The sequence below is a fragment of the Leuciscus leuciscus genome (assembly GCF_965113295.1).
Source record: "Leuciscus leuciscus genome assembly, chromosome: 5".
In the NCBI taxonomy this organism is placed as follows: Eukaryota; Metazoa; Chordata; class Actinopteri; order Cypriniformes; family Leuciscidae; genus Leuciscus; species Leuciscus leuciscus.
Genome location: NC_138729.1, coordinates 21,940,259 through 22,084,437, shown reverse-complemented (window position 1 = coordinate 22,084,437; position 144,179 = coordinate 21,940,259). Strand labels below are relative to the sequence as shown.

At 38.1% G+C, this 144,179-nt stretch overlaps 3 protein-coding genes and 1 long non-coding RNA gene across 5 annotated transcripts; 3 read left to right on the top strand and 1 right to left on the bottom strand.

Annotated features, from left to right (window-relative positions):
* The first annotated feature begins 23,480 nt into the window (after positions 1 to 23,480).
* On the top strand, positions 23,481 to 25,245 carry LOC309498689. Its single transcript, XR_014206015.1, has 3 exons — positions 23,481 to 23,641; positions 24,827 to 24,964; positions 25,155 to 25,245. It is a non-coding gene; the product is annotated as an uncharacterized lncRNA (long non-coding RNA).
* A 49,657-nt stretch (positions 25,246 to 74,902) lies between these two features.
* Positions 74,903 to 130,586, top strand: rasa1a (RAS p21 protein activator (GTPase activating protein) 1a). Of its 2 annotated transcripts, none has more exons than XM_082170000.1 (26): positions 74,903 to 75,851; positions 96,109 to 96,261; positions 98,073 to 98,208; positions 98,398 to 98,468; positions 100,222 to 100,339; positions 100,438 to 100,469; positions 101,016 to 101,068; positions 102,016 to 102,166; positions 102,514 to 102,592; positions 102,681 to 102,804; positions 106,482 to 106,638; positions 106,811 to 106,898; positions 108,511 to 108,591; positions 108,922 to 109,079; positions 109,165 to 109,241; positions 111,015 to 111,187; positions 112,248 to 112,407; positions 114,305 to 114,447; positions 114,718 to 114,833; positions 115,887 to 115,973; positions 116,062 to 116,129; positions 121,366 to 121,454; positions 121,577 to 121,654; positions 121,766 to 121,900; positions 125,459 to 125,538; positions 129,034 to 130,586. In XM_082170000.1, exons 1-26 carry the CDS (start codon positions 75,484 to 75,486, stop codon positions 129,080 to 129,082), a joined length of 3,024 nt encoding a protein of 1,007 aa, XP_082026126.1. In that variant the 5' UTR covers positions 74,903 to 75,483; the 3' UTR covers positions 129,083 to 130,586. The 2 variants fall into 2 exon arrangements, with proteins under 2 accessions (XP_082026126.1, XP_082026127.1); XM_082170001.1 differs by lacking the exon at positions 74,903 to 75,851 and adding an exon at positions 81,018 to 83,650.
* On the bottom strand, positions 128,295 to 135,623 carry ccnh (cyclin H). The gene is made up of 10 exons (XM_082170053.1): positions 135,469 to 135,623; positions 135,173 to 135,302; positions 134,825 to 134,947; positions 134,659 to 134,732; positions 134,343 to 134,553; positions 131,637 to 131,800; positions 131,484 to 131,554; positions 130,646 to 130,748; positions 128,555 to 128,618; positions 128,295 to 128,480 (listed from the first exon to the last, which is right to left on the bottom strand). Exons 2-10 carry the CDS (start codon positions 135,287 to 135,289, stop codon positions 128,448 to 128,450), a joined length of 960 nt encoding a protein of 319 aa, XP_082026179.1. The 5' UTR covers positions 135,290 to 135,302; positions 135,469 to 135,623; the 3' UTR covers positions 128,295 to 128,447.
* A 424-nt stretch (positions 135,624 to 136,047) lies between these two features.
* Positions 136,048 to 137,736, top strand: LOC309499019 (uncharacterized protein). The gene has a single exon (XM_082170044.1). The coding sequence runs from the start codon at positions 136,181 to 136,183 to the stop codon at positions 137,396 to 137,398; it is 1,218 nt and encodes a 405-aa protein (XP_082026170.1). The 5' UTR covers positions 136,048 to 136,180; the 3' UTR covers positions 137,399 to 137,736.
* Positions 137,737 to 144,179: the final 6,443 nt, after the last annotated feature.

Below are 144,179 nucleotides of genomic sequence, written 5' to 3'. Positions count from 1 at the left end.
GTGGGATTGAATGAGTGCACTCAAAACATCCACTATGGTTTCGGACACCACTACAAATGGCTGTCCCCTCAAATAGTGCCCTATTTAAGGGTATGGGAGCGATTTCTAGTGATGGGACGGTTGATACCGGGGCTCCGATCCTCCAACGCAGTTTCCAGAGCACTATTGTATCTCACACTGTACCGATGCTTGTATCAAAATGACAATAACACGTGATTGATGACGTTTAAAGCTTTGAACATCATGCAGTATCAGAAGGTCAGGACAGTTGGTTTGAAAAAAATTGGCGCTTTGCGACCCCATCTGATGCATAAAAGGGAAATGATTATCGAGGAGGCATTATTTAAATGATTTAACACTATACTTCCCTATAACATAAATTATAATTTTAAAAACAGAACACCCAAAATATTTTTTCAATTACAATGACTATAATTATGATCACATACTTGTATATTTTATTTATTGTTCAATATGTGAACTTCCGAAGCTTTGTTTGGTCACATGCTTGTTCTGCTCTGCGGTGGTTTTAGATATGTTGGAGAAAAAAAGTCTGACCACCAGATGTCGCTAATAAACCTTTTTTTTTCGCCACAATTTGATGAAAGCCTCAAATGCTTCAGAAAGATTCTCAGATTTCCCATCATTAGCGATTTCAGACACAGCCCAAGACACATGAAACCAGGAGAATGCTCAGAAATGCAGTGTAACAACATACAAGACTTCGCAAAGAAAGCGTGAAAACACAAGGCTTATATAGGCAACAAGAGTTAACAAGGGAATGAGACACAGCTGAATTTAAGCATATGAGTCCAGGCAGTGGGTCATGGGAAATGTAGTCCATGAAAAGATGGCAATGGACTAGGGAGGAGTGCCCTCTGGTGGATATCATGGTCACTCCAGCTGGCGGATGTGACAACTCTACAGAAGGCAAAGTTTTTATTGCAATTACTTTATTAAACAACAGCCCCAGTCATCTAATTCAGGACCTGAGCCCATCGGGGGACCTCAGTAAACTCAGCATACTTTTATAATGACTTCTTTAAAACCTAGTCTGGCTAAAGCATGAAATTTGTGATCACATTGTAAAAGTATGAATGCGATCGAAGACTCCAGGCCTTCAAAAGAGGTGCAAAGCTCTGCGCTACAAATGAAAGGCAATGTAATCATTTTTCGTTGTTATTAAAATATGACTCTATCTTGGAATTATACCTCCCTAGGGAAATATTGAATTGTAAAAGCTTGAATGAATTATTTATATTTGGCAGCGAGAGCATAAGCATAACAAACAGCCTGGCTCATTGCCCATAACAGGCTGATTGACCAATTGTGGATGCAGCCTGATCCAGAAGCAATATATTGTTTCTTCTCTCTTAAAGCCAAATTTGTCCCTTCAGTCCCCTTTTTGAGTCTTTAAATAATTAATCATTTAAGAAAATAATCCGCTGTCAGGAAACCATGCATAATAATATAATAAAATATATATATATATATATGAAACTTAAAGTATTGTAATATTTTTTTTTTTTGAATTAAAATGTTACTTTCAAATTAAAAGTAATTTACAGTGCTGACATTTACATTACTTTGATTTGTATTGTGCTGCGTTAGAATGTACACATAAGACTAAAGATGACTGTGTTTTTAAATTAACTTTTATTTCCTTAGTCTTTAATTTACTCGAACACTGCATGACTGATCTTAGGCTTTTACAATAGATACAGTCAGTCACCTCTAAGGCATTAACAGTATTTCTACCTCTTTTTTTAGTTTGTTTAAGTTATATCTATTCATAAGACTGGCCTCATGTTAGTCTAATCCAAGTGTTTTGCTTATGCTGCACTATTCACCGTATTCTATTATTTCGGCATAAAGTTACTGTATATGAATGTTTACTTCAGTGCACATAGATGAGAATAGTCCAAAGAGAAATGCTCAGCCATTTATCTACTAAGTGTGACTTCATTTCTCTAACTCTGAGTTGAGAAAGTAGATCACTGAGTGCTACGATTGTGCTTGCAAGCTTTCAGGTTCTTCCCATTAGGCCTGTTTGTTCCATTTATAACACATTACCACAAACAAGTTATTTTGCAAAAAAAAAAAATCTGTCTGTAACCTGGATTTTTTCACTTGGAACAGCAGATTTCATAAGTACTGAAGGGTGAAGTTTTGGGAGGAAACTTTGAATTGTCAGCATTAGCATTAATAAAGAATGAAATCCTTTAATGTCTTGCTCCAATGATCTCATGAACGTTGTCCTGGGGCAGAATATAAATAAACTCCAAGCTAATAAATGCTGCCACTTCCTTTTTTCACAGTTGCACGGCATTCAAAACATCAAGAAATGGATGTCCAATAAAGAGGGGAAAAGATGAGAGGAATTTCTCTGAACAGCTGCAGAAAGGAATCAATTGTGAGTCATGCCTTTTTGATATCTTCACCCTCTGTTAAGATTATAATTCAGCCTGGCAGTTGAACTAAATGAATGGTGGGCTGTGCTGTTTGTAATGGCATGCTTTGTGATTTAGTGTTTTCTATATATTTCAATCCTGGTGTCCAAACCCAACCCCCCACAGGTCTTTCTGAATACATCAAATGATTATCTGTCTTGCCAAAGCTTTGCTGAACTTGCATTTTATTTGTAGGCCAGCCATTACAAGTTCAAATTCAACTTGTATACACTGCCAAAGGGACAGGAACCTTGTCGGAGATGCATGACAGTGTACGGCAGGAAGTTTCCCCTAGGAAGATCAGATCAAGGACACTGCTTTTATATCTCTTTAATTCAAGGCACTTCATCATCCACAGAAAACAGGACAATTTACTAAAGGGCAGTTGCAGCGCAAGTTGTTTTGATTTGTATATTTTGTATTCAACGAACAGCAAGCAGTCCGAAAAATAAAACACCATAAAAGCAAGTCTTGTGATTCACAGATAAACTTTTGGCCTGACATGGGTGCAGTCTAATATTTATGCAGTGTATTGTTATTATGGAAGCAGTGGTTCAAAGCAGTTCTCAAGCAGAAGGCGTAGCACTATCTGTGTTGTAGTTTCACAAAGTGAACACATTATGAAGCAGAACTCAGTAAATTATTCAAAGGTTGTGCTTACTTTTATAAAAATTACTTACATTTATAGATGCCATGTTTTCACTTTAAATGGATAGTCCACAAAAAAATGCAAATCCACCCTCAGAGAGAGACAAGAGAAAATTAAAATAACATAACTAACTTAGCCATTTACATAAACATAAAAAAAACAGACATTTTTCAGAATATCTTCTTGTGTTCCATAGAAGAAAGAACATCATACCAGTTTGGAATGACATGGGAGTGAAAAAATAATGACAGAATTTACATTTTGGGGTGAACTATCCCTTTAAACTAGCAACTAAAGGACTCTCTTCTCTCTTTGACTGCAAGATGTGAAGTGATTGACAGGGAAAACAGAAGTTTTGATGCAAACTTTTCAAAGTGGCTGATTCAGCTTGAGCTCTGCTGCGTTGAATACTGCATCAGCTGGCAATGGCCCTATCTAATTCAAGTTCTCCCATAGGGCCAGGCTTCTGCCCTGCCTCACCGCACCATCATCTACTCCTTCCCAAAGGTTGAACCTGATGAAAGACCCCTCGGCCAGGGCCAGGACCAGGAATCAGCTTTAATCAATCCTATTTTCTGTACCTCATCATTATTATTCTTTTGATGCAGGGTTGGATTTTCACAGGCTGTTGCAGCCTATAAATAGTCGATTTCAACTGTGGATTGACCATTTAATCTCCAGGCTTTGCTCATATTCCTAAATTCATGTAGCCTACATTTCCAGAAATTCCACTTGACATTTGTAGGGGTTTATGAGAGGGTAACATGTGTCAGTGAGCATAGAGGATCATACATTAACTTGAGCACCACAGAAGTTTTAGATAGAATATAGATTTGCGGATTTTACAAACTTGTGGTTTTCCATGGCCATTTCTGGTTGCTTTGTACTCTAAAATGCATTGTAAATGAGGCAAAATTGTGTGTGAAAATTAGAGATGCAAAGTTGGAGCTCTTGTACTCTGAATTATTAATGGCAAACTGGATCAAATTTGAAAGGTAAGTTTACTTTTCTTTCTTTTTTTAAATGACAAATAAACGAAAACCCATTGAAACTATTTAAATTGCTCTATTACAATTTCATTGTCTACATCCACTCAGCGTCATTTCTACAATACTTAAAGGAATAGTTCTGTCAATTCGGTCATCATTTTCTCACCCTCAGGTTATTCAAAACTTATGACTTTCTTACTTTTGTGAATCATGAACAAAGATATTTAAAAAAATGTCTCCATGTTTTGTTTTGTTTTGTTTTGATTTTTCATCTATACAATGAAAGTCAGTGGCATCCAAAACAGGTTTGTTCTCATTTTGGTTTTCATTTTGGGTGAACTATCCTTATAAAAAGGCTAACACGGTCGTATTTTGCTTACTACAGTCTTAGAGAAATCTCAAACTGTTGAGATTAAGTCATGGCCACAAAGCTGCATCATTGATGTGAAGTTAGATGGGGACTCATGAAATATTCCTGACTATAATGCTCAGGTGGCTCTAAGTTTAGTGACAGCCACAGACAGGTCTAAGAAGTGCTCAGCTACCCTGTGGGCCTGGAAACGCTAGACACAGAGAAGAAGTGACAGTCTATCCGAAGGACTACGCTGGGGCATCCTCTCTGCTGAAGACGGCAAGTTCCGTCACGCTATGTGGCCTGACGCTTAAAGGACAAGAGCATTGGAGTTTTGTCAACAGGGAGGTCTCTTGGGATGACATGCAGTTCTCTGAGTGTCTGTTTCTTCCTTGGAAGAAGTATCCAAACAGTCTTAGTTGTCAAATGGGAAGGAAGTCTGGATTTACACAGCATTAAGCCGGTTGATCCTCAAATCAAGTCTCCATTTTAATTTTTATCCTTTCAAAGATTAAGCTTTCAGAAGGAACTCTCTAGCTGTAAATCTATTTGTGGGTTCAAAGATTTGTGGTAGTTTCATCCAAGATCTAAGTCCAGTTCTTGCCTTGGTCACAAATTCAAATTTAACCATCAAGCAAGCATGCAAGTCTGTATACTTATTGCACTGCCAACAAATTTAACATCAAGTACAAACTTGAAATGTTTGAATTCATAAGCACTGCACAAACTTTCCAAATGATGTATGTGCACTTTGAATCCATTAATCAAGACCTTTTTTAATCAAACAATGGCTCACTAGCCAAGAGTCTTTAGTGTATTTTTTCCATACATTATCATATTTGAACTCCTCTATAAAAATATCCAGTGTCCTTACGATTAATTTCAGACATTCATTTTCTTTCTATTTCAGCCAGTGTTTTAATTATTCATTTAACTGCATTAAGGTCCTGCCATATCTAACTCTTAAGAGAATGTGACAGGCATCTTAACTTCCTAGCTCCAAAGTAACTTCCTAAGGGTCCTACCATTCCTGAGTGTTAGCGTATGTGCATGCATATGCCTTTGCAGTATTTATTTAAGAGAGATAACTGTATGTGCAGCACAGTCATTGTGGCTGAAGATTTAACTGTGTTTAAGTAGTCTATGAGGGGAGAGGGCAAAGAGTTGGCTACTTACTTTAATGTTTAGTAAAGAGCCAGTGCTGTCATGGAGGTCATGCAGGTCCATTTTAATTTATTATTTTGGGCAGATGTGCAAAAATTCAATTCTCAGTACACATTCACTATATGCATCTCTAAGGAGGTCTTCGGGTGATGTTGAATTCAGCTCAAATATGGACTTCTTTCCTGTTATTGATTCCATACTCCAATCCCGTAGAGAACATGATACCGTTTTACATTTATAGTAACAAAATAAAGAGGAAATAATACATACAGGTAATAATAAGGCTGCATTTATTTAATCAAAAATGCAGTAAAGTATTAAAATATTCCTGTGATGGCAAGGCTGAATTTTCAGCATCATTACTGTAGTCTTCAGTGTCACGTGATCCTCCAGAAAATCTTTCTAATATGCAGATTTGCTGAAAAAGTTCCAATGGTGTAGCACCCTTTCAGAAGGTACTAACATGTACAATTTAGGTACTAATATGTAGTGTTTCCACCAAAAATATCATGGTTGCTAACAAAATAGTAAACAGCAAAAATTGTTTTCAAAACTGATCTTGCTCTTTCAGCTGCTTCCTGTTATGGGTTGCCATGGCGGAATTATCAGGAAAGCCACTTGGCAGAGGTTTTACTTCCTGACGCAACCCAGCACTGAAGTGCACAAATTTGTGCCGTGCTGGGACATACTCTCACACTTACTTATGTGTGTAATTTACTGTATCCAATCCACCTAACATGTCATTGGACTGTGAGGGGAAACCGGAGCACCAGGAGGAAATGCTGACATGGGGAGAACATGCAAACTCCAACGGTGACCTTCTTTGCTTTCATCAACATTGATAATAATAAAATAATAATTTAAAATAAAATATTTATTGAGCACCAAATCAGCATATCAGAATGATTTCTGAAGGATCACATGACTGGAATAATGACAACTGAAAATTCCGCTTTGGCATTAAATGAATACATTACATTTTAGAATATATTAAAATAGAAAACAGATCTTTTAAATTTCACAGTATTACTGGTTTTACTGTTTTTTTAAATAAATGCAGCCTTGGTGAGCATCAGAGACTTCATCAAAAACATTAAAACATTTGCATGATTCCACACTTTTTTTTGGTAGTGTACATACAGTATAAGCTATATATATCGACGTGTGTGTGTGTGTGTGTGCGTGTGTGTGTGTGTGTGTGTGTGTGTGTGTGTGTTTTATACGTGCCTCCGTGTGTTACACGTGCCTCCGTCTTCAATCCTGTTCCTCCTAGTCTTCATCGTCTTCCTGGTCCCCATCGTCTCCCTCCTTGTGTTCCAACGACTCACCACTCTGCCTGCACCGGTGTGTCCTCCCGCTGCCAACCATCCTGTCATCCACAACCTCACCATCTGCAACGCAATAAGACTGTCAGTATTCCTATTCTCCATTCCTCCAAGACTTTATCAGTGATCCGCAATTCATAGTCCCTCTTACCTTCAATAAACCTGTTTCTCCTCATTACCATCCTTGTTCTGAGTCTCTATTCCGTAACAGAAGACCAGACCAAGACAGACCATAACTGACTGCAGAATGAGCCTATTCCTGCGACCCAATAGACTTGTTATGCTCCTGCACCCAAGATGGCCGTCCAGTTGAGAAATATGTGGAGGATTTCTTGGAGCTGGCTTCAACAGTTTACTTGGAGGATGATTTGTTCATGTTCCGGTTCCATGGAGGTTTGGACGAACCCCTGCACTCTCAAATGCAGCGGAATGTGCATGGCTGCATGTTAGAGCAATACGTACTGTATGCACTCCTCCAGAACGCCACATCCTCTCTTATCATTTACAGAGTCCTCTCCTGAATGCCTTCCAGAGTCTCGTCCCGTCGAGACCACCCTTCCAGAGTCTCGTCCCGTCGAGACCACCCTCCACCAGGGCCGGAGTGGGGCCACTTTTCAGCCCGGGAGTTTCAGGCCCAAGACCGGCCCTCTTTTTCCATGGTGGAATTCCAAATTAGCACTTTTTCCAAATTGGATAAATGAAGCAACAGTTCAGCTCTTACTATTGTGTAGGTTTTATTAATAACATGGTTCAACAAATAATGTAAAGGTTAAATAATAATTCACTTAAGCTGAGAAGTTAACAAAAAATGTTCCACTATTCCACATGGGTAGGTTGATAAATTAACAAAAGCAGAAAGAAAGAAAGAAAGAAAGAAAGAAAGAAAGAAAGAAAGAAAGAAAGAAAGAAAGAAAGAAAGAAAGAAAGAAAGAAAGAAAGAAAGAAAGAAAGAAAGCATTTGAAATGTATCCCACTCTTCCACAAAGAGGCATATTGAACTAATGTTTACAGATTTATTTGTATTTAAAAATATTCAAAAATAATGCTTTTTTAATAAAAAAAACGTGATACCTAATGACATTTGAGGTTATTAAAACAGTAAGTCCCGCCAATCGACTGCCAAAAATAAAAGTGTTCGAGCGAGCAAAAGCAGGAGATCAAGCGCGAGAGCGTGGGGAATGATCATGCGCGCGCGCGAGGGCAGAGGAGATGTCATACGCGCGCGCGGGGTTTGAATGAGCTCGCGAGTTCCCGCTTCCTCGCGTGTAGATCTGTCCTCTCGCGAATGTCATTTACTGCGCGCGCCAGCATCAGTTGTGCGCTCCGTTTATTTTGTCATTGATTTGCCGCCATAGGGCCGGCCCAGCTATCGTTAGGCACCGGCGGTGCCGCGGTAGCCTACCTGAGAAAACGTTTTAGAAAAGACGGGCTATGGACCCAACCAACTCTATGGGAGGGGAGGGGAGAACTCCCTCTCATGGTACAACCCATGCAGAGGCTGGCTGCGCGCTGCGGTGTCAGAATGCGGAAAGTGTGTAGCCTAATGTAACTAACGTGACAAATATAAAAAAATAAAATAAAATAAAATCCTCGACCGGCCCAAAAGTGAAGCGGCCCACCGGGAATTCTCCCGATTCTCCCGATTACCCACCCCGGGCCTGCCCTCCACCCTTCCAGAGTCTCGTCCCGTCGAGACCACCCTTCCAGAGTCTCGTCCCGTTGAGACTGCCCTTCCAAAGTCTCGTCCCGTCGAGACCGCCCTTCCAAAATCTTGTCCCGTCGAGACCGCCCTTCCAGAGCTTCTTCACGTCAAGCCTGAGCTTCTTCACGTCAAGCTGGCCACCGCCTCGCCGCCCGAGCCCTCGACCAGGATGACCAGCCCTCGTTTTGAGTAGGACTTCCTTACCTGTTTACACTTACCTTGGACAAGTGTGTTACGTGCCTCCGTCTTCAATCCTGTTCCTCCTAGTCTTCATCGTCTTCCTGGTGCCCATCATCTCCCTCCTTGTGCTCCAACGACTCACCACTCTGCCTGCACTGGTGTGTGCTCCCGCTGCCAACCATCCTGTCATCCACGACCTCCATAACCATCTGCAACGCAATAAGACTGTCAGTATTCCTACTCTCCATTTCTCCAAGACTTTATCAGTGATCTGCAATTCATAGTTTCTCTTACCTTCAATAAACCTGTTTCTCCTCATTACCATCCTTGTTGTGAGTCTCTGTTCCGTAACCTGGCACAGAAATCTCAAGACTGACATACACAGCCCACACACTCAAAGCAGCTTTGGTCGACTGCAAAAACATATCATATAACAAGCAGAAACCAGCTCTTCGCTATGGCCACTTCTGGCTTATCACGTGGTCTGAACTTGCAGAGTATAAAATCATGGTTGGCTTTTCTTGACTCAAATCAATTTTGGGCAATGCATAAAAGAGATTTTGAGGATACACTCCATCACACAGGCTGAAATTTCACAGTAAACAACATTAAAGTGCATGTGATAAGACATCAAATGCACAGATGAAAGATCATGGAAAGAACTTTCTGCTTTCATGATGCATGAGTATAGATTGCACATATCATCCACTCTGAGTGTCTGAAGCTCTATCGGAGTAATCTTTGGCTTTGTAAGACTAACATATCAGCACACACCACCAAAATCTCATCATTTATTCTTTGTTCTTTAAAATAAATAATCAGCTTTATTTTACTGTGCTTTTAGTTCGGGTAGCCGTCCAATCTCACGGTTTTTAAATAATGTAGTAGATTAATGTATATGTTAATTTATGTATTAATTTTGAACCAAGCAGATATTAAATTGAAAAAGCCAATTGACAACCCTGTCTATCAAGTGAGACCAGGCTAGTTTTTCAGTTCAGGGTTTAATTAATGGCCCGTAGACCTTGTCTTAAACGTCTAGCATGACTGACTCTGCTGATGCTTCCAGTGTGTCTGGAGGGGCAAACTGACTTGGAAATGTCTGCTTCTACATTTAAATGCTGAAAAGTCTTTTCTCCTTAGGAGAATTTTCATGCAGGTGTGTATGAAGGCATCATACAGCTCAGCCTGTCACAAATGGGTTTGGGCTTTTAGTTTATCTACAGAATATTAGCTTTACTGCCTCCCAAATGCTAGTGTACTCCTAAAATACTTGTTTAAAATGTAGTGTTTTTCTTCTGGGGAATATGGACCAATAATATTGATCAATGCTTGCTTGATTGGGGGGAATGTTGCAGGATTTTTTGGGGTGCCTAAGGTGACATAGATAATGAGAATTATTCCTGTAGGCAGAAAAGCACTACAGGGGGGTTTTAGGCACATTCTAATTTGGAAACCTTGATCTCTGGCAGAGAGGCAGAGTCTGCACAACACTGCTCCCTACAGGCCTTCAGATCAGCAGCCTAAGGATTTGTTGAAAGCCACCTCATGTTGAATTGTGGTCTGCCATGTCCTAAGAGTCAGCAGAGGATGGACTGATTATTGATTCACAAGCTGTCTGTTAAGGCATCAGCCCCTCAGATCTTAAAGGTGTATCAGTGAATTCCTGTGATGTACATGTATGAAGATCACATTTCAGTTCATAGGAGTTATTCTGTATTCCTGTGTCATTCATTGCACACTGTATACACATTCAGGCATAAATGTATATTATAAATGCTCTTGGAAAAACACTGTAGAGCAGTTCTAAATCAACCCTGATCTCACAGGAATGTAACACTTTCTTTTATCCTGCAGTCTCTGCTCGGTTGTAGCTGGAAAAGAAAACTACAAAAAGCCCTCATTTTTCCAGTCCATTCAGTCAGAGCCAAGGTCTATTTTCCTGCTGGGATCTGATCAGCAGTAAACACAAGGTATTTTACATTATTCCATGTTAAAGATTAATATCTAACCGCATGTGGTTTTGTGGCCCTGGGTTTACACCTGCATCATTCACATTCAAAACATTGTGTTTTTGTGTGCATGGTGCATGAAGGGGGGAATAACTAATGAGAGAAATGCGAAATGTGTTTCTTGAGAAAATAAAGTGATTCTCAGTTGAATGTTTCCTTTAATAAAGGCAATCAATTATAAAATGTGTGAAAGCACAAAATGATAGTTAGTTTACACAGAGTGTAACTTGAATCCCAGAGTGAAACTGTTTAAATCACCTTGATTCAGTCTGATTCACTGAAAATATGTGTTTGTGTGCACTGCATTTGTCATGTGTTGATTAACATGTGCGAAATCTAAGTTCAACAAAGAGTCTTTTAATAAACAATGTGAAGACGTAGGTAAAATTAGAATAACAACTACTAAAATCAGGCAAACAAGAACAGATCAAACAGAGAGTAAAATGGAACTATAACAGGACATATCAAGCTTGACAATCTATAGTTCACTCCATTATTTTATGTTGCTGCATAAAGGCCTGTATTGTTAAAAAAAAAGAAATTATTCAGCCAATATTTGGCTATTTTGAGATTATCAGACTTGGCTGGTAACTATGTCTGCTTGGTGAAATAACAGAGAAGTTGATCTCTCTCCAAATTCTACTGCCAGCTTTGCCAGCAGATAATCGTCTCTTTTTTAGGACACAGTGTTTTAAAGATAATTTTGTCAAATCCAAATAAGTTTTACCGATCTTTATTGGAAAGAGTTTAAGCAATGTTTTCCCTACTGCAGGGAGGCATGAGGACTGCAGATGTAGCCAGAGAAATAAACTGCAATGTCCGTAAGACGCCTAAGAAAGTCCATGAGGATGAGATGCGCTACTTAAAGCAGCTGCTGTACGCATCACATTCTGACTGCTACTTTTGATATTGACCCCCGTTTGTTCAGGGACTCATTATTTCATTTCTGTTCATCAAATGCTCATGACAGCCACCCTGCTTTCTAGATATGGTTATTGGCCATTTAAAAACACATATTGATCATTATCTCCATATTTTCTGCTGATTTTTACAGCAAAAAATAATAATAAAATAGACTCAGCATGAAACTAATTGCACCTTCACATCTACTACATAGCACTGTGCTGCTTGTGCAGGGAGTGAATGCTGTAACCCGTTAATGGTTGCCAAAATAAATATGTGCTGATTACATGTGCGCAGAGATACAGTGTGTTCAAACATATGCTTATTTGTCTTAATTTAAATAGGCATACGTTCGGAGCGTTTTGATGTTATTTCCCAGCTTGTTCAAGTTTATGTGATTTAAATTGAACCTCAGTCTGATAAATTTGTATCTGGACTCATAGTTCTCTAAGCCCAGACCTTGGGGTAGAATGGAAACCTTTCATCACTTGTTTCTAACCTTGGGAAACAACAGATAAAGATGTCACTCTAAGCTCCCGCCAAGAGGAAAATTCACCCGATAAACTATGCAATATCTGTCTGCCTCCAGAGGAAAACAGAGGATGTTAAAACCAATCTCAGCCTACTGCATTCTTTCCACTATGAACATAATCTTTTCAGCTCAGAAATGTCAGCTGCAACGATGCAAGACATGTTAGCTGGTGGCACAGCTGCCAAAACAACTTGATAAATTGATTAACATCTTTTGCCTAAAGTTACTGCAAATTTTGAATAGGAGATACAGTGTTCTCTTTGATGTTGCCCCAGTGTTGATTAAAGACAGATTAATGATGTGCACATTAAGGGGTATTTGCACCAGATTGTATCAAACTGTTTCTTTCTTGTCTTCACAATTTTCACATGAGCAAATTTGCATAGTCAAAGAGCTCTGAATTATTTATTCAGGATGGGTTATGTGTTACTTCAGCAACACAGAACCTTTCAGCACAAGGTACCACACACATGTAAAATGTAAACTATTAACAAACAGAAAGTACTAACACAACAGAACATTACATATGTTTAAAACACGCCATTACTGAGTGTAACAGTCCGGAAGTTAAAATTCCATTCGTTTTATTCATGGGGGAATTTATTTTTGATGATAACTTAGAAAGACTTACTCTGAGATTTCAGGTTGTTAATCGAAACATAAGCCTGCATTTTTGTTTACTTTTTTTTTTACAGAAACATTTTTTCCCCCCTCATTAAAAAACGTTAATGCTGTGATTCATCTCGTAGCTGGTTGGTTTGGTTTGGTTCATGGCTTATAACTCTTTAACAACACTATGGCAAAAATAAATTGGAAAAACACAGTTCTGGAACCAAGGAAGCTGGAAAAATGGGTTGGCACTGTTGCACTCAATAAAACCAGACAAACAGACACTCTTCTTTCTACAATCACGCCGCTTTGGCATTATAATGACGATTTATATCTGATAAATGTACCTGTCGATCAGAAGAAAACCAAGTTTAACATCTGTTTTGAAGCAAGTTTAAGCTTTTGCTCCCTCCAGCGATGAAAAGCTTTGCAGATGTTAAATCACTTTTTGGCCTCTTTATTTCCCTCTGTCTTTATACTTTGCTTGGTTCTTGATCAATTTTGTTAAAGCATAATAAGATAAACAGCAATGAGGAATCTTACTATAGAACAGCTTGCACAAGCTTGCACTTCATTCAACTATCAAACTAATTACCTGTAATATAAAAAAGAAAATAGAAAAATAATAATTATATGCTCTATTGGAGGCCTGTGAACAATAGCATAATAATTCTGTCTCAGATCATTGGTTATCGTATATGTTGCAGCCTTATGCTAAAGCTTACATCAATCTACACTATACACCATTATGACAACATTGTAAATTTAATAAAAAGGAAAAACTTAAATAATTGCATTGCATAAGTATTCATACCATTAACTCTTAACATTAACATTAGTTGAAGCACCTTTACAGCCTCAAATATTTTTGGTAAGATGCTTTGCACATGCATTTGGGGATTTTTGTATCCATTCTTCTCTGCAGATCCTCTCAAGTTCTGTCAGATTGGATGGGGACAGTATCGACAGCTTTTCAGGTTTCCATCACGGAGTTGACCATTAACCACTCTTGAATTGTCTGTGTTTAGGGTTACTGTCCTTTTGGAAGGTGAACCTTCTGCCCAGTCTGAGGTTCTGAATGCTCTGGACCAGGGTTTCATTAAGGATATCTCTATATTTTCCTTCATTGAGTTTTCTTTCTACCCTGACAAGTCCTCCAGTCCTGTCTCTGAAAAACACCCCCACAGAATGATGCTGCCACCACCATGCTTTACGTTTGGGATAGTATTGTGTATACTCTCATCTTGGTTAATTTTTGGTCCCATCACTTTTTGGCCTCTTTATTTCCCTCTGTCTTCATTTTCCTTTGCTTGGTTGTTGATCAATTTTGCATCCTCCAAACTCATAAAACCGTTATAAGTTCACGCTCTCAGCTTCCCCTTATGTTCTGCCTGCTGTGAATGCGCAACATGATTATCAATCAGAAAGTGTGATTAGTTATACACAAAGCTGCAAATCGATGCCCCTTTTTACAGAGAGTTGGGCTGTCAGTCTGTAACAGAGATCTCTAGGATATCCCAGGACAGTTATACAATTTTATAGCTAATTTCAGTGAGTGCGATCATTTTCTGCACACCGTTCGAGTAAATGAAAATATATGTGAAAAAATCCTTACAGCACTACTTGCAAATTAATCTGCAAGTTAGACCTCATTACACAAAAAAATTAAATATTGATTTAAATGTCATTTTAATGACAGCAATGTCTTTAAAAAAAAAACATTATGTAAATACAAATAGCTTGTTATGGAAATAACAGATTTCTATATTTATATAGCCTTGAGGATTATGGACGTTCAGAGCAGATTGACCTGGGATCCTTGATTTTTTAACCATCTGCAGAGTGACAGCAGAGACAGTTGGTTGCTGTCCAGGTTAAGACCTTTGGCTGATGGATGCAGCATCACTGAGGAGGGCAGGCAACTATGTGTCATGGAAAACAAACATGCATACTCAAACACCCAGGATAACATATTCAAATGTTGCGGCTACGGGACAAACAAACTGTCGTGACAAGAAAATTCTTATCAGGCTGAGGGCTGAGAAGGTGAAACAGTCAGTTGCTAATCATGTTTTGCCCAGTGAAAGCAGGTTTGAGCTGAATTTCAATGTGAGATCCTTGAGGTGAACCTGTATTCAGTTCATTTTGACCAGTGACCTAGTTTCTCCTTTCAGGCTCCCCTAGTCTGAACCATAATTAAACGTATAAAGAAACGTTTAATCTAAGCAGACATTAATGCCATTTGGTGCGGCACTAAAACCTATATAGCCTAATGTTTCGAAAGGGTTTTTTGGTTAGTCTGTGTTAGATGAAGAAAAACCTCTAAAAAATGAAAGAAAATGCTAAAATCTATTTGGATGACTCTGAGAGCTGTTCTCCTTGACATAAAGGAAATGAAAAGCATACATTTTTTATAGTCTTCTCCATCTCTGAGTGAAGGAATATTGAACAATGGCTGAATATAGCCCGAAATCATTTTCAGTGTCCGTTACATTTTTCATATCTGTTGTATAAACCAAGGGCAATAGAGCACAATAGAGGATCAATGTTTCCCAGTGTCACTCTTCTATTGCATTGAAGATCTGTTAGTAAATATGAGAAAAATAACCAAGAATATTTTATGATCGTGCAGAAATCATGCAGAGACATCCAACACTTAGGCCACATCCACACGAAGCCAGAGCTTTAACTATCCGATATTTTTTTTCCCCGTTCAAAAAAAAAATTTCGTAAACACGGCGTCGTCTCAAGAAATATCTGCGTACACACGAAACCACTGAAACCGACTCAAAACAATGTAGTATACATGCCAGACCAGTATGTGGCGCTGTAATTCTGCCACAGACATACACTAAAAACGGAGAAGAAGACTTAAAGCATGCGCATAAACCTTGCGCGCTGTATACTATGGCTGTATACAACAATAATATTAGGCACAGTAGCTTCTTTTCTTCTTTTTTAATCAAGAACTTTGTTGAACAATACGAAAAACCATAAATGTAGTTGCTGTGACTTAACGGTGTCTGACTAGTTGACACTTGGTGTGATGACATCATCGTTTCACAAAATGTACGGATTGGCCGTACACACGAAAACGCAAGGGCGGCGTTTTCAGATTTATCCACCTTGGGACCCGGTTTCCAAAAATAGCGGTTTCAGTCTCCGAAAACGCCGGATCCGTGTGGAAGAAACGCCAATACGATAAAAAATGTATACGTATACAGCGAAACGCGTCTCCGTGTGGACGGGCCCTTCTTTAACTAATCACATTTACATGTTTGCAAGCTACCTAAAGATGAATTAAATATTCTCCAGAAAACTCTTCAAAGTGCTCTGCTCCTAAATTATTTACCTTGCTGTAAACTTTTTTATGCCACACAAATGTGAGTGGGTCCACAATGTCAGTTTTATCAGAGCCTGTTAGTACAGCTCCTTTGAAGTGAACTATGATCAAATTCAAGTTTCAGAAGAAATGTTTCACATAAAGTTGTTACTAAAAGGACTACTTAAAAGAATAAAAAGGGGGGGTGACAGTTAAGGGGGCAACTTGAGTTAAACAGCATATTTAATGTACAGTATTGCATGAACTAGAAGCAATGCGACCTGTTATACAGAATACAGAACTTAAAGGGATAGTTCACTTTGAAATAATTTTTTGGTATGTTTTAGCTTACCTCAAGGGCATCCGAGATGTAGGTGTCTTTTTTTCCGCAGTAGTTTCAATTTTGATATTTTTAGGTCAAACCATTCTTGTCTGTCAGTCATATAATGCAGGTCTATGGTCATTATCTCAAAGAGCATGCACAGAGTACAAATTAAAACAATTCCCCGTCGTCCAAATTAAACAATTCCCCATCGTAAGTACACATTGATGGCCTAAGACACGAAACGAGCGGTTTGTGTGAGAAAACGAACAGTATTTAAATCGTTTTTACCAATTATACACAGCCATGTCGAAGTGATCTGATCTGACGTGTACGCAGACTGGTGCATAGATATATACACACTAGATGTCGCCTTGTCTACGGCAGTTCATTGGAACGAATGTCTTTAAGGCGACATCTAGTGTATATATCTATGCACCAGTCTGCGTACACGTCAGATCAGATCACTCGGACGTGGCTGTGTATAAGAGGTAAAAACGATTTAAACACTGTTCGTTTTCTCACACAAACCGCTCGTTTCGTGTCTTAGGCCATCAATGTGTACTTACGATGGGGAATTGTTTAATTTGGACGATGGGGAATTGTTTTAATTTGGACTCTGTGCATGCTCTTTGAGACGGTGACCATCGACCTGCATTATATGACTGACAGACAAGAACGGTTTGACCTAAAAATATCAAAATTGAAACTACTGCGGAAAAAAAGACACCTACATCTTGGATGCCCTTGAGGTAAGCTAAAACATACCAAAAATTTATTTCAAAGTGAACTATCCCTTTAACCTTAACCTGCATTATTAATGCAATTCAGGTGTACATCCACCATGTTGGCATTGTCATGTGACCAGTGGTGTGGACTTGTGTCACTTCCCTGTGTCATTTCACAAAATTGATTAAATCAGTTTACAAATCAAGTCTGAATGATTTATGATTGATTAACACTAGAACTGCCAAGGGGTCAAATTTACCCATGGCTGTTTTTCAAATGTACATAACAGATTTTCAATATAATATCCAAGGCTGGGTTTCCCGAAACCTTCTTAACACTACGTCGTTCTTAAGTTACACCTTAAGCTGTACCTTATCGTTAATACGTGTTTCCCGAAATGTTCTTAGTTAAGTATACCTTCTGTAAGTCATACGTTCGGAAGGTTGGTCTGGACCACTCTTAGCTTTACCTTATCACTGTTGCAGGTCTATATGAATATAATTCTGAAGTTTTAATACCCAGACAGTGTTCAATTAGGCTAATTCAAGTGTTTTCATGCAAAGAATAAAATTGTCATTATACGGATTGTTGTTAGATTTTTTATTATATTATCCAAAGGTACATCAGCTGCTGAACCATTAAAAGGCTTAATAGTATATTTAAAGGGAATGATTGTGGTGGGGAGTTTGCTCAAACTATGGCAGCGAATAGTTGTTCTAAAAGACGGCGCCGTCCGCAGAGCGCTTTTAATGGCCAGTGAAAGCATAGGCTACTGTCAGTTAAGTCCTATTCGGACGCTAATTGTTTATTATGGGCTCGTACCTCGTACGGTATTTTAAACATTTACAGGGGTAAGTGATTTTATTGCCGTCCGAATCCGTAATGTCAGTGTTTTTTCTCACCCAACCCGCGTAAAAATCCCTGGCCAAATTGTTTTTTGACAAACAGGTCGTGTGTGAATATAATTGCCGTCTGAATCCACATCTCTGAGTTTAAATCTTTTTTGATCACTACCGAGTATGTAAGATGTACACTTTTATTACCGAAATGCTGAACAATATTTAATCGCAGCTCCACCTCAGCGAACAAAAATGGGAAAGAGAAGAAAGCACGTCAAATTTTCAAAATGGTTATTATGGCAGCAATATAATGATACAATTTTAAAATATGTAGGCTAGGCTATTATAGGCTATTATAGTTTGGATAATTTTTTTATAATATCCCATGAGTCCTAATAAATGCAATTTCAACTATTTCTGAAGTGCTTCTTTTATAAACACCGCTTTCTCACATAATGCAGTGAAACAGCCCCTGCTTGAGAGAATAATTGATTCTCGAGCCATCGATATGAACCAATTCAGCACCATCGCCACGGACAGCGCCGGGTAACGTCGCACGTAAGAAGGTATATCTTAAGCAGCTTCCTAAGGTATAGTTCGGGGAACACGCCTATCAGTGGTATACCTTTAGTTAAGTTATACCTTAAGAGTCTTCGTAGCGCGCTATGAGACAACGTTATTGGGAAACCCAGCCCAAGTCATTATCTTTTACCTATGCCTTTATTTTCACGCTGTCATTTTCGCACCGTTTATGTTTTAACGTTCTATGTTACTAGGCAACACCTTTAACCCACTGAGATAGCGGTAATCAGTTTTGGTCACAATGGATAAAATTACTAGCCTAGAATCTGGATGCCAGCAGAACTTAGCCCCGCCCACAATTTTTTTAGGTTGGGAAGTTCGGTCTGGACTTGATCCGTTGTGGAGCTATTATGCCCGAACCGAAGCTGTTCGGACCAATCAAATTGTCAGGGCGGGCTTTATACGATGATGGACAGATGACCAACTGTAACGTAATCATCCACGTCATCAAAGAGCGCTTGGGTTGAATTTGTTTACAACAAAGATGACTGCCGCTGGAGAATTGAGATTTCACAATTACAAATAAGTCAGATAGAATAAATGCATATTTGGCGTGCTGTCCGAGGACAGGGCTCCGGGCTCGGTGGTATTCGGCCCGAACCCAAAGTACTCCCCCCGTATTCCAGGCTATGGAAGAACAAGCCAAGAGTGAGTGGAGGGATGCTGAAAACTGTCAAGGAATGTTAGGGGAGTTGACAGAGTGAATATGCTTCCTCTCATGCTGATAGGGTAGACATGGTAATTGTTTGATGACAAGTTGATTGGATTGATTATTTGAACGTGCTCCTCCCGAACTTTGTTTATGAAACATCATGTGTAGATTCCGCCATCGCGTCTGTTATAGAAGATATCGACAGCTCATTAATTTGAAAAGAGGAACAGAGAACCGCGATCAAGGCATTTGTCGATCGGAAATGAATAAAGAACATACGTCACTTACTCCGTTGCTCTGATTGGTTGTAGGTCTATCCAAATGAGTGCAGAGGCATTTTCCTTCCTGGTTCGGTTGAAACACGCCCCTTAATCACAGCCCAATGGAGCAGTATCAGACTCGTCAGGCTCAGGCTATAAAATTACACCACCCAAATATGCGTTTATTTCCTTCTAATTCTCGTTGTCATTGCAGGCTGGTTTAGCCTATATTAGCGTAAAACATAAAACATAAAACAACAGGACAAAAACAGTTGATGACTAAAAATTATAATTTCAAGACTCTAGACAATACTTTGTGAAGACAGTGGCATAATACAGTGACATAATGTGGGTTTTCACCTTTAGGTGTTTTTTGTTTGTTTGTTTTTTTGCAAATTCCAAGTTGGTTTTCATGTGTCTTCACTGAGGAGAGGCTTGAGTCTCAGATCTGTGTCTCGACACAATCCTATCACTGATGTCTGTGGGCCATTCCTTTGACCTCACGACTTTTTTTGTCTCTGATGTGCATTTTCAGCATTTTCAAAATATAAATTTTTAAACCTTTTATTGAGAGGTGTGTGCCTCTCAATAAAATAATACATTCGGCACTGTATTTAAAACATTGACTACAGAATTTTCTTTTAAAGTGGTCATATGATGTGATTTCTTGTTTTCCTTATTCTGTAGTGTGTTTTGTAGCTGTTTGTGCATGTATAAGATCTGCTGAGTTACAAAGCTCAGTCTCAAACCCAAAGAGATATTCTTTGTAAAAGTTAAGGCTCAGCCATGCCTTCATAAAAATGCTTTGTTTAAACACACCCCCACAAATCTACATCAGTCTGTGGGGACAGAGCTGCCAACTCTCACGCATTCACCGTGAGACTCACGGGATTGACACTTTTCACACGCTCTCACGCCACACATCCATTTTCTCATACACAGAAAAATTCGCGAAGCAAAGAGGACACGGAGACCGACAGACTAGACAGAGCAGGTAACTTATGATATATAAAAAAAAATCTCAGCTCTCAGATTCTGTCAATTTTATTACGAAATTCAAACAATAAATACCGTTTTGGCGCTTGTAAATGTGACGTGACAGATCCCTAGCGGCAAGTGAACCGATCATCTCTAGCTAATAGTAAATAAACACGAACACTGTTGAAAGATACAGTAGGCCTACAGCTTACCGAAATGTATATTCCTCATAATAATATCGATCAATCAGTGTTTTTCATCCGTAAAGGGGTCAATAAAACAGCTAGAGAACAATATGTCACATAACATTTACCTCAGGAAAGCCATTTAATGAACATAATAATAGGCTATAGTATTAGTTGGCTAGAAAAAAAGAGCTATAGAGAGTATTTTGCTAAATATGTGTACTATATTACATATTTATTATATTTTTACTTATCATTAAATAAAGTTGTTATTATAATAATAAAAAAAACGTATTATAGGCCTATTTAATTTGAGTTATTTTTAACCTTAAATAATACTACCAGCTGATAGGGCTCTCTGTATGTTTACAGCATTAGATGAGGTTTCTTTTCTTTTCTTTTTTTCTTTTTTTTCTTGAGAAAAATTAACACCTATCTTGTGTACCTAATATTTGTCCAGATGAGTCAATATTAAATCAAATAACAAGAATTTAACTGAATTGAAATCGTGAAATTTGTGTCAAGCAAAAAAAAAAAAAACGCAGCTTACCAGAAATTGTCCCATGTAAACATTGAACAATGTTGTCACTATAAAATTCAGTTTAGTTACTAAAATGTTTTGACAATCACAATACACTTATGACAAAATAGTGGGGCAATTCCATCTTTGCAAGTAGCCTAACGTTAGTCTCGCGCTTCTGACTCACAGAAACAGCCTGTGTAAGTAGGCTATGTTTTCATAATTAAAAAAAGTGCTACTGACTATTCAAATGCGAGTTTTGAGCAGTATAGAGTAGCGCTTGTTTGTCATTTCTACGATCACAAATGCAGACATGGTTTTATGTTTAAGTTACATAGTGTTCTCCCCACCGTTGCGCGATGTGACGCAACGCGTAAAAAAACAGTAAAGGCCAATTTATACTTCTGCGTCGGGTGCGCGTAGAAGGTACGGCGTAGCATACGCATTGACGTGTACCATACGTCGTACCCTTCGCCGTACCCTGACGCGCACCTCCTCAAAAATGTAACTACGCGTCGCGGCGACGCGGACCGCAAGATCTGTGATTGGTCGGCTGGATAGCATCGCGTTTCCTCCTATGCATTTCCGGAATGATCTTCTGCACTCTGCACCGCCCGCCCGCCATTTTTAAATTCCGAAGATCAGTGAAGAGCCATGGAAATAGACCAAGTGACCGAGAGATTGCTTGAAGAAGTGCGGAAATACAGCCATCTGTATGACTCCTTCAGTCGCCATTGCTAGTAGAAACCTAAACTCAAAACAGCCGCGAGGAATGTAAGCACAGTGGAACATTAAAACCTACCCTCGCCAACTAGCGTTTCGGCGGTGTAACTGCAGAGCAACACAGACATTCGCAGAAGAATAAATGCTCACGACGGCGTCGCCAACGTGCGTAGCCTACGACGTACACTACGGTATACACTCGACGCAGAAGTATAAATTGGCCTTAAGGGCTCTTACAGAGTCAACGCATCGATACGCATACGCAAGGCTACGCATCGCTACGCTTCGGCCGCCATTATGCGTCTATGCGTAGCAAAATGTGTCGTCCCAGTTTTTGATACGCGACGCACCGTTGCATGCAATACTATGCGTTGTTGGTGGGGGCGATACTGCAAGTTGCTTGTGTCCGACGTGTAGACTTTGAAAGGCAGCACGTCGCTCACGTTGCTCGCGTTGACTCTGTAAGAGCCCTAAGTCATTATCAGTAATTATGTCCCCAATGAAATAAAACTTTACCAATCTGATCTGGTCCAGTAGCAGTGGCAAAGTTGATCGATCAGCTTGGTCATCTGCATTTTCAGGATCAGATTCGGGCTCGAATTGAAAAGGTAGTACCGACATTATTACCTGGCATTATTGCTTTGGGAGCTGATGTTCCAAATATGGTAAGGGGCGTGACATTTCCGTCACATGCTTAAGGTATTTCTGGCCAATCAGAATGCACTGGATCGCTGGCCAATCAGAGCACACAGCACTTTTCAGAACGATGAAATTTGTAAAAATCGCCACGTTTCAGAAAAGCAGGGAATAGAGGAGCAACAAAATGTACGGTATGTGTAAAATAATGACTTTTTAACCTTTTTTTTTTAAACATATTGCATTAAACCAAATACACATACTGTTCTTTTTAGAACCGTCAAATGACCGCTTTAAAATGAAAACTAAATGAACTACAAACCTGACAGTATGATATAATGTAATAATGTTTCATGTTTTTAATTAAAGTTATTATAAAATGCTGCAAAAATGTTATCCACCTTATTTTTAACATAAGACCAGGTAGCATTATTTTTCACCCTGAAGTGGAAGTTGTGTGACTCTCTTCCATTTCTTTTAGTGGTACAAAATTGTCGGTCATACTGCTTGATGTTACACACTAGTTTAGCACAAACAGTTTGACTATGGGAGTTATACTCGCACATTCACAGGAAATAGCTTATGCAGTGAAAAATAAGTTGGATATTTCCTTGACTGATGGTCCCTTGTGGATCCCTCTGTAAAAGTTTAAATCCCCTGGAATAGGCTAATCACTTATTATTATTATTATTATTATTATTATTAGTGTTACTATTATTAGTGATTAAAGTATTTGGATATTATGAAATTTTAATTAAATTCTGATATTTTTTCTTCTGTATGTGACTTTTGAAACGGCTGCTGTACAACTACATTTCCCATAATACCTCACGGTGTGACTGTCACGGTACCCATAAGGCTGTTCGCCCTCTATCTCCAGCCACAGACAGGAAGGTCGTTGAGAGAGTCAGATTCAGGTCGAGCAGATTTCACACACTTCAGCAGTAAAAGATGCTCGGACAAGCCGTGCGACGATTCGCCACCTCTGCGGTGCGCTCCAGTCATTATGCGGAGGGACCAGGAAAGGTGAGGAGATTTTAGGATATTACCAAAATTAGTCGGTTCTTGTTTAAAGCTTCAACGCCTGTATGCCTTGATCGGCACAGGCCTGGGTTCATCGGAGGCCAGTTTAAGTGTTTACTGCTAGTTAAAAGTGATCACATTGGTTTGTACATAGAGGCGCTTAAGCTTATATAAATAGTTGTATTAAGTGTTAAACAGTGATTTTAATGGATCTGTAAGGGCGGAGTGCTGGAGTTTCCTTAGCTTAGCTTAGCTTAGCATTTGATCAGGCCACCGCGCCTGTGTACTTCAACCGCTTGTTTTACATAAAGGAAGACCTTCAATGATTTTCAGTGTGAATGCATTCGTGTACTTTTATTTATGATTCAAGGAGGTTGACTTATGTTACAATTGTGTTTAATGACCTTGAATTGGCATTAGTGCACCTGCTACTTCATATATTGTCTTTATTCCACGGTCATGGAAAAGCTGGAAATATCAGAAGTCATGGAAATTAATATATTCTAATAAATTATACTAATTGTATATTGTTAATATACATATTCTTGAAACTCTTAAATGTATCAATTGGCAATAAATTGCATATAATTATCCCAATAATATATTATTATTATTATTATTATTAATATATATATTAAATTAATTCGTGACCAAACGACTGCAGAAGTCATGGAAACGTTATGGAAATGCATTGATCTAAATGTGTGGGAAGTCTCTTCAGCCAATACACATAACCACAAATACATCTAGGCTACATGATGTAATTCATTATCACAAATGACTGGAAAAGTCAGGACCAGAGACCATTGATTGGTCAGAAGCTCAGTCAAACATTCTGGCTAGGTCACAAAAGCCTTATTCAGACTGTCAGTCCAAATCCAAATTTTGTACATATACAATTGGAATCCTGTCATTTTTACCAAGTGTGAACAGCAAAGTAATTAATTTTGATCAGATTCCAAAAAGATACACAAATAATTGGATTTGGACTGACAGTGTGACCATAGTTAAAGACCATATTCAGTTTAATTAATTTTAAGGAAGCATGACTTAGGCCTAAATTATAAAGTCATAAACCATGAGGAAATGTTTAGTAGTTCTCAATCTCTACATTAATTTTCCTTAATGTGGTTTCAATAATTATATATAATAGGCTACTATTTTTTATTTTTTTTTTTATTTTTGCAGAACCTGCCGTTCTCCGTAGAAAACAAGTGGAGGCTCCTTGGGATGATGGTGCTGTTCTTTGGCAGTGGATTCGCCTTCCCCTTCATCGTTGTCAGGCATCAGATCCTGAAGAAATGAAGCTCCTATCAGTCACACATTGTAAGTAACTTTTCATCACACACGTTCTGAGCACAAGTACTTCATGACTCTAAATGACCTTTAATGTTCTTTATCTCTATTAAAATTTTAACATGGTCACATTTGTGAACCATTCCAAACAATATTCAATAATTTAAAACGCCATTGTTTATTCTCCTCTTAAACTGTTCCCTTGTGCTTTGTTTTTTAGGTCAGTGTGAGTCTTGTGCAACACAGCTCTCAGTTTCTTCTGGTGTGGATCCTGTAATGTTATTGTAAATAAAATGACCAATTACATTTAATATGTTTTTTTCTCCTTTATCCCACGCTTTCCCTGAAACTTAAAAGCATCGGTTGAAATTACACATAGGACTAAACTATTCTCCTTTTAGATTTGTAAAGGTATTGAATCCATCCAGTATTTGGAATTTCTTGGCTATATCCTTTGAACAAATCTCACTATTAATGCTAGTTTCATTAAATTTAGTTAGTCATTTTTTTAAGATAACATGTTTACTTAAAACAAAATTAATCAGTACTGAGTAACAGTTTTATGCAAAGGTTTAGGCACCCCTGATAATTATCATAATTTAAATTCATAATCTGCTGGGCTTTTGAAGCAGCAACTTCATTTGGATATAATTTATACCTAATGGAAACATTTATTGAATCAACAGAAACCATGCAATGTGAATCATAAAAACAGACAGGGGCACCCAATGGAACAATCACATCAATATTTAGCAGAGCCTAATTTTGCTGAAATAGCAGCTTGTAGACACTTCATATAGCCACTACTAAGACCCTGAATTCTGGCTGCAGAATGTTGACAACCCGCTTCAAAATATTCCATAGGTTTTTGCTAATGGTCAAGTCTGGGGACTGGGATGGCCATTCTAGAACATATTATCTGTGTCTGTGCATGAATTTCTTGGTAGGTTTGGAACAATGTTTGGATCATTGTCCTTCTGAAACAGCCACCTATGGCGTAACTTCAACCTCTTGACTGATTCTTGAACATTGTTCTTAAGAATCTGCTGGTACCTGGTGGAATCCATGCAACCCTCAACTTTGAGAAGGCTTCCAGTAGCTGTCTGCCACACAGCCCCATAAGCATGATGGACCCTCCACCAAATTTTACAGTAGGGAGGAGGTTCTTCTCCTGGAATGCTGTTATTTTTCCGCCAAGTAAAACGCTTCAGGGGTTTATTCCAGAAAGCAAGGTTATCTTACCGCCAAACATACCCTGAACTCTCGGTTGATTAAACCAAACTTTGCTTACTCGAGGTATGCTGGTTCCAAGAGGATGTTCATGGTTAACAGACCAGACATTCTCAACAGAGCGACGAATCAATGAGTCACCATGGAAATGGACGCTAAGAAAAAGCGTGCTATAAAACTACTTCTTTTGTTAAATGCTGATTCACATAGTGCATATCGCCACCTATTTGGTGGTTGTGCAATCTTTTCGTTTAATAATCTTTAATCAATGTGAATAAGAACGATATCGTTTGTTTGATGCAAATTGTATAATAAAGACTGATTAAACTAAATGCAGTCTATGCTTGCAAAGATAACATGGCTGTATAAGTTTATTGTTTTAGTCATTTTTTGCTTCCACATTGCTTGAAAGGTATAGATATATCATATATACTGTGTCTTTTATTATAGATTATAGCATGGAAAATGTACCGTTTCAAAAATCAACGGTGTGAGATGAGGATTATATAGCTATATATTATAATAAAATTAACATTACCTTGTTTTAATAGCGCTTTATATATGGATATAACTATATACAGTATATAAAATATTGTGAGCAATCGCTCACGCACACTGGAGCCTCATCAATGGGACACGTATGCGCTGAGCACCTCTGAAGTAAACTAATACGTTTTTGGAACCGAAATTTAAGGTCATCCGCTGACTTACCCTTAAACATACCTGATATGTCACATAACCTGCTTCCTGGAATACACTCCTGGTTGTGACCAAATAACTCATTTTAAACTTAGTTTTATTTGTCCACAGTACATTATTCCAAAATAATGCTGGCCTGTCAGATGAGCCTTTGCATACCTCAATCTACAGAAAAGCCTTTTTCCGCATCACCCTTTTACATTAAGCAGTTCCTTGTGCAAAGTACGATGTGTGGAACGATATACAATTACACTATCAGCAGCAAGATGTTCTTGGAGCTCTTTGGATGTGATATGTGGTTTGTAAATGATCATTCTGACCATTCTTTGCCTTTGAGATTTTTTTTTTTTCTTTTTTTGGGGCCTACCACATCTTTTCTTCACAAGGACTATTCCATGGCCTTCCATTTTCTAACTATATTTCTAACTGTGGAGACAGACCCCTTAAACCTTTGTGATAACTTTTTGTATCCTTATAATTCATATTTACAAATTATCCTAATATTTCAACGCATTCTCATCCTAGGGCGTCGCTTTTGACATTTCGTCTACATCCAACGCACATGGCACCCTTTAGCGTCAATATGACACGCACAGAACTTTGTTCGGTATGGGTAGGTTTAGGTCTGGGTTAGGGTTAGACCGCTAGGAAGCGCCTTCTGGCCCATATCTATCTGCGTCTCATATTGACGCTAAAGGGTGCCATGTGCGTTGGATGTAGACGAAATGTCAAAAGCGTCAGTATATGACGCCTTGGGATGAGATCGGGCTGAATATTTGGGTCATTAAAGAGTTCGTTTGAGGTTCCCATGTTGCTACTTTCCTATAGAGAATCAACTAGCAAATAGCTACCTTAAATATCCATTTTCATGATTGGTTGCACCTGTGTTTGCAGTCTAAGATTCATTGAGCCAAACAAGTCAATTTTGTGTTGCTATCAATCAGGATTAAGTGACTTCATGTGTTCAAATCGACGCAATTGAAAGGGTGACTAAACTTTTGCAGAGCCTGTTTCTCACATTTGATTTTATTTCATACAACTCAATACTGCTACACTAAGAATTTTTGTCTGAAAATTGTCACATTATCCAGATTTCTCTAGAAACTGAATGGCAAAATTGACTATGATCTTTTCACATAAAGACAGAGCAAATTATAATGCAGCCTCAGAGGGGTGCCCAAACTTTTGCATAACACTGTACTATGAAAACCTGTGGAGATTTTAGATGTTTTATGCACATACAGAACTCCAGGAAAGCTCTCAGTTAAAATAAAAGGCATTTTACAACAGTGTGATGACAACATACATATTCAAATGGGACTGTCAGCCGGAATTTTAGATACTTCACTAAGAAGTCAGTCACTAACAGCTGTTGTAGGTGTTTGTAAGGGTATTGTTTTTCCCTCCACACTTCTCGGCTTTATGCCTCTGCTCCTGAATTTCATATATGAACCCATTATAGTTCAATTAACCTTCTACTGCCAAAAGCTATAAATATCTAAAACACAGGGAGGGAGACTTGCAAAGTGACAAGGTAATATTGGAAAAGAACTCGCATTACAAGTTTTATTTCACTGGGAACTGGCTCAGTCGACTTTTATGTACATCATTCAAGGTAATGTGGCTTGCCAATTTTTAAGAAGACCAAAGGGGTAAGGGTTTGTAATAGAAACAAGCTGTAAAAGCTTGTCATTCAAACCATCTTGTTCATATACAGGTTGGTTGGTTGATATATTATGCTACTTTTCAGTGCACAAGATCACATGCAGTTGAATATTATTTCAACATTTACTAATACATTATTAAAGTCAAAAGTTGTATCTGTTAATATTATTTAAGAGTTGTATTTTTATTAACTAATGTTAACAAAGATGAATAAATAATGTAACAAATGTTTTGCTCATTGTATAGGCTTTTTTCAGCGCTGCGCTCATTGTGTTCTGTCTTCCGGTTTGTGTTTCCACTGCATGAAGGTAAGATCTTGTGGATTTATGAATGAACCACTCATTTAAAATCTTCTCGGTCTATTCACATTTATGACATCAGCTTAAAACACTACAATGCTCATGATAACTTTCGTTAACTCAAGTAAATCCAGTTCACCAGCTAAATACTCTTCGACAGTGATGCCATATTTATATACATGATTCAGAGAACATACAGAGTTACAGCAAGAATTTCAGAGTCAAAGTTCTAAAGATGGCTGCATGCTTGTTTCTCTGGCGCATAAGGTCTATAGACCCCTTCAATGTTTGTAAACATCGAAAGCAGGTTGGGGTTGGAAAAATGGCGCGGCTAATAGACCGGCATATTGTGTCAAGGGTATGCACTGTCTTTTCCACCACATGAAAAGTACCATAATAAACTTGTTTTAGCTAATGGCGATTGTCTGCCTGATCCCGAGCCCCTAACATAATGGGTAGACAGCGTTAGCAAGTGGCCAGATATTCACTGGTACTGCTATCTATTCAGATAGATACTGCTATTCTGCTAAGTCTGTAGCATGAGATTAATGGCAGATATCAAACTTCACCTAACTATTAAATCAGTCTACAGTTTACAGAAAACATTTGTTTACTTGCCATGGCTTAACTCTACCGTTGTTGTCACAATGTTGTCGCTAGCCTTCGGCTAACTACTAGCAGCTGGCTACGTTTGTAGCATGACACAGGTCCATGACATTTAAAAAACTATTAACCTGCATAGCTTAACATTATAGGCTAGTGTACAGAAAACTGTCCATATTTTTTTTTTTTTATTTTTTTTTTTTTATAAACGGGCAGACTGGGACAATGCTACAATCAATGACAGGTTTCCGTAGTGTAATGGTTATCACGTTCGCCTCACACGCGAAAGGTCCCCAGTTCGAAACTGGGCGGGTAGTGTTGGCGAGAATTTCTTATGTGCTTTCCTGTAGCTCAGTGGTAAGAGCATTGCGTTAACAACGCAAGGTTGTGGGTTCGATCCCAGGGGATTGCACATACCTATGTATAAATGTATAGGATAATGCAATGTAAGTCGCTTTGGATAAAAGCGTCTGCCAAATGCATAAATGTAAATGTAAAGAGTGCTCACATCATATCAGGTAAAGTCATCCTTTATCATCCCTTTCTGTTAGATTAAACTCGAAAGCCTGGATTGCATAAACAGTTTTCTGAACACTAGCCTATAACGTTAAGCTATGCAGGTTAATAGTTTTTTAAATGTCATGGACCTGTGTCATGCTACAGACGTTGCCAGCTGCTAGTAGTTAGCCGAAGGCTAGGGCCAACATTGTGACGACAACTGTAGAGTTAAGCCATGGTAAGTAAACAAATGTTTTCTGTAAACTGTAGACTGATTTAATAGTTAGATGAAGTTTGATATCTGGCATTAATTGACCTGTGTCATGCTACAGACTTAGAAGATAGCAGTATCTATCTAAACAGATGTCGTCTATTTTTTTTTTTAAACGGATGAGATCCTGCAGGAATCCTGAAAAACTTGACTTCACAACTGGTGCGATTTTTACAGTCCACGACGCAACAAGTTGGCATTTTTTTCTTGATGAGAAATGATCTTACACACAATTCAATGGGATGGAATTAACTTTCTGACCCCGACCTGCGCATTGCGAACTACAAATTTTCCTGTGATGTCAACTGTGAAGGGGTCTATAGGTAATGATAAATAAAGCATTAACTGACTGGAACTTATTGTAAAGTGTTACCAATACTACTGGGCGGTTGAATGCTTGATTCTGATTGGTTGACGAACGTTCTAAGGTGTGCAATTATTTTCAGGGAAACGCACGGCTAAAGTAGTTCCAGGCAGGTCTTTACCACAGTACAGTTCTATATAACTTCACCAAATGATTTCAGTTATTTTAAAGGTCTTTACAGCCTATACAGAACCAAAACCCACAACGACACTGACCGATAATAAACAATAGGATAAAAACAACAAATGATTTCCATGTTTTTTACCACAAAATTACGTTTTATTATTTTTTTTGCATTTATAAGTTATTATGGAAAAGCACATCTCTTTCTCGCACTCTCTCCCACTCAAACACATGCACACATTTAGTACGAACACACACTTGCGTGTTGTCAGCGCTGCTCTGATGCTTTTATCAGTAAAATAGTTTAGCAACTTAAAAGCTACATGACGTTTCTCACTAGCATTCACTATAAGTACAGACGCTGGTGCCGAACACTGTTGAGAGACGCACAGACTGAGGTAATTCACACACACTTAATCTCTCTCTCTCTCTCTCTCTCTCTCTCTCTCTCTCTCTCTCTCTCTCTCTCTCTAATAACTGCATTAGTCTGCTATCAATGTCTCAAGTCTCCGTCTCTCTCTTTCTAATAACTGCATTAGTCTGCTATCAGTGTCTCAAGTCTCCGTTACTAGCTCTAAAATTGCGTTTTGGAATTAGCAACGGAGGCTTGGGATGAGATGCGTAAGAAATTAGTCCCACACATAAGGACAAAAACCTGACAAACGTCCTGAAAACATCATCTGAACAATGTTTTGAAGTGTGGTCACCATAGTATAAGCGGAATTATTGTCTTCAGTCAATTATTCCTTACTTATTTTAACTTAATTCACAAATTCACTTTTAAGTTGGCCTTTATATTCTTATGGTTGGCTCACCATAAACTTTTGTTTTATATTGTAAACGTTATCACTACTCTGTGACTTTCAAAGATCTCTTGGTGTTCTTGCTTAGCGCAAGCATTTATGTATCCCTATAACACTATGTCCTTGAGAACAAAGATGCAATCGTTGCCAGTGCCAGAACGCTAAGGTCACACAGAACAGGCCATTAAAAACCAGCCATCCCTAAATCAAAGTCTGCCAGATTGTATGATAACTCTTCCCTGGACACAGGCTCTGATTAAAACAAAGCAGAGCCATTAAAAATCTATTCCATAATTGTATGTTAATGTTTAATGATTTTGGACCGTCATGCAGCACTATAAAGTTAATGTACCATCAAATTTGCCATAAGCAACGAAAGCGAAGGCAACAGTAAACTGTGTTAATTTTGGATAAATTTGTATTTGTTCCAGCTTTAAAAAGATTATTAAATTCTACTCTGTTTAATGGAAAGCTACCGCTTTTCCTCTGGACTCTTTATATCTTGTATGCACTAAGATGTCTGAATGTAACTTTTTAGATTAATTGCCAACATATTTAGTTGTTTAATTGCTAGGTTGTGTTTGTTATACCTGTACCATGCAATGACTTTCAATGAAGAATGGGCATGCTAGGTCGTAAAGTAATACGTATACTAGGTTTTATTATCACATTCACTTTGAAAAGAGGAAAGTATGTCAGTTTTTAGATGTGGGAAAGATGCCTCCAAGATTGTAATAGGCTACTTACATGAAAGGAAATCATATGGCTTGAAGGGATATTTCACCCATAATTGAACATTGTGTCATCATTTACTTACTCTCATGTCATTTCACATCTCTATGACTTTCTTTCTTCTATGGAACATAAAAGAAGATATTTTGAAGAAAATCTTCTTTTGTGATTTGCAGAACAAAGTCATATTTGGAACGAAATGATGGTGGGTAAATTATCCCGTCTATTTATCGTAAAAACATGACTAACTTTTTATTTACTTGTTCTTAAAGGGATACTCCACTTTAAAATGAAAATTCTGTCATCACATACTCACCCTCATGTTGTTTCAAATCTGTATGAATTTCTTTCTTCTGCTGAACAGAAAGGAAGATATTAAGAAGAATGTCAGTAACCAGACAGTTTCTGGTACCATTGACTTCCATAGTAGGAAAAAATATATACTATGGAAGTCAATGGGACCCAGAAACTGTCTGGTTACTGACATTCTTCTTAATATCTTCCTTTCTGTTCAGCAGAAGAAAGAAATTCATACAGGTTTGAAACAACATGAGGGTGAGTATATGATGACAGAATTTTCATTTTAAAGTGGAGTATCCCTTTAAGCAAAATATTATTTATAATTATAATTTTTATTTTTTTACTTCTGAGAAAATTGCTGTCTGTGTGTAGTTCGAAACTCTCGTTTAGTTTTATTTAATAAATCATGCTGGTTTCAGATTAGTTGTGTTTTAATTGTATGGCAACACAGTTTAAGGAGCCCTTAAAGGGACATGATGGACAACATATGAGATCACTACTAATGTTTATGAACAACCGCATTATCTGACATTATTTTTTAAAGTACATTATGATAAATACTTTGCTTGCTGTAAATAAATAATACATTTTAGCTAGATTATGTTCATTACCTGTCTAGTGATGTATGTTTATGCTAAAATATAATTAAATGGTTTGTATTAAAAAAAAGAAAAGAAAAAGTAGTGAGTTGGCTCATGTGATTTTTGTTTCACGCATCAGAACTTCCAATAAAGGTACATATGAGAGCACCAATGCTCCCTGGTTTTCACGGTGCATTGTGGGACTTAGGTAGCGAACATTTCAGTGCACTGGAAGGATTGTACGATTGAGACAGCCCATAAAATGGCCAACTCACTGATCAGTGTCCTGACTACTGAACTAGGGAGCTGATTGACACAAACCCATATTTCGATGCTTTTGCTTTTGCATTCAAAACGAACACAAAATTTCTCAGAGAGCACAAAACATTTTGCAAGCGAATGCAAAGTTTCTTGAGGAAATGGGAAACATTTGTGAGAGAAGGCAAAAGCATTGACAAATAATTGTCCCTCCCATCTTTTCTTCCTCCTTTACCATGTCCCTTTTGGACCTCCTTATTACGTTTTCCGAAGTAGCTGTAGTGTACATTTAGAAGATGAAAAACAAAAAAACAGCCTAAAAGAACAATAACAACAGTGATTGTTGTGTGACAGTCTCACTGACTCTCACATACTGTGTTGCTAGTATTTTATGTTATGTAGGCCTAACAGGTGGGCAGATTTTATTGACACGAAAATCTGAAACAGCCAACATATGTTTGCATTGATGTTTTTTTTTTTTTTTTTGCATTCAGTCTGAAAATTGTTTCGCAATAGTGCTTGGTTGTGTCAGGAAACATAAGCATGCATTGCCAAATGTGCAAATTTCTTGAAAAAACTCAAATCAACAACAGAAGCACATAAACAAGCAAATAAAGCTCCTAGTTTAGGAATTCATATGAAATCAAAATGCATGCATTCTCCCCAGATTTATTCAGATTGAATAAAAGATATCTGCAGATTGACAGCAGCCAGTAAGTTTGGAAAGAAATTAGACCAAAATGATTTATATACTGTATTGTAACACTTTACAATAAGGTGCATTAGTTAACTATTATTAGTTTACATGAACTAAGAGTGAACAATACTTCTTCAGCATTTATTAATCTTAGTTACTATCATTTTCAACATTTACTAATACCTTTTTAAAATCAAAGGTTGTATTTGTTAACATTAGTTAATGCACTGTGAACTAACATGAACAAACAATGAACAGCTGTTTCGTATTAACTAACATTAACAAAGATTAATAAATACTGTAACTAATGTATTGGTCATTGTTAGTTCATGTTAGTTAATACATTAACTAATGTTAACTAATGAACCTTATTGTAAAGTGTTACCAATTACATTTAAAATATTAAAGGTTTGCATGCATGGTATTGACTTTGGATGCTGTTACTTCTTAAAACATACTTTGCTTATTTGAATTCTGGTTGGGAGACATTGGGAGACTACCAGAGCCTAATGAGACATCGAGAGGGTGGTGACATATCTTTCCAGTACTAAATAGGATTGGCCGAGACTATATAACTTTCCAATTATGCCTTTCCTCTGCCACAATGATGTTTTTGCATCGAGTTTGGGGGCTGTTTGTGGATCATTATTTGTTCCTTTTCAATGCTGCAAGCTCTCTTTCCCACCCACGGACAGAAATAGATGTTTTTTGAACCTGACGTCTGGATGGTTCCGAGGTCTCATCTGTTAGTTTCTACCTGTGGTTGTTCTGTTCGTGCATTGGCAAACATCATCTGGCCTCTAAAATACGCCCTCAGAAAACAAGTCATCAAGTCCCAGATGCAATATATGTTCCACTGGATTGGTGGCAGACACTTGTCTTTGTTATAACTCTGTCCTTCATGCCACAGCAGTGAAATAGGATTCTTTCTCAGTGTTTATCGAGTACATCTGACCTTTAAAAGAAAGGTAGATTTACTAAAGATAAATCGTCTTTCAAAAGGGTTCAAATAGGGCCACTCTTTGAAATAAAAGAACGATGGCTATTATCTTGAGAATCATTACCAAAAGTGAAAAGGACGACAAATTAAGAAAATTACAACTGTGCAGTACTGTATACCAAAAGGTGTTTTATGACTCAACATTTATTTGGTAAAAAAAAAAAAAAAAAGACCTTTTGAAGCAGAGTGAGATTTAAGAACCACCTACATTAAATGTTCCCTGATATGGAATGTTGCATAATATATTAAACCAAACAGGAGAGCTTTGCATCTCAGCAGAATGATTTTGTTAGGAATAAAACCTTTAGAGAGCTGCTGATGATGCGGATCAGCCTGGTACAAACAATTCAAAACTTACTCTTTGTCTTTCTCAACAATTTCAGTGACTGACAGTTTTGTCACCCAGGCCGTTCACTGGTGATGACAACAGTAAGCGTTTGTCACTGTTCCAATTTGCAGCTCTTACGGGTGTCATTTGTTTCTGCCTTGACATACACAACAGCAGAAACTCAACCAAATTGCTGACACTTATTTCAGTTATTGTTTTCAATTCCATTGCCCTTTTTTATTATTGTCATCATCATCATCACAGAATGTTTATTTCACCCGAAATACGCTGCAGTTGTGGCTTGTTTGAGTTTAGATGGTCTTGTGTCTTCCTTTGGGATTTTGTTTTGAATATTTTAGGTTATTTTTTAAATCTGTACTTTATCATGTTTCTATAAAATCATTGGTAAATGAAAGAGATTATTCCCAAGGCTCATAAACAGTGGATGTAAAAACATTAAAATATAGTTAATCCTTTCTGTGTGAAAGAATATAACAGTCTCCATAACGTAAAACTATAAGACTTTATATAACATTAATCTGGCAGGCACTTTTATTAAACTATCTTGACCATTATAAAAACTTTAATCAGGACATCTGAACAAAACATAATCTATATTTGTACAGTATGTTTCTCTCGACTGTTGTGTGTGTCTTTTCGTTTGTAGTTGACTTTGTTTTATCTTTATCAATGTCATTAAAAAAAATGATGATACTATAGAGGATACTATACTCTATATTTTTAATGTCCGATCTTCATTTTCCACCAGCTAGATCCAAGGAGATACTACAAAGATGTTGCTCTTTCTCTAAAGTGAATGTGAGATTGATATAACACAACTAATAATGTTGTTGATCCAAGATGCAATCCACGGATGAAATATCCACTAATGCTCTGGACTCGAGGTAGAGACAGTTCACTTTAAATCTCCTTTCACTGTAAGCCATTTACAAAATCACTCAGTCCTACCTTTATTCAAAGTATTTGCCTTGTACCAAGGTTTATACCTGAAAGGTGAAATGGCATTGAACTTGAATCACATCTGCAATAATAACAAAGCTTCATTAATAACGATAATATATAAAAAAATAAAAAAATAAAGGCTTATTTTCACTTGGTTCCTTACTCAATACTATGTTTTGAGCTCAAAACATTTTTATCATAGTGCATGATTTGTAAACAAATACATTTTGACATTTGCATCACATAGTGTGGCGAGGGGGGCGTGGACAAAAGTGGAGTCTGCAGGGGGGGAACGAGTGCGGAGACGAGCGGTAATAAGGAGGTCAAGTGAATGATGACTAACATCTCTTTAATTCTAGTGATTGACAGAGAGATGTGATATAAGATGTGAGATATGATATATATGCCTAGGGGAGCACAGGTGGCTGCACAACTGCTACCTGTGGAGAACCTCCTGGCTTAAGATGATCTGAAAAGGGCCATCCTTCTTTCGAGATGGCCCAACAGCTCCGGGACGCTTAACCGCAAGTGGTGATGGCCCAGACACATAACGTACACGGTAGTACCAAATACCTGTGAGTATTAAGGGGGGTGCATATCAAGCTTTGGTGGGTTCAAGCTGTAAACAAACCTCCATTCATCAAAGCCTGATGCAACAGAACGCATTGGATCCGTAAGGTTAAGGTGCGGTGTGTGGGGGGATGTGGTGGATTATCCTTTAGTACCTGTTAATATTCAATTTAGGGGAGAAAAGCATAGAGTTAAGGTGGCGGTTAATCCCCACTTTTGGAATCCGCTGATTTTGGGTACAGATTGGCCAGCATTTACACAATAATTGGGGATTTTGTGTCTGGATGCCTCTTGGTAGACAGGGCTAGGGACGGGAGAAGCCGTGGCTCAGACTGGGGAAGCTGTTCCGGGACCGTCAAACAAGAAAGAGGGCGGAGCTAATGCCACCTGAGTTAGATGACTTTCCTCTCGAGCAGTCGCGTGATGAAACACTCAAAGACACATACAGTATGATCGGGTCTGCACCATCGACAGACAGCTACTTCAGCCTGATCAGCCTCTCTCCTATCCCTATTTTTCTATTATGAAAGATAGAAATGGCCCCAGACAAAGGAAAATAAAACCCAGTTAGTAGTGCCAAAAAGCCGTCGGGAAATGCTTTTCGAGTTTAAGTTCTCATTTTAGTCCCATGGCAGGCCACATGAGGGAAGTAAAGAACCATATCCATCAATGCATAAGCATAAGAACCAAAGCACCATATCGAACTATCTCCGGGGAAGTGGCATTCAGCCATCACTATCGTTTACCTGAACACAAGAAATAAGTGGTACAGGATGAATACAGGCCATGCTAGAGTTGGGCTTAATAGAACAATCACATAGCAACTGGGTGAGCCCGATAGTTTTGGTACCCAAATCCAGATATTGGGGATGGGTGCACTCCTGTCCTAGGTGGTTGGAGGAGAGGAGCGGCCGGTGCTGTATCTAAGTCGAAAGCTCTCAAACAGCACCATTGAAAAAGAATGATTGGCCATTCGTTGGGCCGTCCTCACCCTCCATTATTTCCTCCTGGCATGGGAGGTAATCTCTAGCGCATGAAGGATACCAAATGCGTGGATCACCCGTTGGTATTTAGCTTTACTAATATAACAATAATATGATAATACGTGTAAGTAATCTGGCATGGTTGTTTCAGAGAATATTTTTTTATCTGACATCTGCTTTTGCCAAACATTATCATTAGGTTTAGAGAAGGGTCTATTGTACGTGATACATTATTTTCAAACGCGATAGAACATTAACCTTTTAGCGGCACTCACCGGATTACATTTTTAAACTGGATATGTACAACAATAAAAACAGATTCACATTCATCTGTTTTGGATAATTCTAAACACGCTTTTAGCTGCCCTAACTGCAAATTTCACTTTTTAAAATATCGCGAAATGTGCACGAAGAAATTTAACGGTACATATCATTTTACAGATATGTTGCCAGGCACTTTCTTCAATGAGCATTGGTTGTAAATGTTTTGACAACTGCTGCAAATTTATATTTTACCCATTTCAGTCTTGAGTATCCCTTTAATGTATTTGGCTAATACTGGGAAAATGCTTAATAGGCTATTTAAAAGATGACAAACAAATTACATTATATTGAATTACATTTAGTTCAGTTCCAGCCTCAGTGCCCCGCTCAGTTTTGAATACTTTAATTAATTGAATTTATCAAATTGCTTTCCAGGTCTCAACAATGTGGTTCCTGATGGAAGACTACTTCAACTTTTGTTGCAATGCTAATGGATTTTCAAGATCCTTAAGCTTGGGGTGGATTTGCCTTATTGTAGATTAGCTATGTGATACACCTCTCCTTCCTGAATCATTTTCTGTGATTTTTGTATGGGTGGGCATGAGAAAGGGTTGTGAGAAGTTAATTACTTTTTATAGAGGCCAAAAATTGTCTTCCGTATGAAACTGATTTAGAAGACTAATGCTTTAAATGACTCATTCTTTTTCAGTCTCACAGTAAGTCAGGCTGGAATTAACCATTCAGTTTTAGTCTATGATAAATGAGCTGTGTTCTCTGTAATTCTGAATTATCATTAAACCATAAATCATTACTTCATTAAAGATTTATCCATTGGGTTGAGCAGCAGATTGAATAAGTATAGCCTTTATGCCATCTCTTCCTCATATCAGTTCATCTCTTTCTGTCCAAGTCTCTGAGATATTGGGTTAATAAAAGTTCCAGGCTTTTTTATGTCTTTAAGAACAATCTGAAGAAAATAGAGTCAATGGTCTGATCATATGCATCAGCAGTTCGTTCATTTAATTTCAGCTAGAAATGGTCAGACTCCCTCGAGGGAAATAGTTGACATGAGAAAATTAGTGCCAGGTTCAGTTGTGCTGCTCCCCAAGTCTATATTTAACCTTTAGATCTTGAAGAAATACTAGAGAACCCGTGAGCAATAGTAAAAAGATGTTACAATTCACCGAGCATTCACTACTCTCTATACACAGAGGGGATATAAGTAGCAGTTTACTGTGTAAATAAATACAGATTTCCTTACTTTAATTTCACACGTTCACACTTATAAATAATCAGATAGTAAAAGAGTATGGGTATTTGGTGTCCAAGGGAAGGGCTCTGAACTCTGAATTTGGAATATTTTAAATGATCCTACTTGTTTCAGAATGTTCAGAGACCATTAAAAAGTAGCATGCCTGAATTTCAAAATGACAAAGTAGAATGTTCCCTTCATGTTGAAAAAAATAAAACAGAAACATTTCAGAGAAGATTCAGAAATAACATTTTCAAAAACCTAACATGTTTTTGTTATCTGGGTTAGCTACAGAAACTTTACTCTCCTAACATTTCAAAAAATTATGTGCTTCCCACTAAGACACAACACATTTAAAGTACTACAGTATCTACATAGCTTACTATGCATGGGTTTCCTTAACATCACTGTTTAGTCCATGTTATTTGTCTGATCAAACAGGCAGTACATGTGTCATGGTTGTCAACTTTGAATGGGAGAAGAGATATCAAAAGTCTTAAAGATAGACAATCTAACACACAGTGTGAAGCCCCTGACGGACAGCAAGAAAGAGTTCAGGGATGGGTCGTGGCCGAATGAACGATGGGGGTCCAATCTCTCAAAAGCACTGAATCAAATAATTGCTTCCAGCTGCAGAACGAGATATGTGGTGTGTGTATGAGGCAGAGAAAGAGTATGCGGGAAAAGGAGACAGAGAGTGGGTGTGTTTAACACAGAGTGTTCTTCTTGATAAAGTCCTTGGATGAAAAGAAGCTGGGCCCACTGAGGACTTCCATCTGTGTGCTTCTTATAATCTTAGTCTCCATAAGGAATAAAAGAGAGATAGCATGTGAGAACTCCGAATTACAGAAAGAAAAATAGAGAAAGGGCATGTGGCATTTGGAGGTGGTTACATTTCCCCCCCCAAAAAACAACACGCATTCTTAATGAATATGCCCATATAATTATTACTCAATGCAGTCTGCATGGCTACATTCCACAAACAAAGTTTTGCTAATAAGCCTCAATCTATAATCAGCCTAATTTAGCGTATTTAGCGTAAGGTTAAAGTACATTTAACCTTCGGAACATACATGCTCACTCTTGACTGGTTCCTCCACAGTCAGGAATACGGGGGGAGTACTCTGGGTTCGGGCCAAAATACAGAGCTTGGAGCCCTCTCCTTGGACAGCACGTCAAATACACGTACTCTTTACTCTAATTTGATTATTTGTAAGTGTGAAATTGCAAATGAAATGTTTCATGGATTTTTCACATTCGATTTTTCAGTTTCTGAAGCTGAGCTTTCTTTCATTTCAGTGTCATAGTTGTTTACACATGCACAACTTGTTTTTGCATTCCACTGCACTGCTTCTCCATTGTTTTCTATGTAAACATGTTTGACCATTACGCTCGCGTCTTTTGCACTGTCTCTCTCATGACACAGCATTCTAAAAACATGGTGTTCAAGTTAAAAATAGTTTAACATTTAAAAGACGTGTCTTGATACTTGTTCGATGTGAAGCACACCCTAGAAGCAGTTTACATAACTTGTTTTTGTGTTCCACTGCACTGCTTTTCTATTGTTTTTATACCAAGTTATGGCATGAAACTCTAGATGGTGCTGGCTGATATGTCCTTAACTTAAAATCCTTAACTTTCAAATATCTTGGCGGTAGATCTGCTTTTTTGGGGTGTGTGTTTTGTCCAATGTCGTTCTGTCTATAGATGTTCATATGTACAATATGCATATCTGCCTATGCAGCTTGTTTTCTCACTCAGCAGCACGTGTGTATATATGAAGACTTCAGATGCAAAAGCCTCTAAGTCCGTCTAAAGTTTTTGTTTAATATTGACATTTTTATCAGGCTCCTATATGTTTCTACCCAAGTACCGGCATTTCTGAATGGGCTGAGGCTGGGATTTAGTGAGTTTAAAGTGAAAGTATTTGATGAATGTGGCTTTTAGAGGCTTTTGCATCGGAGGTATTCATATGCTTGTATTGTCAATTTCTTCCATTAACTTTTGCAACTATGCAAGTGAAAAGTTGCTTTACAAATGTATAGCAATAGTCTCTTTCAGCTGTTGCACAACTGTGCTCCAAACACAAAAATCTAGAGCGACTGGGAAAAACTGCTCAACTGTGGCATTGGCTGAAGATGTGGCATTGGCACTGTGGCATTGGCCCCACACAGACAAAAGATGTTTGTGTGGGGAGGGCTGAGCACTTTTCTCATGTCTTGTCTCCTGCTTTGTTGGGGGGCTATTTCATGTATGTTACATGTGCAGCAGCAGCATGTCTTACATGCTCACAGTCGATTATCTGTTGAATCCGCCAGCCTGTATTAGTTCAACTTCCTTTTAAAATAATTGTGTTTAACAGTGGAATTTGTGGTGAAAAACGACATTATCCATGATGCTATACAGAAAATTTAATCAGAGAGTCCAAACCAGAGATGGACTTATTATTGGGAGATACAATGGTCTGTGGCTCTACCACTGGAGAAAGTGTAATGGCTAACTTGGATCACATGTGCCTTGATAACCACATTCAGCCTTGATGTCATTGATTTCGTTCAAAGTTGTGCGACTATCAATACCATAGAAATGAATGAGAAGTGCAGTAAACTGAATTCTACCTGTCTCGCGATTGTCCGTGACTTCTCTAATAAAACAGAATTTGTTCAATCAAAAACTAATGTTTAAGAGCAAACATGTTATCAGCTTTTGATTCATTGAATGATAACATCCATTAAAAAACAGCCTCTGGTCTCTTTCTCTGCGTACCACAGCATTAGCAGGCATTACGTTTTAATTTTTAATTTAAATTTTTTTTGCTAACCTTGCAGGCTTGCCTTTATGTGGTTTTGTTCAAAACAAGCACAACGCACCAAAAGCTCTTTAGCTCCACCCACTCCCATGGAGCACCGCAAATGACATAATTGAGTCGGTCTCCCTGCGCACTCAAAATACTTTGTGTAAATATGCATATTTTGCAATAATCTTAAAAAAAGTTGTTTTCGTATAAAAATGAGTAGTTTTGTATTTTTTTTTATCATTGTTTTTAATTTGATTATGTTGTTCTCAATGCTTCATGAGATCAAAGTTCTTTCCCTCACTAAAGCCATTAAATACACAGTCTTACCTTTGTATTTTTTTCCGGTTTTCAAATACTTTTTTTGCTTCAAAATAATTTTTTAATGTTATGATTCACCTCATAGCTGATTGGCTTGATTTGTGGTTATAACACTCTTACAGACTTTGTTATATCCCTATGGAGAAATTAATGCAAATAAATATACTTCTGGAACAACACCACTGAAAAATTGTGCGGGCACTGTTGCAATCTATGAACAGCCACATATTCACTACAACCAATAGTTATTTAGGTCACCATGAAACAGAAGATTGTGTTCTTTCGTTCTGTATACTACAGTATGTTCTATATCAGTCAAATTGATTATCACCAGTGTGTCTTGATATCAGTATCTCTCTCTCTCTCTCCCTCCACCATACAATCTAGCACCTCCCCTTCTTTGGTCAGACCTTTTCTGCTCGGTCTCAGAGGGAGAGAACTGAAGAGGAGGAGGGTTTTCTGTGTGCGTATGCAGCAGAATGTGACTGAAGTGCTGACTGCTTATACCTGAGCGCCAACTCAGGGAGGACGATATGCGCTGTTGTTCAGCAAAAACATCAAAGTTTGTTTATCACCTCCCTCTGCCTGGATATGAAATCAAAGAAATGAACTATTATGTTTTCTTCCTTGCTGTGAGCTCAATAGTCCATATCCGCTTTTATCACGATTCAGTTTTTCAGAGTATGTTCACCATTTCATCTGATCTTAAACTCTTACTCCATTATTGTTTTGCAAAATCTAAAGGTTATTTGAGGTTAATTCTCCCTCAGGTGCTTGCTTGCAGCTAAGTTTAAATCTCAAGAGAGAATACTGAGATATTGTCTTTTGAACAGATTATTTCACATTGTTGATTTATAATTTCATATATTTATTTTAAAGGCTATGTGTGATTTCTATTATATTAGTCGCACCTAATGCAAATGCAAAAAGTATGATTGTTTCTTAACTGGATTCTGGTTTATCTGTCTTTGTTGTCTGTGAAGGCTATGCATCACTACTGATCAAGCATATAAATAATTGCAATAGGATTTATTATCAAAACATTTATTTGTATTATTATGCTTCCAAACACAGATCTCTCCCTGATATTTTCAATATTAAAAAAACAACAACAATTAATAGGATGACTGTAGTTTATTTGGATTCTTCCCAGGTAACATTCTCAGAACTTTATGAACAAACATTCTTCCAGTAACATAACTAGAGCCTTTGTCCAAAGTTTAGCTGTTCTTTAATAAATGTTCTCAAAATGTTAGCACAAAAATATGATCTAATCGTTCATTGAATGTTATATTTCTGAAATATTTTAGTTGGATATTTGTCTATATAAGCCTATATATGGCTATAACCTATATAAGGTTTTTATTTTATTTGTTTGATGTTACTACTTGTTTTGGATCATTCAGTGAACATTCTAAAGCAATGTTCCCATAATGTTTGCACAATTATAAAGTCGAATTGTTGTTCTGAGTTGCTTCCTCTGATGGACCACGATTATTTTCCAAAAACTCATACCACCTACCCCCCCACCCCTCCCCCTCTTCCATATTTTAGCATTTCAAAAAAAGTTACTTCACTTTTAAATTACATTTCTCAAGATCTATCTATGCAAAGTAATCCATCCAAAAATACATCGCTTGTAATGATATGAGCTGCTTTCCTGCCCATCACATGAGAGCCTTGTTACATGAGGAAATTATGGGCTAAATGGACTCTTAAGAGGGTTTTCTAAGTGCCAAGATGGACTGGGGTCTTGTCCTGTCACCTTCAGTGTTTAGCACTCTCTGATGGACGCTATTTTGGGTTCAAGCTACACCACTTTACACTGAAATTACCATTTTGTAAGCGAGCCAGTTAGTGAGAAGCAGTTTCCTCTCCCCTTAACTGTAACCATGCACCCTTTTTGAGCATAGATGTGAAAATGCACTATCCAAACTTAAATGGACCTACGGTTGTTCTCTTTTTAAAGAAGACACTCAGGAGATTATTGCTGAGGTGAAAGCCCTTAAAAAAATAAGTTATAGAAGTTTAAATTTACTGTAAAGCAAATGTACTATACTAAAAAATATATATATTTTATACAAATACATCATTTTTAATCAAAAAAATGCTATAAAATCAAAGCCATAAATCTAACCAAGTTGTGTTCCAAATTTGAAGTTGATATCACCAAAATTAAAGTTCCCTTGAGATTTTATTTAGATACTGTTCCAAAAATAGCCACCGAGTGTAACCCACATTGCACAGAATTGTTTTTATGCGTTCTCCTGTCACAAAATAATACATTTATGTCACAATATCACTTCTATCACAAAACAATGACCAAATATGGAACATTGAGTCTCAGACCTGGTAAGGCATGGTCTGATTTCAACATGGTTTTCACAGGATGAATACTGAGGGTGTAAGCTCGAATGACACCAAATTTATGACAATTGATCAAATATGTGATAGAAGGCGAACTAAGCCAATAAGAAAAAGAGCACCAAGCGTTCAGTTTTTGTATGATTGTGTTAGTGCTCTTTTGGTAGATCCAGAAATCCTATTAAAAGGAGAGTGGTTTTTCCTGCGTTTCCCTTTAGGATTATTCTAAATCAGTGTCAGTTCCTTTGAATAACAATCCAACTTAAACTGTTATCCCAAATCAAGAGGTAGCACAAACTTTGAATGAATAATCTCCCCAAATACAAAATACAGAATAACTTTTCAGTTCTTTGAAGAAAGTAAAAACAGTCCAATGACACATACGCTTTATTCAACTTTGAGTCTCAACATCATATAATACTGGTGCGATATGAAAAAAATGCTGGAGAGATATTGGAAAAACATCAGGCCTGAAGTCCAAATCGCAATCCGCAATATTGTAGCATGAAAGTTACAGCTATTACACTACAGAAATAATAAATGAACGTTAGGTATTTGGTAATGCACTCTATTCATCTTTTTGAATGCTGCTAATGGCACGAAACACACTGCATGAACTCTGCAAATTCAAAAGGAAGCTTAATTTAATATCAATCAATCAAGAGCTACTGTTCAGTGACTTTAGTGTAAAAGCATAAAGAAGTGGTTGATGGAGGGGAGAACAGCATATGAAGGGAGAGAGATCTCTCCGCACGGTTAAAAGCCCCTCAGCATTGGAAACGTGTTTGTGTGTGGGTGTACAGTTTCTGATTTTGCACACAATGGCTCATCAGTTCCTGGGTTACAGTTCCTGTTGTACGCTATTAATCACATTATGCATACCTAATGGTGTAGAAATAATTCAAATCATAGAAATGACCATTCTGAAGCTACTGACAAAATAAAACATCATTTACTGAATTTATTCATGCGTTTTGTGCGATATTTATCTCACAATCCAAAGGCGAGTCACCGGGGAGGCAGATGAAATCGGACGTCTTTTATGAAACCAGAACTACCGGTAAGCTCACTAAGAACAGAGTACAATAAGGAAAAAACTTTCTTTTTTTTTTTAAGTTTATATGTGCTTTAAAGGCACACTATGCAGTTTCCGTTTTTCTCAAACAGCGACCCCTAGAGTACTTGTATTTAACGTTAATGTCGTAAATACCACTCACGCAGAGCCGTCTCTGCACTCTTCCGACCGCGCTTTCTTCATTTTCTTCGTCGACTCTGCCATGTTTCACGTCTGAAATCCGTGCTAGTGTCTTCCATAGAGGCTGCTTCATATGTTGTTGATGTATGTGACGTCATGCCGTAAAGCAAGTTGTGATTCTCGCGAGATTTGGCAAGGCGCCACCTCTCAAACTTGCATTGTTGGTTTTGCCAGCGGCGTCCCCCCACCGCCACCCCCGCTTTGCTATTGGGATGATTCTCCATACTACGAGTTTGTTTACCATCAAAATTATTTCAAAGCTGTTATATTAAGGTACAAACCTTGCATAGTGTGCCTTTAAACTTTAACTTCACATGGCGTTGCTCATGTGTGAGGTACTGAAAAAGCATGCAGCGAGATGCGGTTCAACGTTGAAATATGTCCGTCTACAATCTGGCAAAAGAAAAACAATGAATATTAGCTCAGAATGCAGCAAAATGGATAATAATGCCTGTTCTTAATTTAAGGCCATGTGTCCACCAAAGTGTTTTTTTGTCAGCTGCAAATGCCAGACGCTCTTCTGAAAATGGCCATTTGTGGGCGTTTGATTCTCTAAGCATTTTTTTATTTTTTTATTTTTAATATTCTGCCCTACAAAGGCAAAATGGAGTAACTTCATTTTTGTTCAAAGATGAGTTATTTATATTTTTGGGACATTCAAGACCTCCTTTATCATGTGGATAAGTATCTTGAGTCAATTCTGTTGTTTCTTAAATTGAGTTAGAGTACTATGCTATTGTTTAGCCATTGTTTAGAAGTTTCTGTGCTGGCCTGGAGTTACGGTATTCTGCCATTGTTTTACTGTCCATTAAAGTTTGCTGCGTTTAAATTACGGTGTAGCCTGTGTCATACATCTGTCACTGAAGCACTTCTGACACACACGATACCTGAATAAAAGTGTAGGTAAAGCAAATAGTTGAGTGGTTGTTTTTACAAAAGCATTTAAGGATGGCCCATTGCTCTCGAAGGAAAATGATGGTTGAATGGTTTTGAAACGCAGACATCAAGGCCAAGATAAGAAATTGTGTTACACAAAAGATGCATTAGACAAAGAAATCCAATGATCACTATATTTATACAGGTGTTACTATAATGATTTTGTAAATGGTGATCAGCAACCAAATATTGATAATGTGGAAGTTAGCCTACTACCATGTGCCTTGGTGTGACTTCTCACTTTTTGCAGGCAATACAAAGGCAGAGTACAGTAACTTCAAAATTGTGGTCAAAAGTCAAGTTTGAGCTCAATATTTTAATTTTTTTGGTCATTGTACAAGTAGAATGTGACTGCTGATCCCATGCCTCCTCCATTGTGAATGGACGGCTGGGTAAAAGGTGTCAGTGACAAGCAAAGTTGGAGAAAATTTCAACATTTCGCGACCAGGAAAAACTAATTATGAAGCAAGTGGTGCAACTGTCAAAGACGTTCAGTGTGAATCTACGACATTATAAGAGAGCTTTACAACAACTCAGCGGTGTTGGGTTGATTGAATTGGTTTCATTGCTTGGCACTGGAGTCAAGTCAATGTCAGGCACCTTTGTCATATCAGCTTAATTAAATCAATAAATCACCCCTTGGGGTCCCTAATTCAAGAAACATAATTCAGCCCCAGTGCAACACTAACTTTATGAATTTGCCAGGGAGACAGAGCGAAAGAGGCGGGTGTCATTTCAGCACATATTTAAAGCCCACTGAATTTTTTCTTGTGGCTGAAAACTGTAAACAGGATTTATGCATTTTAATTAAGCATTTCTATAATTACCTTTATTTACGAGTGCAGAGGTCAGGCTGAGAGAATTGGTCTGTTACTGGTGTCTGGGGACTCGGGATTTTTTCTTTCTCTCTCATTGTTCCTACAACACAAGGACACAATGCTTGCACGGTCATACATGTCACGCACGAGAAAACATCACATTTAAATCTGAAAGTCAATGATTTGTAAGACTGCTGGTTTCTGGTGCAGCCAATTCTATGGATCAGGTCATTGAAAAGGCCCAAATTTGTTAGGAAGGATGGAGGCCAAGGCTGCAGAAAAAAATGCTCAGAGAGAGAGGTATGAAATTGGAATGAAAGTGGAAATCTGGAAAAATTCTGCCCAAATCTCTCACACGCCACAGGTGACAATATTATATTGTATGACTGTAATGAGGTGAAACAGAGGCTAACTTGTCACATTTAAGTATGCCCTGTCATAGTTACGTTTTGCTGCCAGTTTAGTGTTTTCTGTAGCAGTAATGGAAGATGCCATATTAGATAACTATGTGACTTAAGCTTTACAGAGATTTGGTGATGTGTATTGGGAAACACATTGTCATTGTCCTTAACAATAAAATATTCATAAAATTGCTATCCTGTCGCTTTTACTGCTGTACTCTGACTGTCTATGGCTTTAGTGGGAATATATCAGTACGTCACATAATTGAAAAGACACTTTCTCTATATCAGGAGAACTGAATTATCTGCTGTTAGGATGACTGAACTGCCTTTGTTGCTATAGCCAGAGGGACCCCTGCTGGAGAGAATTGGTGTTAAAAAAATGTTTTTATCTTTGTGTGTGTATGTGTGTATGTGTGTGTGTGTGTGTGTGTGTGTGTGTGTGTGTGTGTGTGTGTGTGTGTGTGTGTGTGTGTGTGTGTGTGTGTGTGTGTGTGTGTGTGTGTGTGTGTGTGTGTGTGTGTGTGTGTGTGTGTGTGTGTGTGTGTGTGTGTGTGTGTGTGTAAGGGCATTGTGTGTGTGTGTGTAAGGGCATTGTGTGTGATTATTTAACAGTTTTTTCAAATTGCTTACACACTAAAAGTAGGACTTGAGTCCCACTCAGTGAAACCATTCACTCATATAGTACCCATTCTTCAGACTAAGTCTGCAAAATTGCAAGCACATTATACCCTTTACACTCTGCAATAAAACTTACTTTTTGCAAAACTCTAAACACAGTTCTCCACATTAGACACATCACTCAAAACTAATAGCTCTTGTGTTTTATTCGGTTTTTTATATGTGCCACATCGTTTTCTAATTACCTACACTCAGTGATCATGTGTGAAAACATAACATATATTGGTCACTTAGAAATCAAAACAAATTTTTTTGAGAAACAAATATATTTTTCACCCTTGCATTTTGTAAATATATACTGAACATTTACCGGTAAGTCGTGAGCTTTATTTCTATAGTGCTTTATACAATACAGATTGTTTCAAAGTAGCTTCACAATGGTAGCAATTTCAAATTCTGCTGTAAAGAAGCTCCAACAAGCCAAAAGTGTCATTATTCAGCTCAAGTCACTTCAGTGTGGATTCAGTTCAGTTCAATAACTTTAAAATGTATCAAGTGTGTGCATACATATTGAGTACACATAAAGTGCAATATAAATAGATTTAAATTGAAGGATGTAAAAATCAGTGGACAGTAAAATCACATTTAAAAAGCCTTCGTGTACTAATTTAATAGTAGCTACTTGTTTTATGTTAATGGTAATGTAATACCAAGTTTAACCAAACGAGGGCAACACAAACACAATTTTCATGTCACTTCAGCTTCCTATGTGTTATATGGCTCAGTTTATCTTACATAGCCTAAACATGACTTTTCTTAATGGCTAATGGGACTGCAGCTATTAAATGTCAGCAGGTCATGGAATTAACTTCAGTTCACGAGTTAAATATATCCAAATAAAATAATAATAATAATAATAATAATAGCTTTAAAACCTGATGCCCTCATCTAACTTTCAAGCATGGAAAAGCTATAGAAATGATACAATCTCAAATAATCACAGAACATTTATGAAAATGTCCATTGATTCATTTCATTTTTTAGTTACCCTCAACTAAAAAAATTTTTTTTATAAAATAAAATAAAAACCTATATAAAATATTTAATACATGTATATAATAATATAATGTATATTATGTTTACGGATCCGCAAGTGAAAGTCATGTAAATTCACTGTTTAGAAAGGTGTGTGACCCTGCACAGCATCAGCACCACACTATTGTCTGCAAATGAGGGTTGAATGCCTCTAACAGGATGTGCACATTTGAATGGAATCTGAGGTTTCTCTTGTTCAACTAATTTGTCAGAGGCTAATAAAGCCTATGTGTTTCACTTTCTAAGCCCTAAGAGTAACATTCAATCAGCTTGTTTGTTTATTTATCTTTCTTCATCTCACTGAATAGGTCAGTACTTGGAGCTCAGAAATGAAGCAGGCCTAGAGGCTTCTGAGCCAATCTAGTTTTTTTTCTTTCTTTTTTCTGTCATTGTTATGGTCTCTCATAAAGGAGCTCTTGGATGCGGCTTGCCTGAGGGCATTCAGAGAGAAAGCTAATGAAAAACTTGAGTGGAGCGGACTAAACATCAGAGAACATACACTGCAGACTTATAAGAGAACAGCTTGTTTCTGAACCGACAGGAAACCCAAGCCTTTTTGATACATGTTACATCAGAACAGCATAAATGATTCTTGCACGCATGGACATGCTTGTATGAAGCCTAATCTTGTATGTGTGTGTGTGTGTGTGTGTGTGTGTGTGTGTGTGTGTGTGTGTGTGTGTGTGTGTGTGTGTGTGTGTGTGTGTGTGTGTGTGTGTGTGTGTGTGTGTGTGTGTGTGTGTGTGTGTGTGTGTGTGTGTGTGTGTGTGTGTGTGTGTGTGTGTGTGTGTGTGTGTGTGTGTGTAAGCAGAAGGCTTGCATAGGCTATAGGACAGCAGTACTCTCGCAGGGCTCCTGTGCAGGCAGGAGTCACAGATGGGCAGCTGTCACGTACACTCAACCTCATCAGAGCCACAAATGCTTCCTGCAATCAACCGTCCAGAGAATCTGCACTGAAGATATTCTCTTACTTTCCAGAACAACAAGCAATTTTTCTAATGTAGGCTATTCAGAATAGTCAGTATTGTATGTTCCAGCAAAAAAAAAAAAAAAAATGATATTGACAACAGTATTGTATAACAGGTGTGACTCCCAAACTGTCCAGTTCACACTTAGCCTACATACCGACACCGTATTCAAGTTGCGACTGTATGAACCAATGTCAATCACCTTTTTTGTTCTTGTGCTAGACGTACATTTCACCAACTAATGATGTCAACATCCATAACACTGGCAAATCTTATCACAGTTGATGAGAAAAGAATCAAAGCAGCCTAAAACATACGAAACACACATTGGCCTATGTAAAACACACCGAATAACTGTCGCATCGTGATGTAGCCTATACCGTGATGACTCCAGGTTTTACGAAATGTATCTTCCAAATATAATCAGTTTTATTTTTCAATGAGTTAAAGTCGGCATTAAATAGTCGGCATTGCGACTTTTGAATCCGAGTGAAACGGTTTCTCGAACAAGAAAATAAAATAGGGCGGGACTTGATTTTGTCTATCGGGAATTGATTTGGTCATTGGATTGTTGTGGTTTGCTATTGCACGGCAATAAATATGTGATCATCACAGAAGAGATGTCGCTGCAGGGGGGAGGGGAAGTTATTTGATTAAAGATTATGAGGTTATTAAAAACATCAAACTTCAAGCTTTTAATACTTCTTCAAACTTTCTGGCTATGCTTTTTCATGCCAAATTAAAGTTTGTCTTTTTTATCTAGTTAATTTTGATATCATCGTGACTTTAAGAATGAGCTCTACAATGGTTCCACTGATACCACGATTAACCCCTAAACGCATAGGCTACCTCGGGTCTTTAATGACCCTGGACCCTCCTCCTCATTCATTTTTTAAAGTTGGACATCAACCTTCTTAGTATTCCTCAATCAATTAATTATAAACAATATAAAAAGATAAAAATCATAAAATAATGTCTGTTTTGCCACTTTTTGTGTAAAAATTGTAAAGGATCGCTAACAAACCCAAGGTGCCTAACAGTGTAAGTATATTTTTTATATATCTGCACAACAATATTTGAATCTTTGATGACTGAATAGGCTAAGTGCAATTCATCTTTATTCCACAAGGTGGCAATGTCTGATACACAAAGAGGAAGTGACATTTTGCTCATAATTACCGCAGGCAGAAAACAACGGAAGTATCATCAGCAAAACTGAAATGTCTCAGTGATTTACTGCAGAGCAAGAACTGAACGCAATCAAATATTAGTGTCACTGTCACTTGATGGTGGATCTGGTGAAGAAACTGTCAGCGGTCAAAATATTGATTTTGAACATGTTTAAAATGATTTTGAGCATATGTTTGAGATCGCGAATATTAGCCAGATGATAAATGTACTGGGAAATGAGCTCTGACGGAGAGTGATGATGGTATAAAACAACTGTTCAAACTGAACCCTTTCAAGCTCCAAAAGGTAGCAAAATATGCTTTATTTCATTCTTCTGTAATTGTTACTCTAATATCAGGAGAGTTTATCACGACAGGTTGAGATCCATCCGTGTTAGATATAGATCCGGGTCGCTAAAGACCCGAATTATGTAATAATGATTGGTGAAACATTCATGCATTTAAGGGTTAAATGATCTGTGCAGTATAAAATATATCAGCTTTTCTTCACAAAGAGAAATAGAGCATGCAGTGTCTTTAGTAAAAATGACATAAAATAACAAGAGCATGTTTTCGCATCTGTCGTATGTTGACCATAATCAATTTATTTATTAAATATGAAGAAATATTCAGAGATCTCAGAGTTTCATTTCTCATTTTGATGAAGAGACATTCTGCCCTGCACAGCAAGACAAGCAGTGTAAAGTTTGATAAAAATAGCCCATCTATTGCTAGTAAGAACAAAAGCATGCCTTTGTAATCTGCAGGCAAATCAACATCTTCTCTAAAATGTGAAAGCTGAGACCTACAACAGGTGTTTTGATGAGTCATTTGGCCATAAAGAGAGGCCAAAACATTAGCTGAGTAATTGAGATTTAGTCAGTCATAAGAGGAGTTTATCATCATTACCGTTTTAATGTGGTATACACAAGACTTGCTTACTACAGTGTAAACACATTACTTCTGGATGTATTGTCTATTCCTTTTGCTTTTTCAATTCCAAATAAAAAGGGAAGAGGAAGTGTGTTCTATTTAGTGTCCACATCTAAATCACACCCTCAGCAAAATACATATTCTGCCCTTTCTTATCAGCGGAATCTTGTTAAATGCTTGCTACGACATGTTATGCAATCTCAGTAAAGTGCTGCTGGTCATTAATGCTTCTTCAGTCAAATGGTTTGCCTCAAGAAGGGACAGGAATGATAGATGTGATTTTTCATTGATCGATCCCACTTTTCAGCCATTTGAAAGGACACACAGACATTAGTCTGCAGTGGATGGATGTTTTCCCTCTGTTCACAACAGAAATGTTGCAGGACCAAGTGGACACTTTTTATTTAACATGGTTACTCATCAGCAATGCATACACAACACTTTTTACCACAGTTTTGAGTGAATGCTTGACACTGGTATAAACAAATATAAGCTTAGTCTATATTTACAGGTTACAATGTAAAAAAATAAATTAAAAAACATTTAAAAAAACATCACTATTAATTTAGCAGTAACACTTTACAACAAGGTCTCTTTTGTTAACATTCATTTATGCATTAACTAATATGAATTAACAATGAACAATATTTGTTTATTCATCTTTGTTAAGGTTAGTGTCATATTTTCCCGTGTCTTGTGTTCAAGGGCCTTTATGTTGTAAATCTAGTTTCCTGTGATTAGATCCTGTTTCCTTTGTTTCTTTTGCTCCCTTGTTGGTTTCCATAGTTACCCTCATTTTCTACACCTCGCTTTCCTCATTTACAGTGGGGAGAACAAGTATTTGATACACTGCCGATTTTGCAGGTTTTCCCACTTACAAAGCATGTAGAAGTCTGTAATTTTTATCATAGGTAATCTTAGGTGACGGAACCTAAAACAAAAATCCAGAAAATCACATTTTTAAGTAATTAATTAGCATTCTATTGCATGACATGAGTATTTGATACATTAGAAAAGCAGAACTTAAAGGTGAACTAAGTAACTTTTTTTACCTTAACTGAACAGCTTCGGAGTCATTGGAATGGTTATATGACTTATTTCGGGTTGAATGGTGGTCGTTTCGCACCCCCCTGGTGCCCGTGAGCGGAAAATACGCACTTGCAACTTTGAGCCCGCGTCAGGAAGTCTCGCGTGGTATCAGGTCTCGCGATGTAAACAATTGCTTTACGGCCAAAAGAAATCTGCTAAAATGCTGTCATTATTGCGCTCCCTCACGCTGTCCGAACCCGAATGAAGAAGACGTTTTAAAGAATGTCCCATCTGCTTTGATGTCGTTGATCTATAGCCTCTGGTGTCTGAGAATCACCAACAAGTTTTTACAACAGTTTTGTCAAATATCTATTCCGAAGCTGTGGGGGGAGCTCTAGAGAGAAACCTGCGAGCAAAAAGGGAGAATACAGCGAAGAAATCCCGAAGCTACTGAGTGCTGCTTTAATATTTGGTTCAGAAACCTTTGTTTGCAATTACAGAGATCATACGTTTCCTGTAGTTCTTGACCAGGTTTGCACACACTGCAGCAGGGATTTTGGCCCAGTCCTTCATACAGACCTTCTCCAGATCCTTCAGGTTTCGGGGCTGTCGCTGGGCAATACAGACTTTCAGCTCCCTCCAAAGATTTTCTATTGGGTTCAGGTCTGGAGACTGGCTAGGCCACTCCAGGACCTTGAGATGCTTCTTACAGAGCCACTCCTTAGTTGCCCTGGCTGTGTGTTTCGGGTCGTTGTCATGCTGGAAGACCCAGCCACAACCCATCTTCAATGCTCTTACTGAGGAAAGGAGGTTGTTGGCCAAGATCTCACGATACATGGCCCCATCCATCCTCCCCTCAATAAAGTGCTGTCGTCCTGTCCCCTTTGCAGATAAGCATCCCCAAAGAATGATGTTTCCACCTCCATGGTTGGGATGGGGTTCTTGGGGTTGTACTCATCCTTCTTCTTCCTCCAAACACGGCGAGTGGAGTATAGACCAAAAAGCTCTATTTTTGTCTCATCAGACCACATGACCTTCTCCCATTCCTCCTCTGGATCATCCAGATGGTCATTGGCAAACTTCAGACGGGCCTGGACATGTGCTGGCTTGAGCAGGGGGACCTTGTGTGCGCTGCAGGATTTTAATCCATGATGGCGTAGTGTGTTACTAATGGTTTTCTTTGAGACTGTGGTCCCAGCTCTCTTCAGGTCATTGACCAGGTCCTGCCGTGTAGTTCTGGGCTGATCCCTCACCTTCCTCATGATCAGTGATGCCCCACGAGGTGAGATCTTGCATGGTGCCCCAGACTGAGGGAGATTGACCGTCATCTTGAACTTCTTCCATTTTCAAATAATTGCGCCAACAGTTGTTGCCTTCTCACCAAGCTGCTTGCCTATTATCCTGTAGCCCATCCCAGCCTTGTGCAGGTCTACAATTTTATCCCTGATGTCCTTACACAGCTCTCTGGTCTTGGCCATTGTGGAGAGGTTGGAGTCTGTTTGATTGAGTGTGTGGACAGGTGTCTTTTATACAGCTAACGAGTTCAAACATGGTGCAGTTAATACAGGTAACGAGTGGAGAACAGGAGGGCTTCTTAAAGAAAAACTAACAGGTCTGTGAGAGTCGGAATTCTTACTGGTTGGAAAGGTGATCAAATACTTATGTCATGCAATAAAATGCAAATTAATTATTTAAAAATCATACAATGTGATTTTCTGGATTTTTGTTTTAGATTCCGTCACTCACAGTTGAAGAGTACCTATGATAAAAATTACAGACTTCTACATGCTTTGCAAGTGGGAAAACCTGCAAAATCGGCAGTGTATCAAATACTTCTCCCCACTGTACCTCTTGTTAGCTTGTGTATACCCCTGTGTTTCAGTTTTTATCGGTCGGTTGTTGTCTTTACATCACATTGTAAAGCTGTTGTGTCTCCTGTGTCCCTGTTGGATTATGCTCGTCTTCCTTGTTGGATTTATGTTTTCTTTGATTATTGTCGTCTGCCTTACCCATTTTGTATTTTCTTTGTTTGTGTGTTTTGTTAATAAATACTGTTTGCACTCATCTGCATTCACTGTTATCTGTTACCGTTTGTGCTATGGATATGAATGAAACCTCAAATTGTGCGGTTAGTGCAAGGGTTAAAGGTTACTGTTCTTGCAAATGCCATTTGGTGGACGATGTGGAAAAATACCACAGACTTACAACAAAGGAAAGATGCAAGTCAGATCTAGGGAGGCTTGGGGGATGGGCTTTTTTTTTGTACTTTGGCTATAAACAACAATGTGCAAGATGCTAACACATTAGCATCATGATGGAATATTTTGCAGAGTCAAGCACCTCTTATATTTTCGTCTTATTCATTGCATTTAGTTGATTAGGTACATAATGCTTCACATATGGTCAAAATGAATGTGGTGAGAGTGCTGTCTGGCTCTACTGTAACAACATATTGTCATACGCTATAAATACAACATAGGCACATTGAGGGAAATCTTAAACACACAATTCACATCCTCTCACTCCATGAACGTCTGATGGAAGGTTATTGATCCAGCTCTCTCACGAGTGGCTTTATTGAATCATCTTGAGAAGTTCTGTGATTGATCGTCTGCACAAATCACTGTTACCAGTGATAGCATCACATGATTTTAACTCACTCCGTGCTTAGCTTGGTTGTCAGAGATTTCACAAATGATGAACCACTCTATTTCACTATGCTTCTGCTGGCAATATCAGGGTAAAAAAATGTTGTGCCCATGTCACTGTAAAGTAGTTCTACATTAGCATTAAGAATGGTCAGCACTGAGTTTTGACTCTGCTTCATGAGGCATATTATGGAGAGGAGAAGTCCAGTTCAGAAAATGTCTTCTGGGACTTTCTATTATTTACAGTCTGCCTTCCTGTGGACTCAATGTGAGTTGACAGCATCCATAAGAAGCTCATGAATAAAACCATGGGTGCTTAAAAGCAAGAGAGAATTCACAAAGATTGTGAATTGCATGTTGTCACTGACCAAGGGTGATGGGTTGTGTGTTTTGGAGGTTTGAAAAAAGAAGATGAGCTCAGTTAAAATCTCATAAAGCATGGCTCATGTCCTTGAATTTTCTCATTTCCCTCCATTTCCTAAAAGCTTTAGTAAAACATAAAGCCGTGTCAGCAAACATTAATAAATTGTATGCACCATTGTTGAACTGTCTTATGCTATATACAATTTTTATACAGTGGGTTCCAGATTGAGGCCACTAGTTTCGCGTTATTTTGTAATGTAGTACAAAAATTAAATAAAGCATAATATTTTGAGTGAAAAAACTACTTATTTTACCGTCTTGCTGCTTTTTCAGGGTCTCGCACATGAGTGCTGCGTTATTAAAAATGGGATTTTATTTTAAGGTGTCCTTGTTACAGTGTAATACATTTAAGAACTGAGTAATAATAATTAACAACATGTACTGATTAGGATTGGGGTTTGGTCTAGGATTAGTTGAATGTAGCCTAATTATGCATCATTAGTTATTACTACAGTAACTACATGTAATGTGTAACATACACTGTAAAATAAAGTGTTATCAAAAAAATACTATAATGCAGGATCTCACATTTTTAAAAGCAAAAATTTGTTCTGTGAGATCGGTTCCTTACGCCTGTCACTCAGAAGTCAGAAACGTTGTCAAATTGGACAGATAGTAAAACCTCATCTGAGCAGATGAAGAAAACATTACTCAGTTAAAAGGTCATTTCCAATAATTGACATTCCAGGGTTTACCGATATTTTCATGCTAACTTATTTTAATTAAATAAGGCAGATTGTTGCTTGTGTTAACCGCAGATATGGAACATTTTAAGTATTTCCTATTTATTATACTTTCTGTGCATTTCCAAATGTAAATATTAAGTGGAGTCAGAGTTTGGATCCTACCGTTTACATAAGCAGATAACATTCATTACTGCTAATTTAACGAATGCTTGTCATCCAACTAACTGCAGAAGCTCTGCAGTATCTTGGGACTAAGTGCCTTGTTCAGGGCCACAGTGGTGATAGGAGAGTTTAGTATCCCTGAATAGTTGTCACAATTTCATTAAGATTCTATATTGTCAATCCCTGTGGCTCCAATGTGTCTTAACACGCAGCAGTTATATCACTCATTATGTCTTTGAATGTACGCCAGTGTAATGAAGATTTTAAGTGTGCTGCTACATCACAGAGTCTCACCTGAGGATTATAGACTGAAAACATCAATGCACATGCTGCTAGATTACAACATGACATGACATTTGATTTATGCAAATCATATGTTTAAAAATTCATTCATAACCAATCAGGACTTCTTCTTTCAAGTTTTAAATTTACATATTCAGATGATATTAGACTATTGTGTGGTTATTCTATTATGATAGTTTGAACACTGTTGTGCTCTTATATTCACTTAAACTCAAATAGATCATCTAAGAATCATGAATGCTTTATTACTAATGCAAATATCTAAATGATAATTAATGCATATTAACATATTAAAAGTGATTACAGCAACAACAAAAAAGTAGCCTATAGAGACAGAGCGCAACGCGTCATAATCTGAAGACCACGCCCACCAAGGGGGAAAACAAACCAACTGTCTCCATTGACTTTGCATTGCGAGAGGCTGCCTCCTTGTCATTTCTTGCTTCTAACAAAAGACAGAATAATGCCTAAAAGCTGCTGTGTGACAAGGTGTACAGCAAACAAGCTAAGAAACCCAGAAATAAGTTTTCATAAGCTGTCGACCCCAAAAAACGAGCGTTTGAGGACATAAAAGTGGATACAGGCTGGAACGAATGGGTAAATTGTGGGATCCTGACACTCAGTATGCACTAAAAATACACTACGTGTGCAGTAAGTTAAACATTTGGTCACTGGTGAGTCAAATATCCGAATGTCAGTTTTATATATTATATTCCTGTAAGATAAACTATCCTGTGTTGCCGATTACGGTCTCCTCCAGCGGCCGTACGTTAGTTCTCAGAGTAATGAGACACGCGACGCTCTGTCTCAACTGCCTGTATCCACTTTTATGTCCTAAACACTCGTTTTTTGGGGTCGAGAGCTAATAAAAACGCATTTCTGGGTTTTTTAGCTTGTTTGCTGTACACCTTGTCACACAGCAGCTTTTAGGCATTTTTCTGTCTTTTGTTAGAAGCAAGAAATGACAAGGAGGCAGCCTCTCGCAATGCAAAGTCAATGGGGACGGTTGGTTTGTTTTCCCCCTGGGTGTGGGCGTGGCCTAAATGCGCTCTGTCTCTATATTGAATCAACTTCTTGTTTATACAAAATAATATAAAAACAAGCAAGCAAAAAAAAAAAAAAAAAAAAAAAAATTTAAGTGCTTTTAAGATTGTAAGTAAATATAAAAAACAGTTCGTAACCGATTTCACTTTCATAATCTCATGTATTTCAGTTCCAAGGGTCATGAAAGGTTGGTTTTATATACCAGAATAAAGCCAGGTGATTGAAGGGGAAGGGATGAAAATAAAATAAAAAGGATTTGTGACATCATCCAAAAAAGAAAGACATTTCAGAGGTGGATAATTTTGATAAAAGAAAAACAAAGATATAATATATATGTTATTATATAAATTTTTTCTATTTTGTATATTCATGTACAATAAGACTAGTGCATTAAGGAAAGTAAATAAATATATATTCTATTTTGAATTTATGTTGACAGAGTATTCATGCTCTATTGATGTCATCCAGCTGGCATTATTTTTCACAAGCCTGTCGTCCATGAGAGCCTTTCAGTCTGCCATGTTATGGATCTTTCAGCCTAGTAAATTTTAAGAGGAAAAGATTCCCAGAGACAAGTCCTCAAGCAGACTCTCTGAATGTTCTTATCAGTCTTACCATGGCAAACCCAGACGGGAAGAGAGGTGAGCTGCTTGTTCAGTGCTAGTAGGTGCCATAAAAGGCATTTCTCAAAGTGACAAAACTCCTTCAGTGTGTGTGTGTGTGTGTGTGTGTGTGTGTGTGTGTGTGTGTGTGTGTGTGTGTGTGTGTGTGTGTGTGTGTGTGCAAGTGTAGGCTATGCATGTAAGGCTTTTGTATAGTTCTAGACATTGATTGCATACAAGAAATTGAATTGCGTAGCAACAAGACACAAACTACCAATAGTGTCCTTAAATAGTGCCCTAGACTAGAGTACGGATCCTAGATGGACAAAAGTATTGTGGAAACCTGACCAGAACACCAAAATGGACTTTAATATCATTGCATTCTAAATACATGGAGTTGGTCCCCCCTTTGCAGCTATAACAGTTTCCACTCTTCTGGGAAGGCTTTCCAGAAGTTTTTGGAGTGTTTCTGTGGGAACTTTTTGCCCATTCATGCAAGATCAGGGACTGATGTTAGACAAGTTCTTCCACACTCAAACAACCATGTCTTTATTGATCTTGCTTTGGTGTAATAATTCTTGAACACCATGTAAATTAGACATGTTATGTGCTCAATATGGCAATAAATTAGATTATCACACATAAGATATTACACACAGAGACACACACACACACACACACACACACAGTATTCTTCTACTTATTTTTTTTTTACACTCAAAAATAAATCAGAAACCAATTTTAATGAAATCTGTTGGTGTCTTTCTTCACAGATCACATTTTGGTTGATAATTAAAAGCACTCCACTGTCAGAAATTATTGGCAGCATGATTCAAAGCCATTTGAATCATGTCATTTTATTATACTTAATCTTACAGGCCAAAGTTCTCCTTGCTTTTACAGGTTTTTTCCCCCTTCTTTTTTTACACTATAGCCATGTTGTTATACAGCCATACTTTAGAGAGCTCTCTGTGTTCCCTATAAATATTTCATGAAGCCATTGCAAGAGCGACCAAAAATCTAATTGCCGACCATTATAATAGAAGAACACCACACTACGTGTACCCTGAGCTGTCCTAGCAGCAATGCATCATGGATGTGTGCCTGTTTGCTTCTCCCCAGTCCCTCATGGGGACTCTGATAAGCGTGGTGTGGATAGCCCATATATTTTCTAGCACATGTGAATCAAGACAAGAATGGGAGGACTGAGACAAACTATGAGAGGGACTGTGGCTTCAGATGCCCAATTAAAAAACAAAACAAAAACATGGAAGACAGACAGAATACGCTATGTGTTAGGTACTGACAAGGAGGTGATTAAACAGGTGAGTGCAGAAAAAAAATATTCTGGTCATGGTCTTAAGATCATGCTCGCATACACTCTTAGAAGAAAAGGTTGTATAGAACCTTCAGTGAACCTCCGTATAAAAACTTTTAGGGCTTCCCCTATTTCTTATATAGAAAAAGAAGTGTTCTTTAAAATTGAGACAAGAACCCCAGGGTTATATTTAGAACCCCATTGAACCTTTTTTTGTCTAAGAGAGTACATTAAAATAGAAATACAGGATATATCAAATAATATCTGCAGGATGAAGATGAGACCTCACTGTCCATGAGTTGACCTTAATTTGTCCATAACCAGAATGTTTCGTCGCACTCCTATCCCCTGATGCATTGGGCTGGCTTGAAGATTGCTTAAACATTCATGGATTTCCTCATTTTAGAAATATAAAATTCACATCATTTATTTTTAAGGGCACTGACTGCTTTTGGACATTTTTCCCCTTCAAGACTTTCGAGAAGATAGTGATAAAGCTAAAATTCCCTACAGACACTTCCTGACCTGCTTTAAAGTTTTATATAATGTAGAGAAAGATTTGTTGTAATTTTTATCTAACTGTAGTGAGTTTAAATGTTTAGGTGGCCAGCACATGTTGGGTTAAAAATTTTTTTTTATCTTTTAAGGCACAGACTGTGGCACATATTGTAAAAACAATATACACTCTTAAAATAAAGGTTCTTTATTGGCATATGGTACCATGAATAACCTTTAACATCTAATATTGTCATTCCACGAAAGGTTATTTGAACCTTTTGTTCAAAATGGGTTGAAACATTGTATTTGTATAGGATAATGCAATATGTATTTTTAAATGTTAGTCATTACATTACAAAACAAAATATCATCCCAAGTGACATTTATTATTATTTTGATATTTTGATTTATAGACACAGTGGAGGGCAGCAGACATAGCATGATCTTCTTGACCTTACTGGTTGTTGCTGGTATACAGACATTTGGATGGCAATTGTGGTGCAAGAGATACCACTGATCAACTCTCAGCAAAAAATATCTGGATTCTTGTACTATATCCAATTGTCTTTAGTACCTTCAGCAGAGCCACACACACACACACACACACACACACACACACACACACACACACACACACACACACACACACACACACACACACACACACAAAGACGTCCATAATGACAAAGTGAGGGGCTTGTAGATACTCATCAACAGGTGCTGGTGCTGGTGCTCCTCCACTTGGCTAACAGTCTAAGATGGATGATTAGCTGCACCCTGCTTTGAATCTCATTATCGTGGGTCCGGCAGACGCCATGGCTGCAGCAGCCTGTGCAGCAGGACAAAGAGCCATCCCTCTTCCCTACAAATCATCCACACAACACAAGCTGGCTTCCCGCAGTGCAGCCAAATCACTCCACTGAGACAACATGGCCTCACTCCGACTTTGAGCACAAAAGAATGAATTATTACAGCGTGTATGGGAAAGGGTGATTTTCTTGCAGTTTCTTGACAATTTGTCGCTGTGTTCTGACTGCCTAGGGGGAAAAGAAAACATAGAAGAATGTACAGGTTTGCTAATATAATTTTTTTGTATAATCTAGAAATAATCTAAAAGGGTCCTAATGGGATCCAATAAAAATCCTCTACAAATCTGCTAAGAATTAAAAATATTGTAATGAATGCAATGAAATTCAGAATTCAAAAATAAAAACAATTTAGGTTATAGGTTCCAAATTATGATAAATCCATTAGCAATCCTATAAATTCCTAAAGGATATATTGGAAAACAATGTGACAGAAAAATATATTTATAATGTTACAGAAGATTTCCATAAAAAAAAAAAAAAATGCTGTTCTTTTGGACTTTCTATTCATCAAAGAATGAAAACAAATGATCACAGTTTTCACAAAAGTAATAAGCAGCACTAGCCTGGGAAAACCCAGACAACTTCCGGCAAATTTAGATTTGCTCTGCAAGTAAGTCTGGCAAAGAGCTCATTCAAGGCCATTTCCATGCCGTGGAAATCGCGGCACCAATCAGAAACGTTGAGGCGGGCTTTACACGATGACGATCGCTCTGATTGGTTTTAGGTCTAGCCTATCCAATTGTGCCCAGAGGCATTTGACGTCCACTCCGTTGGTGAAGCGCACCAACTTTTAAATGCAGCATTATTATATTCAAATTGCAAACACATGAGGACAGTCTCCATGAAAGACCCACTGGCATATGAACATGCTACTACATTTCTCTACGAAACGGTAGGAAATTAAATTAGATTTAATAGAGGATTTTAACTGTGACAAGATGATTGACAGGGCAGTTTACATGACGGGATGCACGCGACAGATCCGTCCGATAAAGATGATGAAGTAGTATGTCCAAAAGTTGCCTACTTTTTTGCTACACATTCAAAAGTTAATACATTTTCTTCACAAAAAGAGGACATACTTTTATGGCGTAGTGTAACATAGGCGAATTGGGACGCAGCATATGGCTTTACACATGAAGATCGCTCTGACTGGTTTTTGGAGTTTTAGGTCTATCCAATTGCGCCGAGAGGCATTTGAGCGACGTCCGTTGGTGACGCCCCTTTGGAAATGATTTGTCTATGGAGCTTTGCCAGACCATAACTCAGTTACTACTGAGAATGGTCTGGTTTTAACCAGGCTAAAGCAGCACAGCTGTTTTTAACAATATAATATAATATAATATAATATAATATAATATAATATAATATCAGCATTTCTAAGGAATCATGTGGCACTGAAAATTCAGTTTCCAATCTGTCAGTCACGTTCGAAAGACAAAAGAATGACAATGGGGTCTCACTTGGGAGCCCAAATCACCTCTGAGTTTTAGAAAAACGGCCAATGGAATGGGCGAGTGGAATTTGCATGCTGAGCCACTCCTAGGGTATATAAGATGTCGGCATCAGTGGTGGCTGCTGGTCTTTCAAAGAGGGGAAGCTCATTTTCGGCCTACATCATAAAAATTGTCCATTTATTTATACGTAAATTCTGCCCTACGTTCCTTTACAAGAAAATGCTCTGTGACTCTGTCGTACCAACTAGGCGTCTTTTCCAGTGACTTGACCAGTGTCCTCTCAATGGCCAGCAGAGCTATATAATTGTATAAATGTAATAATATAATAAAGGTATAAATAATAATATAACAAAGTATACATCAGAATAATAATCATATTTTTTTGTATTTAAAAAAAAAAAAATTATTATTACAAAAAATTATATAAAAATATAATAAGTAATAATATAATAAAGGTATAATGTTTAATTGTGATATTGGCTAGCAATTTCGCCAAGCAAATACCAAGAAATAGGTTGCAGCAGTTTGTCTCACTTGTCACTCTTGTCAAAATCCGCGATGGGACTGAGCTCGAATAGCTTCAGCGTCAGAGACTTTTTATAAAGTATGAAATCGCTGTCAATCAAAAGGAGATGCAGCCTTTCGACAGACCCTACAATCATTACGCAGAAGCCCAGAGTCCAGGCCAGCCCACTCCTCCATTCACCCCCAGAGACGCTGAGCGTCCGTGGGCGGGACATAATCGCAGCATTTATCCAATGACCGTCTAGTTTCGAAGCACTGAAAAAAACTGTTCACTGTGACTCTACGGGAATGTATAAGAAGGAAATCGAGTCAGTCGACCTGCTATATGTAGCTGATTCTGAACGAACTCGTCTTTGAGATGAACGTGTTCTAATGTATTTTTTGTCAATAAAATGTTGACACAATAGTACATATTTGACCATTCATTTTTTGACATTATAGGGGAAGCCGAGCTTCCCTTGCAGTCTTAAAGAAATCCCCACTGGTTGACACGCATCCACTCATTCAGATTTTTGCCGTTGAGATGCCAAGTGATGGCGCGGGTCCTTCTCACGGGGGACCCAGAGTGTCATTTGGCGCTCCGGGTCAGGATCAGATGTCGATAGCTGCTATTGTCCTCTGCAGAGGAAGATGAAGCTGAGCTTCCCCCTTTGGGTGTGAGTTGACAGCCATGCTTGTCCGGGTCGCCGCGGACATCGGACTTGAGTGGAACCGGTTTGATGATTGGTTCCTGGGTGCGGTGCACGATTCACAGTGATGGGACTGAGCTCGAATTTCCTGGTGCCTTTATTCCCAGAAGTGCATGAGGAGGTTCAGAAGTTGTGGAAGGCACCCAAGGGGTATGTGGAAAGTGCTCAAAGTGCCGTCACCTGGTGGAACCATCCGTATCTCCCGTCCATGGCCTGTAAGACGATGGCAGATCTGGCTGCTAAGGCTTACAGTGCTGCTGGACAGGCCGCCTCCGCATTGCATGCAATGCCATCCTGCAAGTACACCAGTCCAAAGTACTGAAATAATTGCACTAGGGTAGTTCTGAACTGGGGTTGGTGCAGGAACTGCGCACAGCAACTGACCTCATCCTCCGGGCAACAAAAGTCACGGCGTGGGCCCTTGGTCAGACGATGTCCACTCTGGTGGTCCAAGAATGTCATATCTGGCAGACTGGCAGAACCTTGCTGAGATGCGGGAAGCCAACAAAGTGAGCTTTCTCAACGCCCCCATCTCACAAGGTGGCCTCTTCGGCGACACTGTCGAGGACTTCGCCCAGCAGTTCTTGGCAGTCTAGAAGCAGACTGAGGCGACAAAGCACACCCTGCCTCGTCGTGACACTAGGTCATCACGGTCTGCCCCCCAGTTTGCTCGTCATAGAGGGCATCCCCCATTCAGCATCTACATCTGCTCCAGCACGAGCGGTAACAACACCCCAGCCGCCCCATCAAGCTTCTAGCAAGAAGGTGACATAGCCTCGTCCTTCAGGCCGCTAAACCCTCCGAATGTCCATAGAAGCGGCCCTGATTCAGGCGGTCCAGAGGGGAGCTGTGCTCGACCAGGAGGTGGTCAAGTTCTTTCCTGTGTAGCAGCTTAGGTCGCTCCGTACATTTACATTCCAGGTGAGCTCAATTGTGTGGTCAAGGCGCTCTCACAACAGCTCACAGCACTTTTACTCCCTGACCGAGGCCCCTACGCAAACACGCATTTCCCCCAGTGAGTCTACTCGCACAGACACTGTGCAGGGTCAGGGAGGACAAGGAGCAGGTCTTGATGGTTGCGCCTTACTGACCCATCCGGACCTGGTTTTCAGGCATGATGCTCCTTGCGACTGCCCCTCCCTGGCAGATTCCCCTGAGGAAGTATCTTCTTTCTTAGGGACGGGGGACCATATGGCACCAGTGTCTAGACTTCTGGAACCTCCACGTGTGGTTTTTGGAAGGGACTTGGAGGACTTAAGGCGAGACACGGCAGGCAAAAACATCGTTTTTTTTTCACAGGTCAATTTTGAGATTTTGGGTTATTTGTCTTCAATAACATGTATTCTTTCAGACTTGGAAAAAAAGTCCAAAATACACATTTAGGTCTTTATTTTACTACATTTTGTATGTTGGAGTGTACAGATTTCGCCTAAATTCATCAAAAGTTGGCGTTCTAAATCATCCCGCTTCTCCGCGATCGCTGTGTCTGGTGCACCGTCATCACACACCGTTAGAAAGCTCTCTCTCCTTTTCAATGCTGTCGGATCCAAATATGGTAATTTCCTGTCTATCAGCAACAAATCATGAAAGTAAAACAGGTGATTTAACTCGAAATGCGCAATCTCATTGGCTGATATCAATTTCTGACAACGTGATTCGTTCAGAATCGTCACGTGACGCGCTCTGACATTTCCGTGGTAGTTCAAAATGTCGAAAGATATGCGTGTAAAATTCTCTCAGAGAAGCCGAAAACAGTTGTCATTTAGCCTGACGTCGTCATACTCAGATTCTAGTCAGAATATGAGTCTGATACTGCTCCATTGAGCTTTGATTATGGGGTGTGTTTCAACCAAACCAGGAAGGAAAATGCCTCTGCACTCAATTGGATAGACCTATAACCAATCAGAGCAACGGAGTAAGTGACGTATGTTTTTCATTCATGTTTCCGATCGACAAATGTCTTGATCGTGGTTCTCTGTTCCTCTTTTAAAATTAATGCGCTGTCGGTATCTTCTATAACAGACGCGATGGCGGAATCTACACATAATGTTTTATAAACAAAGTTCGAGAGGAGCACATTCAAATAATCAATCCAATCAACTTGTCATCAAACAATGACCGTCTGGTCTACACTATCAGCATGAGAGGAAGCATATATTTATTCACCTAACATTCCTTGACAGTTTTCAGCATCCCTCCACTCACTCTCGGCCTGTTCTTCCACAGCCTGGAATACGGGGGGAGCACTTTGGGTTCGGGCCGAATACCGAGCCCGGAGCCTCTCCTTAAACAGCACGCCAAATATGCATTTATTCTATCTGACTTATTTGTAAGTGTGAACTCGTGAAATAACAATTCTCCAGCGGCAGTTAACTGTGTTGTAAACGAATTCAACCCAAGCGCTCATTGGTGACGTGGATGATTACGTTACGTTGCTCATCTGTCCATCATCGTATAAAGCCCGCCCTGACAATTTGATTGGTCCGAACAATTTTTGTTCGGGCATAATAGCTCCTCAACGAAACGAGTCCAGACCGAACTTCCCGACCTAAAAATGTTGTGGGCGGGGCTAAGTTCGGCTGGCATCCAGGCTAGTTGTCATTAGCTAGAAGACACAAACATGGGTCTTCACTATTTTTTTCATGAGAGCCGCACAAAGTCAGTAGAAGAGCCATACGTCGTCCTTTCAGTTTCGGTTCTCAATCGACCAAGTGTTTACATGTTCTCTCGATAAACCAACTCTTTCAATCCGATCGAAATTATTTGTAATAGAGCTGACACTTTGAGTTTGTAATGGGTTATGTTATGAAATATCTGTAGTGACTGGCTGCATGATATCGCCGTATTTTTACAGCCATGCGAGGCACAAATTAAAGCTTGGCGGGCCGCATGAGGCTCGCGAGCCGCGCAATGAGTAACCCCGAGTCATAGTGCGTCGATGCGTTACGAACAAGCTGTAACATTTTGAACACATCTAAATGTAAGTCAAAAAGACACATCACATTTGGGGATATTTGGGGATATTTAATTAATTAATCAATCAAAAATACTATTGATCAGCATTACCAAACGTGGACATTTTCCACTAGAAACAAACATTGATGTATTATTTTAATTTAATACTGTGAAACTGCTTTGATTCAATCTGTATTGTGAAAAGCGCTATATAAATAAACTTGACTTGACTTGACATTTCAAAGCACTTAAAAACCACGAGCCAAATCCTGAAAACAGTCCCCTCAGTCAGCTGATGGTGAAGCTAACCAACCAGGCTCCCTTCAGCACTGGTTCAAAACAACTCAACAGAACAAAACTAATTATGAATCATTCAAAATATCAATATTTAGAACATTGGAGAAAGCAAACAAAGTAGACTAAATTGTTATTTGACAGAATATCTGCACACTGTCAGAGAAGAAGAGACGGATCCTGACTAAATACAGGCTCAGTGACCACCAACTGGGTCAGACAGAGATGCACTTCCTCCTCCACTGGGAAAAAATATCTTCACTAAGTGATTTACACCTTGGACAAATAGACAAAAGAATAAAACTTCCCAAAGTTGAATCTGCCTGAGGGACTGTGATAAACCGGTATTTAGTTTTTCCATTCCACCTGTGTGATGGACTGTTGATGTGTTGTTTTGGATGTTATGATCAGTGATGGATGAAGCAATAATGAGTTTTGGATGTTAAACAGTGTGATACATGGATTTTACTTGGACCTAAAGCATATTTTGTCTGTAATTCATGGCTTTCAATAGGAATTAGTGGAATTTTGCCATAAAAATCTTTAAAGGCCGTTTTCTCAAAATGAGTTTTTTCTCACACTCCTAGTGACGATTTTCCACTTCTGTAGCACCTACATACACCAAACTTTACAGTCGTATTCCTAACTATATTGTGATGGTTTGTCCAGAGGGATTTGTTGATATATCATTCTTGGCCTGATTTATATGACATTTTATGCCTAAAAATAGGGCGGAAATCAATTTTTTAAGGCTATTGGCAGTATTTTCTGATTTACAGGGTAACAAAAGGAGATATTCATTATCCCCTCTGATAAAGTCATGCAAAAATAATTTTGAACCTTGTTTTTTTCAATGGTCAGATTTGTCACTTCAAAATATATGCAAATTAACGCATATTTAATTAGATATAGCCTCATTAGCATATTAAACAAATTAAATTACAGAAAACTTGCAATGCATTTTTTTCTCCTATTCATGTGAGTAATCAACTGGTAAAGTTTGATGGTGATATCTGGAAGTTAACAATTTTACCCTATTCACCTGTAGTGTCTAGCCTTAAGAGGCCTACCACCAGCGGTGGTAAACAATATCACTCAACCCAGAGCCCATCTACTAGCTGAGCTTATGCTTTGAAGTAGAGTCTGTTCGCTGAGTGGTGCTCTTCCCATCAAGAAGACCTCCGGAGATGCCAGATCGGTTCTGTGCTTTCCTTCCTGCAAGAGGGGTTGGAGCGGAGGCTGAAGCCCTCCACCTTGAAGGTATATGTTGCCGCCATTGCGGCACATCACGTTGCAATAAGTCACTAGGAAAGCACGACTTGGTCATCAGGTTCCTGAGAGGTGCCAGGAGGTTAAATTCTTCTCTGTGGTCCTTTCTGGTCTGCAGAGTGCTCCCTTTGAGCCGCTTGAGTCAGTTTGCCTTGATTCTTTGGTATATAAGAGGTCTTTGTACCATTAAAACTTCCTGCAAGTTTCATAGCTTAAGACATCCTCCCCATTATAAACGAAACATTTATTAAATCAAGCTCTAATTACAGCTCGTTGGGGATCCATGGTAAGAAGTGACGTCACGGTAAGAAGTGACGTCACGGTACGAAGTGACGTACCAGTCGTTTGCATATGACCGCCTCCAGCGCAAGACAACTATGCCTCATTTCGCATCATCGCATCGTTGTCACGTCCACAGGTGTTCAGTCGATGTGCAGCGAGTGGGTCTGTTGACAAGAAGATTGCGATGCCACGCAGATGTGCTGTTCCTGGCTGTGGACAAACAAAATGTTTGAATACACTGCCAATTGATCCAGACGTCAGGGAAAAATGGATGCATCTTAAAACTACTTTTAGCCAATGACGTTAGCCAATCATAACAGTGGGCGTTAACACTGAACTCTAAAAGGGGAAACACCCCCAAAACAGACTGTCTGAATCAGAGGATGAGAAACAGGGTGGGAAAAGGTCATAAATCACTCAAATTTAAATGTTTTTTTGGCCAATAAACTATAGTAATACTATAATTGCACCTAAGGGAACATAATAAAACAAAAACAATGTCATTACCCCTTTAAGATCCTGCCTATAAAGACAGTGCTCCTGACCGCGCTCACTTCCATCGAGAGGGTGGTGAATCTGCAGGCATTTGGTCAGTGATTTGTGCCTTGAGTTCAGAAAACGTGGCCCAGATATGTGCCCAAAGTTCCCACCACTGCTTTTCAAGACCATGCAGGCGCTGAACTTGAAAGAGCTGCTCCCGGAGGAGGCAGACCCAGCCCTTGCATTGCTGTGTCCCTTTCGTGCCATGTTTGTTTACGTGGACCGCATGCAGAGCTTCAGATGTTCTGAGCAGCACCACCATTCCCCTATAAGGGGGGATATGAGTGCTTTCTTTGCTCTTCAGGTGAGTTCCCACTTGATGAAACCTGGAGTAAGTTACTTTGAACATCCTTCGGCAGTCAGACGCGGTGGAGGTGTCCGATGCCAGGCCGAGTACTTTAGTGCATCCCCTGTCGGTCGACCCTTGTACTGGGCTAAATTCTCCATAAGTTGTGATTCCCCCTTGGTAATCCCATATGTGTATTCTTCCACAATAGGGTTTCCCTGTCGGTAAACCTGTGTCTTTCCCTGTGCAGATTTTGCTCTCCCTCCCTGTCTCTGTAGTAGTTTTATCCCTGTCTAAGCAGGACCTACCGCAGATATCTTTTCATAGCACTGCCCCACAGGTCAGTTCATTCATGTTCCTCCCTATGGGTATGGCCTATGTACCGTTCCTCTCCATTGGACTAGGTACACTTCCCCAGCATTAATAACACTGGTCATGGCTGGAAAAAAAGAATGGGAATTGAGAACTGAAGCTCTCTTCCTGTGAAACAACAAATGTAAAATGAACAGCAGCTATGACCGTCTCCATGGTAAGCCCTGTCCCTTCCATCCCTAGTTCGTGATGGAGGGAACAGAGACATTATGTCCCTCCTGCCACAAACCTGAATCACCGCTAAATGGCCGGCATCCCCATCTCGGCTCCTTAGCGAAAACCTGAGTGATAGGACTCACCAATTCCGTTGGCCGTTTTTCTAAAACTCAGAGGGGATTGGGGCTCCCAAGTGAGACCCCATTTGTCAGTTTTTCAACATAACAACTCCATTCCCTCCATCAGAGAACGCGGGTTACATTACTAACCAAGATATTTTTGCCATCACAAGAATAACCTACATTTTAAAATATATTAAATTAGAAAACAGTTATTTTAAATTGTAACAATGTTTCACAACATTACTGTTTTGATCACATAAATGCAGCCTTGGTGAGCATAAGAGAAACAAAACATTAAACTCCAAAACATTTGAATGGTGTAGGTATACTGCAATTTAAGAATCATTTTGCAAGAATAAAATATAAACAAAATTAAATTTAAACTGAATAATAAAACAATTCTGAAGTAAAATAACAATAAACTTGTATTTAAATTATTCAATACAAGTGTTGTATTGACATGTCTGTCCATTTTCCTGATAATATTGAAATTCCAAAATTTAATTTATAAGAGTGTAAAATACGCTTGTAGGCAAATCAATTCACCAATGCAACTTTGCCACAGCAATGTACAATGTACAGGCTGTGTGCATATCAACATGACAGAGCCAAGTGTTTGGTCACCTGACATTAGAGAAATGTCATTGAGCTTTATATAGTCCTCTGCACTGAAGGCAGATATGTTTTGACTGTAGATAAGGAACAATGAACACAAATGCATCTGCAAGCCCGTAGTTCCCATGGCTACATCAAATCATTGCCTGATTAAATGTCCAGCAACATCTCTGCCTCCTCTCAAGCACAGCTGTAAAATATGGTTTCAACTGTAAAGGTATATAAACACCATGCAGTGTTATGAAGGTTGAATAAGTGACGCTTAAAAATAAGTTAGAAATAAGTTGTCAATTTAATAATTCAAACAAAAATTAAAGTAAATAAATAATACATATTTAAAACTGTTTACTTATTAAAATGTGGTTAAATACAATAATACATTAATAAATCATTTTGAATTGAAAAGTAATTTGACTTATTCACTCTCAGAAAAAAAGCTGCCACATTGGAGTTCACTCATGGGGCAATCATTTCGATTTCATTTTAAGAGCAACATATATGCTATAAGTCTACAACAGGCTACCGTGTAAACAATTAAACAGACACAAGATAAGTCAGTTCTGTTTAATTTTTGTTTCTTAAATAGCACTAAATAGTAGGGATGGGACGATACACTTAAACTCACGATACGATGCACCTCGATATGCCAGGGTCACGATACGATACGTCACGATACGATATCAAAAAAGAAAAAAAAAGGTAGTGCAGACTAACTTTTTTTTTTTATACATGCCATGGGATTAATCAATGCATGCTGATGAATGATGTATAATAATAATAATTAATCTGCATACCCTAGTTTTGCACAGATGTAACAAGACTGACAGTGACACAATAAGACCTCATGTTAGCATCTTTTTATTTATGTATGTTCTTTAATGTTTGATTATAATTTTACTGTCTTCACATAGGGATGGGATTTGATAAGATTTTATCAATAATAATGCCACTGACGATTCTGATTATCAATCCAATTCTTTAACGATTCTCTTATCGATTATTGATAGCACTGTGTGGAAAAATGTTTAAAATGCTTTTTAAAAAAAGTGGTTTTATTTATTTTAAAGTTTAAGCTTGAGTTAGCAAACTGTACTTTTTATATAGGCTAATGTATGTAATAAATAGAACCTTATTGTAAAGTGTTACTGATTAGTTATACACCGATTCAGACGTCTCCTGAGTTCACTGTTGGAAAGATCAGTTGTTTTAACGATTCATTAAAATGAATCGGTTCAAAGGAGTCATTATTAGTTCGCGAATTGGACGTGTCGTGCGCGTTGTGTGATTATCCCAGCAGTTAGGACATGGACATCCAAGATTTGTGTCAAGTTGTCAACATAGAAAACATTTCATCACAGTATAGTTTTATTTCGTTTAATTAAAGTGTTGTTTTATGTCAGCTGAATGTCCGGAACGCTTTTCAGAGAAGATAAGGAAACTTATTTAGCACAATTCACACCCAGCAGTATAATTCAGGGAAAAAAAATATCCGAATGCTCCACACGAAACTTTGGTCTTCCGACCTTTTACCACCGTGTCGATTTATTTTGATTAATATGTGCGAGGGAGAGAGAGCAACACAGCGCCTAGTTTGGAGACGGTGAAGTCGTTTAAACAGAGAGTGCGCGCGCGCGACCGGCTCTCTCTCTCTCTGGTCGTTCTTTCAGTTAAACATGTGCCCTGTCACAAACGCAGCCGTTCATCTACATTACTCACCGATCAAATAAGACTTTGGCGGGACAAAAATTCACTTTGGCGGGCGCTAAAACAAGTTCAATGCAGGAAAATTAATGCGTGAGTTTCCATTAGACTCGCACGGTATGTGTGTGTGCTTCAAGATTATGACGCAAGTGCTAAGATTCCGATTGGCCAAGAGAAAAAGTGCTAAGATTCCGATTGGCCCAGAGAAATGTAAATTATAAGAATTATCCAATAATGTTTCGCAATTCTAGCCTGCATGGCAGTTTACTGTGAGAAACAAACCGCTGTCTTGACGTGACGACGTACCGCACCGTTCCCCGGATATAATTTTTTTTTTCATTTAGTTTTACCCTGCTTAATCAGCAGATGGTGCTGCCAGCCTGCCACCAACTGTATGTCTGCCCCATATACATACACGCACATATAATACACTACATTATTTATATACTACGCAAATCATGCAGCAGTGCCATCTATCTTTATTTCGCGATCCATTTTTTTCGACCTCGATGCGTTTCGTCACGTTTTGTATCGCGATATTTTGTCAAACGATATTTCGTCCCATCCCTACTAAATAGTAGGCTATCACAAGTTTAAAATATTTAGGCTATTAATTATGTGACTTTTACAGTCAGGGATCACAAACGCTATGCCAATAAATAGTTAGTGATTTCAAAACGTATCTGAACATAGCCACTGTGTCAAAAAAATATTTTATGTAGTGATGACTCCGCTATGGTATGATCTCATTAAAGACAACATCAACAACAACTAGTTTATCAGCACAGTGAGCACACTATATCAGCCTAGGTTGAAAGGACAGACTATTGATATATAAATATTTGAGCTGCGGTCAACATTTACTTCAGGATCAAAGGTGAGACGGTGTGTTTTGAAAATGGGCAAATATCTATTTTCATCCCTTCTACTAGATCGCCGAGCTCACTGATGTGAATGTATCGGCTCGGTGATCGGCTAGCTTGGTCTGCGCATGAGCGGGGACGCGCTGGGGAGAGGAGTGGGACTGGGAGCAGCTGTGGCAAATGTTTCACCAGTCCAGCAATATCGAGAAGAATAGACAATTTACTGCAAAGGAAAACTCTTTAACGTACTCTTTGAGCGGAATCGATTGAGGAGAAACGTGTCGGACGTCCGCGGTCATCTGCGAAGCGTCCGAAGTAGCAGATCGGCGCGTTTTCTGAACTCAATGCAAACAAAATAACAACCCCGAAAGACTGACAATAAAAGACCACAACTGACACCAGTCCGAACCAGGGCCTCGACACACCATCCTCTCATCTACTCGGACAATTCTCCTGTATCACTTCAGAAAAGCCCATCTTCTCTTTGTGAAACTCAGGAAACAATGAAGACCTAAACTCATGTGCTAGCCGCGGAGCTGAGTGTGTGTGTGTGTGTGTGTGTGTGTGAGAGAGAGAGAGTGCTCTTCTACTGGAAACTTTCTCCCGTCGCTTTAAAAGACTGGAAGCAGAAGAAGCTTTGACAGACTTGGAGAAGAAGCTCAGGCTGTCTTCTAGATTCCTGCATGGAGGTGAGGGGCGAGGACAGGGGATCGGACGGCAGCAGAGGCCCCGACTCGACCCACTTTCCTCTTTACAGCAAACCTGCGCGAACGCGGGTCACGGATCCTGACATGATGATCTACCCGAGCGCTGGAGGAGAAGATCTCACGGGGAGAGGAGCTGCTGGATGCGAGTCTCCCTCCTCAGATGGGCCGGGCAGCAGCCGGATGTCACCCACCGACGGGCCCACTGTCTTCCCACCTTTACCGCCGCCCCCTCCGCCGTCTGGAATCGGGGCGCAGGGGAGTGTGGATGAAAGTGATCAACAGGATGGGCCAGAATTTGAGGAAGAGGAGGTTGTATTCCCCCTCTCTGCGCCGCCCACCAACCAGTAAGGATTCATCTCGCACACATCTGTATTTTATGTTAGTAATTCATGATGGGAAAGCATCATCCTATTGGCTGTTTCTCAACACCTAGTCAACTGTCTACATCTATTGGGTTGATTCTGTATTCTACAGTCATTATGTAGTAAATGACCTGCAGTTGTTGTTTCCAGAAATCTACCGTAAAATACAGTGAAGTTGCAAGGATTAGGTGATTTTTATAACTCTACACGTCTAGAATAGTATAGTATAACAGCTATTGAAACCTGACTGTTGTGATAATTCAGGTGGTACAATGAAAGGTCACATGATAGTCTCAACAATTTTTACCAAAATGATGTAATACATCGTGTTATCAACTCAAAGATAAAACGCCAGTAAAATAACGCAATAAAGCATTAATTAACTAATTTTAAAAGTATAAAAAACACTGCAATATAGGCTACATAACTGATGACAAAATAAGATAAAATATATATATATATATAATACTCCCTATAGTCCACTATAACTGGTTATTCCTCATACCTTGTGAAGTAATGCATAGCCTACTTTTTAGTCATTAAATAAATAATAAATAATTCTAACAGTTTTAAAACAATATTTCTTGTTAAATATATTTTATATTTAGTTTTGTATAATATAATTTTGCACAATTCATACATTTTGTTAAATCATTTATATAAATTATAGTAAATGTTAAAATAATTATAATATTTCTTACTGTTTATTAACTTACACTGAAACAGGTATTAGCTTTTTAGCATTTGTTCTATTTCTTTATATTTTTGATAGTAGGTAGGCAGCTTTCAGATTATATATTTACTTCCTTGTATTGCAGAATGTGAGGGTATGTATTCTGTTGCTGACTAGCTGTTATGCTATTTATATTGTAATATGGGATAGCCATATAACTTTACCACCTTTCTTCATGAGATAGCCTATGTTGTCTCGTGTTTTCTTTTCACTGTATTTCGCCACTGCATCATTTTGTCTTTAGTTGTAGAGTATAATTGTGACCTATGCATTGTTCACTAAAAAATGCTGGAGAAAAAAACAACCCAATTTGGTTGTTTTGCCCAGCTGGTTGGGTTAAATGTTTGACCCAACGTGCTGGGTTGTTTTTATTAAACTCAACAATTGATTAAAATGACTATATCGCTGGCTTAAAATGAACCATAAATACGTTGAGAAAATAAAATCTCACACAAAATTACTAGAGTAACAACATGCAACAGTAATAAAAAAAATAAAAAAAACTGTACATGTGTATGTTAGTGAAAAAGTTCAGAAAAGAATGACAACTCAACAACTATACAGCTTATAGGCCTACAGTTAAACAAAATTGCTTTTTAAAAGTTAAATAGTTAATACAATTTGACCATATTTTGCTTATTTTTTTCTGACACCAACGAACAGACTAAAAGCACTATAGCCAAAATTCGCTGCAGCTAGTTTTCAAAGTCCTCTCTCCTCTCGGCTTCGATTGGTACTTCTATTTTCCACATATTTTCCTGTCGTAAGCCCAGCATTGTGCTGCTGAAATCTGAGCCGGTGATGGGCCGCTGTTCGGCGGGGGAGCTGCAAACCTCAGATCGCTTTTGCGTTTTTTTATCATAGACAAAAGATTTCGTGACAGGCTCCTAATAACCTGCACATAAACAAGCAGCACAGAGTTCTGAGAACATATTTTAACATCCAAATTAGTAATATTCACTATGATTACGAATAAAACTCAGTTTATTCTAGGAAAAAACGTTACCATCATGCGAGACGACCGATGCTGATTGACTCATTTAGCTGACTGACATATCATCCCTGTATTGCATTAAATTAAATGATTTACAGCACAGTAAATACTTTATTGCCGAAATAAAATGTATACAAACCATACCAATGAAATGTGGGCATTGAGAACTGCTCTCTCCTGATGAGGGTGCAAAAAGCCCACCCTCTGTGTAACCCATCAGCTGGGTTGTTGTGTCTGAGGGCGGGTGGGGGAGGGGTGTATCATTTCAACTCTCAGTGAGATTGACCAGCCACCAACCCAACGGCTGCCAAACACAAAAACTACCCAACCATGGAAAAAATAACACAATAAAATGACCCAACATGCTCAACCCAGCGTTTAGATAGAAAAAATAACCCGGCGTTATTGCATTGCATTAATACAGTTTTTGAATGCCTGTATGTATCTAGACCTTCCTTCTGCACACATTGTGAAACCACAGTTACTGATAAATGTTTGTGACTGGTTTCTGTGTCATCCATTATCATATTGGTGACAAGATCAGTGGCTGAATCTAATGAAGAATGTCAGGGTGGTGAAACTCTCTTCCTAGTCTATATCACGATAAGCTAAATGATAGTGTGCAATTTATTATGGCTCTCTTATGTTTGCTCAAGAGCAGGTTGATAATCGGGCCTGGAGTTTTAGCACAGTTGTTTCCGCTCATTCTTAAACTGAATTTTAAAATACAAACAAAAATACAAAAAGTTTTGTAATGCATTACTCATGCTTATTTCATTAATCAAGCCAAAGCATGATGCTTTTGACAGCAGCTCCCATCTTTCAAAGCAAAAAAATGTAAATCATGTATTTTCTCAATGATAGTTCTTTAGGATATAACGCCCTGTTTTCTTGTCAGTGGTTTCCTTGAAAGTGCTGAAACTTGTCACAGAAAGTGTGGGGATGAATTAGGCCTAGAGTTTTCTCTTATAGCTTTCAGTTTCAGAATTTTTTTTTTTTTTTAAGGAGGCCTACAAAAGAGAAACGCCTGACCTGTGATTTGTGCACTGCTGCTCTGCTCATCATACAGCTCACTCTTGAGATACTCTGTTGCCTTAGACTGGTGACCCAATTAGGATGAAAGTTTCCTCAGAGCTTCCAGATTATTGACTCTGACAGACTCGACTGCCTATAAGGCTGGGCAGAGTTGCTTTCTGATACGCCAACGCTAAACCAGAGGTGCTCCATAAGCTTATATTACCGCATGCACTCAGCGACTGCTGAATTTGCGCCATGATGAGGTATTATTCACATTTCAGCCCATATCTGCTCTAAATGGCTTAGGCTGTGACACAATAGAAGCCTGTGTCGGCTTATGGCTCAGTGCACGTCTAAAACGTGCAACACCTCTGCAGTAAAGAGGAAGCACCCGAGTGTCCCATGCGGTGCTGGTGATGTTAACAACTTGTAGGCTCTGTTGTTTTATTTTTGGTGTACATTCTGACAAAAATAAAATAAAAAGACCTTCTTGTGTAGGAAGTACATAACTTGTATAAAGTGTATACTATAGCTACATATTCAAATTGATTTCATCATTTCCACTTTCATTTTCTTTTCAACTGAGGCAGTTGTTTCAGTGTTTTCTCACAGTAGTAGGTTGAATTTCAGCGCAGTGTGGTACACATTCTCCGGTTTGGATGCGGTCCTGCTTGTCAGAAATGTGTGACTAAAGTTAGTGCTTTAGTCGCGCAGAGAAGACAGCCATGATCGTTCACGCCTCACTACTGTGCACTTCATTCATAAACAATGATGCCAGCAGCGGAATAAATATTTCACAGATGTTTTCTACTGTTTAACAAAGACAAAAAGGAGAGCGCATGAAGAGCTGGGTAGTGCTCCTCTCAAACACTGGGCTTTGAAAGCAAACAAACAGCACTGTGGAGAAAGAGCAGGTTGATTTTGTTTCCACGAAGATTAGAAGGGATTTTGAGTCATTAACGGTTTCCCCCAAGAGCTGGAAAGAGAGAGAGAAAGAGTTTGATTTGGAGATCAACATAAGTGCATATTGTGTCTGCTAGATAAGCAATTGCTCAAAAAACACACTCTCAATCAAGGGCTAATTGAGCACCCATGCTGGTTAATTGCCTTTTTTTTTTTTGAGAAATACAGGGACTTTGGAGTGCCAAGTGGCACTGTGAGCTGAAACTGCAGGTTACTGCGCTGAAATATGTTCTTTATGCATTCGAGAGGCTTATGCACTTGACAAGTCTTCTTTCCTCTTTTTTTCTTCATTAAAATAGCCTCAGAACAACTTCTCCAATTATTATTTTTTGACTGCGTTCATGACCATATGTGTATAAAGCAACAATTCTTTTGGACTGATTGAACCATCTCTAAATTGCTCTTAAAATGTTTTCTGCATTTACTTTTAACCACCTCCCTGTTCCTCCTTTTTAAAACATCTGAGCAACAGGATTAATTCGAGCATTGCACATGCTTAATATCATTGCTTTGCTGTTTCTGGACATCTATTGATTTTTCTTGAGAAGAATGTAGGTCATATAGACCAAGTTGATATGATACTTTTCCGTATTATAAAAGGTTATATCCTTTTATGGATTGTAATTTTTTTTTTTTTTTTACTCATTTCTTAAATTTCATGTTATATTCATGATATTGCATGAATATTAGCAATACATTGTGAAAGAAGATTAATTAACCAATATTTGGTCATTTTGAGATAATTGGTTATCGGTTAATATAATTATGCCCAATTTGACAGTTGCAAACTGCCTTGTCATTTTCCAAAATATTTTATTTAGGCCTAATACATCTGTTCTAAAACCAAGTGCCTTGAGCAAGCTGCCTCTGAATAGATGTCTACCTTATAAGTAGTTAGAATAGATGTATCCTAACTGAAATGGAACCTCAGAAGTGACTGATTTGCAACACTCAATGGCAGCAACTCTGTATGTTAAAATAAAGGCTGGAATATGACTTTTGCACACAAAAAATCCCCGATTTGTTGTCTGAACGAGTCGAAAATAGTTGCCGAAAGTTTGTGCCAGTCTCCAGATTTTGGGCAGTCTGAGTTGACAGATCTCACAGAAAAACGTGTATTTTATGATGGGCACAAAATCCGATTTTTCTTCAGACTGTGATTCCATCCAGTTGGAGGATATGAAATCATGTTTGATATTTTTTAACCGATTTTAGAACCCCTTATTGTTGTGTATGACATATTGCTACTGAAACTGAAGCTGTACTTTATCTACCAGTGTTGCAATAAAATACAATAACAATACAATTAACAGAACCAACACGATCTCATAAAAGTGCGTATCTATTGCACAAATTTTATTTCTCGTGCCATTTATGCGCCAAAAATAGTTTTTGCGTGCATATGATACGCACTCTTGGGTAGGATTAGGGGTGTGGAGTGCGTGCGCATTACACGCCATAAAGTGCGTATCATATACACGCGAAAATTACGTATCATATGCACGCAAAAACTATTTTTGATGTATAAATGGCACAAGAAATTAAATTTGTGCTATTGATACGCACTTTCATGAGATCGGGCTGAACAGAACATGTAACAAATTAGCCTCAATATTTGACTCATCAGCATAGATAAAAAAAAACTGACTATACCACTCACCTCTAACTCTAATCTGTTACCGATACTCCTAGCAACAAGACGCGTGCGTCTGTGTGAGTTTGTTGTGTTCGGAATGATTTAAAAGTCTGCTAGTGTATGATCCTCAGTATAGTTTAGTGCACGAAGTTGACAAGTGTATGATGCCTAGTGGTTTAAAATCGTTCAGATTTTAAAAGTCATGTAGTTCCAGTCTTAAGAGTGTGCAAGAAACTCTATCATTTATTTCAATGAAGGTGATGCCCAACAGACAACACCATAATTTAATCAAAGGTATTTTAGGTAAAATAGTCTGTTTTTCATCAAGTATTTATAACCAACAATTCTCTTGAGTTATCCACCATCTTGGATTTAGTTTTTCATGGAGCTTGTTTCAGTACAGTCTGGAATTGTCATTCCTATGAAGGATAGTTGTTATGGCGCCTTAAAAAGTCTCTTAGGAGGCAACATAATTACATAACGTTTGGACAACTTTCTCCATTTTCTTCATTTTAGTTGGTTTTTGGACAGAGCTGTTTTTTTTTGTCTTTTTTTTAATAGTTAATTTATATTTTACTGAAAGTAAAGTTCATTTATTTTCAGTAAGATATAAAATACAATTTTCCAAAAATATTAACACAAGTACTCACTTAGCCTATATTTTGATTAAGCACAGTTCTTGTCACAGATAGCTGATTTATTGCACATTCATGATATGACAGATGTTTTAATATCGACTCTGATTTAAAATGAGCAGCAAAAATGGCCCAAAAAAGTCTCTTAGGAGGCAAAATACTTGCCTAACGTTTGGAACAGCTTTCTTCTTTTTCTTCATCTACGTTGGTTTTGGGACAGAGCTGTTGTTTAAAATAAAAGTTAATTTACATTATTACCCATTCATGATATATAAGATATATGATGTAAAATAAGCAGCAAAATGGCAACACAGTTGGTATTTTCTATTAAATTTTGAATTTGGCCAAAAAAAGTATCTTAGGAGCCAACATAATTACCTAACTTTTGGAACAACTCTTCATTTTCTTCATCTCATTTGGTTTTGGGACAGAGCTGTTGTTTAAAATAAAAGATAATTTTCTTTCAGTAAGATTTAAAATCAAAACTTATTCAGACTTAAGTTTGGTCACTAACACTAAAAAGGTGATGCTAAATGATTCAATGATTTTAATGTCTATGAGTTGGTAGGAGATAGGAGTTTGCAGATAACCAAATTATATTACTAGTAAAAAATGTCAAGTTTAAAAACACTTAATTTTACATAGCAGTGACTTTTTCATTTGATTGAAAAAGACACAGCCCATTTTCAACTAACAGCAGATTCGTGAATCACTGTACAGCACTTTGAGGATGTGTAATCCATCCTTCGTGTGACCCCTTTTCAGCTCCTGCTGCACAGTAACTGCTTGCTGAAGATGGGCTCTTTAGTCATCCATCTGTGTGCTGGAAGACAGTCCCCGTGTGCTGACTCTAACAAGCTGTGACGCTCCATCATGTGTGAAGAAAAACAAAGCTGTTTGGCAGCTGCTCATAGACCCTGTTCACCTCCACCTTTTTTTCCAGTGTGGAAACTCTTGAAAAATGACATGGCTACAGGCACTTTACATAATGATTGGTCGTTGATAAACCAGTTGGTTACTGATGGTTGGTTCCAACCTGCCGAGTTTTGCTCACTTACAGAGTGTGACGATTTTATTTTGGTGTTTGAAGGAAAGGAAAGGTGTGCAAAAGTTTGAATTTGATCATAAAGGTTGTCTGATCCAAAAATTCCATAAAAAAATTGTCCAAAATGGAAAACTCATTTCTGAAACAATTTCAAATTTGTTTGGAACACCATTGTTTAAAAATTGAAACCATTATTTGCAGACATGACGAATATCATGAGGAATAAACTATTATTTAAGTCTCTTGAGTGGTGGTCAGGTTGTGTCCTCCCACCTTAGAGTTCTTAGCGTCTCGCATCCCGCTTGTCCCCTCCCTCCCGTTGCTCTCTTTTGCTGAGCCGTTTCATACTTTGCATTATTTGAGTGACTGCCTTCACAGAGGAAAGGATGTCAAAGGCAGACAAGGCAAATTCAAGCGAAAGGTCTTCATTCTCCAGCATCTAAAATTGTACTATTGAAGGAGTGATAACCGGCGTGGATTATTTCTCTTTTGGACATCATCTTAAACTGTGCTGACCATATGTGAGCTAGAGCCCCCCGCCCCCCTCATGCAGACATAGTTTCTACTCACTGACTTCAAGAGCCGTGTGGCGATCGCAGTCGAACAGCAGGTTCTCTGGGACATGGCGACGACCAAATGGGATGTTTGTCTGGTGAGACAGAGACAGACCCCAGCGACTCGGCAGCTGAGCGGGATTACTTTGTGAGCGAGTGAGAGCGAGTCGGAGAGCCCAGGATGCAGCAGAGGATGAATTCAGCGTAAGTGGGACACTAATGCTGCTGTTCGGAGCTCAGACTGGCAGAATATGGAGTTTTATGACTTATTTGCCTAGTTTGTTCCATTCTCACTTTCCAAAAATATTAATAATATAATAAAAAAGTACTCCCTTATTGAAATTGATAAGCACAGTTCTCACCACAGATAGCTGATTTATTACACATTCATGATATATAAGACAGATAATTTAAAATAAGAAGCAAAAATGGCATTGCAGTTCGGATTTTCAATACATTTTTGTGAATCTATCTATTTTACGGAATCAATTAAGCATGATGATTCAGTTATTCGTTTTTTCCGTCTTCACTCAATGTTAATGGTAGTTTTTTCGTGGCATTTGTTGTGTGTATGTTTGTATGTATGTATATATATATGTATGTATATATATATATGAGCAATATCACACGAGTAGCAGTGTGATATGGCTGTATATCAGCACGGCTGTGATTCGGCCGTAGGTAATCATGATATATGAATGATATACAGCCATATCGCATGACTACGAGTGTAATATTGCGTTTATACAACAGTTCGACAGCACACGGGAGTAAATAAATAAGAAACAACAACGGAGTGTCTTTAAAAACCGACTTTAAAAACCGACTTTAAAAACCGCAGCACTTCTGGGTTGTATGTCAGAACGTAGGCTCACTATTGGCCAGCATCACACGTCTCACACACATGACCAGTGTCGGCCAATAGGGAGCCTACGTTCTGACGTACAACCCAGAAGTGCTGCGCTGTTACACTACGTGAACTCACTCAAGTTCTTAAACTTAAGGTTGAGCCACTGTAGTCACTTGGACTTTTTTAACGATGTCTCTACTAACTTTTCTGGGATGGCAGATATCGATTACCTAGCAGCCTATGATGGAGTGAGCCAGCTCTCAGATTGCATCAAAAATATCTTAATTTTTGTTCCGAAGATGAACGAAAGTCTTAAGGGGTTGGAACAATTTACATTTTTGGGTGAACTAACCCTTTAAATCTCAAACTAATAGTTGAGCCCAAGCCTCCGTTACGAATTCTAAAATGTCACTTTAGAACTAGTAATGAAGGAATGTTTAGTCGCTTCATTGAAGCTTATTGTATTATGTAGAGTAGATTATTATGGTATTATGAGAGATCGAATAAACTAGTGTATTACCTGCATCTGACATTTCATTCATTTTTCAGGTCGATGTCTATAATATATAAAAAAAAATCATTTTGAATGTCCGCTGAGGAAAGCGATATGTTCGCCTTTATCCTTCCCATGACAGTGCTAAAACAACTTCCTTGTTCTGACTCACTCGTAAAGACCGTCTTTGCCGCCATCTAATGGCTTAATAATGTAACTTTCACTGAAGTCCATATCACGATTCTTTCTCAATACCAAATATGGCATATTATTAAATATAAAATAATATTTAATGAACAACAATCGGCATTATAAAAGACGATAGGAAATAAACACAAGCAAATAATTAAGTAAAACATACAAAAGCAGTGCTCTAGTACAGGATTTAAGTGAAACATAGCCTAAATATAAAGCCTTAATTTTCCCCCTAACCAAAATCGATTTGCTCTGGAACAAGTAATGGATTAATAAGACTGATTGCCCGTTTAATATACCCCAAATTAATTATATCTCATATTTAATCACCATCTACATAAGAGCCAGCGGCAAATTCCCGAAGGACTGGCCGAGATGACGCTGTTCTCTGCGGGTACATGAGCGCTGAACGGCCGCTGACAGCCAGGAGCTCGCATCTGCAAAAGCGTCTTAACAGATTGTAAAATAGGCACTATGATTATATGAGTCACATATTTGAGGTCTTAGTAAATACATTCTCGCCTAAAAAACTCGTAAAACTACATTTCGTGACACAACAACAGTAGTATTTTGCTTGACCGCTATGACAGTCACCACAAGCGGAGTGATGCAAACGGTGAAATGGTTCCAGTTGACTTGACTTGACTTGACAGACTTTATTGTCATTCAGTATACAACAAGTGTGTACAGAACGAAATTTCGTTTGCATAGGCCACAGTTTTTACAGTTTCAGTACAATGCAAATGTTTATGCAAAAAAAAAAAAAAAAAAAATTCTGTAAGCAAAATATAAATAAATATACAAATAGCAGAATGGATTAAATATTAAATATACAAATATCTAAATAGATGTATGACAGCAGTCTAGTGTAAGACCAGCAGCACTAAGTATTATTTTTTAAGTGTTCAGCAGTCTGATGGCTTGGGGAAAAAAGCTGTTATAGAACCTGGTGGTCCTACACCGCATGCTGCGGAACCTCTTTCCGGAGGCCAGCAGAGTAAACAGACCATAATCTGATACTGACCACAGTTCTGATACTGTGTGAATATTGCACGGCTGGACAAGGCTCTCAGCCAATCAAATTCGAGAACCAGAAAGTACTGTTGTATAAATATATTATTAGGGGTGATTAATCGCTCCAGGGTTCGTTTTAATCGAACTAAACATGCCCAAACAGTGTGAACACACCCTTTGTCACCTTTTTGGGCTTGAACTGTCAAATACACACACACGTGTGTGTCAAAATGCCCGTCACAATTGTTTATGTCTTAAGTGAACATAAACAGTTGAGAAAGAAAGAGCATGTGTATCAGTATATTAGATCAGTGCATTGTCATAAAGTGACTGCAGCCTAATATATCTCCGGCAGTCTGTGCCATTAATGTTAACCAAACAATCTCATTGCTCTTGACTGAATCATCTTTTTTAACTTTAATAAGAATAAATGTATGTTCAATTGACACTATTATATATTTTTGTACAATTAATTACTTATGTATACATTTTCTGCCTATTTAAGTAAAAATATGTCTAGGCTATTTATTACTGTGTTTTGTAATATTGGAGTCTATAAATAAAAAATAAAAAAGTTGAATATTGAATTATTTTGAATGAAACATGTATTAATTTTAGCAAATGCATACATATTGAGATATATGTTGAATATAGCCAAAAAAACTATGGAGAATTTTTAAAGCTATATCACCCAGCCCTATTTCTCACTGAAGATTTATTATTTACCTGAATTATTTTTCTTACATTTTATGTAATATATTTTGACTATCAATAATGTGTTTAGTCATGAAATAATGTGTTTAGTTATGAAATAATTAAAAGTGTCTCAGGTGGACAGATGTTTGATGCATGAATTTGTAATTAAGGATGGTCACATAGTGCTTGTAGTAAGAGCTGTTGAATTAGTGATGTTTTTTTCTTCAATATGAATGTTTTAAACCATTTGAGGACAAAGATCATCAGTTTCAAACTGTCAGGGTGTTTCCACAACAGTGATGCTATTTTTCTGGGGATCAGATGGAGATCATGAGTTCTTTGGTGTTCTCCTTGTGCAGAATGAGAGATGAGCTCAGATGACAGCTGACATCAGTTTTGAAAGGCACTGTTAACATAAGGCTGTGCAGTTTCATCATTGTAATACTGATGAGCAATGACGTGACAACTTTAGAGGTTTTTTGAGGTAGTCGACTCGAGACCTATAAAGAGAGACGGATGTGTTGAAAGTGCTTAAGAGAGCGAATACGACCCCTCAATCAAGTCTCAACAAGCCCGCTCTGCCCTCGCTTCCTCCCAGATGAAGTGTTGTAAATTGAGAGGTCCGACTACTTCCCTGATGGCTGGCATGGACTAACCACAGAAAGGTCATGTCCTGTTTTCAGTGAGCCATCTATGAAGAAACAACTTGCAAGGAAGAATATTGCCATGCTTCCCTGGTATCTTGTCAGGATCTTTTCATGGAATTTTTGGTGAATAATTCAAAAGGCACATTTTTTTTCCAAAGCTATATGGATCTAAAAATACAGCCATTGTCTGGAAATCATAACGTATTCAAGTGCCGAGAGATTTGTGCTTCAGGCTGAGGTTTAAGTGCCTGAGTGCTGAACATTGACTCTCTTATTGGGTTAATTTTGCAGTCGAACAAGCCTTTTCACTTCACGTGTGAAGTGCCACTTTTCTTGTGAAGTGTCATTATAATGTCATGTTTATGGGCTAACGATCACATGGTTAACTAGTCAGTGCATATTTCACACTCCTATTTATGGTTCAGAGCTCTGTTGTGTCAAGGCTGTGAATGAAGTTGCTGATGACATGCTGCTGTAGTTGTAACCATTTATTTTTGTCCACCGTGCTGCACATATCAGTTGATTTCCATTACAGCAAGGCACAAAAAACGGCAAGGCGTCTGAGTGGTTTGAGTGTTATTAAGAAAGTGCCACCTGTCCCTCTCAACACACTTCCTGTTCCTCTGCTTTTGCATGAATCGGGGCTGTGGCAAACACCTTTTGCAGTCATGCTTGATGTATTTTAGCTTCATTCATCTCAAATGCAAATGTGTTTGCAGATCTTCTGAGATGTTTATCAGTGTGTACTGAAGATGCTCTTAATTTCAGGACACTTGGCTTTTGACCTGTACTGAAAAATCAGTACAGACATACTTTGCTATTATCAAAATTTAATTAAACCATTAAAACTATTTCTAAAAATAAAAGAGAATTTGGTAAAATATAAAACCGCCTTAACGCAAGAAAAAAAAAAAAAAAAAAAATACAATTGCATAAGTTAAAAAAGAAAAAAGGAAAAATTAAAACTGAAAAATGTTTTCTCAATTTAATTAGCTCTGTAAATATTTGTTTTAATATTCAGAATTTCCTTTCTTTTTTTTTTGTGACATTTTTGCCTTTTATTAGGATAGGAAAGTTGCTAGACAGGAAGTGAGGTGGGAGAGAGAGGGGGGGGGGGACGGGATCTGGATCTCGGGTCGAACATGTCAGAATTTCCTTTTTAAATCCTTTTTGGTTTTCCATGAAAATCCAAGTGGCAAACCAAAAAAGCATCACTCTTTACATTAAGCGCCATCAGTGTAGAGTAGACTATTACATAGTCTAGTACTCACTCACACAAGTGAATATGAGACTTCCACCTGCTCTTTTTCCAGGTACACTACACAGGTCACTCAACGGCTTGGCACAGTATACATGTCAGCTAATTTAATGGAAGCATCAATTTCCTGGGAGGAAAAGCGACTATGATGTAATTAGTTATTTTAACTTCATGGTTTCTATTCATTGAAGGCACCAGCTAGTGATCAAGCACTGACACGATCAGGCATTCCTCAGGAGGATGAAGGCTGTGCTTGTATATATATCATCTGGATGTGCAGACTGGAGAGGGTTCGGTTATTTACCCATAGGCCTTGTTGTCGACACAGGAACTGAACTCTACTGCTATGAAGGAAGAATCACTAGCCTAAAGGCATGTTTATACTGAGTCTGATGTCATTCTCTGGGAAAAAAGGATGCCTGAATTAATTGCTTGGCATCCAAACAAAACTATTTTAGGAAAAAGACCTTTAAAAATGTTAAAGGGCCCCTATTATGTATTTTTGAAAATTAACTTTCATGTAGTGTATAACATAGCTCTAAGTGAATGAAAACAAAGTTTTAAATCTGAAAGTTCACCGTATATAAAGTTATCGTCTTTCAAAAGTAAGAGTCGACTCTTGAATCAATTAAATTAATCGTTTTTCAAACAAGTCATAAGCCGTTTCGTTGTGACGTCAAGACGAACCATTAGCATATTGCCCGCCCACTTATTGCTCGCGCAGACACCAGGGAAAACTTGAACCTCAAACCAACAGTTGATTCCTGTGGATACTGGATAGCATCATGTCGAGAAGACGCTGTGCTCTACAATGTGATGGTAAAGCCAGTTTTTTTTTCACTGCCCAAGGACGAGCATGTGAAGAATCAGTGGTTCATCTTTACCACGATATCACAGCAGTATAATCCTAAACTTTTGCTGTGTTCCCTTTATTTTACTGACGACTGCTTCTCAAATCTCGGAGTTTAATGCAGGATTCGCAAACCGCTTGCTCTTGAAAGATGGTGTTCAAAATACTTAGTTTTGATTTTATATTATGTAGGTCTCCTGCTTCTGGCTAACTCATATTATTACTGTCTTACTGAAATACTTCTGCTAGTCAGTTGTGGGCCACTATTACATAAAACTGTCTAGTAATGCAGATTGTCTGTCGTTCTCTCTACTTTGAGGTAAGATTAAGCATGGAGCATCAGTCATTCACCACGCTAGAGCTCGGCTAACATTGCATACATGCACTGTTATTGATACAGTTTCCACGTGTTCACTGCAATAAATTTGAAACATACTCTAAATAAATAAGTAAAATAATCTGTTTGTTGATGGACATGCACTTGTTAATGCTGATGGTGAGGAATTACAGTTGCAACATCTCATAATGTGCCTCAAACTAAGTAGTGAATCACTGAGAAACGTCCTGCTCGAGTCGGGTTGAAGAACTAGTTCTTCCAATGTTTCATTATTGGACTCGAAATGGTTGGATTGGATTGGATTGAAATGGTAAAATCGACGTCATCGTTTGTTACTGTGTTTAGTTTACGGTGTAGGAAACCTCAGGACAAGCAGAGCTGACGTTATGGCAATAGGCGTTTTTGTTTTTGACACGTGCGCTGTACGTGGTAGACCAATCACAACAGGCCGAGCTGTCTGGCCAATCAGAGCAGAGTAGCTCACGGAAATGAGGGATTTAGAGAGATTGATTCATCTGACGAGTCGTTTGAGAATCATTGTAAATGTGGTGATGTGTATTTTATGAGCAAATGAAACAGTTTTTTGACCTTTGATGCATGTAAACCTGTTGTTGGAGACTCCAAAACAATATTAGGAAACTTTAAAATAGCATAATAGTTTAATATTAGTTATGAAAGATGTGATAGTGTAATGGGCTCCAAAGTAATGTAGTGTGTCCTTTTTAAAGGGTTGTTGGTGTAAACAGACCTTAAGGAAGTGTGACTTTTGTTGCTTATGTGTTTGCTTGTACATCATCTAATCTTCGTCATAGCCAATATCGATGATCACATTTCCTCTTCATCCGGTTCACACATCTGTGTTTTCAGGAGCCTGTGATTAATTTGACCACAGAAGTTTTAATAGAGCACGTTATCCGGTGTGCTAATAACCCTGTATTGCTGATGTCATTTTTATAGCATAGAAAGCGGCAGTCCCGCTGGGAAGAAAACGCAGCCTCTGGGAATTATGAGGGACTGTCCTTCTGCTAACGGTGCAGTTTTACTCAAAGGACTGCTTCATAGAGCCTGTCTATTCAATAAATTAATATATAGAGAAGAGGAGCTTAGCCTAGTTAGGCCTGCAGTGTGCAAATTACGCCTACACTCTGTATCACTGTGGTTGATAAAATGGGTCAATAGTTTACATGACCAAGTGTGTTTCTCATTTTACATTTGTAAAATGATGTTGTTTTGGAACCGGTATATATTATATACCGGTAATACTAACTGCTGTTGTTGTTATAATTACAAATATTAGTATGAATATTATAATATTATGCAATAGTAAAAATATAGAAAAAATTATAATTTATGCAAATTCGGCCTTGTTTATACTTTCGTTCATGCACAGCTGAGCAATGCAGAGTTCATTTGGTGCGCTTGCATAACACACTCCTGCAGAGGAAAAAAGACATGCAAATGCATATTTCAAAACATTTCTACATTTGCTTAATTCCTTTTTGTTTGTTTTTTGTCTCTACATCTTTGCTTGTGAAGCCAAAATATAACTACATAATATAAAATAATGGCAAATTTCAAGCTGCCCCCTCATAGTCGACTAAATTTTAGTCGACGAGAAGAGGTTTGGTTGACTAAATTTTAATTAGTCAGTTAGTCGCAGAAAAAAACCCCATGAAGTGGCGAAGTCACGCAGTGACCATTTGTTAACAGGGCATGTCCATGCAGTAAAATGTCAGGCAGAAAGTCAAAAAGGTGATGTGCAACCTCAAACACGACTTATTATTTAAAACATGTATGTAAGTTAATCACTTTCATGGCCGCTTGCTCTATCGTTAATGTGAATCTAGATAAATGTGCGCTTGGGTGCATATTAGATAGTTAAAATGAGTTAAATGGTTAAAAAAGTTAGTGTGCTCCAAAACAATTACAAAATTCACATTTAGAAGATATAAGCATTCAAACTAGTCTCTCATTTCCACAAATATGGATCAACGATTTTGATGGCATCACTCTGCACTTCAGCTTCTCATCATATTTCCTGTCCAGTCAAATGCTCTCTAGAATCTAAAGCGTCCCGCCCCCTACATTATAAATAAATGCTGAAGCTGCGGCTGAAATCGGTCACTTGTTCACACAATTACTATTTTCTATGTGGTTAACTGAACATATTGCACTAAACAGGGGATGGGGAATGATTCAGACAGTTTAAATATGCTTTCCATTGAGGCGAATGAAGTCTGTTTTCACGTTAGTGTCAGGCGAACCGCCTCAGCATGCACACAGTCTGCTCTGGTCCAGAGACACGATAGCACAGAGTGGATCATATACACGAGTCGGTAGACAACCACAAAATGTATCAGACCCATTTGAGTTCTACACAGAATGCTATATTTTAAAGAAATATGGAGGAGGTTAGGAGAGAAAATATTAGACAGACTCTGCATTAGAAACGACACTAACGAGTAGAAGAAATAACACCGGTGCCATGCACCAACATGAATAGCACACTTTTCAAACTACACATCATCAGCATGATGGATTACAGTTTTGTTTTAATAACAGTTTCATATTAAATCTAAAAGGGAATCTATTAGACTGTGGCCGTCATAAACTGTCAATTGTGGCTTTGCCGAGGTCAACTGCTCTGGCCGAGCTGTGATATAAACGAAACGCTATTGCTCTATGTCCCGCCCTGTCTGTCTTCTTCAGTGGAAGTTGCGTCAAAACACTGAATAACACTGCGTGTTTCAAGGCTCTTCAGTGGGCCTTTAAATGAAGGACTAGGAAAATCTTTAGTCGGGGGCAGCCCTAATGTTGATCTAGATAAAAAAGCCTAGATTGAGTGTTACATATTTAGGATCTTCAAACGCACTGCTCATTAAACTGTTAAAGGAGCTGTATGTAAGAAATGTATTTCAATTAATCATAAAATGGCCCTGATATGTCACTAGACATTAAGAAATCATGTTCATTTCAAATACTTATATCACTGACAACAGTAGTCCGGCCAGGATATTGTCATTTAAAAAGTGAAGTTGCAGCCCTCAACTGATGTTGTCATCTTGTGTTTTGGCCTGAAGCGCCACCCTCCACCTATCTACCAATCACGAAGTCAGTAGTGTTTCGGCATCGGGGTTGCCAGCTCTGCTCTAGTTACCACAGCTACGTAGCAGCCTATGTTCCTGCTGGATCCTGCAGCCTATCTGGCAACCTCGAGTCAGGGGGGAGGGGGAGGGGTTACACCGCTCTACAGTAATTTGAAAATGATTGCAGTACCAGTTTTGGCCACAATCTTACATACGGCTCCTTTAAATACATTCCAATGAAACGCTATATAATAATCAATCTTGATTAATTTCGGTAGAAATTGCGTTCTGCTATGCCACTTCGCTCAAGTTGAAAGCGAAGAAGTTTTGGCTTCACTTTTTTTTTTTTTTTTTTTTTTTTACCTTTGGGGGTGTCCATTTGTATAGACAAACAACATTTGTTGAAACCAGAAACCTATCCAGTGCCTTGGTGACACACCGCCATGAGCAGTTTGGCAAATTTCTTTTGGATTTTATTACACACAGAGTACAATAGAAATGTGAAAAGTTGAACTGCAGCATCTCTTGTACATCTCTGAGCAACACTTTTGAAAATCTAAACCGAAAACTGACATTCAGCACAAATGAAACTCACTGGTGCATATGCTTCCCCATGAACACAATAAGTTTGAGTGTGGGAGGGCTGCATCATGCATACCCACATGATGTTATGCAGACTGCAGTCAGTGTGACATTTCAACATGGGCAAGACTCTGAAAATATCAGTTGTTCCTGTGTCTCACTCTCATCTATCACCTCCTCCATTCACTTACCAGCACTTCCTCTTCACCACATCAACAACACACATATATGTGCTGACTTCTTTTTTTCTTGCTGTAATTGATTTTGTATTTTTTGCCCATGTTTGCAGTGCTAATTGTCCTGCTGTTCTTATGCGTCTGAATGAAATTAACTGTGGGGCTAGAGTGAGTCTAAACAAAGTGTAAGCATATACATGCATACCGTGAAGTTTTTCACAGTTTTAGATGTTTTTGATCTTTATTCTATTTTAAAGAGTGTTCTATGAAAAAACTTAAGATTACATAAGGTCTTATACCCTAAACAAGAGTGAAAATGCTAAATCATTATTAGATTTGGAGACTTCTGCTTGGCTTGTTTTTGTAAGGACCTTTTGACTTTTAAACCAGATTAGAACGATTTATTTCAGGAGTGGACAAACTTTTTTTACATGAAGGTTTGCTTTTCACTATATTTAAAGGGATAGTTCACCCAAAACCCAGTTCACCCACTGACTACCAAATAGTATGGGGAAGAAATACTATGGAAATCAATGGGGTTCATCAACTGTTTGGTTACCAACATTCTTCAAAATATCATCTTTTGTGTATGATGACCAAGCATGCATTTTAAAAATCTCACTGCACACAATTGGATAACACTACAACCAATCACAACAAGCCCCATACCTTAGCTACCAACGGAGCTAACTGGTAGATTAGACTCTTGCCGTATCCAGTCGGCAAAACAGCAAAAACGCACTTCTTACAAAGGATCAATTCGAGCGTCGTCTTCTCTTCCTCTTTTAGATAAAAAGCCAAGTCTAACTCGTTCATTGTAGTGGCCAAAGCCGTTTCAAACAACTGGTGTTCATCCATAGCCATCTTGCAATGTTTACTAATGACTTAGACGTCACAGCGCTGTCGTCATCAGTTTAGCTCGCCTCTGGCCCGCCTATATCAGATAACCCGATGTGATTGGTGCAGCTCGGATACAAGGGCATATTTAATGAGCATCATTACTCGACGCCAGAGTAAACTCGCTGAGCAAATTCACCTTGTGCTCTCGCGAGAACTCTGGATTTCCAGGGTACATGTATCATGTTGTGATGCCTAAATTCACTTATCCTAGTTTTTAGTGTTTTGTTTTTTAATTTTAAGAGATGAAATAGTTTTGAATTTGCTGTCATTTATTGGTGAATATATGACATGAATATAATTAAATTGCGTGCTTCAGTATCAGCCAAAATGTAGGTAATATCAATGTGTCTCTACTCTCTACTGTATATATGTATCGCAAGATGATCTTATTCTGTAGAGATCCTTATTTTAAACCATTTTTAGCTGTGACATCTCATTTAGACAAAGTAGCCTATTATTTTGAGAGCAAATAAGGAAGCAGACCAAACTACATGTGCACAAGGGGCACTTCAGGACCCACTGGATAATCACTTTACTTGCAAAAAGGTTTACTTTTTAAAAATGTTTTACTCGTTTTATCCGCAATGCGCAGTTCAGTTGGAGCATTTGGCAACCAAACAGCTCATAACTAAAGACAAAGGATGACGAGGAATGATTACTGCAAGAGGAATTCAGCACAGACAGACTGAGACTGTACATAAACCCGTCCTCAGCACGTCCTATTTAATAAAAGTCATGTTACGTGATTTTATTGATTTGCACGTTAAGTTTGGGCTTTTGAGGAGGAGCGAAAGCACACCACTTGACAGGGACAGAATGGGGCAAAATAATCGTTTTATCACGATTATCAGAGATACAGTGGGTTCATGTGAAGTCTCCATCTGTCTATCCATGTTAACATGACACAATGTATACATTGTATATTTGTAGGGTTAAATATACATCAGCTCAGTCTTTTACTCTTTTTACTTCTATCTTGACCCCCTGTTGCAAAACACAAAAATCAGACACAAGTTTCTTTCTTTCTTTTTTTTTTCTCTCCAGGGATCTCAAATCTCTGAAACATTAACCAGTGTTGTTAGAAAAGCTACTGTTTAATTTAGAGACCTTCATGTTTTTAATGGCTGAGGCTCTGCCGTAAAACCTTTTTAAAATTTCTCGCTGCGCTAAGGCACCTTTTTAGAGCAAGATTTCACTTTCAATATTTCCGCATGAGTTTTTCTCAAGAGAAAAATTCAGCAGCCGGAGCCCTGTCACATTTCTTTGGAGTGAGAGGGCGGCTTGCATGCATGTCTTTTTTTAAAAACTCCCAAAAAATCCAATGCAATCTCTGCAAGTCTCGTTTTACAGAGCTACTGCATTATAGCAAAAGCTTTTCAAAAATCTGCAAGGTAATTTGGAATAAGATCAACTAAATATAGGCTTATGTCAGCATGCCAAAAAGAGCCTTTAAAAACCTACTTCAGCATTTACATTCAGGGTTGCATTAAAATCGATGCTGATGGACCAAATAGAGGAAGACACTAAAATCTGATTTATTGCTGACTAACTCCTTGATCTGTTCTTGCTTTCTTTCAGATGGTACCATGGAATGTTGGACAGAACCATTGCAGAAGAGCGATTGCGTCAGGCTCGGACACCGGGCAGCTACCTCATCAGGGAAAGCGACCGCCGGCCTGGCTCCTTTGTACTGTCCTTTCTCAGCGTGACCAATGTGGTCAATCACTTCAGGTGAGCAGTGCTGACTGGATCATGCAGTTTCACTAATGCGCACAAACCCTGTTACATTTCACAAAATGTTATGTCCCCTCAAGCAGACAGTTGTTGTACAATAGTCTTTGTTAACTATTAAACGTACATTGTCCTTCACTGTATCTACTATTGATTTGACTGATGCCTCAAATCATGTGAGTTGTTCAGGACAGGGGCTTTTACTTTTCTAAATGATCAGAATTGTAAACAATAATAAAGCCCACAAAACCCTTAGACTTGCATGGATGGTGGCACTGAAACCATATATTTAGACCAGAATATTACAGAGACTTAGCGGTGACCTGGGCCAGTAAAGCAACTAACCAGAACACCCTAGCTACCACATTATTACAATTCAATTTTTTAATATATTTTAAAATGTCATGGCAAAGCTGAATTTTCAACATCCATTTCCCCAGTCTTCAGTGTCACATGATCCTTCAGAAATCATTGTAATATGCTGATTTTGTGCTCAAGAAACATTTCTTATTTGTATCAATGTTGAAAACAAGTGTGCTGCTTAATATTTATGGGGAAACTTTGTCAGGATTCTTTGATGAATCGAAAGAAGTGTTTATTTGAAAAATAAATCTTTTGTAACATTATAAATGTATTTACTGTCACTTTTGATCAATTTAATACATCCTTGATAAATAAAAGTGTTAATTTCTTTACAAAAAAAAAAAGAGATAATATTTTGATGACCCCAAACTTTGGAATGGTAGTATACATTTAATAATTTGTCAGTCAAATTTATTTCTAGAGCACAGTTTAAAACAGCTTCAAGTTGACCAAAGTGCTTTACATTGATACATATTTAACAACATAAAAAAGAGATTATATTAATCTCTAAAATGCATTCAAAGCCAAGAAAAACAAATGAGTTATTAGTTTAGATTAAAAATTAGAAAGTTTTTGTGCAGTTCTAACACACAGGGGAAGGCTATTATTCCACAGTTTAGGGGCAATAATAGAAAAAAGCCCAATCCCCTCTCAATTTTAGTCTTGCCCTAGGAACGGTCAACAGCCTATGATCAGAAGATCTGAGGCATCTCGATGGGTTGTATATGGACAAAAGGCTTGACAGATAAGTAGGTGCCAGTCCATTCAAAGATTAAAACAAATAAAACAATCTTAAAATCAGTTCTGTAACGGACAGGAAGCCAATGAAGGGTCATTCAAACCAGGGTAATGTTAATCACACTTGTGTACACCCAACAGAAGCCTAGCTGCAGCATTTTGTAACATTTTGAAGTCGAGAAATATCAGTAGGTGCCTTTGCTAAGCAATCATGGGCAGCGTTCTCCATGAAGACAATGAAGTTTCAGCAATGGATAAATGGATTTCTAGCCCTTGCATGAGCTCTGCTACTAGATATATTTATGGAGATAAGAAAAAAACCTGCACTGTACAGCTATCATCAGATGTTCGTCCATTTTGGATAAGCTTTCAATGTTGTTATGGAAAGGGTGAAGCTGGTTCTTGTCACATGACCTGCGGTGTGCTTGCGGCAATCTGAAAAGTTGAGTTGTTTTTTTAAGAAACAAGCAATAAACAAACAAACAAAAGTCTTGTAGTAATAAATGTATCTTATTCTCCATGACACATGCTTCTAGTTTCATTCGGTCTACACAACTGCAAGATCTATTGTGCTCCTGTTGAATGTATTTGGTATGACTCAGTCACAGAAGTAAATACTTTATCCCAGTAAATGTCAGTCTAATTCAGTCAGGCATTATCATTTTAATGAAGTAAGGCAAAACACTTTTCTTCTTTGTGTGTGTGTTCAGGATCATTGCGATGTGTGGAGATTACTACATTGGTGGACGACGCTTCTCGTCCCTGTCAGACCTCATTGGTTACTACAGCTATGTGTCTTGCCTACTTAAAGGTGAAAAACTGTCGTCTCCAGTGGCTCCCCCAGAGGTACGGTCAGAACCTCTGACTTTCGAATGACAACGTTTTTTTTTTTTTTTTACTTATTTGTTGCTATATCTAAGGTTGTAGATCCAGAAGCAGGATTGCATTTTGTTAATCTTTGAGTGCTGATCATCATAGCAGTAATATGTGCCATTGTCCTTGTGGTGTTGCAATAACCTCTTATTCTCCTTCCAGCCAGTGGAGGACAGGCGAAGAGTGAGGGCCATACTTCCATACACCAAAGTGCCAGAAACTGATGAGATCAGGTATAAAAACCTTCTTAAAAGTCATCCGATCTCATATTTCACAATCCAGTCTGAAGTGTCTAACTGTGTCCTGCCTGTTAGAGGGAATGGAATTTAAACCCATTTCAGTGTTTGAAACAAAGGCTGCACGATTAATCATATTTTAATTGCAATCATGATTTCTGCTTCTGATTAATTAAGCATTTCTTGCGATATTGGACCAAAAAGAAAACATGCATTTAGTTCATATATTTAGTACTGGTTCGCTTATCATTCACAGTGTCAGTTTTAAGACTGAACCTAAAGATACAAAAGAAAAACAACAAAGAAACTGCTTTTATCTGTTATATTTTTGGACGGAACTTACACCAAACATCCAGAACAATACTGTGTACTGGGCTAAATGCGCTCGTTGAATTTGCATACATATGATGGTATTTTTACCAGCTGAAAACTCACAAAGAGCTTATAAAATGTGTTGTACATAAACGAAGATCTGCTGCAAGGAAACACGGTTCAGAAGCTTGTACTGAACTGTAACGGGCAATGGGGCTCTTATGATGAGGAAAACCTGGCATTCTTGAGCATTCTGTCTTCTTTAGGGTCACATCTTGTGACATCATATCCTGTTTTTGGTTCTCTAAGATGCCTTTGGTCCTTGTTGCGTTCATATTTTAGTCAAAACGCAAGTTCGTTTTTTTAGGGGTTTCGGTCCTCCTGTTTTGTGCGCACCAGGGTTAGAGTGGCACTTATTCAAATAAACCACACTAACAAAGTAATCGAACCAGTTTGTTTTAATTGAACCAAACCTGCCAAGTGTGAACACAACCTTAATGTATATGACAAATATAATAATTCAAGTAACCAGATGAGGTAAAATCCTGCATATAATTTGGCATTCTCTTGATTTGTGCTTGCGTGAAAGTGCAATAATTCTGATAAAATGTAAAAAATACATTTCTCAAATGAGAAAAATCATGATTAATTCAGTACTTCAGTAATACCACTCCATCCATTTCGCCATCCAACTATTTGAGCATGTGTAGTATGAATACAATTCAGACATGCTGCATCCACCATGTGACCTTCAATGTCAGCCTTGTCTCTGTTTCCCACCATTTATGCATAAGATGAATTACCTGTTGCCTTATGCAATATTAAAGTGTCCGTCAGACTTCAGAATGGTGGGTGGATTCTCATTTCACATGCTAAGCAGGCATATTCGGATGCGTGACAGTTCTTGGTGCCTCTAGTAATGAGCTGCTGATTAAAATCACATCCAAAATGTGCAGTGCTGGGCTACTCCAGGACCAGGATTGAGATGGTTCACCTGAGCAGTTGGTTTACATAATCTTCCTCTGTGGTGTTCAGTGGCACTTACAGGAAGCTACCAAAAGTAACTACAGGAAAGCAATTTAGATTGCAAGAAAAGCTGGAAAATCCTGTATAACAGGCTAATTCCCACCCTAAATGTAAGACCCTTTTTAAATAACATTTGGAGCATTTTAAGCCACCAGCAATTTAAAAATATCAAAAAGTATTACTTCCCACAGGGACCCTTCAGTAACTTCGTTATCTGAGAAACAGATGTTTTCTGCCAGTCACATTTATAGTTACTTTTACATTCAAAATGCTGGTTTTCAAAAAGATTATCTGAAAGGATCGAATAACTTTTTATATCCTTATAATATATATTTTTTAAACGATATTTATTGAGAATTATATTGTCATTTCACTCCATTGTTTATTTTTCTACTTTATTGTGTGTGTCAAGTTTTCTCAAAGGAGACATGTTTATCGTTCACAATGGACTGGAGGATGGGTGGATGTGGGTGACCAATGTTCGGACAGAAGAACAGGGCCTTATCGTGGATGATCTTGTGGAGGAGGTGGTAAGTGTCCCTGAGCTTTTGTCCTGTAAATACTCCTTACAAAGATTTAAGTGGTAATTTGCACATTAAATAATTGATTTATTTGAATATATTCACAGGGACGAGAAGAGGATCCGCACGAGGGAAAAATGTAAGTACATATAGTATAAAACAACATCTGTTGCACTTTTAATAGCCCTCCAAACATGGGCACTATTAAAACATTTCTTTTTTTTTTTATACATGGTTAATTTTGAATGGCTGTCAGTGGAGAAACATGATTTTTGCGCTCATAATGGTTCATTTACGACGTGTACCAGCGAAGGTTAATATAATCCTATCCAAATTGACCAGACTAAATTGCTCAGAATCATGAAGCGATTATTTTCTCTGCTGCCATCTTTGTTTAGCTTCACATGTGTATCTCTTCTGCACAGTTTGTTTTAGTTAGTTCAGTGTGCCATGGCAGAAGAAACATCTGTCAGATTCAGAGAGCAATGCTACACTCCTGAGTATGAAAGAGAGGGTTTGAGCCTGAGGCTGTGGATCTGATCAGAGTTGATCCCTTGTGCTGTGACCGTGTTAGACTGCTCTGACTCAGACCTGACTCACAGGGCCTGGGGTGCTGCCCTCTCTGCCCTGCTTACTTGTGTCTCATTTCCTGTTTCCCTTTGTTTTTCCTTTTCTATCTTCATAGCTGGTACCACAGGAAGATCAGCAAACAAGAGGCGTACAACCTGCTAATGACAGGTACATGAGCGAGACATTAAATGCTGGCTATTGCATGTTTGTGTAATGAGCATATTATAAAAAATAAAAAAACTGACAGGTGATTTCAGGTGATGTGCTCAATGCATTTCACTAGCATATGCGTAATTCAAGGAATAGTTCCTTCCAAAATGAAAATTTCGAATTATTTAAAAAATATATATATATTTTTTTTTTTTTTACTTTTCAGTGTTAGTTAAAATGTAATTGTTCATGCTTGTGTCCCTTATATTTACATTTAGATTACCTTTGCATCATTTAATACCCACTTAAAGTTGACAGTTAAAACCTATTAACTGTCATCCCCCTTTTTAACATAGATGTGGAAATGCACAATTCAGACTTAAAGGGTTGTAATTCATGAATGCTTTGGAATACAGACCTAAGATCAGTTGTTGTTTTTTTGTTTTGTTTTTTAATAAAGAAGACACAACAGATTAAAGCACTTCAGAAAGTTTACAGTAAATAAAATATATTGTAATTATCAAGTTATTAAGTGAATATCAAATTTTCATACTGAATGGTCAGTTATCATACATTAGTCTTGTTAGCCAAAATAATTATTGGCCATTCGGTTTATTTACTGATAGATTTGTTGGAGGAACAGACTAAATGGTGATATAACTTCCACTTTTGGGCTAACTATTCCTTTAAATCATGAAATTGCGCATGTATTTAGGACTTTTGATTTATGAACACATTAAATGCATCATAAAAAGGCATTACCGGTATATGCATAATTTGTCATATTTGGCCAGACTCACATGCATTAGCATAGATTACAAACTTTAATATTTGCAAACCTAAAAGGGGCAAATTCATCAAAGATTATTTATTATGTTAAAAGTAGTACAGAATCTGTTATTATTTCATATCTGCTATTTAAATCTACTCAAAAGCACTTCTGACTTTGTTTCTCTGCTGTCCAGTTGGCCAGGTCTGCAGCTTTCTGGTCAGGCCGTCAGACAACACACCAGGCGACTACTCCCTCTTCTTTCGTACCAATGAAAACATCCAAAGGTTCAAGATTAGCCCCACTCCCAACAACCAGTATATGATGGGAGGGCGGTACTATAACAGGTAGGACTGCAGGCAAAGGCTTTAAAGTGCCTTGACATTGCTTGTGTTGCATCTGGCTGAAAATGGCCCCTCGTAACTTAGATCCTGCTCTGATGCACCTTCCCATCTATCAGGACAGCATTAATAACCGTATCTGCTATGCAGTATTAAGCAGTGTTTGCATTAACCTATCATATATAGGTTTGCCTGTCTGAAAGCATTTTATATATTAAACCCTGTCTCGTATATTGTGCCTCAGAGCTGATTTAATTAAAATGTAATACTTTTTTAATTTTGCACACTGTAATGAAAAATCACTCAGCTTTACATCCAGCTGGTCTCTAATTGAATAATGCTCTTCCTGGCAGTGTTGACGATATTATCGAACGTTACCGAAAAGAGCAGATCGTGGAGGGCTACACTCTGAAAGATCCTGTCTCAGTCCAGGTAAATGAAAGGTCATTCCAATAAGCTCAGATATCGCTGAAGATCATCTCAATAACAAGCATAATACCGTGTCTATTTTGCCGTTTAGCAAAAAGAACAAGTCCTCTCAGACGTGGTTGATGGCAGAGAAATATATAACACTATTCGACGGAAAACAAAAGATGCTTTCTACAAAAACATTGTCAAGAAAGGATATCTTCTCTTCAACAAAGGTACCACAGGCTACTTTTTTATGCAGCCGACTGCATCCATTGACTTTTTACTGACTATCAACATATAAGGCTGTTTGACACTCAGTACATTTGTATTCAGTGCTCAGTCTTTCTCAGTGGGTTGATCACGAGAGGATGTGGGTAATTTGTAGCACATAAGCCCCATCTGAGTGTGGTTTTGTCAAACCTTGACAGTCTTTGATCACCTGAGAAACGCTCAGCAAGCCTCTTCATAGACCGCTCAGGATGAGCTACGCAGAACAAAAAGCAAAGCGTTTACCTGAACACATAGAGCTGTCCAGTTCAATGACAGGGGCTTTGCTTAAGAGATTTGGCGCTCTGTGGGGTGTTCTCACTGATCAAAGGGTATGAATCTGAATTACTTCTGGCACCTTGTCTGGTTGGTATTCAACTGTTGTTTGTATTTAATATTCAGGTGGTTTATGTGTACTGAAATCATTTGATCTCAGATCCTGGTTGTATTATACAGGCTCAAATTAAATTGTTACTATTGACGACATAAATAAATGAGTTTAAAGTATTTGCTCAGGCATTGTTGTAAATATACAGTATATGTACCTCAGTGTTCTGCATTTTAAAATGAATTTCACACAGTTCTGATTAGGGCTGCGTTGACAGTATAATTTAATTTAAAGTATAAAATAATTTTAATCAATATTAATTTTAATACACCAATATCAATTCTTAAAGGGGTCATATAATGCCATTTTGTACAAGCTAATATGATTCTTTAGGGTATAAATTAAAAGTTTGTAATATACTTAAATTAAAAATTCTCATTAGTATTGTAAGAAAACACTCATTTTACCTGGTCAAAAACAGCTCTGTTTTCAGCACGCCGTTTAAGTGCATGTGTCTTTAAATGATAATGAGCTTTGCTCACCCCGCCCCTCTGTTCTGTGCGCACACTGTTTGTATCACAATAACACAATAACCATAACGCGGTGTTCATTATAAATGTGGGATTATGAATTATATTGAGAATGACGTACATAGAAAACATGCCGTAATGTACCCTGAGTGTAAACAGCCACATTCATCGTGAAGCGTGCAGCAAGCGATTTGCAAAGATTAATATAAATATTAATATAAAGGTTAATAAAACGTTACACTCACTTCAGTTCTTCTGGAGGGGCAGCAGGAACAAGAATAGTTGGTACCGATCCTATTTTCAGGAGCAGCTTCTTAGCAAAACCAGCTTTACTGACCCTCGTTTGTAAAGCAGTCTGGTGCAAACATGAAAGCATGGACGTTGATCTTGGGGAATCCCCGCGAGGAAATCCCCGCGTCAATGCTTTGAGAATATTCCATCAAAACATCAAAATGACTGCTGTGTTCCTTATTACACCCAAGAACAGAACGCTACAATCGCTTAGACGCCATTCTTCTCCAGCATATCAATGCACTATGATGACGGACAGGGTGGGTCTGTGTTGAAACGCTGCTGTCAATCACAATCGTGGGAGGGGCTTCGTTTTTGTGACGTCAATAAATCGAACGGCTTGATTTCAGAGAGGGTCAAACATATAAGGAGATTTTAAAAAAAACACTGGATGGATTTTTATCATTTTATGATGGTTGTGTACAGGCACTGCCAACACACATTTCAGTACAATCAACTTGTAAAAGTGCATGTACCCCTTTAAATCCCAAGATCAATGTTTTAGTCTATGCTGTTTCATGTTGATGCATAAACAAAAAATAATAATTTGCAGTCCTCCTGCCATCCAATAATAATATTATGCTCTTATGATCTCTTTAATGTGACGTGACTATATAAAGTTTAGGATGTAAATTCAGGAGGAGCATGTTCATCTAATCCAGTCATGTTCCAAGGGGTATATAAGCAGCGCCTTAGTTTACAGTCCCGATGTCGTCACTCAAGCATCCCTCCTTCTCCATCTTAAGCCTACATTTATCTTTCTCTATATTTCTCAAAGTGGGAAGAATCTAAATGCTCAATCTCAATTTAAGAGTAAACTTTTAATAATGGACAGCAAGCCAATCTGTTTACTATGCCATTATGATTACATAATCATCAAGCAAACTAGTGAAAGTGCTTCCGAGTGCATGTTAACTGATCATCTCTTCCTCTTTACTACTAGTTATGGCATGAAATAAACATGAATGAACAAAAGTTACAGTACAGCTTACTGAAATGTATCATGTTTCATGTAATCGCTCAATCAATGTTTCAATGTAAAATCACGTAACGTTGTATTTACCTCAGCCATTCAAAGCTCGTAGCTCATTAGTCAACTAGAAAGAAAATAACTCTAGAGAGCAGCATATTGTTAAATATGTCTTCATTATTTCATGTATGTTTGAATAAATCTGTTGTGAAATCAAGTTATGACAGCCGCTGCTTAAATGTTATACATTGTAGAATGTGGAAACAAACATTTGTTTGTATACAACTTTTGATTGTTGATTTATATCTGAAAATGATAGGGTTTCTGTATAATTTACAACTTCAGTTAAAGGAGACTTTTGTTCCTAAAGAAAAATGTACATGTACTGTAACTGATATATTATATCTAGTGATGCTCCGATCAGCATTTTTGGGGCCGATCACCGATTACCGATCACCAAAATCATGATCTGCCGATTGCCGATCACTGCCGATCACAGAATGGAAATATGATAGAGTCAAGAAAATCTTGAAGAACCACCAATATTTATTTAATTGTAGTTAGAAAACAAGATAACATAAGGCTACTGTAGGCCACCTTTTCCAAATAAGGCACAGTATAATTTTTCAAAACAAAGAGGGGTCAGGCAGACTACAATGGATGTAGTTGAGGAACTAACTAAATAATGACAATGACATTTGAGGTTATTAAAACAGTAAGTCCCGCCCCTCGACTGCCAAAAATAAAAGTGTTCGAGCGAGCAAAATCAGCAGGCGAGAGGAGATCAAGCGCGAGAGTGTGGGGAATGATCATGCGCGCGCGCGAGGGCAGAGATGTCATGCGCCCGCGCAGGGTTTGAATGAGCTCGCGAGTTCCCGTTTCCTCGCGCGTAGATCTGTTATCCTCTCGCGAATGTCATTTACCGCGCGCGCCAGCATCAGTTGTGCGCTCGTTTATAATTGCCATTGAATTGCCGTCATAGGAGAACTCATTTTGCCACTGTTAAGCAAGCTCTGCTCTGCTGTTGTGTTGCCGCGCATGCGGAAAAGTTGCGCGAGTTATTTAGGTCACGTGATCGGCTTTTTTGATCGGCGCTTTTGGGGGTTGCCGATCAAGCTATTTTTTGCCAATATCGGCCGATCATGATCGGCGGCCGATCAATCGGAGCATCACTAATTATATCCAAATGAATAGATCTCAAAATCAGAATTGAATCGAGCTTGTGAATCGAATCGAATCATGAAACCTGTGTCAACACCCCATCCCTAATTCGGATGCATTTTCTTGTTGCCATTCAGCTGTTGTTCGTATTTAGCATTCAGCTAGTTGAATGTGTACTAAAATCTTTTATTATACAGGCTCCCTGTGCAAAAATTTATATGCGTGTCTCATAAAAATGTATGACATAAATAAATCAGGTGTTCTCCCATAGTTTGGTTCCCTTGATCTGAAATGTTTATACCCTTTAAGAAGGTAATGTAATTCTAAAGCATCTTGCTCTCCTTTTCATTTGTACTTCCACAGGTAAGGGCAAGCGCTGGAAGCACTTATACTTCATCCTGGAGGGCAACGACGCTCAGCTTATTTATTTTGAGAGTGAGAAGCGAGCCACCAAACCCAAAGGACTAATCGATCTGAGTGTGTGCTCTGTGTACGGGGTCCACGACAGTCTGTTTGGCAGGTGTGTGATTGAAATGCAACTCAAGCCACTGGGGTCTTTAATTCTGATCATTATTTGATTTCAGATGATTCTTGGTTTGATATGTTGTATGTAATTCAGTTCAATTTGGGGCCAGTGTGCCATTTGCAGATGGACGTTACATGTTTTCTGTTGATGTTATTTTTTTGTCCAGGCCAAACTGTTTCCAGATTGTGATTCAGCACTTTAGTGAGGAGCAGTACATTTTCTACTTTGCTGGAGAGACACCTGAGCAGGCACAGGTACATCTCTTCTACATATATACTACTATTCAAAGGTTTGGGGTTGGGAATATTTTTATGCTCACTAAGGTTGTATTTATTTGATCAAAACTACAAAAAAAAAAAAAAAAAAAAAGTTTATTGGGACAAATAAAGTGTTTTTAATGTAAATTTATCTTGTGCTCACTAAGGCTGCATTCATTTGATCAAAACTACAATAAACAATTGTTTATCAAAACAAAGTTTGAATAAGTATTAAAAGCTTTGGTTTTCAAAGGGTTTAAGTTTGAAATAGTTTTAAGTTTAAAATAGTTTTTAAGCTTAAAGTTTGATGGTTTAGAAAGCAATACAGTCTATAAGAAGATAGATAGATAGATGGATGGATGGATGGATGGATGGATGGATGGATGGATGGATGGATAGATAGATAAAAGCTTAAATGAGTTTAAAGTGCTTCTGGGAATTTAAATTGGTGAAGTTTGATGTTAGACTTAGTTTGAACATATCGTCAATGTAAGTCTATGGGATGTTTATGATTATGATTTTTAATCAGTCTTTGATGAATAGAAAGTTCAGAAGAACAGCATTCATTTGAAATAAAAGTTTTTTTTTTTTTGGTAACTAAGTCTTAAAGGTCCCGTATTATGCCCCTTTTCACAAGATGTAAAATAAGTCTCTGATGTCCCCAGAGTGTGTATGTGAAGTTTCAGCTCAAAATACCCAACAGAACATTTTTTACAGCATGTTTAAATTGTCATTTTTGGGGGCTCAGAAAAACGCGCTGTTTTAGTGTGTGCCCTTTAAATGCAAATAAGCTGCTGCTGGACGACCCAGGGGGCGGAGCTTCATGAGCTCGCGCTCAGTCTGTCAGGACAATTTCATCTCACAGAATGATGATAATATCAGAAACTCTCAGTAACGGTGTTCATTTCGAGTCGGACAATAATGCCTACAGAGTCAGAGTGCTGTATAGAGATGAAACAGGTATAATTTAGTAGTTTAATTACGGTTATTATAACGTATTTGTCATCTGCTTGTATGTATCCATTATTTATTAATAGCCTACAAGTCTGCTGTTTCGGACCAGGTCCGAATGATGATCAAACATATACTGATGAGTTTAATAAAGTTTATTGTACATCACACAAAAGATGAAGCGTCAGTTTTACTTCAGAAAATCACCGTAAGAGCTGAGTAAACACAGTAAGTTATAAGAAGTGCGCAAGTACATTTAACGAATTTCGGTAGAGTTGAGGGAGCATTTCTGTGGGCGGAGGTTAGTCAAAAAACGGTTCTAGTGACGTCATTAAAGAAGGAAGTAGAGGAATGTAGTCCAAACGGGCCGTTCAATGTAGGCGACTTATGTTAAATAAAATATCTCGCTTGGCATTGAACTTTGAGCTTTATAATTTTACAGATATTATTTATGCTCTAACAGCAACATTACACACCAACTAAAGTTTGAAACATGGGATCACGAAGAACGGGACCTTTAACAGTCACTTTTGATCAATTGAATGCATCCTTGCTTGATAATCTTATTGCATCTTCTTATAATTAAATATATTAAAAACATTCTCTCTGTCTACATAAAATGAATCTATTACCAAAATGTTATGTCCTGCATTCACAGGATTGGCTGAAATGCCTACAGACGTTCTGCAATAATCTTAGGAAACCCTTACAGACCACATTCAACAAGCGCTTGCGTCAGGTAAGAGAGAGCAGTCATTGTGTGTGAAATCTCACTGTTTTCATGTGGCTGTGGCTGTCTTTCCCTTAATCATGAAGTCGGGTGTTCAGATGGCTCTGAATGTGCTGTCAGAAGGGGCCACAGCTGAACCGTCTGGATGCTGGTGAGCAGGGGGATGAAAACCCCTTTCAGAGCACCTGATCCCAGTCGAGCCATTTGGGCTAAATCTAAAAAGAACATCGTCATCTTCATTACCACAGGCATATTTTTGGACAAAGTCTGACATCTCATCACTTATTCATTACAGAGCAGGGAAAAATCTAACGTTTGCGTGTCATTCTCTCACCTTAGGTTAGCAGTTTAGTCCTGTATGTGGAGGAAGCCCACAAACTTCCCATCAAACACTTCACCAACCCCTACTGCAACATCTCTCTGAACAGTGTGCAGGTGGCGAAGACTCACCCTAGAGAGGGACAGAACCCTGTGTTCACTGAAGAGTTCATCTTTGAGTGAGTTCATCGTGACTCTCGACTCATTTAGAGCTTTTAAAAGTGTCGCTCGGTTAAGATTCTAATTTCTATTTCTTTCTTGCAGTGACCTGTCAAGCGACATCAACAGATTCGAAATAAGCTTAAGCAACAAGACCAAGAAGAGCAAAGAAAGTGACATCTGTGAGTATCATTATCTGTTCTTTCCCATACAATTATAGTGATGATTATTTTTGATAATACCTCACAGTTGGTCCAAAATTAACACTCTGCAAGTATCAAGTGTGGATAAAAATATGATTGGTTAGACAAATAAAATGTCTTGGTGTTAAGCACTCAAAAATAAAATGTACTTCTTAATCATATTTAAAATTAGGCAGCAAGACATTTATGGATCATGAGCTGTCAAAGGAATATTCCGGAAGCTCCGTCGACAGCATTTGTGGCATAATGTCAGTTACCACAGAAAACTCTTTTTATTTTGGTTCTTGCTGTTATAGTAATACTGAGGGTTTAAAAGCACAAATCTAAAACTTATATTTTTGTTAAAGCACTAATAATTCAATTTAAGTGTATTATTTGAGCTGTACAGTTAGATACACTTTTTGTGATGTTTTATTGACATCATTCCTGTTAAGCCCCTTTCACACAGAGATTCCGGAAAATACACGGATAAAGTGACCCGGGATTTGACCCGGGTTCGTTTGATTTTGGTTCATTCACACTGCCAGTGATTTTCCGGAATCAGAGAGTGCGTTCACACACAACCCGTAAAAATGCCGTAAAGACACGTGACATCGATGTGACTTGTAATGTCTCAGCAGCGTCTTAAGTTTGCTTATGAGCTGCGATCTCTCTCTCTCTCTCTCGAGAAACCACGCTTGTGCATTTTTTTTCTCTGATTCGATCATAAAATTGCGCTTTACGTACCGTTTCACAGCTGATGAACGATCCCGCGCTTCAGCGTCATCACTACGACACGGCATTATTACGGCTTTTGTTCACACAGCGCGCGTTCCGGGACTGAACACGGCAATGTTACTAGGTCCCGACCCGGCATCGATCCCGGCATAAATCCCGGGTCGAGTTTGCGTTCACACAGAAGGCGCTCTGGCAATTTGCCGGGTTCAAAGCGCTGTGTGAAAGGGGCTTTAGTGGACTTTCTGGTATCCTTATATATAGACTTTCTGGTATCCTTATATATATACTGTACATTACCGTTCAAAAGTTTGGGGTCTCTTATGCTCACAAAGGCTGTATTTATTTGATCAAAAATACAGTAAAAACAGTTATATTGTTTTATTAATAAATTGTATTACAATATAAAATAGCTGTTTTCAATTTTAATATTCTTTAAAATGTAATTTATTCCTAAAGATGTATTTTCAGCATCGTTACTTCAGTGTTCAGTGTCACATGATCCTTCAGAAATCATTCTAATATGCTGATTTGGTGCTCAAGAAACATTTATTAATATTATTAATGTTGAAAACAGCTGTGCTAATATTTTTGTGAAAACTAGTACGTTGTTTTTTTGGTGATTATTTGATTAATAGAAAGTTCAAAAGAAAGCTATTTATTTGAAATAGAAATCTGAAATAGATATGCATCCTTGCTGAATAGAAATATTATTTTTATTTTTTATCAGCGGTAGTGTATTTAATATAATTTTGATGTTTATTGTCTGGTGCTGTGCATATTGTTGTAACCTTGATTTTTTTTTTTTTTTTTTTTTTTTTTTTTTTTTATCCGAGTTATTATCAGATATTGTGTATGGTAATTGTCAGCATGTCACAGATGCTCCATACATAGATCTTAGTTTTTGCTGAACCTGCAACATTCCTTTAATCCCTCCGTTCTTTTTTCCTTGCACAAGTGCGCCCTCTGCTGGCACTTTGTAGAGCAAAGCACGACTACTGCTCTTCTCTAATTTGTTTCTCTTCTGTATGTGTTCAGTGTTCATGCGTTGCCAGCTGAGCAAGCTGCAGAGGGGGCAAATGATCGATGAGTGGTTTCCTCTGAGCTCCTATGTGCCGCTGAAGGGAATCGAACCAGGCTCGCTCCGCGTAAGAGTGCGATTCTCCATGGAGAAGATCATGCCTGAGGAAGAGTACAGTGAATTCAAAGAAGTGAGTGTGCACATGGTCATTTTTTACACACAGATGGGGATGTGGCTTTGTAGTTAACCATACAGGGGTGCGTTTCCGTAAAACGATTCAACTCGCTGGTTAACTCCCATAGTACGATGCATCGTTAAAGAAATCATCTAGCTAGTTTCCCGAAACCGTATTGTCGCAAAGTGTTCGTTCAACCACGTTGGTGGTTCTTCTTATTTTAATTAATCTGTTTGTCATCGAATTAATGATAGATGTTTTGCCATAAATTATGGACATTATATCTGAGGACTATTTCTCATGAATTTTCATATTCCAAATAAAAGATACAGATTGTACTGAATGACAGCTTGCTTATTTTGCTCTCAAGATAGGAATTTATTAAGTCAACCTGTCATCAAAACTAGAAACTATGCTTGTAACCACAGGTCGAGAGCCGTCGTTCAGACCACACAACTTTGCGATGCTGTTTGCGAGTGTTCGTTAGAACTAGGGTTTCGGGGAAACCGACTCGTTGAACTATGCTGATAATGACGGAACTTGCGACCATATAGTTTGCTAAAGATGCTTTCGGGAAACGCACCCCATGCTGGTTTCAAAAAGAATTAAAACAATTTAACTTTTTCTTTTTTTTTTTTACTTTGCTAGATTCCCAGCTAACAGGGAACATTCTCAGAGCTTTGGCTTCCGTTCTAAAGTTATAAACAAAGATTCTTCCAATAACATTAATAGGATGTTTGTTTAAAATTGTTCACAAAATGTTAGTATTATTTATACATTATTCATGTTTTTCCCAAAAAAATGTTTTAGTTCGATCTTCGTTCAGAATGTCCAAAGAACATTCAAAAGTAACCTTCCCATAATGTTTGCAAAAAGATGAAATTGAATGTTACCTTCATATTCGCTTAACCAAGAAAAAAAAAATTATAATTCAAATTGTTTTTAAAACTGGATGTTTTGAACATTCAGAAATAATGTTTTCAGGACTTATCGTGAATGTTAGAAACATATTCTTAGAACATTAGTTTTTTAATAAAGCATCTTTTGCTGACATGATCCCGCTGTCCGTCCCCAGCTCATCCTGCAGAAAGACTATCATGTGATCTATGCGTTGGCTCACGTTTGTGGGCAGGACCGCACCCTGCTGGCCAGCATCCTGCTCCGGATCTTAAGACACGAGCGGGCCGAAGCTCCCTTACTGAGGACGTTGAATGACAGAGAAATTAATATGGAGGGTAGGGCTCTCTCTTTGTATTATTCAAAGTTCAGTATTCAACCACAAACAGATGTCACAGCTGCATCGAGGCTGGGCAGCTTCCCTCAGGCTTGTTCATCATGTTTTAGTTATAGAACAAAGCTTCAGTTTTGCTTGTGCGTTTTACACAGTTCTTCTTTTCGAGCAGTGAACAATTGTTCATTTAAACTGAGCAATCAAACACCGTCTTGAAAATGTACAGTGTGTTCTGAGAAGAGCTCTCACGAAACCACTATTGGTATTATCGACTCAATTTGGTTTGTGGGTGAATTTACAAACTCAACCATGGTGAAAGTTTTCCTTAGGAATATTAGATTGTGACTTGACCTGCAGGAAGGTTATAAAGCAACAACTGACCTAGTTAATATTTATAAGTTAAGACTTATAAGTAGTATTCTCAAAATTTCCATCTAATTAATCCATCTTGACATCTCTAATTCTGAGTGGATTGGACAGTGTAGAATGGATGTGAAATAAACCATTGAAATGAATTGCTAAGACTTAAATTGCAGAAAGAACATGGATGAATCCAAATATCAAGTTCATATAGCAGACTTAAGTTAATTAAAAGGGATAGTTCACCCAAAAATGAACATGTTGTCATCATTTAGACACCCTTAAATTGTTCCAAACCTGTATGAATTTTTTTCTTCTGTTGAACACAAAGAAGATATGTTGAAGAATGTCGGTAACCAGTTGATGGACCCCATTGAATTCCCTAGAATGGAAAAAAATCTATACTATGGAAGTCAATGGGGTCCATCAGCTGTTTGGTTACCGACATTCTTCAAAATAATCTTCTTTTGTGTTCAACAGAAGAAAGAAATTCATTCAGGTGAACTATCTCTTTAATCATCAGATCATTCAACATCAGCACAAAGCTTTTAGATGTTTTTTATCAAGGGATCTTAGCTAGTGTTCTTTGTTAAGCATGTCTGTTGAGGACAAAAATAGGATAAATAAGCTGATCAAGTGAGCTGGTTCTGTTATTGGTCTCACCCCAGACTTATTTGAGGTTACTGTGGAGAAGAGGATAAGGTTGAAACTAAAAATTGTCTTGCTTTTTGAAGGCCATCTACTACACAATTTTTTTTAAAGGGCTCTGAAGCTCTTTCAGTGAGCGACTGGTAATGCCTCGGTGCTCTAGTGAGCGAATGAGAAGGTCTTTTGTTCCTGCAGCGGTCAGATATTTCAACGAACACTGTTAATTGTTAAATATTATTTTTTATTATTATTTTTGCATTCTGTACTTTTGAATTGTGAAACTGAATTATTATTTATTTATTTTGAATCATGTCTAACTGGTTCTTTATCAGATTTTAATAGTCTCTTAATGCAGAATTATTTATCTGTCTGTTAGTTGTGTATTGTGTTTGTTGGCTGTATGGTCTAAGTTGGTGGCAAAACAGTTTCCCTATCGGGATTGATAAAGTTTTTCTAATCTAATCTAAATTTACTGTATGGTTCAGAAGTTTGGGATCTCTCTCTCTCTCTCTCTCTCTCTCTCTCTCTCTCTCTCTCTCTCATGGAAACAACATGAATTAATTACATTTTAAAATATATATTTAAATAGAAAACAGTTTTTTTACACTGAAAGAAGTCTTTTCATAAGGCTGCATTTATTTGATAAAAAATACAGCCAAAACAGAAAATACTATTACAAAGTCATTTACAAAATCTTACCAGCCACAAACTTTTTAACATTAGTGTAAATATAATTATAGTATCATCATATTATCTTATTACAATTTCCTCTGAATTGTAAAATATTTATACTGTTTAGTATAATGTACAGAAAAGGATGCAGTATTTCAGACATTACTTTGGTAATCTGCCAATCCCTAAAAATGTAGCTTTTTTCCATTTTGGCGTTGCAGATGAAGCCACGACGCTGTTCCGTGCCACAACTCTGGCCAGTACTTTGATGGAACAGTACATGAAGGCCACCGCCACACCTTTCGTCCACCACGCACTCAAAGACTCCATACTGAAGATCATGGAGAGCAAGCAGTCCTGTGAGGTAATGGAACTAAACAGAACATTCAGCAGAAAAAAAAAAATGTCTCACTGTTAACATCATACTCCATTGTGCCTCAGATCTGTGAACGTTCTGTTCTCCCTGTCCTGATGCTTTGTGTTTAGTATGTCTGAGCCAACATGAGGTTCTCTCCAAAGCTCCTGCCTTGAGCAAATTGGCTTTTGTCAGGTTTCTGTTGGATAGTGAATAAACTGAACTAACAGTCAGAATCCTTTTCCCTCATGTGGAGTGTTTTCTGGTCTCCCTCTGTAGCTGAACCCATCTAAACTGGAGAAGAACGAGGATGTTAATCTGAATCTAGCTCATTTACTCAACATCCTGTCGGAGCTGGTGGAGAAGATATTTATGGCTGCTGAGATCTTGCCCCCGTAAGCATGATAGCACACCACCATATAGTGTCCTATCAGCATTACTGCCTTGTATCTATACTGATTATCCATATACCGCCTTGGCATTGCTAGTTTCAGTACAACACTGTGTATATACTGTAGGGATGCAAAAATGTATCTTTATCATCAATAGTTATCGACCAATATTTATTATTTATATATTAGGGGTGTAACGGTACACAGAAGCCACGGTTCAGTACGTACTTCGGTTTTGGGGTCACGGTTCGATACGAGTTCACAATCAGCTATAAAACTGAAAAGCCTCTCTCATGTTATAAAAGTACAAAATAAATAGAATAATGAAAAGTAAAACTTTCACTCTTGTAGTCTTTTTCAAAAATTAATTGAAACTCCGAATATAGGCTAGCTCTTGCATGTCATCTGAACTCTTACCTTCTTATGCTTTTTTTTTTCTTCTGTTGTGGCTGGTTAGCAAACAGCGTTGCATTACCTCGTGAATATTTAAATATTATATATAAATATGTAAATATTACAAAGATTTAACTTTTTAAGAGCATTATTTCTTGAACAGCAATTTCGTTATAGATGACCCGAAAGGTGTTGAAGTCGTATTTTTATTTTTTATTTTTTTATGTTTTGAATTTCTTTGATCAAAAATACTGTAAAACAGTTATATTGTAAAATATTATTGCAATTTGAAATAACTCCAACAAATTGACAAAAATTTGCCTGCAACAAAAAAATATTCCTAACAAAACTGTCATAAAAGATTATAAAAAAAGTAACCATTTTAATGTATTTTTAAATCAATTGTAATGCAATTTATCTACACATATATTTTGTCTAAAAATCATATGTTTTTTTTTTTTAGACAGACTAGTAAAACATCAGCCGTAACATGGAAATAACTATCAGCTAAAATAAGTTTTTATATCAGTGCATCCCTACTATATTATCATCCTGTCCATGTAGTGCTACATTGATTTTTTTTTTTTACATTTATTCTTTACAGTACTGTGCTGTTTTTGCAGTCTTAGTTTTCATAGTTTGTCTGTTTCCTCCCTGTCCAAGGACCCTGAGGTACATTTATGGCTGTCTTCAGAAGTCTGTGCAGCAGAAATGGCCTACCAACACTACAATGAGGACCCGAGTCGTGAGGTAGCAAGCTACATTTAAGCTACATTTGGGCATGTTTACAGAGGAACATCTTTCAAAGTGCCAAAATGTGTTTGTCTCTGTCCCCCAGTGGTTTCGTCTTCCTGAGGCTCATCTGTCCTGCCATTCTCAACCCCAGAATGTTCAACATCATCGCTGGTGAGTGCACAGCTTGCATCACAAGCTCCATTTTCCAGCTGCAACACATTTAGGTCAAGTACCCACTCAGATATTTCATTCTGCACCTGTTAGAACTTCAGTCTGATAATAGAGCACTTAACGGTCCAAATGTGTAAACGCATAAACATGTCATAGTGACAGTCGACAGGCTATTTCATATTTTTATATGAAAGTGGACATTGGCACATCAAAAAATTTGATTTGTTAACAAAGGGTTTTAAAATTCTTCCTAATAAAAATTTTATGATTTGTGATGTGTTTTTCAAATTGTAATGCAGTTTGAATGAAACCTACATATACTGTTGGGTAAAATATGACGAGACTAAATTAATACTGCAATGTATTGCTTTTCAAAGATAAAGCCAAATAACAATCTAGAAACAATATAGTTGGTTTAGCTGACTTCTAAAAAGAACCTATTTCTTGAGCATACTAATTATAAGCTTATTTCAGAATATGAAGGATAGGAGTTATGTCTCATGACCTTATGGGAGCTCAAGGCTGCCACCTACAGGCTGCATTTAAGCAACGTCACATGAAGTGCAGCTGTTCTGTTGTGCTTAGTGTGTATTGGTTGGGTTTTATCCGATACCAGTACCTACTCGGTATTTTTCAAACGGTTCCGGTGCTTAAACGGTTCTTAAACCGGTACTTAAGAAAACGAAACCGCACACACTTTACCAAAAAAATAATACCTGTGTGTGTTTTCTGAAAAAGATTTTCTGATTAAATTAAAAATTCTGCTGATGTAGCCGAAAACACTTAAGTTAAGATAAAAATTTTGTCTTCTCATATTATTTATATATATATATATATATATATATATATATTATATTACATATTATATATTATAGACTTTTACAAAACAGAGAAATATCTGACACTGAGCGAGATATTTAACACACATAGTATAGCCTCATATAAATATACTTGATATACTTCATACTTGATATGCAAGATTTGCAGTTGGCATTAAAATACTAGACTTACCCGAAGAGGAACACTGCAGCTGAACTTGAACTTTAGTCAAGAGTGTCAGAGGTTTTGGGTTCTAATCCGCATTCGTAGTTTTTTTTTTTTTTTTTTTTTTTTTTTTTACCGATTATGCTCATCAGTGGTTGTATATCAAGCAGGGACACTTTGTGTGCATTATATGTTGTGATTTCACCAGAACGAATAGATATGAGGCGCCGTCTAGGGCCTAAATCGAACTTCATTCACGCACACATAAAACGCTTGCATACACATATACTAAGTAGTCACACATACATGTATACTGCTGAATGCTCCAACTATATGAAATGCACAACGTCACATCTAAAGTCGCTCACGCACACACGCAAACTCTACACACACGAGACGCGCGGAACTCTCCGCGCACATACTCATCTGAGACGCGAGCACACACACACACAGGGTTGCCAGATTGGGCGGTTTACCGCCCAATTGGGCGGTTTAGCAATCTATTTTGCGGGCAAAAATGGGTTTGGGCGGGTGGATAAAAATTGGGCTGGTTTTGGATCAGTTCGGCGGGTTTTTGTTGCCGAAACACCGGCACTTCAGATCCTTATTCCTGCGACCCAATGCGCACACACACACACACACACACACACACACTCACACTACAACTCTGGCTGACGTGCCCCCTAACCTCACAACAGCTAAAGTGACGCACGCCGGCACTGCCCGCCCCTCAAACAACATAGTAGATTGCGGGGTTTTCAAACTTAGGTAGCTGTCAATGCGGTTCATGACCTGTTCATGACACTCTTTCTTGGTCAGCGGCAGCGCCAACACAGATTTAAAAATGATTTTGTCAAAGGTTTAATAGACGAACGAAATGGAATAAGATCGCGTGGGTGTTTGAATCGAGATCACAGACTTTTAAAGATGAATCGTGCAGCTCTGTAATGACACATTTCATCCTCTATTGAATCGAAAGTGGCTAACTTCTATCAACCTCATCTGTAAGCAAGGGTAAAAATAAAGCAATTTAATTTGAATTAATAATAAATAAAAAAAATTAATTTAACTGTAATATTCTGTAATAAAAAATTTATCGATTTTAAAATCATAAAACAAATAATTAAAAAAACGCGATATCTAGGTGAATCGATTTTTCTCCCAGCCCTAATATGCATGTTTCATGTTGCCATTTGAAATAACTGAAATGTTAAAGTGGGTTATTTTTTATCTCCATATCTACTCGATGTTTTTGTTACTGAATGCTTTTGTTCCAAGCGACTTTTAGTGACAATAAACAGACTCATTGATAGCCTATAAGTTGATCGCATTATTTTCCGTAACATAAGCTTATAGTTTAATAGTAGGCCTAGAATAGTCTGACTGAAGTCAGTGTAGCCTACTTTTGCATTCATTTAATTGAATATTGTTTCTAAAATCGGATAGGCTAGGTCGAAAAATGGGTAATTTTAAAGCTTGTTAATGATTTCAATGTGTTTAAACGAGAAACAAGCCACAAAAAAAAATTGGGCGTTTTTTTGTGCATTCTCGCGGTTTTTGACGAGGTTTTGGGCTGGAAAACCTCGCTGGCACCTGGCAACCCTGCACACACACAAACTCTCCGCGCACATACTAATCTGAGACGCGAGCACACACACACACACACACACACACACACACAAACTCGCGCACATACTAATCTGAGACGCGAGCACACACACACACACACACACACACACACACACACACACAAACTCGCGCACATACTAATCTGAGACGCGAGCACACACACACACACACACAAACTCGCGCACATACTAATCTGAGACGCGAGCACGCACACACAAACTCTCCGTGCACATACTCGTATAGACGGCGCCTCATAAATAGATCGATCTCTGCAACGTATTGAAGCGCGCGTCCGAGTGAAGAAAGTGCGGTGTGCGCGAGCCACAAGAGAAAACACTGTATCCGCGCCACTGATCGCAGCGGCAACGAGCACTTTGATCACTTGATTTAAAAAACACAGTTCAGTGCTAGATCGTCTCTTATTTAACAAACAAACTAAATGAATGCTCTGCTGGTTAACTGGAGATGTCTTGTTATTGGATCATTCATGCCGCGAGATGTTTTATTGGGGGCGGTGAAAAAAAGTCAGGCACCGAAAGTTTCGTTCTTATTCGGTCTCGTTACTACCGTTTACGTCGGAACCGGTTCCCTATTGGAACCGGATTTCGGTACCCAACCCTAGTTGTGCTGAATATCACTGTTGTATGAAGTTGTTTAGAAGTGTTTACATGAATAAATGTTAATACATTTTGGGAACATTTGGGGTCAGTATTTTTATTTATTTTTTGCTTTTGAAATACATTAGTGTCACTTATACTGAATAAAAAGAGTATTAAATACTTAAAATTGTTACATTTCTATTCAGTTATTTCAAATAGATTCTGTTCTTTTGAACTTTTTATTCATCTATTATTGAGCAGCAAATCAGCATATTACTGTGCGTTCACACCGCTCTCGCCGCCCTGCCAACGACGCCGTAGAAAGATTTGTGGACGCTCTGACGTAGATGGAATGCTTGGTCTTTTTTAAAGGGGCCGCAAAGCAAACAAGCATGTTGATCGTTATTTTTGCAGACTGACCAAGTAGGGTGTAAGTTAACCTCATGGAATCTTTTAAATGTGGAAGTAAGAAATAGTGTTGTGCCCCTTCTTATCAAATGAACTACTAATGTGGTCTGATCCAAAGTTTACTTGACTGCGTTCTCTGTAATCCTCTCAAGCGGAGGACTTTGGACTACATTCCGATTGGTTGCCGCCGAACCGCATCATAGCTCATTACCATAAAGTTGACCTGACTTCAACTCCTCTCGCCATCCTCGCCGGAGCTCGCCGCTGGCTCACATTGAAAAATGAATGACTTCCGGCCACTTTGTATATATATATATATATATATAGTGAAGTGTTTATATATGTATAAAAACAGTTCTCTTAATTTGTAATAATATTTCACAATATTACAGTTTTTTTTCTCTTCTATATATCAACATTAGACTCATCGACCGCACTTTTGAACGGTAGTATATATATGTGACCCTGGATCACAAAACCAGTCTTAAGTCGCACGGGTATATTTGTGGCAATAGCCAACAAAACATTGTATGGGTCAAAATTATAGATTTTTCTTTTATGCCAAAAATCATTAGGATATTAAGTAAAGATCATGTTCCATGAAGATATTTTGTAAATTTCCCACCTTAAATATATAAAACATTTATTTTTGTGAATGGATGCAGCACTATCGCCAATAGAAATGGACAACTTTAAAGGCGATTTTCTCAATATTTCGATTTTTCTGCACCCTCAGATTCCAGATTTTTAAATAGTTGTATCTCGGCCAAATATTGTCCTATCCTAACAAACCATACATCAATGGAAAGATTATGTATTCAGCTTTCAGATTATGTATAAATCTCAATTTAAAAAAATTACCCATAAGACTGGTTTTGTGGTCCAGGGTCACATATATAGTATAAAAGTATATATTTCCCATTTTGCAAATATATATATATATATATATATATATATATATATAATATTATTATTATTATTTATTTATTTATTTATTTTTCATGCATATGTTGCACACTTTTAAACTAAAATGTCAATTTTAGTTAAAATTACACTTCATAGACCATATAGAAGTTGACAGGTTAATAAACAATACACTACATTACTAACCCCTAACTAATGTGACATGACCAAAAAAAAAGACAGAAATCGAATAGTTCCCTACAATATAGTATGCGAAAAGCAGTACGCCAACAGAGTAGTATGTCCGAATGCATATTATTCGAAAAACAGTAGGTGGAAAGTCCCCGAATTACCTACTGCTTCCGGTGAGATTCTGAAGTGCACATTTGCTGGACATTATACTATCCCATGATGCCACAGGATAGGATTTATGAATGGCAGTGAAATGACGCAACTGATGCTGGTAGGTCACGTGACAGTAACAACATGGCGGATGCAGTACGTCCGAATTTAATTCATACTACCCACATTCATACTATATAGAACATATAGTTGTGAAGTTCAAATTCAAATGTAGTTCCTAATCAGACAGTATGTGATTTGGGATGCAGCGCAAGTCTTTTTTTGTCAAAAAACTGACTATAGTGTAGACATTGTTAATACTGCTAGTTTAGTATATTATTAACGATGATGAAAATGTTTTGTTTTTGCAGACCCTCCATCCTCCACAGCAGGTCGAACGCTCACCCTTGTAGCAAAGTCTGTGCAGAACTTGGCCAACCTGGTGGAATTTGGCGCTAAGGTGTTTTGATTTTCACGCTGTGTTAGAAAATGAGTTACCCTGAAAAGGCGTCAAAGAGTCTGTGAATGCTAATGTTATAGCAGTGGCATATCATCGTTTGTCGTGATGTGTTTGTGTTGCAGGAGCCCTACATGGAGGGGGTGAATCCTTTCATCAAGAACAACAAACAAAGGATGATCATGTTTCTGGATGAGCTCGGGGTAAACTGCCCTGTATCCATTTTTAAAGCAGCATGGGTTACCTGCGGCTCTGTTTATGAGCTCTGTGTGAAGTAGCTTTCCTATAACATTCTCTCTGTGTTGTTTCTCCAGAATGTTCCTGATCTCCCGGAATCTACCGAGCACTTTAGGACTGATTTGTCCCGTGACCTTGCTGCCCTGCATGAGATCTGTGTTACTCATTCTGACGAACTCCGCACCCTCAGCAACGAGAGAGGAGCACAGCAGGTATGCGTCTCTCTCATCATGCATGATAGTAAGAAATATATAAGACATAATGTGCAGTCAGCCGGGACCCTGACATGAATGTATAGACTGACATTTTGTTATCTTGCTTATTAAACAACTACTTGTCAAATAGTAGGTGAAATTATTTTAATTCATGAGATGAAAGAGGCTAGAGAAACTAGCACAACTATGGAGAAAATAGGTTACCAGGGAAAACCTTCAAATATATAGTTTAGCAGTCATTATATAAACATACCACAGAATGTCTTGATTGGCCAATCAGAATCAAGTATTCGTTTAATTATTATATATTGTGGCTTTATATATTGTAGGACACTATTTGTAACATTTGACCAAAATCAAGCTCAAATGGTGTTTTGAGTTTTTTGACCAGCGAATTTCAAAGTTTTGTACGTCATTAGAACGGCTTCAACTGAGGCAGTAAGTGCATCGCATTGTTTTCGTCATCTTACAGGTTTTAAAGTTTCATTTATGTGGTTACTCTGTGTTTTTTATGTAATTTGGCCAACATCTCATGATATTAAAGATGAAGTGCTACGCACAGGCTATTTAAGGCAGTATTGGCTATGACTCGACAACATAATGCTAGACTAAGGGTGCGTTCACATCTGTAGTTCGGTTCATTTGGTCCGGACCAAGGGCGAAAAATTATACTTTGTAGCATTTTTCAGGCATTTTGGTTCCTTTTCACACCACACTGATCGCTCTGGTCCGAATCAGTTGATGAGTTGATGAAATGAACCAAAATGCAGTCACATGACAACATCCACATCACTCGTTGGCCAGATGTATCTTGAACGTATTTCCATAACTGCACTTAGATTAATTAACGTGTGGGAAAATTCCAACAGAACTCCCGGAAGTAAACAAAGAAGGAAAATCCAGCAGACAACACGACACTTTTTACTATGGAGAGACGACTGCGTGTGCTGATTGTATCCCTGGTCATAGTTTATTATATAGTTCGTCTACACCACTTTAGGCAAACAATAACATTGGAGAATGAAGCGAGGATTCGGCTTGAAAATAATGTTTTAATGCACTGCACGCGGCAAAGGCACTTCAACAGGAGGCGTGCATTAATGTTGCTTAACAGTGACTCATGACTACGGCAGGTGGTTTAGTCCAAAAATGTGCAGTTCTTTGGCTGTTGGTTCTGTTCGAGGTCGGTTCACGTTCTCACCACAAACGAACTGCTCCAGAGTTCGTTTGAAAGCGTACCGAGGTTGTTTGGTCCGCTTTTGGTGCGCACCCAAGTGCGATTGCTGCATTCACACCTGCCCAAACGAACCGCACAATGGGGAAAACGAACTCTAGTCCGATTCAACCGAACTAAATGAGGCAGGTGTGAAAGCACCCTAAGACACTCTTCTCTGCTCCTCAAATACATAAAACATTAGCCTTCAAATATAGTGTTTTTTGAGTCATTTTTTTATTTTATTTACCCTGCCATTGCAAACAAGCAGAGTCAGTCCAAACTGCATGTGGCACTTATTCATGATTGAGGCGATTATGAGGTTTTACTGACAATTTGTGGATCTAATGGAGTAACAAGGTTTTTGTCACAAGCTCTTTTTAATACTTTTTAAGTGACTGCAGTCACTGGTGAGTTTTCTGAACCTGCTTTCTCAGAAATCTGGTTGCAGCCGTTGATAGCTTTATTTTTCTGCCCTGTCCAGGTAGTGTAATCACTGTTCCTTTAGCTTTGAACTTGTGAACTATGCTTATGCTTCTATGAACATTTAGTACCTTTGCTATATTGTTGTATCCTGTTCCTTGTTTGTGAAGGGCGATGATATCTTCTCTTAACTTTTTGGGCCATTCTTCTGACTTATTTCTAACATGCAGTCAAACATGACACTCAACAAACCTAGCCAGTTCAGATAGTTCATGTGTTCTAGCTCAAGCACACCTGGTGCAACTGATGAAGCCCTAGTTGCATTAGTTGCATCAGCAGACCTGCCAACCTGTACGCATTTTGCGTAGCGGATACGCATTTTGACTTCAAAGTACGCTGATACGATTTGTCCCTTTAAACTACGCAAAAACCTGGTGACGCCTCTGTGCACGCGCTGTCCTCAAATCAAGCTACAGCAAAAGACGAAGAGTTCGACCAATCATAGCACTGGGTTCATTCCCCAAATAGCAAGCGGGGATGATTGACAGATGCGTAAGGCCTATCATTAAAAAGAGACTGAAAATCGACACCAATAAAGATTCCCGCTCGATTCCCGCCGTCTGACTGATTTCATAAGCGAGGACAGTACAGTACGGTACTTCTGACTCCTGAAGGTAAACGGCCTGGGGTCGATGTGGAAAGTTGATTGTTGAGTTAACTTAATCTTATGGATTCGGTGATCACACAGATCGCATGGATTATCTTAAAATACTCCGTTAAGTTATTCATGGTCACTCAGAAAAGAGGAAGACATCATTCAGTCATGCAAAAAATAAAATGCTCAAGTAATGCTGAACTATAAATCTTGAAATCGCTATGGCTTAGTGATTATGAAAGTGCTGTGATTTGTGGATTAGCCTACTGATAAGCGCGAGTCTGGAGAAACACGTTTATTTATTCATTCATTCTCAGTGTTGAGAAACGTATGTGTTACGTTATTGTGTTAATTATAACTAAAGTACCTAATTATGTTACATATTTATTTTGTATGAAAACTAGCGCGTTAGTTACTTATGGATTAAAAAGTACCGTTGTATCAGTGCTGCGCGAGCTCTCTCTCAAATACGGACGCGCGCACACACAGAGAGAGAAGATCATTGTAAAATGAAAATTGACGGGCTAAGTTAAAATTTTGTTCTTGCTTGTTTTTTTTCTGTCAAAAAGCATTTTGTATTATCCATCCCTGCTTTTAAAATTCGTTAAATGACAGGCGTTTTACTGTTAACACAGCCCTCATTATATGTCGGATTCGGAACTTATACTTGATATTATTTTTAGAATAAGTGATTCGTTATGCTATTATTGGACTCCTGTCTATTCATTGTCAAATGTTTTATATAAATATCGCAAGGTTGGCAGGTATGCATCAGGTGTGCTTGAGACAACACCTGTTTTGCAGATGTGTGCTGTTGTGAGGGATTCTATTCAGGGGGTTGAATCATTTTGAGACTGCAGAAGTTTGATTGGTTCATTGCAAACAGCTCAAAGTCAGTAAATTTAGCCAATAAACCTAATTTGCAATGGGGGTTGAATAATTTATTATAAAAAACGTATGTAAATAAACATATGCATAAGTAAATACATTTGCATAAGTGAGCAGTGAAATCTAGACGAGTATCTTAGTCTTACCTGACATTGATATTAAATTGGGCATTCTTCAGTTTCTGAGATTTGGCAGTATTTATTGATTGTATATGTTATTCTTTCATCGGACACCATCCATATTGAAATGAAAGCATGTGAAAATGACTGTCAACATCACAATACGTTGAAACAAGTCTTCGCTGTGCCATTTTTAACCCAGCAGGTGAAGATTATAATGCAATCATTGCCCGTTGTCTTTTTCTTTTTCTTCACAGCACGTGCTGAAAAAGCTGCTGGCCATCACTGAGCTCCTCCAGCAGAAACAGGTGCACTATGCCATGTCCAACAGCAACAGGTAGTTCCACCTCGGTCATTTTGTCTGTCAGTTTGTCTCCGTCTTCCTGGAGTAGCCAATGGGACCCCAGCATGCTCCACCCTCATCCCCATGTCAGCTCCCATCCTCCCCATATCTTCCATCATCCCTTTTCCTTGCGCCTCATTGTCTGTGCCACGAGAACTATGCAAACTGCAGCTGCAAAACAAAACGGCTGGACTCCTGAAGTCCGACACCAATGACATTATAATCACACGGCCAAATCGGTTTGACTGCTTGTAGTATCCTGGGTACATATCAGTCTAACAGATGGGTCAACCAACCAATGTCCCAATAAGTCCACAGAATAATGTTTTTGAATACAGGTTGCCAAAGTGTATCTCTTCATCTGCTTGATCTGAAACTGAACTGACACAAGGCTGCAACGATTCTTCTCTATAACTGGATCATGAGCTAAAATGATTTTTATACTGTAATTTGTTACTGATTTACATGGCTATGAATATCCAAAATGTGCTCAGACTAGTGTTCTTTGTCCTTTTATCCTGTTCCGTTTAGTTTGAACTGTGCTGTAGACTGGATTTTTTTTTTATCATCCTCAGAGAGTATGATTATTTTATATCAGAACAATAAATTCTCTTGCTGGAATCATGAGTATATAATTTGAGGTAACATGATTTGTTTTCCATATTGTACTTATGTTTGATTGGTTCAGTCTTCCCTGAGACAAATTCAAAGCCAGACATGTTCTCAGGAGAAAAGTTCAAGGTAAAAAAAAAATGTTTACAAAATTTACAATAGGAAAGATTGTATCAGGAATGCATGCACTTATTAAACATGTTTTATAAAGTACTGACTGGCTTATGTCTCAGATCAGCTCATGAAAGCAGCTTTTGAAAATAAGACAGCTGTTGTACTCTAAAAAAATATTCTAGAGTGTTTGTCTGTTGTCAGTTCTTGATTGAACCATTATTATGGTTATCGACAGCATCTGTGTCATGTCAATTGAACCCAGAACACCCCTTTTACCCCAGTTCTTTAAAAAAACTCAGTTATACGTGTACTGTAAGACATCGGCTAAATAGTTGCAAGCAGATCTTAAGTGTTTTTACTACCAGTACATCATAACAGTACATACAGTGAATCCTTCAAAAAAAATTTTTTGAAACAAGTCTTTAACCCTCTGGGGACCAAGCTGTTTTTGGGGCCCTTGAGATGTTCTGACATGCTCTGACATTTGTGCTTTTTTCAGTTATTTATAAACATGTTAATGGCAAAGGTGTAAATTCACTCTATATAGCACAAACAGGCCTACCATAATATGCGAGCAACATGTATGTAGATGTTTGTATTTTTAAGAGAATAATGTTTATGCGTGGTTATTTAAAAAAATAAAAATGAAAGTTGCTGAAATAAGACCACAAAACTCATACAAAATATGTGCCCACAAGACTTTTGACTAATGGATGTTTTCTCTTGGAGTTCTAGCTTCAAAATTATGTGAAAATAGTCTTGCTTTATCGTTCACAAAAAAAAAATACATTGATTTAAATGGTGTAAAACAGGTTTTGCTTGGAAAGCCAATATGCGAGGGGGAGGAGTAGTTTACACCTTAGATTACCCAGTCCCACCCACTCTGCATAATGACTCTGCATAATTAGCCATTCATTCAGGTGTGACACTGACTGAGCCACAATGCAAGGACAAAATAGCCTATATATTTAGAAGAAGACTTATATTGACCATTTAAGATTTTGCTTACATCTATCTTGTAAATATGTTTTGCTATTTTATTAAAAAGGTTACAATTACAACAATAATTACAATTTCAGCAATATTTCTGCAAAAAAAGTACTCTTTCTTTGTAAAAAAAAAAAAAAAAAAAGATTATAGGCCTACATTTTATCATATGTATTCATTAGCTTGCTAACCAAGGCTACATTTAGATGATCCAAAGTAGAGTAATATTAAATATTACCTCTTATAACCATTTTCTATTTTAAAATGTAATTTATTCCTGTGATGATAAAACAGAATTTTCAGCAGCCATTACTCCAGTCCTCGGTGTCACATTATCCTTCAGAAATAATTTCTAATATGCTGATTTGCTGCTCAAGAAACATTTATTTTTATCATTAATGTTGAAAACAGTTGTGCTGCTTAAAGGGGTCATCGGATGCAAAATTCACTTTTATATGGTGTTTGCATATAAATGTGTCTTTGGAGTGTGTGGAAACAACCACCACACAATGAAAAAAATCCATTCACTCTTCTTTTTTTTTTATCCTCAAAAAGTCTAAACTCTCAATCAGGCAGTTTGGATTCTCTGAACACTATGATGTCATAATGCTCATGCTCCGCCCACGACCACTGACGGACTGTCCCGTATTAGCATATTTCTGTCCTCAGCCATTCGACACCCCCCATGGAAGAGAGGGGTGGGGTGAGCAGTTGCTTATTTAAAGAGACATGCACCAAAACAGGTCACTGTGAGCAAAGCTGTTTTTGAGGAGGTAAAAAGGGTGTTGTTTTACACAACCATTGAGGAATTTTAACCAAAGTATATTACAAACTTTACACGAACAATTTGTGGAAAATGGGCATCCGATGACCCCTTTAATAAGTCTGTGGAAACAGTGAAACCTTCTTTCGATTTCTGATAAATAGAAAGTTCAGACAAACAGCACTTGGAGAGATTTTCTGGTAACAATATAAAACTATTTACTGTCACTTTAGGTGAATTGAATGCATCCCCTCTGAATAAAAACTAATGGGAATAAAAAAGATATTTTATTTTCAGAGATGTAAAAGACATGACATTTTGCTGAAATATTTACAATTTAGTTTGATAACCGCATGACAAGTGTCAAATGGAATCACTCAACCCGTTCATGAAATAACTGTCGAGGATGTTGCTGATTAAAAAATTATCACAATGCATCCAAATCCTCATCAGTCCATTCCTGCAAAACAGAAAATCCATAAGCTTCAAGTGGCAGCCAGAAGATGTGCATTTGAGGAACCAATCTAAACTTACTTCCTCAGCAATCATCTGCCTTTTCACAACGTGATCGTCATCTTCATATCCATGTTTTCTTTTCCTGAAGGCCGTGGACAGAAGAAAGCATCAGAACCATACACTTATCTGAAGACTGCATTCATTTAGTGACTGTCTTTGGCGACTCATCACTCACACACATCCAAGCATGCAAACTAGTGCATCACTGTAGCTCATAACTGTGTAGTTATAGATCAAGATCATAGATGTTTTTTTTTTGTCTGTCAATTTGCTGTTTAACTATAGCCTCAACAGAAAAGGTAGGCATTTAAAAATATTGTGAATAAGAAGAAATCTTAAGCGCACACAGGGTGAGAAACAAGCTGATCCATTGCATGTAGGCATAGATGCCACGGCCTTCTGAAAGCGCTTGAAATTTCTTATGGCTCACTATAAATCGCTCAAGACTTGCATAATCCTGAAAGGTCACCATGCCCAATTTTGTCTTTATTTTGCAGAACTGAATGTACCTTTATGGCTGTAGCCACCACAATCCAGATCCTCTGAAAGAAAAGATTGGTAGCAAAGAAAGCAAGACTTGTTCTCACCAGATGCAAAGGAAGAAGGTGGATGCACGAACCAAGTTTTGCTCGGACTCTAGATAGGCAACACACTGCCAATCTCAATCTCTCAAACCAACTGATTCAAAACTTGAATTCACAGATAAGCCATCAAATAGATGGTTAGAGGTTTCGTCCGTCGAAAAGTATACCTAGGGTCTTCTAAGACTGAAAATCACGAACACTCCAAGAGGATAACCAAAATTGAGTAAATCTGAAATGCTTGTTGACCCAACCTGCAAAATCAACGTGGATCTGTCCGACTTTGATTCACACCCGCTGGTGTAACCGACCTGGGAGCCTTGAGTTCTAGACTGGCATCTGTAGCAAGCAAGAACTTCGGCACTGCATTGCTCTTGACCATCAGGGAAGCAAGATGCACTTACGGTGCAAGCCTTAAAAACCGTCTCTACACTCAACTGTACCGCACAACCTCTTCCTGTTTTCGACTGCGGTTTCAGGTGCAGGTAGGCTTAGATCCTAAAGATAGCAACTGATTCCTATCTTACCTTCTGAGCAGCTTCGCTTGACAAGATGCTGCATCCTGGCTTTTATCTCCAAACCAGTGTTTGTGTGATACATGAGCAGATCAGTGAGACCGATTAAATTTTGGAGGATAGATTACACAAGGTTGGTGCATGTGTCCACTTTTAATAACCTGCCCCCTGTTCTTCCACCGAAGCAACAGCAACAAACTCCAACTCAAATTAATTTTATAGCTTTTCACCAGAATGGGCCGAGTGGATTATGAACTTCCTGGTTTATTTCACATCATAAAAGAAAGACCTATTGACTATCAAACTCTACTATTTTATTATATCAGCCTGTTCGTGTTTATCAGACTTGCTTGATGAGTTAATTTGGCAGTTTCTGGATGTGTATTATTATTCCCTGAAATATGTAAAACCGCAAAAAACTTAATTTAGAAGATTCTACAATGTATTTTTGTTGGACAGGTAGTTGCATTGTCCAGTACTTACTGAGACCCTTACAAAAAAAGGTGGTACCGATTGTACAGTGGTGAGATCTGATGCTAATACCATGGTACTCTTGACATACACCATTGTAATGAAAGATTACCATGGTATTTGTCCCAAAAAACTGGTTTAACCATTGTACTGTGTGCTAAAATCATGGTAATACCCTGTTACATTTATGTTAGTATAAGGTGTATATTCACTACCACTGACTTGAAACAGCTCACGTTGTACCCATTTCCTGTTTTCATCTACAGTTGATGTAGGGGATTCTCTACAGTACATTTAGCTGCATTTTTGACCCAGCAAATCTATAAAAAGCATGATGCAGATTTACCTTCTCTTTTTTTTTTTTGTATTTCAGGTAGCTCATGTATTTTTATTTTTATATTTTGTACTTAAACACAACTTTTGCATCTTAGATACAAAACACCAAGTGACTAACCTGGCTGAATAAAACTCTTAGTATGATTAGTTTTGTGTGCTTTAAAACTCTTAAGTACTGTCATTTTATTTTCCCCACAAATACTCACAAGTTTGTAGCAAATTCAGCATGAATCCTTTCCAGTTTCTGTTTGCAGGTATCGACCTCCTCAGCTCTGGGAAGCTCGTACGCTTTCATAAGACTTGTTATTCCTATAGTGAAAACAGACACAATATTACACTTATACTGTATCCTTAAATCTACCAATAACAAATGATTGATAATCCAAAGATTACCCTTACCAGGCACAAAATAAGACAAGCTTCAAACAAAAAGTCACTGGTTTGTCCAAGAGGAAAGTTTCAATTACACACAATGCAACAAAACAGGCAATCAAATCATCTGATGTATGATACACTACCATTCAAAAGTTTGGGGTTGGTAAGATTTTTTTTTTAAGATGTTTTTGAAAGAAGTCTTGCTCACCAATTACAATGTAATTTATTCCTGTGATGGCAAAGCTGAATTTCCAGCATCATTACTCAAGTCTTCAGTGTCACATGCACCTTCAGAAATCATTCTAATATGCTGATTTGGAGCTCAACAAACATTTCTAATTAATGTTGAAAATAGATTTGTATACTAGTAGTAGTTTTTTGAGTGCTAGTGTGTATTAAGTCTACATAGGATTACAGCATGGAAGGCTTTGAATGGGTCCTCTATAGTCTATAGCGTTTTCAGAATGGCATTTCACAGCCAAATGGATATTTAGGAGATAAATCTCCCAAAAAATAACTTTGACGAATTTACAGGTCACCATTTATAAGATTTACCAGCTGAACATGTGTTATGAAGGACCTGTTATAAAGATTTTACAGGAGTTTTCAAATTTAAGCATCTCTTATCTAGTGACATTTTAACAGTAAAAAAAGGGGGAAAATACTTACGTCTCATAGACTCATAGATCTTAGAGAGGGTCTCTTTATCCTCTTTAAGCCCTATGCATTCGGTCAAATATCTGAAAATATATTGCAAAAAATGTTTTTAACATCCTGCCATCTCAAGTGTTAGAATCTCTGAATGCTGAAGGAGAAACCTACGCCTCAATCTTCAGGCCAGCACGTGTTGCACTGTTGAGGATGGCTGTGAGGGCGATCTGAGACGGAGAGAAGAGGAGTCCGATGTCTGTCATTGCTGCTCTGTTGAGAAAGTCTTCAGCACTTTTTCTCAGCATCTCTGGGTTCTCTAACAATGGGTATCTGGTCTGAGAATATAGAAACCATGCATTCAAATTCCCTTAAATTATCTATTTAGCAACTTTTAAAAATGAAGTAATCTCTGCATCACTGGTGCCATTTGAGCACCCCTACATAATCAGTGTCGGGGAAGCTACTCTGAACCTGTAGCTTGACAAGCTACTCATAAAATTTAAAGTAGTTAAAGGCAGGGTAGGCAATTTTGGAGCAGCTAGCAATAGCAACCTAGCTTTGAAAGCATTAGATTAGAGCTGCAACGTCCAGCAACAGTTATTTCAGCTAAATTAATATTTTTGCGATGAATATTAATTGTCTTCCTAAGCACTTCACCTTACGTCTGTTACGCCAGCGCTCATTCAGTAAAGTCTGAAGTTTAACGCAGACTGTAAGGACAAGCATTCATGCAAAATGGAAATTCTAGGGTGAATTTTTAACACTTAAGGCCCGTACACACCGGGACGAATATCGGCGCGCGTTATTCGCCAGCGTTTTTCAACGCGTTTTTTGTGTTCACACCCAAGCGATTTTCGCTGACGATGAGCCGAGTGAACATGCAAATTCATTCCCTGACATTAGATGGCGCTTAATGTAAAACAGAAATACAATACCACTCCATAACAGTCTATACTCTGCAATACCACTCCATAACAGTCTATACTCTGCCACTCCATAACAGTTCTCTTTTAACAAGATTTTTGTAGTCGCTGTCGCGTTTGTCATATAGTTCTTTATTCCGACACCAACGAGACCAGCAGCTCTACATTCATCTTGCCTTGCATCTTCCTCGTCATTTCTTCCCGGCAGTGTCTGTCTATGGGCAGTGTAGACGTTACTTGGCGTATATCTTCTTCGCTGTTACGTATGTGTGCTCGGCAAGACCGTTTTGTGTTTGAGCGCCCCCAAGTTGTGTTTTACTGTAACTTCAGAAGCTCCAGACACGTGAGCAAAAGCGCCAATCTCATTGGTCGGATATTTTTTGACGCGGCGCGTCAAACCAAAAAAACGAACCTGAGGCGTTTAAAAAAAAAATACGCTTTTACACGTGCCGTTTTTCGCGTCGGTGTGCACACTCACATTGGCGCCCTTTGTTTAGTCACGAGGCGTTAAACGTCGGCGAATATCGCGCGCGAAATTCGTCCCGGTGTGTACGGGCCTTTACAGTTAAGGATATAACCATAAACTGAAAGTTTTGCGCTGAGGAAACATATCACACATTAAACAGCACACGCATCTGTCAAAGAGCTTGACAGGCATACCATGTTAAACATTACGCTTATGCATTATTTTGAAGTTTAAAATAAAGAATTCTCATGTTTTGGGCAGCTTGGATCTTGCATCTATCCCGCAACAGAACAGCTCACCATTTCCCCAACTATTTTTAGAGTCATTTTTTCCATCATAATGCATTATTCAGTGCTGTAATTTGACGCGGCTCGCAGAAGTTTTCCGTGCTCAGTGGGCAGCAAGACTAATCGATAATGAAATTCGTTGTCGATGATTTTCATTATTGGTTATCGATTTTATCGATTAGTGTTTGCAGCCCTACATGAGATCCTACTCTCCCTTCAGAGCTTCTCCAAAACCACGTCTCCTTCAAAACACATGAACGCACACAGCAGAGTTTGCAAAGTGTCACGAGATGAGAGACGGTAATGTCTCTCAGGACTGCGGTTTATTTACAGCACCCAGTAACTGTGTTTACAAAGCGCTGATTAAGTGTGATGTCTGCACAAGCAGGGTTGCGCTGACAAAATGTTTGTCCAATCATTGCATTCGGTCCAAATGCAATGATTGGACAAAAAATGTTTGGTCCTGAGACTTCCACAGAAGTACATATATGTACATGTTTTAATATTTATATACCACTTCTATTATTGATTGCCATCAGGATGTGAAGAGTTTCAACCAGTATAGCAAAAACTGTTTATAAAACAAATTGCCTACCCTACCTTTAAGATACAATCAAGCTACCCTTCTGAAAAACGTAGCTAGTTAGCTATACTACAAGACACTATAAACAATATTGTATATTACAAATAAATGAATGCACAAGTTTAGACTGTGATCTAATAAGACGACGACACTATACTGCTTCAATGCATTGCAGGTTTGTCAAAATGCAAAACGGAATGTAGCTTTTGGTCGAGCTACATCGCTACTTGCTGTAAAAAGTAGTTACTGGAAAAGCTACAGTTTTTTCAAAGCAACTGAGAAACTGTCGAGCTACTGAAAAATGTAGTTAAATTAGAAGAGTTGCTACTTGTAATTAGCTACTCCCAACATTGAACATAATAACATTGCCTAAGCCAGGGTTCACCAATCTCGGTCCTGGAGGGCCGCTGTCCTGCAGAGTTTAGCTCCAACACACCTGTTTGAAAGTTTCTAGTATGCCTAGTGAGACCTTGATTAGCTGGTTCAGGTGTGTTTAATTGGGGTTGGAGCTAAACTCTGCAGGACAGCGGCCCTCCAGGACCGAGATTGGTGAACCCTGGCCTAAGCCAATGACGTGCGTTTGGAGTAGGACTGTCTGCAACCAGGCTTTAAGCTCACCTTCATGTCAATCAGAAAACCCTCCAAGGGCCGATACGGATTGTGAACCACCAGATGAAAATTGAGCTGCTGGATAAGGAGCAGCTCATACTCCAGAATCTGTTCTAGAGCTCTCTCCTGTCCCGCTGGGCTGTCCTGAAGGTTCCCCACAAACTGAGTGCTTGACACATTAAACTCATCCACTTTACAGGAGAGATATGTACATGTCAACCTGCAAAGGTAAGTTGAGAAGGTCAGAACTGCAAAATCTATCAAAGAAAAAAAAGAAAAAAAAACCATGATCTTATAACTTATTTCACTCCGTCGATACACTTACATTATTGTCCGAGGGTGATAGTCCATTAAAGAGTTGTTTAAATAGAATCTTCGAAAATACATACAAGCTGTTCCCTGAAAAACATTTAGAGGTAAAAAAAAAAAAGAAGCCAGAACTAGAACTAGATGATCTCATCTTTAACTGATATAAAACTGATAATGATTACCACAACAGATTTAGGCATCACGGGCTTGAACATGGCACAGAAGTCTAACAATCTCTTCTCGTAGTGTCTGAAAAGCACTTTCTCTTCCCGTCCATCAAGCAACATGGATTCATTTATTCCAGGCTGAAAAACAGATGAAGATATAATGTAATTGTGGTGCATGGTGTTAACACTATAAATGACTGGTTTACTGTGCATTGCAGTGTGTGAATAGATAGATAGATAGATAGATAGATAGATAGATAGATAGATAGATAGATAGATAGATAGATAGATAGATAGATAGATAGATAGATAGAGTAGTCTTAAATGCAAAAAGATTACAAAGAACTCCACATTGTGACTTACCTTACCACTGGATAGGGCTTTTGAGCAGAACTTCTGATTTGCTTCTAGTCTTAATTTATCTAATGTTTCCTCTTTATCATAAGTCCAGAATTTCTTCTGTGAGCTGTTGTGATACATGTTGAATATTAGGCTGTGGATGGAACAATACAACTATGATTACACACCAAATAGACAAGTATGCACATATAAATATACACATTTTTAGTACCGGTATTCAAGTTAATGTACTGTATTTTTCGAGGCAGTTAACCAAAGCAATGATTTCATATCTCATTAAAAGTATGCTTCAATCTCACCCCTCTTGGGCACACGGTGATGTTCCGCCTGTGTATTAAATCAAGGATTGCAGTGTAAATATCAAACGGTTGTAAAAGATTCAGCTACTGATCTTTGTTTCAACCAAAATTTCAACAGTGGACATGCGTGTTTTCAAACATCGCGAGAACCCGTCGCGTGTTAGTCACGCCACTCTTTAGGCGCCTTTGGATGATGACGGTTGTGTTCCTCACTCACGAGTCTGATTCATTTCATCGAGTCGGTTCTTTCAAATAGTTTGTTTCAAAGAACCGGTTCAAACGAACAATACAGCAATTATTTTACATCATGCCCTTATTTTATCTCGCGCTCCAAAATTACAGATTAGAGTTATTTAAAAACTTTTGTTTTATTTTGATTTGATTTTATTAACAAGGGTGTTATTCAAATCATATAAATATTCTCTATGACCTACGTTTTAAGAAATGATTAATGAATTGGGAGACATACAATTACAATGAACGCTAAATGATCCGTATTCGTGTTGATAAACAGTCATACAGTCATGTAATAAACACATTCCCAGTGAGTTGTATTTGCAAATTGTTGTTTGTCACAGCTCGGGTCGATTCAGTGCGATTTGTGTACGAATCATTCTGACCGAACCGGTTCAACCAATTCGCTGAAAATATCCAACTTAAAAGAATCGACTCGAGAGTCCAAATCTCAATCGCTTTTCAAAAGCACATAAACATGGCCACGAGGAAATATGTTCGCAGATCAATTCAGGAAAAAAATAGTCTACTGGAGAAATACGATCAACTTCCTCCAATGTCCCAGAACGCTGCTGCGCGTCTGCTAAACATCTCAGGACCTCTGCTTTGTGTCTGGCTCCGGAAAAGGAAAATTAAAACTGCCAAATCTAAACTTCCTAGGACTGTCTTTCCATCTCGCAAGACACCTCAAATAGAAGCTGCACTCTGGAGGTGGATCGATACTTGTTTCAAGAACGGTATTACAGTAAATGACTCAATAATTCGTAAAAAAGCGACTCAGGTGGCTACAGAAATGGGTCTCTGCGATTTCAGGGCGAGCTCAGAGTGGTTGACACGCTTTAAAATCAGGGAGGCGGTAATACGTGAGATGTTTGATGGAAAAGACGGGCCAGAAGAGCCCAAATCCGGCAATAAGGCGGCGAAGCAGTTTAAAGGGCACAAGAAAAACCTCACGGCCAGAAAGACGCATCGAATCGAAGCTGCGCTGTGGCGCTGGATCGATCACTCTCTTGAGAACGGCACGTACGTAAATGAATCAACGATTCGCTCAAAAGCGGCTCGGTTGGCCAGGACAGTGGGTTACCGTAACTTCAGGGCGAACACAGACTGGTTCACGCGCTTTAAAACCCGGGAGGGAGTAATACGAGGGATGTTCCAGATCAGCCGAAAAAAAGAGCCCACGTCTGATAATAAAAAGACGGCGATACCAAGAATGGATTTTACATCTACAAAGATCCGGCAACTTGAAGGCGCGCTTTGTAGATGGATCGATCATTCTCGTGAGAACGGAATCACAGTAAATGAATCAATGATTCGATCAGAAGCGACTCGGTTGGCTAGGATGATGGGTTTCAGCAACTTCCGTTCAAACGGAGATTGGCTCAGCCTTTTAAAAATCCAGCCTTCAGAAAATACACCAAGTGTGTCTGAAGTCAGCCTAACGAACCAATCGAACGATGAAAGCGAATCACTATATGATCTGGACATCCCAAAACTGGACCCAACAGTGATCACAGCTGAGCTCAACGGAGATTTACACTCTGTCACTGTACCTTCCCTGTGGCAAATGAAGGAGGCTATGAAAACATTGGCAACCGGTTTACTGTACAGAGGATTCTGCGACTTTAAACTTCTTCATCAATTTGAAAAAGAGGTTGATAATGTTGTGAGAAGATCTGTGACCCTGGGATCGTAAAATCCTGGTTTAAATGTATCTGAATTGAAGTATTTTATGAAGTGATTATTAGAGACTAGTCTACTAACTGTAATCACCACCACAACCACAACGGGACAGGTGCTAAACAAACGCGCTCTCATAGATGACCACATGGGGGCGCCAAGTGTTCGTTATAACCATAACACATTTCCCAATTGGAAAAGTGGTTCCATCAAGTGTTAATTTTAATCAACATTTTATTTTGTAGCATGAATGTGTATTACATGGTCCTTTGATTTAGCTTGAATTTGTGTACCTTGTTAAATGATGTTCTTAATTTTTCCATAAAAATCGTTAATAAAAATACCATGTTGTAACACCTTTTGTCTCCCTCTTTTACATAAATAATAGCCAGTCAGACAAAATAGTATAGCCTTTTTTTAAAAAGCCACTGAAGCCTATAAAGCAAGACAGAATAAATTACCAACCTCCTACTTGAGTAGGGCTGTGTAACCTAATTTGCATAAACATGAGTAATTTATGAATAATAAATGTCCTTGTATTCAGCGTGATCCATAATTTGCATATCACCATGGCACTACAGTTATTTTTCCTGTGTGCTGTGCTACCATGAACCGATAAGAGCCTGCACAAAACTGAATCAAAAGGTGAGTGTTTATTGCCTTTTTACACTCTAGTCTCCTGCTGTAGTTGAGGCATGATACATATGTTTTTACCTAAACAACTCAACATTTGTTCCCATGCTTTTGAGTGGGCATAGGCTGTTGAATGCTTGTAGGGATGTTGTCAGCATGTGGCTGCAGTCACTATCATGTACTAGTGCTCTTTCGTTGTGTGAATTGCATAAACATGATGTTTCGTTGCATTATTGATGAGATCCAAGCTCTGCCGTATAGGTGAAGTGATCATGAGTGTAACCTATTGTCTAGACCAAAGATGATACCAAATATATAAACATGTCTTTGATGGCAGCTTCTAAGAAACTTGGTCAGTTTAAAAAAAAATCATTATCAGGTGGTCTGGTCGAATTCTGCCGCCATGTAAGATTCGTACTCCTGAATCCATCAGAGGTCATTTGCATGATCTGTTTGTCATGCAGCATCTGATTTCTGGTGTCAGCACTGCCTTCAGCCTAGAAATGCGGGCTTTAGGTTGCCAAGGAATTTCTCAGTTTGACATTTTGCCTGTATTGGTATTTTATGCAGGTGGAGATGAGTAAGGTGTCAGAGCTTTTATCCTTAAATTGTGAATATATTCTGGCAGATGACTTTAGTTATCAGCTGATGTCATTGGGTGTTGTTGTTTCAGTCTGTACTGAAATCAGATGTGTCTGACACTGTCCACAGTGCCTCAGCTTATCTTTATTTATCCGTCAATATTCCCTCTCCGTAATTTCGACAAATGAGACACACGGATGGTTATGAATAAATCAATGTCCAGCCATGGCAAATTGATGATGTGGAGAGAGAAATGGCTTGTATACTGTCCACATGATGAACAGCTGTCAGTGTGCCCTCACCACCCAAATATGGGCAAAAAAAAAGTATTGTATGGAGGCTCGTTGTTGAGCTCAATAGGGCTTTAATACACTAGTTATGTTGTATTCAGGCTGAAGCATGTGTAATGCACATATTGAAAGTGTGTGTCGGTGCTTTTTCACATATCAACTCGAATCATCTTGATGGAGCAATATTGTGTCATTGACCCTATACCTCTTATTTCTATTATAGTAGATTGCAATATGCTCAGTTGTGATCGTGACCGAACCCTTGAAACCCCTCCCCTGGTGTTTATCTGCATAATGCCAGTCAGTGTTACCCATCAGAATGATTGTCTATAGGCTACAAGTACTACATTCTGGCTCATGCATGTTACAGTAATTTCTGTTTAGATGATCCGTTGTGGCCTTTCTCAACTTATCAGCATAACAAAGCCAGTACAGATTCTAGAGAACCAGAACTCACTGGTCCATTGCAGTATGTTGGAAGATTTTATGTAAATTTGTTTAGTTATGTAAATGTTTACTCAATAGCTCTTCTCACCCAACCTAGTGCAATATAGGAGTTCCTTTATAAAATGTTGTATATTACTTTTTCCTCTTTAGACATGCATAATATAACTCCTGTTTGTATAGACAATTTATTTATTTCTGTCTCATTTAGCCTATTTGTTTCTACATAAAGTAAGAGACTTGTATTGATGTTTAAAGGGGATGCACAATATCAGTATCATGTGACCCTGGACGACAAAACCAATCACATGGGTCATTTTTTTAAAAATTCAGATGTATACATCACCTGAAAGCTGAATAAATAATATTTCCATTGATGTATGGTTTGTTAGGATAGGACAATATTTGGCCGAGATGCAACTATTTGAAAATCTGGAATCTGAGGGTGCCAAAAAATTGAAACATTGAGAAAATCTCCTTTGATTTTTGTTGTCCATTTATGTTCGTGATTGTGATGCATTCACTTACAAAAATAATTGTTTTATATATTTATGGTAGAAAATGTAGAAAAATATCTTCATGGAACATGATCTTTACTTAAAATCCTAATGATTTTTGGCATAAAAGAAAAATCGATAATTTTGACCCATATAATGTATTGTTGGCTATTGCTACAAATATACCCGTGCGACTTATGACTGGGTTTGTGATCCAGGGTCACATATTGGTTATCGGCTGACATCACATATTCTATCATTTATCATTATCCACTGTAAAAAAAAATAAAAAAATTAAGAGTTATGGCAATATGTTTTACATTGCTTTAACTCATCAAAATAAGTTAAGCCATTTTCAACTTTTGTATAAGTTATACAAGATTTAACTAATTGTTTTTTAAGTCAGTTTAATGTAACTTAAGTTGAAATGACTTTAACATCCAAGTTGCCTGCTTAAAAATTTAAGGCAGCATCTTTTTTTCTTTTTCTTTTTTTTTACAGTGGTTTTTTTTAATATTTAGAAGGTGACGGCAAAGGTAATTTTCATCTTTAAAAACGCTGTAATTTTTTTGTCAATATATAATGTCAATTTTTCACAGTATGCATACATTCACATTTAAAACCAATTATTTATTTATTTAAATTTTTTTATTTTAATTGACTGAAATAGTAAAGAATATCCAAATACTGTCCATTAATTAGACTATATATTGGCGCGGAAATCTATATTTTATTTTTCATACTGGGCAAAGTTATTGTGCAATATTTGTTTGATATTTTGTTGCTTTTGCCAAAAAGGGAAAAATAAATAAATGGAATCAAGTAACCATTAATATGCAAGAACGGCAAAATCAAATTCCTCCTCCAAAGTGAAAGAACAATTAATTTTCCCAACGTCAAATGTTTTTTTTTTAAGGTTTTGGTTTCGGCTTGGTCATATATTTGGATATGTACCAGACATTTGCACTGAACAAAGGCAAGCCCAGCCTTTCACATATCATCCACTCTTTATGCAAAATTAATGCATGCACCCCCATGACAGCATGATTTAATTTCCTCCTTTCATTTTCTGTCGCCCGTTGCCATGGACACCAGCGGAGGGCTGTTGTGATATTAGCTGCTACAATATGGACAAGTGCAGCTCTCTCCATGAAGCAAACAGCTACTAAGTCACATGACCTCATCAAATCTCTATTCTGCTTGCAGACTGGCTGGCACTGTGCCATGATCAAGAGATCTAATGTATTCATAGCTTACTTACAATTTCATGATGAAACACCGTTGACGATTTATGTCAGACATACCATTGGAAGTGTTATATTGACAAAGCAAAATATTTTTAAATGACTGAAAAATGTATTTGAGAGAAACGCATAGGATAGCAGGATGCTATTGGCTTGTGGTCCTCAAAAGGTGATTGCACTAGACAGAATGGCGTCATAGTGTTCACTGTGTTGCCACCCAGATCATGTTGCCTGCAATGACCAATTGTGTGTGTTTATGCATGTGTGTGTATGGAAGCATATTAGTCTGCCTTGTCTGCCAGCGGAGTAATGTATGCCTGTGAATCCAAGTGTGGAGATCAAAATGTCTCAGGTTGGCATCGGACACCCTTCCCCCATCAGCTCCACACACACACACACACACACACACACACACACACACACACACACACACACACACACACACACACACACACACACACACACACACACACACACACACACACACACACACACACACACACACCCATCCTATCTCTCTCTAATTGGGCTCTGTCTAGATTCCTCAGCTTAATATTGCATCCTATTGGCCTCTTGTATTCAGGGCAACTTGAGCTGTACAATACAGACTTTAAGTTTTAGTTTCAAAACTGGCTAAACTAGTTTTAATAGTCAAAAAAGCACAATTCGTACATTGGTAAATCCATTGTTGTTTTTTTTAGGTGCACAATGAGGTAGAATGTAGTAAAATAATAATGTAGAGAATATATGTATACATATAGTTTTGCACAGAAGAAAGATTGTCATACAGGTTTGGAAGTTTTCATTTTGATGAACTATCCTATAAGCATTTTAAGGCCTGCTTTCACAGACAGGGCCCAGATTAATCCAGGATTAGGCCTTAGTTCAATTAGCATATTTAAATAGCTTTTTTAAACGTGCCTTAGGAAAAAAAAATCTTGAGACAAAACAATGACACTGACATATTTTAAGATATGTCAGTATACGTTGTTTTCAGGTAAGACATGCATTTTATTCTGGGACTATAGTCTTAAGCCTTGTCTGTGAAACCGGGGGTTTGAGTTCAATTATTTTTCCTCACTACTGCAGTGACTGAGGAAAATAATATAGGCTAAGTGGACACTCCTTGTACCCCTGAATCTAAATTCTGGCCACTCTCATTCTGACACACTTCTCAATAGCAGTGTGCCCTGTCAATATAGCTGGGGGTGAATAGATAATCAGACAGCAATCAGAAATTGAGATCTGCCATTCAAAGGCTATCTCTGTGTGGACGAGGAAGAGGACGGGCAGCCTGAGAGTGCGAGCATTCATGTGAAAATCCAATCCTTCACAGTACACAGCCCCCGCAAAGCCTGCAGAATGACCCTTTTATCAAAGTGCCATGTCCGTAGCTCTCCAAATAGCCAGTGCGCTCTCAAGGTATAGATGCGTGTACAAACCTGGCTGAGTAATGTATGACCTGTCTTCACAATGTTCTGGGCTTCTGACCCAGCCGTGTGTGTGTGTGTGTGTGTTGTGAGAGTGTGTCTGTATGTTGTCCGTGGAATGTTTAAAAAAAATGTCTTTCTTATGTTTGGTATACTGCGTATTAAATGTTTTACTTGCATGGCTTTGACATGTGAAAATGTTATTTTCCTGATAGCCTTGAGAGTGTTGAAAGTGTCTCAAAACTAACTATGTGAAATGACAGTGTTTTCATCCTAGGGCAAGACGGGTTTACTGACACTGAGAGATGAAAATATGATAAAAATAAAATTTTCTACACAAATTGCTGAAAGTTGTTTCTGGAATAAATGTGGGCCAAAAGCAACCACACAAAATTGTATGTTAAGGTGTTATAAATGTATTGACTAGATGATTTTTAAGTTTTTAGAAGATTCTGGTTTGGAAAACTATGATAATTACACTGTACTATAATCAAATTGCAAATTGCCCCCTTGTGGTAATGTGGTAAAATATTTTACCTAGTAGACTATATTGAATAACTTACGGTACAATATTCATAATCTCATTATAACAATGCTGATTTTTTTTTGCCTTGGAAATCTGAATTTGTTACACCGTCCTTATTCTATTTTTCCCTTGAGATGCCTGTTAATGTTATAATTATAATTATAATAATAATAAAGACTATTGGAGTACAAAAGTAAATAAAGTAGAATAAAAAAAAAAATATATATAACCTTTACATTTCATTGTTTCAATTTTCCACCTCAAGATGGCGCAATGACCTCATTGTTTGACTGGATAAAGTCCCTTTAAAAATTGTCCAGATGTGATTTCATGGCATTTCTAAAATGTTCTTCATAGCATGCTTTGCAACATCTTGGAATTGGAAACTACATACAAAATAAAGCAACACTAAGAGAGTTTATTTAGCTTTCTCTGGCTTGATTATGTGCTTCTAACTACATGAGCGAGAATGGAGCTTAAATTGTAAGCTAACAGTGGAAGTTTAGAACGGTGGTGATTACAAGTGGCTGCTGATTAAGCTATTGGCCTTCATGGGCTACTCGTCTGTCTTTCTTTATTCATTGCATTCGCCCCTTTTTCTTCTTGAAAGAGACCAAATGGATCCCAGCAGGTGAAAGTAAAGAAACGTGAAAAGACGCCCCTTTTTGGTTCTGCTTTCACACCAACACAATACCCCGTCCCACCTCTTTCTGTCCGGGTTTCCTACCTGATTAAACCTCTTCCTATGAACCCATTGATAGATGGTGCAAAACCTAAATCAACAAAAGCTGTATGAGCCCCTCTTAAAATTTCAAACCCTTTTAACAGTACGCTTCAATTAGCTTTTGTTTCTTGTGTATAGTGAGCATGGGAGAGAGAGAGAGTTAGAGAAAGAGAAGCAGAAAGAAAAAGATGTCTTTTATATGCATTAATGTGATAGTTTACTTGCAGATTAATACTACGATTTAGAACAAACAGGGCTCTTTTTATTAGTTTATGTCTGTTTCTCTATGCTTGGTTTTTTTTTTCTATTTGTTGCATTAAACAGCACAAAAAGCAGAAATGTTCACATTGATTTTTTTTTTAATTGGTCAAGAATAGAAGTTTAATTTGTTTTGGACTCTCATTTTCTGTCTTTTAATTTCTAGTGG

Excerpts from the sequence above, each read along its gene's own strand:
- LOC309499019 (XM_082170044.1), top strand. The coding sequence starts at position 136,181 with ATGGCCACGAGGAAATATGTTCGCAGATCAATTCAGGAAAAAAATAGT.
- rasa1a (XM_082170000.1), top strand. The coding sequence starts at position 75,484 with ATGGAGGTGAGGGGCGAGGACAGGGGATCGGACGGCAGCAGAGGCCCC. Across the intron at positions 102,167-102,513 it reads GGAGGGCGGTACTATAACAG|TGTTGACGATATTATCGAAC; the intron begins GTAGGACTGCAG and ends TCTTCCTGGCAG. Across the intron at positions 125,539-129,033 it reads GCCATGTCCAACAGCAACAG|AACTGAATGTACCTTTATGG; the intron begins GTAGTTCCACCT and ends TTTATTTTGCAG.
- ccnh (XM_082170053.1), bottom strand. The coding sequence starts at position 135,289 with ATGTATCACAACAGCTCACAGAAGAAATTCTGGACTTATGATAAAGAG. Across the intron at positions 134,948-135,172 it reads AAGCCCTATCCAGTGGTAAG|CCTGGAATAAATGAATCCAT; the intron begins GTAAGTCACAAT and ends TCTGTTTTTCAG. Across the intron at positions 134,554-134,658 it reads TATCACCCTCGGACAATAAT|GTTGACATGTACATATCTCT; the intron begins GTAAGTGTATCG and ends TTACCTTTGCAG.